A 144,179-nucleotide genomic window follows, 5' to 3' on the forward strand; every position below is an offset into this window, starting at 1 on the left:
TTTATCCATCACTCCAAATCCCTATTGTCAACAAACGAAGGCTTGTAAAATTACAAAGACAAGTATGGCAGAGAACATGAACAAAGAAAATGGCTATCGCTAAATAGGAATTTCCTAGTGCAACGGGCATCTAGAGCGTGGGTGATTTCCACAGCAGCCAGCACAGGAGTAGATCTGAGACTGTAGACGTGGAGGTCTCGGAGCAGGCACTCAGATTTGGAGGCAGGTGTCTTCAGGGAGATCGTGGAGAAGGTTGCTATCATCTGGTGGCGGCGCGTCAAGTGGCAGGGAGTTGTCAAGGTGATGGACGGTCGCAACTTTATTGTTCTTTTTAATGCCCATACCCATTAATTATCTATCTATCTATCATCTATCTATCTATCTATCTATCTATCTATCTATCTATCTATCTATCTATCTATTTATCATCTATCTATCTATCTATCTATTTATCATCTATCTATCTATCTATCTATCTATCTATCTATTTATCATCTATCTATCTATCTATTTATCATCTATCTATCTATCTATCTGTCTGTCTGTCTGTCTGTCTGTCTGTCTATCTATTTATCATCTATCTATCTATTTATTATCTATCTATCTATCTATCTATCTATCTATCTATCTATCTATTTATCATCTATCTATCTGTCTGTCTGTCTGTCTGTCTGTCTGTCTGTCTGTCTATCTATCTATCTATCTATCTATCTATCTATCTATCTATCTATCTATCTATCTATCTATCTATCTATCTATCTATCAATCCGGGTCCTCGGAAGGATAGAAGGCTGAGTCAAGCTTGAGCCGGTGATGAGATATGAACTGCTGACCTACAGATCTACAGTCAGCTTCAGTGGCCTGCAGTACTGCACTCTACCTGCTGCGCCACCCCGGCTCTGTAATGCAATGCGTGCACCCGACATGTGTGTGTGCGCCCCTGTGTGAGATTTTGCTTCTGTGCATGCGCCCGAAGCGAAATCTTGCACAAGGATGCTCCCATGGGTGAGATTCCGGCAATTTTGATGTTCCTGGTTGTAAAAAAATATAAATTAGTACACTCTTATATGGTGGAGGGACTGAATGTGTGTTGTTGAGTGGCAGGAGCACAATTCTCTGTGCACTATTTTGTGTTGTGTGTATTTTTATACTATAAAAATCAATAGAAACATAGAAACATAGAAACATAGAAGTCTGACGGCAGAAAAAGACCTCATGGTCCATCTAGTCTGCCCTTATACTATTTTCTGTATTTTATCTTAGGATGGATATATGTTTATCCCAGGCATGTTTAAATTCAGTTACTGTGGATTTATCTACCACATCTGCTGGAAGTTTGTTCCAAGGATCTACTACTCTTTCAGTAAAATAATATTTTCTCATGTTGCTTTTGATCTTTCCCCCAACTAACTTCAGATTGTGTCCCCTTGTTCTTGTGTTCACTTTCCTATTAAAAACACTTCCCTCCTGGACCTTATTTAACCCTTTAACATATTTAAATGTTTCGATCATGTCCCCCCTTTTCCTTCTGTCCTCCAGACTATACAGATTGAGTTCATTAAGTCTTTCCTGATACGTTTTATGCTTAAGACCTTCCACCATTCTTGTAGCCCGTCTTTGGACCCGTTCAATTTTGTCAATATCTTTTTGTATGTGAGGTCTCCAGAACTGAACACAGTATTCCAAATGTGGTCTCACCATCATTCTATATAGTGGGATCATAATCTCCCTCTTCCTGCTTGTTATACCTCTAGCTATGCAGCCAAGCATCCTACTTGCTTTCCCTACCGCCTGACTGCACTGTTCACCCATTTTGAGACTGTCAGAAATCACTACCCCTAAATCCTTTTCTTTTGAAGTATTTGCCAACACTGAACTGCCAATACAATACTCAGATTGAGGATTCCTTTTCCCCAAGTGCATTATTTTACATTTGGAAACATTAAACTGCAGTTTCCATTGCTTAGACCATTTATCTAGTAAAGCTAAATCATTTACCATATTACAGACGCCTCCAGGAATATCAACCCTATTGCACACTTTAGAGTCATCGGCAAATAGGCAAACCTTCCCTACCAAACCTTCCCCTATGTCACTCACAAATATATTAAAAAGAATAGGACCCAGAACAGATCCTTGTGGCACACCGCTTGTAACCTGACTCTGCTCAGAATACTCGCCATTAACAATAACTCTCTGATGTCTACGCTTCAGCCAGCTGCAAATCCATTGAACTATCCAGGGATTAAGTCCAATCTTCACTAAATTATCTATCAGCTCTTTATGTGGAACTGTATCAAAGGCTTTGCTGAAGTCCAGGTAGGCAATATCCACGGCACCACCTTCATCCAACACCTTTGTGACATAGTCAAAAAATAAAATAAATAAATAGTCAAAAAAATAAAAATATTTTTTTTAAAAGAGACTTTATTTATTTATTATTTATTTTATTTATTGGATTTGTATGCCGCCCCTCTCCGGAGACTCAGGGCGGCTAACAGCAATAATAAGACAGTGTACAATAATAATCCAATACTAAAAATGATTAAAAACCCATTAATATAAACACCAATCAAACATACAGCCATACCATGCATAAAATTGTAAAGGCCTAGGGGGAAAGAGTATCTCAGTTCCCCCATGCCTGGCAGCAGAGGTGGGTTTTAAGTAGCTTATGAAAGGCAAGGAGGGTGGGGGCAATTCTAATCTCTGGGGGGAGTTGGTTCCAGAGGGCCGGGGCTGCCACAGAGAAGGCTCTTCCCCTGGGGTCTGCCAACCGACATTGTTTAGTTGATGGGACCCGGAGAAGACCCACTCTGTGGGACCTAACTGGTCGCTGGGATTCATGCAGCAGAAGGTGGTCCCTGAGATACTCTGGTCCGGTGCCATGAAGGGCTTTATAGGTCATAACCAACACTTTGAATTGTGACCGGAAGCTGATCAGCAACCAATGCAGACTGCGGAGTGTTGGTGTGACATGGGCGTATTTAGGAAAGCCTATGATTGCTCTTGCAGCTGCATTCTGCACGATCTGAAGTTTCCGAACACTTTTCAAAGGTAGCCCCATGTAGAGAGCGTTACAGTAGTCAAGCCTCGAGGTGATGAAGGCATGAGTGACTGTGAGCAGTGACTTTCCTGAAGCCTGGCGAGAACGGAAACGGATGAAATGAAGGCCGAAAATCAGGTGACATCTGCACTGGAGCTGACATAGGGCAATGCTTTGTGTACCCTCAGATATAGCTCCGCGTGCCACCTGTGGCACCCATGCCATAGGTTCTCCATCACTGAGTTAAGCTGTGCCCAAGTCTTCAATTACCGTAGATTGTTCACTGCTACTATTTATAAAGGGCTTTAACTGTGAAAGGAACACTTTCTAGATTTTTTAAAATGATTGCGCCAACCCTTCCCCCCAACAAAACCACAACCTAGTTCTCAGCAAACTAATCGCTTTTACCTCAGCAAAAAAAATTTTGCCCTCAGGAAATCTCATCTCAGAAGCGCTCTCAGGAACACGCACACACAAGGCATTGTGAAATCTAGAAAGCCTAACCCAAAGAAGAGGCAGTAAAATGGTGGGTATGCGTGTGTGCATTTATGTGTATTCCTCAGATCTCTGTAGAGATGTAATTCGAGGTTAACATCTTTTCCCTTAAGTGTCACTAACATCATTCAGGCAAAGCTAGTTGGTGGTGGTGATGGAATATAAAGGGGTTTTGAATTTTAAAAAGGTTTCTAGCTCTCATGAAGACAAGCAAGACTAAAATCATAGAATCAATCATGGAATCATGGAATCATGGAATCGTGGAATCATGGAATCATGGAATCATGGAATCATGGAATCATCAAATCATCAAATCATCGAATCATCGAATCATAGAACCATAGAACCACGGAACCATGGAACCACGGAACCACAGAACCACAGAATCATAGAATCATAGAATAGAATTTTATTGGCCAAGTGTGATTGGACACACAGCATACGTAAAAGAGAAATATACATTTGTCAACAATCATGTGGTACAACACTTAATAATTGTCATAGGGGTCAAATAAGCAATGAAGAAACAATCAATATTAATAAAAATCTTAGGATACAAGCAACAAGTTACAGTCCTACAGTCCTAAGTGGGAGGAAAAGGATGATAGCAATGATGAGAAAAACTAGTAGAAAACTAGAATCATAGAATCATATAGAATCATAGAATCATAGAATCATAGAATCATAGAATCATAGAATCATAGAATCATAGAATCATAGAATCATAGAATCATAGAATCATAGAATCATAGAATCATAGAATCATAGAATCATAGAATCATAGAATCATAGAATCATAGAATCATAGAATCATAGAATCATAGAATCATAGAATCATAGAATCATAGAATCATAGAATCATAGAATCATGGAATCATAGAGTTGGAAGGGACCTCCAGGGGTCATCGGGTCCAACCACCTGCTCAATGCAGGATTCACTAAACCATCCCAGAAAGATGACCGTCCAGTCTCTGTTTGAAGACCTCCAATGAAGGCGAGCCCACCACCTCCTGTGGCAAACCGTTCCACTGGTTTATCACCCTTACTGTTAGAAAATTTGTTTCTGATATCTAATCTAAATCTACTCCCTTGGAGTTTCATTCCATTGTTTCTAGTCCTTCCATGTGCTAATGAGAACAATGCTGATCCCTCTGCTCTGTGACAGCCCTTCAGATATTTGTAGACAGTTATCAAGTCTCCTGTCAGTCTTCTCCTTCGCAGACTAAACATCCCTAGATCCTTTAGCCATTCCTCATAGGACAGGGTTTCCAGATCACTCATCCTGTAACCCTCCTTTGAACTTGCTCTAGTTTATCAATGTCCTTTTTAAATTGAGACCCCCAGAACTGAACACAGTATTCCAAGTGTGGTTGTACCAAAGTACTGTAGAGAGGAATAATTACTTCATGTGAGTGAGATTCTATGCTCCTTTTGATACATCCCAGGATTGTGTTTGCCTTTTTTGTAACTGCTTCACACTGTTGACTCATGTTTAATCAGTGATCTATCAATACACCCAGGTCCTTCTCACCTGTACTGCTAATCAGGCATATTCCTCCCATTCTATATGAGCTGTTTTTGTTATTTTTGCCCAGATGTAGGATCTTGCATTTCTCTCTGTTAAATACCATTCTGTTAGTTTCAGCCCATTGTTCAAGCTTGCCTAGACTTACTTACTTACTTACTTACTTACTTACTTACTTACTTACTTACTTACTTACTTACTTACTTACTTACCTACCTACCTACCTACCTACCTATCTATCTATCTATCTATCTATCTATCTATCTATCTATCTATTTATTTATTTATTTAGTCCAATACACAATGAGGGTTTTAGTGGGTATATATCTATATACACATAGTAAAATACATGATGAAGGTTATAGAGGAGATACTCATAGTAAAATACATCTAAGAAATAATAGAAAAGAAGGTACAGTAATAGAACATATCAATGAAAGAATAGAAGAAGAGATATAGGAATAGAAGAAAGGTATAGGAGATATAGGAGAGCAACAGGACAGGGGACGGAAGGCACTCTAGTGCACTTGTACTCGCCCCTTACTGACCTCTTAGGAATCTGGATAGGTCAACCGTAGATAATCTAAGGGTAAAGTGCTGGGGGTTTGGGGATGACACTATGGAGTCCGGTAATGGGTTCCACGCTTCGACAACTCGGTTACTGAAGTCATGTTTTTTTACAGTCAAGTTTGGAGCGGTTAATATTAAGTTTAAATCTTTTGTGTGCTCTTGTGTTGTTGTGGTTGAAGCTGAAGTAGTCGCCAACAGGCAGGATGTTGCAGCATATGATATTTTTGAATCCTATTTCTATCTTGCTTAATATTAGCAACAGTGCCTAGCTTTGTGTCATCAGCAAATTTGATAAGTTTTCCTTCAATTCCTTCATCTAGATCATTTATAAATAGGTTAAATAGCACTGGGCCTAGGACACTTGAAACATTCTTCCAATTGGATGTGCAACCATTTATTACCACTCTTTGAGGACGATCACTAAGCCACTAATTTAAGAACTCCTGCTCCATTACAGTTTCTGTCTGTTTTAACCAAAATCCTTCTACATTTTAATTAATCTTATTTATACAAATAAAAGCAAGCAGAGTTTTGACATTCTTTTAAAAGAGATGAAATTTTAATTCTTACAGCTGCAAAAGATAGCCTCTTCTGAAATGTCCCTCCTTCCCTTGCAAATTACTTTAAAGTCTGAAACACCCAACTGTAGAACTAGATGTTTTTAGTTGAACTAAATTAGTTATTGATTGAATTCCATGAAATGTAAACTCAAATTGTGAAATATGTGATTAAAAATGAGTTTAAATGGTACTATCTGCTTGGAATACAATTTTTGTTTGGTTTTGTGTCTCTGACTTAGTTTTAACTTCTGGCAATTGCAAGAACAAGCTCCTAAAGTTTTCTTTGGAAGATTTTCCAGAAATGGATTTATTTATTTATTTATTAAATTTGTATGCCGCCCCTCTCCACAGACTCGGGGCGGCTCACAACAGCAACAGAAAAACAGTGTAAAATACAAATTCAATAATTAGAAAGCTAAAAACCCATAATTTTTTAAAAAAACATTCACACAACATACCATACATAAAAATATAGGCCTGGGGAAGATATTTCAGTTCCCCCATGCCTGACGACAGAGGTGGGTCTTAAGGAGTTTGTGAAAGGCAAGGAGGGTGGGGGCTGTTCTAATCTCAGGGGGGAGCTGGTTCCAGAGGGTTGGGGCCGCCACAGAGAAGGCTCTTCCCCTGGGACCCGCCAAACGACATTGTTTGGTCGACGGGACCCGGAGAAGGCCAACTCTGTGGGATCTAACCGGTCGCTGGGATTCGTGCAGCAGAAGGCGGTCCCGGAGATATTCTGGTCCAATGCCATGAAGGGCTTTATAGGTCAAGACCAACACTTTGAATTGTGACCGGAAATTTATCGGCAACCAATGCAGACTGCAGAGTGTTGGAGTAATATGGGCATACCTAGGGAAGCCCATGATTGCTCTCGCAGCTGCATTCTGCACGATCTGAAGTTTCCGAACACTTTTCAAAGGTAGCCCCATGTAGAGAGCATTGCCATTGCCTCCTTGCTAGGACTGAGAGAGGCTGCCTGGCCCACAGTTACTCAGGGGACTTTGTGCCTAAGGTGGGCCCAGTACTCACAGTCTCCTGATAACTAGCTTGATGTCTTAACTACAAGCAAACTGATTCATACAAGCTTCTAGGCAAGGTTTAAAGTCTGAATTGGATGAAAGGTTTGGAATCAAATTGCAAAAATAACCACCTGGGAAATAGAAGCATTGGCTGCGTTCCTGAAATGCATTTTTCACATGGAAGCAGTGATCCCATAAAGCTGGTTTGTGAGCCTGTGTACAGTGTGAATTCAGCCTGTGTATTTGTTGTGATTCAGCCTGAGGCTCCTCAGGGACCGGCTGGATCTCTGCCGGATCCATGCCCAGAGGAGGACGACAGTGAACAGGAGGGGGAGGACCAGGCAGACGGGGGAGAGGAACGTCAGGAAGAGGAGGAGGGAGAGCAGCCTGAGACCCCCGGGGGGGGGCCCTCCCCCCAGCTAGTAGCCTGGATTCATTGGATGAAGACGCACAGGCTATAATAGACATGAGGCAGCGACGAGCAGCTCAAAGACGGGGCCAATTAGAAAGGTATTTCCATCCCTGAATTGGCAACAGCTGGGTTTGGGTGTGGTTCTCCTCAGCAGGGTTGAAAAGGCAGGCCCGCTCTTACAGTCTTGTGGAGAGTTATCAACTGGGAGTCCTGTGACCTTGCTTCGATTCTTGGCGTCTCTGATCTTGGCTTGTGGCCTAGAAGTCTGGAAGACTTGGGGGGAGGCGTGGGTTTTATTATCTCCAGCGTTGTTTTTGCCAGCAAGAATCCTGTTTTATTGCCTGGCCTTCGTGAAACCTCTGTGAAGCTCCATATTGTTCCTGTCTGTAAGAACAGTGTTTGTTACCTGTGTTTGCTTTGAATTATATAAACTGCCTTTGCTTTTTACCAGTGTGTCTGGATACTCTTTTTGGTTGGTGTTGGCGTCTGGGGGGACCCAGACAGAACAGTATTTAGCATTGGTTCAATTAATATTACAAACCCAGGACATGGGGTTAATTTAATTCAATTAACCGCGGATAATCATAGTGTGCAGACATATTCTTTAACATGGATCCCAAGCTCCTTAATAAAAGCCATGGAAGGAACATTCCTCTCCCCCTTTTCCTGTTTTCAAACCCACATGGTTGAGATTCTTTTGGAGGAGAAATAACCAGAAAGATAAGGAGGAAAGGAGCTTTTTTTCCCTTGAAATCACCTTGGATATCTAAGGATATCTGACCCTTTTCCTGATACTCACTCAACTTTGCTGTTGTTTCTTCCAGCAATACAGAAAAGTGATTTCCCCATATTAGTGGTCTATAGAAGTGATGGAGAACCTATGGCATGGGTGCCAGAGGTGGCACGCGGAGCCATATCTGCTGGCACGCAAGCTGTTGCCCTAGCTCAGCACCAACGTACATGTGTGTGCCGACCAGCTTATTTTTGGCTTACACAGAAGCTCTGGGAGGGCATTTTTTGCTTCCGGAGAGCCTCCAGGGGGATGGGGGAGGGCATTTTTACCCTTCCCCGGCTCCAGGGAAGCCTTTGGAGCAGTGGTTCTCAATCTGGGGGTCGGGACCCCTTTGGGGGTTGAATAACTGTTTCACAGGGGTCACCTAAGACCATGGGAAAAGACAACATTCCCATGGTGTTAGGAACTAAAATTTCTATTCTGGTGCCTTGGAACATATTTTTACAACCCGACCAATCAGGCATTTACAGTGGGGGTGTCCCTCTGACCTTCCTGCCAATCAGCTTAAAGCTCTGTTGCGAAAATTGGCGCTAGACTTATGGTTGGGGGTCACCACAACATGAGGAACGGTATTAAGGGGTCGCGGCATTAGAAAGGTTGAGAACCACTGTTTTGGAGCCTGGGGAGGGCAAACACCAGCGTACTGGGCCCACCAGAATTTGGGAAACAGGCCGGGGGGAGCTGTTTTCGTCCTGCCCAGGTATTGAATTATGGGTGTGGGCACTCACACATACACGATAGCGCATGCCCCACCCTCTTTCGGCACACAAGGGAAAAAAGGTTCACCATCACTGGACTATAGGGTTTAAAGATTGGGTCTGGCACTGGAAAGACAGAGGTTCAAGTCCATCCTACAAGTGGAAGAGGAAGTGATTAAAGGCCTAACAAGATACCGGCAAAATGAATTACAGATGAATGAAAACGAGATGGAAGAAGTAGTAGAAAATATATATATAAGATAAAGAACACAAGAATTAGAGAGATGAGAAGGAAAATTTTACATAAATGGTACTTTACGCCAGTAAAACTAGCACACTTCCAGAGGAAAGGGAAAGGAAATTGCTGCCATGGTTGCCAAATAAAAGGAGTTTTTATGCATATGCTCTGGGAATGCATTGAAGTTCAAAAATTTTGGAAGGAAGTACAGAATGAAATTAACAATATGCTAAACATTAATTGGATAATCACGAAAGAATTAGCAACACTAGTTAAATATGGGGAATTATGAGAATTTAAAGAAATCAAAACAGCAGCTTTGGAAAGCGCTCAAGCAGTAGTGGTATTAGGGTGGAAGGATAGCAATAAATGGACAATCCAGAATTGGTAGTGGTACATGGTGGACCACATCCACTTTGAAATTATGGAAATAAAATTAAATAACTTTGATGAAAATAAATTGGAGAAGCTGATGGCACGATGGAATAAGGTGAAAAATTATATCTTAAGTAGAGTTTATGATGACAATGTGAAAAATAAATTCCAATCACTTTTTGTATGTAAAGAAATGTAAACCGGAGCCAAGGAAGAAATTGAAATTTATTGTAAATAATTTAGCCCCCTAAATGGTGGAGGGGTTTATTGGTGTTGGGCACTTTTTCTTTAAGATTTTTTATTTGTTTGTTGTAATAAAAATTTAATAAAAAATATTTTTTTTAAAAGTCCATCCTTAGCCACAAATATTTACTGGGTGGCTTCAGTGAGCCCAACCTACCTCAAAGCGTTGTTGTTATTATGTGGGAAAAAGGGAAGCAAGGAATATTATATCTGCTGCCTTCAACTCCTGGACAAAAAATTAGGGTATTAATCTAACAAGTAAATATATATAAACCTTTATTACAGTCAAAGACCATCAATATAATAAAAACAGAACATCCATGAACCATATCAGATTCTTAGAATCTAAACATTTTAGTGTCTCTTTGATCCTAGTAGCAGATTCTTGGGTGATAAATGTCATCCTTGAACTACAGCAGTTTGTTGACCATCCAAAGTTGGTCGTCACCCAAGTCAACAAAGACATGCTAGGTATTGAGGTTCTTGGACATCTGGAGACAAATGACTTAGAGGATTCATGACTTTTGGCCGAACAACCAAAATTGACCCGTTGTAAATATACAAAAGATGTACAGGGGATGGACAAAGAAATGGAAACAGTTGACTTTTTGGCATCATAATGTTTGATCATGTTCAAATCAATAAAAACTTGACATATTTTAATGGTTTTTTAAAAAAAAATTCTGTTATTAGATAGGTTTTTTAAAAACTTTTTTTAAACAGAAATTTAAGGAAATTGGTTATAACCTTCTAGAAATGGCAGACCTCTCAGACTTTCAAAGAGGCCAAATTGTTGGTGCTCGAATTGCTGGCGCTAGTTTAACAGAAAGTGCCCGAATATTTGGCGTCTCAAAAGTAATGACTGCTTTTGAAAGAGAAGGGAAAACATCCTCAGCCAAGCACAGGTCTGGTCAAAAGTCGAAGTTGTCTGAGAGAGACCGTCGGACTCTAAAGCAAGACCACAGCTCCTAAAATCACTGCAGAGCTCAATAGAAATGTACAGAACCCATTTTCCACAAAAACTGTTCGAGGGGAGCTTCACAAATCTGGATTCCACGGAAGAGCTGCAATTAGAAAACCTCTGCTCTCAAAGGCAAATGTTTCAAAGTGTTTAGAGTGGTGTAGAAACCACCAGAAATGGTCCCTCGAGCAGTGGCAAAATGTGATTTTCTCTGACGAATCATCGTTTACCATTTTTCCGACCTCTGGCCGTGTTTATGTTTGGAGACCGCCAAAAGAATCATTTCATCCAGACTGCCTTTTCCTAACCGTCAAACATGGCGGGTGATGATCTGGGATGTTATTTCTTGGAAATCCGCCAGGCCAATGATTTCCCTTCATGAAAGTATTAACATTTATTAATTTTGGCAGACCAAATTCATCCTATGGTTCAAGAACTGTTTCCAGAGGGGGATGCCATCTTTCAAGATGATAATGCACCAATTCATAGAGCAAGAAGTGTCAAAGAATGGCACAAGTAACATTCTAATGAAGTCCAGCATCTCATCTCAACATTATTGAGCATTTATGGTCGATTTTAGAGATTCAAGTAAGAAATCGATTTCCACCACCATCGTCTCTAAAAGAACCGGAGGGTGCTTTAACTGAAGAATGGGCTAAAATTCCTTTGGAAACTATTCACAATTTTTATGAATCAATACCTCGGAGAATTGAGGCTGTATTTGCCGCAAAAGGTGGACCAACACCATATTAAAAGATATTTTGGTGGTTTTTCAAGGTGTTCCCATTTCTTTGTCCACCCCCTGTACATATCTCACTATGATGAAGGCACACATTTGCAACGAATCCTTACTGCTGCTGCACAGAATCTGGTCACCTGTGCTGTAATTATGGCCTGTTCATCTTTAACAAGTAAATAAATTAAGCCTCAAGAGATAGTGTTTATCCACCATACTAAAATCTAGGTTATGAGTCAATCCCATAAAATAAACCTTATTGGGACCGAACGCGATGACTTGGTTCACACCGCATGCCAACGGCCAAGACTAGGTTCCCACGAACTCACTCCCAAACTAACCCAACTCTTCTTGAGCTTATCTGGCCTTGCTCTGCGAGAGTGAAACCAGGAAGAAAATACGTTGCATTCAAGCAGGGACAACTCAATGTGGGATTTGCATTTATCAACCAGATCGTCACTTTTCATTCCCTGTGGCGGCTCTCGGCTCCCAATCTTCCCTCCGCAATGTTATTTGCAAGTCCTTTTTTTTTAAAAAAAGAAAAACCCACCCTCTGCATGCCTTTGGTGGCCAAACAGGAGGAGGAGAAGCAAAGGAGGAACCCTGTGGGAGAGCGACTTGTGGAATTTATGACTACCCTTAAGCACAAGCCTGATAAGAAGTTAAAAAGCATCTTGGTCCTTTTCAAGCTAGCTAGCCCCGGAGGCTTTGATGTAGATTATGTTGCAGAATCAGCCAATACTGTTATCCTGGGGATGATATTGGGATTGTTGAAATACACGCCTTGAGATCCCAGGGCTAGTTTATCGAGCAGTGAAGCAAAACCGGCTGGAAAAAATTACAGAGCTGGCTTGGTTGGGCAAGCATGGATGATCTCCAAGCAGCTTCATTACAAAGACACATGTATGGTCGCAATGGAGGTGTCCAGGGAAGGTGAGGCCATGTTACGGAAGCTCACTTTTCTTTATGTTCTCTTCAAAGGCGGAATATTATTATTTATTATATTTGCATGCTGCCCTTCTCCGAAAACTCTTCCCCCAACTAATTAAAATCTACAACATATCGAGTCAAAAAGTGGGCTGTGAAAATATTTACTGACCCCTCGCATCCTGGACATAAACTGTTTCAACTCCTACCCTCAAAACGTCACTGCAGAGCACTGCACACACCATGACAACTAGACACAAGACCAGTTTTTTCCTGAATGCCATCACTTTACTAAACAAATGCTGCAACGTTCTACCTGTCAATGACTACTTCAGCTTCAACCGCAACAACACAAGAGCACGCAACAGATTCAAACTTAATATTAACCGCTCCAAACTAGACTGCAAAAAAAATGACTTGTTGTCAAAACGTGGAACTTATTACCTGACTCAGTAGTGTCAACCTCTAACCCCCAACATTTTCCCCTTAGACTATCTACGATTGACCTCTCCAGGTTCCTAAGAGGTCAGTAAGGGACGTACATAAGTGCACCAGTGTGCCTTCTGTCCCCTGTTCAATTGTCTCTCCTTATCTCATTTATCTTTTCTTCCTTTCATATATTATCTCCTATACTTTTATATCTTTTCTTCTTTACTTTTCTTCATTTATATTACTACATATCTATTCTCTTCAATGTGTATTATGTATTGGACAAAAGAAATAAATAAAATAATTCCCTCAACACTGTCAAACTGTTTACTAAGTCTGCACTACTATTACTACTAGTTTTTTCTCATCATTCCTATCACCGATTTCCACCCCACTCATGACTGTATGACTGTAACTTGTTGCTTGTTGCTTGTATCCTTAAGATTTTATTAATATTGATTGTTTCTTTATTGCTTATTTGACCCCTATGACAATCATTAAGTGTCTTATCTCATGATTCTTGACAAATGTATACAGTAATCCCTCGCTACTTCATGGTTCATCTTTCATGGATTCGCTATTTCACGGGTTTTCAAAGGGGCTTAAATCCATTAAATCCATTAAAAAATTTAAATCCATTAAAAATTCATAAAATTCTTCTACAGTACTACTGTGCTCTATTAAAGAAACTGATAGGATATCAGATGTAGTTCCAGCTGAGAAACATTATAGAATGACTGCTTAATGCAAAGGGTGGGTTTTTAAAGTCCAAATACTCATTAAATACATTAAAAAATATCTTTCCTCTACTTCACGAAAATTAATTTTTCACAGGTGGTCTTGGAACGCATCCCCTGCGAAAAATGAGGGATCACTATATTTTCTTTTATGTAAACTGAGAGCATATGCACCAAAGACAAATTCCTTGTGTGTCCAATCACACTTGGCCAATAAAGAATTCTATTCTATTCTTTCTTCTATAAAGGCTCATAGCCTTCCTGAAATGAAACTAGCTAAAACTTGCACACTTGGGCTATGTGATGTGAACAGAGGACAGACAAAAGTAGAAGACAAGGATGTCAAAATTGATACAGAGGGAGGCATGAAATTAATTGTCATAATACTATGACCATCAATTTAAATGTTTTTAAAGTTGGGAGAGAAGTTCCAAAAACTCACAGAGGATTCACACATAGATTGAAGAACTAGTGGCTCTTAGTCATCACAATCTCACAATCCTCTGTGTGTTGCAGATAAATGCTATGGGGCGATGTTGTTTTCAAGTTCTGTTTGTTGGAGGATTTTGATGGTTTAGAAGCAACATGGATGTCTTGTGGGATCAGAAAGAGGATCTTTGAAGTTCTACATGTATTGGACTGCATATGCATATGCATTAGCAATGGGTTGCTCCTGGTTTGGATTGGTTCTTAGAACCAAGACCAGTGGTGGCGGGAGGCTCCGCCCATTTGCCCGGGATTCTTCTGGTCATGAGCAGAAGTATCACATCCAGTGGCAAACTAATTTAGAACCTACTACTGATATGCATGGTGTATGCATAAATGTATGTATGTGGTGTGTGCGTGTGTGTGTGTATATATATACAGTATATATATACAGTGGTACCTCTACTTACAAACTTAATTCGTTCCATGACCAGGTTTTGAAGTAGAAAGGTTTGCAAGAAGAAGCAATTTTTCCCATAGGAATCAATGCAAAAGCAAATAATGTGTGCAATTGGGAAACCACAGGGAGGGTAGAGGCCCTGTTTCCTCCCAGGAGATTCCTAAAGAGGCCCTATGGAGGCTTCGCCCTGCCTTTTCCGGCCCTGTTTCCTCCCAAGGATATTGCTAAAGAGGCCCTATGGAGGTTTCTCCCTGCCTTTTCTGGTTACAGTTTCAAAGGCTCGGGTTTGTAAGTGGAAAATGATTCTTGAGAAGAGGCAAAAAAATCTTATCTAGAAAAATTCGTAAGTAGAGGTGTTCTTAGGTAGAGGTACCAATATATGCATGTGTGCATGTGTGCATGTGTGCATGTGTGCATGTGTGCATGTGTGCATGTGTGCATGTGTGCATGTGTGCATGTGTGCATGTGTGCATGTGTGCATGTATGCATGAATGCATGAATGCATGAATGCATGAATGCATGAATGTATATAAATAATTATCAGTAAAAAAATTGAACGGGTCCAAACACGAGCTACAAGAATGGTGGAAGGTCTTAAGCATAAAATGTATCAGGAGGGAAGTGTTTTTAATAGGAAAGTGAACACAAGAACAAGGGGACACAATCTGAAGTTAGTTGGGGGAAAGATCAAAAGCAACATGAGAAAATATTATTTGACTGAAAGAATAGTAGATCCTTGGAACAAACTTCCAGCAGACGTGGTTGGTAAATTCACAGTAACTGAAGTTAAACATGCCCGGGATAAACCTATATCCATCCTAAGATAAAATATAGGAAATAGTATAAGGGCAGACTAGATGGACCATGAGGTCTTTTTCTGCCGTCAGTCTTCTATGTTTCTATGTTTCTAAAATATGTTATATAGCATTGGGCTGAGAGGCAAAAAGGAAACTGTGATGCTCATTCAATATACCAGGTGATTCGACAAATATATATGTAACATATTTTTTGCTGATAATGAAAAAGAAGAGAGACTAATATAAATCTATTTCAAGCTCTTCAGCTAGTCATACTGTTACTGGGATTTGTGCCTGTTGGGTCTGCCTTGTATTTGGTGTGTTCGGGTTTTTCCCATGTATCAAAAATTGTTACAAACTGACAGAGCTGCTGTTTGCTGTTAGAGCAGCACAAAACTCAGGACATTTGGTGTGTTTGGGTGTTTTCCCGTGTATTTTGTGTTTTTGCGACATTTCAACAAGATCACACTCGTCATCTTCAGGCATGTCCTGAGTTTTGTGCTGCTCTAACGGCAAACGGCAGCTCCGTCAGTTTGTAACAATTTTTGATACATGGGAAAAAACCCAAACACACCAAATACATGCCTATACCCATGAAAATCTACAAAAACATCAAGCAAAATCCAAGATGGCGGCGCCCGTGGACAGAACCAGCTCTGTGACATCATCACCAGTTTACTATTGGTTCTAAAGAACTGATTAGAACCTGTAGGAACCCACCTCTGATGTGAATACCCATATGTATAGATACATATGCAGTACGCAGACATATCTATTACATTGATCATTTATACACTCCTTCTCTCCTATTTTCCCCGCAACAACAATCCTATGAGGAGGGTTGGGTTGAGAGATGGTGACTGGCCCAAACTCTGCCAGCTAGTTTTCATGGGTGAGGTGGGACTAGAACTCATTACTCTTTTCAGACTATGATCCCATTGAGATAATTGCATAATCCCACTGGATAATTCTTAGCTGTGTTCACACAGTACTTTCAACCAGCTTGGGTAAAGCTGTAGTATTTTACCTATTAAATGACCTATAAAGCCCTTCATGGCATCAAACCAGAATATCTCCAGGACCGTCTTCTGCCGCACGAATCCCAGCGACCGATTAGGTCCCACAGAGTTGGCCTTCTCTGGGTCCCGTCGACTAAACAATGTCGTCTGGCGGGTCCCAGGGGAACAGCCTTCTCTGTGGCGGCCCCGACTCTCTGGAACCAGCTCCCTCCGGAGATTAGAACTGCCCCCACCCTCCTTGCCTTTCGTAAACTCCTTAAAACCCACCTCTGCTGTCAGGCATGGGGGAATTGAGGCACACACACACACCCGGGCCTATACAATTTATGTATGGTATGTTTATTTGTATGTCTGTTTTAATAATGGGGTTTTAAAAAGTTTTTTAAATTTATTAGATTTGTTATGAATTGTTTCATTGTATGCTGTGAGCTGCCCCGAATCTACGGAGAGGGGCGGCATACAAATCTAATAAATAAGTAAGTAAGTAAGTAGGTAGGTAGGTAGGTAGGTAAGTAAGTAAGTAAGTAAGTAAGTAAGTAAGTAAGTAAACAAACAAACAAACAAACAAACAAATAAATAAATAAATGTATAGTTGAGTAAAGCCAGAGTAGCAGCATTTGCAATAAAATGCTAAAATTATTTCATGTCAGTTCAACTGATCAGTGGGGTAGCAGGTTATAAATCTAACCTCTTTAATCAGTCTGTTAATGTGATAATTCAATAATCAGATTAAACAGCTAAGGGTGCACTCTGTCTGACTTCTTTTGCAGCATATGAAATTGAAATAATAGAATAGAATAAAATTCTTTATTGGCCAAGTGTGATTGGATACACAAGGAATTTGTCTTTGGTGCATATACTCTCAGTGATTAACGAAAAGCATAAACATTTGTGTTTACCTTAATTCAGTGCATTGCACATTCGTTTTACAACAAATTCAAGTTCCTTATTCTAAATCAGACAAATATTTATTTTATAATTCCATAATGGCAAAAACTAACAGGCTGCAACTTTCTTAAGGTCTTATTAAGCCATCCCTGGGGGAAAAACCCGCAAGAATAACAACATTTGGTATAAAAATGAATTATTTGAGGCTCATTTTGCAACATTTCAATCCCATCCCATCTTTAATGACTGGTCAAAGATCCACCACTAACTAGAAATTAAGAGTCTGGGAACTCCTTCCCCGGGGGTTAGTGCCTCCCTCCAAGAAAGATGTTCCAGGTTATTTCCTTTGCTTTTATGACATCCTGGACCTAAACTCATTTCCCAGGAAGGAAATCCTATTGATGTCAGCTGAACTCATTTTAAACGGAATGGGTACAATTCAAGAGCCAAGTTCTGAGAAGAGCTGAAATGGTAGCATCTCATCCTTGCTGTACCATAGGCAGAATCTGGTAATAGGAAGATAGATTTATTTATTTATTTATTTATTTATTTATTTATTTATTCATTCATTCATTCATTCATTCATTCATTCATTCATTCATTTATTTATTCATTCATTCTTTCATTCATTCTTTCTTTCTTTCATTCATTCATTCATTTATTGGATTTGTATGCCGCCCCTCTCCATAGACTCGGGGCTGCTAACAACAATAATAAAAACAGCATGTAACAATCCAATACTAAAACAACTAAAAAACCCTTATTATAAAACCAAACATACATACATACAAACAAACATACCATGCATAAAATTGTAAAGGTCTAGGGGGAAAGAATATCTCAGTTCCCCCATGCCTGGCGGCAGAGGTGGGTTTTAAGAAGCATACGAAGGCAAGGAGGGTGGGGGCAATTCTAATCTCTGGGGGGAGTTGGTTCCAGAGGGCCGGGGCCACCACAGAGAAGGCTCTTCCCCTGGGTCCCACCAAAAGACATTGTTTAGTTGACGGGACCCGGAGAAGGCCCACTCTGTGGGACCTAACTGGTCGCTGGGATTCGTGCAGCAGAAGGCGGTCCCTGAGATAATACTATCTCAACCCAAATTTGGACAATTCCTCTAAATTACAAACTCCCTACAGATAGAAAACCAGCACCGTTGGCAACTTAGGAAGCAATTTATAATGATTTCCAACTCCAGGGATGATTTTTTTTGCACTGTACGCTGAAGGCTGCAAATAATAGGTATAAACAACAACAAAAAAGGAAACATTACCAGAAAGTTCATAGAAGCTAAAATGTACCTTAAGCCTAGGAAGAATGAATAAAAAGAAGGAAGGGTGGGTGGGAAGATAGCTGGAAAAGATTAAGCATAAAACTTATCAGGAAAGACTTAATGAACTCAATCTGCATAGTCTGGAAGACAGAAGGGAAAGAGGGGACATGATCGAAACATTTAAATATGTTAAAGTGTTAAATAAGGTTCAGGAGGGAAGTGTTTTTAACAGGAAAGTGAACACAAGAACAACATTGTCTAGTTGACGGGACCTGGAGAAGGCCAACTCTGTGGGACCTGATCGATCGCTGGGATTCATGTGGCAGAAGGTGGTCCCGTAAGTAATCTGGTCTGATGCCATGTAGGGCTTTATAGGTCATCACCACCCTTTTGAATTTTGTCCGGAAACTAATCGGCAACCAACGCAGGCCATAGAGTGTTGTAGAAACATGGGTGTACAGTGATCCCTCGATTATCGCGAGGGTTCCGTTCCAAGACCCCTCGCGATAATCGATTTTTCGCGATGTAGGGTTGCGGAAGTAAAAACACCATCTGCGCATGCGCACCCTTTTTTCATGGCCGCGCATGTGCAGATGGTGGAGTTTGTGTGGGCGGCGGGGAAGACCCAGGGAAGGTTCCTTCGGCCGCCCAGCAGCTGATCTGCTCGGGCAGCGCAGTAGCAGCGAGCAGACGAAGATCGGGGTTTCCCCTTTGCGTGGGCGGCGGGGAAACCCCGATCTTCGTCTGCTCGCTGCTGCTGCGGCCGCCCAGCAGATCAGCTGCTGGGCGGCCGAAGGAACCTTCCCTGGGTCTTCCTCACTGATGCCCCCGCTCGCCCGCCCGCCCGCCCGCCGCCCGCCCGCCGCCCGCCAGCAAGAGGGGGAGAGATAGAGAAAGAGAGAGAAAGAAAGAAAGAGATGAGAGAGGGAGGAAGAGAGTGTGAGAGAGGAAGAAGCAAGATAGAGAACGAAAGAGAGAAAGAAAGATGAGAAAGGAAGGAAGAGAGTGATGTCATCGGGTGGGAAAAATCGTGATATAGCGTTTCGCGAAGAACGAGATCGCGAAAATTGAGGGATCACTGTATTTGGGAAGACCCATGACTGCTCGCATGGCCACATTTTGCACAATTTGCAGTTTCTGAACACTCCTCAGAGGTAGCCCCATGTAGAGAGGATGCACAGAAGCAAAACCTCACATCGGGGCACACGTACGCACGTCGGGGAAGCACAGCTGTTCACGCATCCCCAAAATCGCTATGGGAGTATAGCTCCTGATCGTTCTGGTAGCTGCCCATCACTGATTAGAACCCACCACTGGATATAAGCTATCCAACAGAAGAAGATGAAACATTTCTTTTTGTGGATTAGCTGTATCGTCATTTCACCAGTTTGTTTGTTTGTTTGTTTGTTTGTTTGTTTGTTTGTTTGTTTGTTTGTTTGTTTGTTCGTTCGTTCGTTCGTTCGTTCGTTCGTTCGTTCATTCATTCATTCATTCATTTATTTATTGGATTTATATGCCGCCCCTCTCCGCAGACTCGGGGCGGCTAACAACAGTAGTAAAACAGCATATAATAATAATCCAATACTAAAAACAGTTAAAAACCCATTATTATAAAAACCAAACATACATACAGATATACCATGCATAAAATTGTAAAGGCCCAGGGGGAAAGAGTATCTCAGTTCCCCCATGCCTGGCAGCAGAGGTGGGTTTTAAGCAGTTTACGAAGGGCAAGGAGGGTGGGGGCAATTCTAATCTCTGGGGGGAGTTGGTTCCAGAGGGCCGGGGCTGCCACAGAGAAGGCTCTTCCCCTGGGTCCCGCCAAGCGGCATTGTTTAGTTGACGGGACCCGGAGAAGACCCACTCTGTGGGACCTAACCGGTCACTGGGATTAGTGCAGCAGAAGGTGGTCCCTGAGATAATCTGGTTTGGTGCCATGAAGGGCTTTATAGGTCATAACCAACACTTTGAATTGTGACCGGAAACTGATCGGCAACCAGTGCAGACTGTGGAGTGTTGGTGTAACATGGGCAAACCTTGGGAAGCCCATGATTGCTCTCGCAGCTGCATTCTGCACGATCTGAAGTTTCCGAACTTTTCAAAGGTAGCCCCATGTAGAGAGCGTTACAGTAGTCGATCCTCGAGGTGATGAGGGCATGAGTGACTGTGAGCAGTGACTCCTGTGTCAGTGTTTCCAATGACCATTTCACACGCGTCTTTTCTCTTTTGCTTCCTGAACTTTTTCCACTTATGGAAAACATAACACTGCATTTTACAGCTCAGTCGTGGGTAATAAATCCAATGGTAAACATAGGTGGAGTACTAGCTGCATTGGAAATCTGTGGAGGAAAAAGAAGACGAAAATTGCTGCCAAGATCCAGAGGGATTAGCTGCCTCTTCTTAGGAATCTGTGTGTTTTTTTCTCTCCTAACTTCCTTATTGGAAAGAGCTGCTCTAGGACCTTCGCCTTTAAAATGCTTTTTTCCCTATGAAACCCACAAGACTGTTTTCTGAATTTGACTCTGTCCTGAACTTTGTGTTGCAATTTCTCAAAAGTTTTTTTTAAAAACCTGAGAAAGAGACTATATCTTTCATACTCCATACTGTGTTTAATCCAAAGACAGGCTACAAGAATGGTGGAAGGTTTTAAGCATAAAACGTATCAGGAAAGACTTAATGAACTCAATCTGTATAGTCTGGAGGACAGGAGGAAAAGGGGGGACATGATCGAAACATTTAAATATATCAAAGGGTTAAATAAGGTTTTTATAGGAAAGTGAACACAAGAACAAGGGGACACAATCTGAAGTTAGTTGGGGGAAAGATAAAAAGCAACGTGAGAAAATATTATTTTACTGAAAGAGTAGTAGATCCTTGGAACAAATTTCCAGCAAACGTGGTTGGTAAATCCACAGTAACTGAATTTAAACATGCCTGGGATAAACATATATCCATCCTAAGATAAAAATACAAAAAATAGTATAAGGGCAGACTAGATGGATCATGAGGTCTTTTTCTGCCGCCAGTCTTCTATGTTTCTAATCCTGAGATTGACATTAAGCATGGCAAAAAAGTAGATATTGCAGAGATATCTTAGGAAATTGCAGAATCTGGACATACAGTGGCACCTCCAGTTAAGAACTTAATTCGTTCGGTGACCAGGTTCTTAAGTAGAAAAGTTTGTAAGTAGAAGCAATTTTTCCCATAGGAATCAATGTAAAAGCAAATAATGCGTGCAAACCCATTAGGAAAGAAATAAAAGCTCGGAATTTGGGTGGGAGGAGGAGGAGGAAGAAGAGAAGAAGGTCAGTTGCTGCCGAAGAAAAAAGGTGAGGTGGGGCGAATAAAATATATCCAAAACTTTAAGGCTTAAAAAAAAAAAAGAGGGACTCTGAGGCGGCGGGGAGGAGCATGTGCCTCCCATCTTGACTGCGTCACCGAAAGGCTCCTCTGGCAGCCCAGAAAAGCCTGAGATGGCCGGGATTAAAGGGGGAATGGCAGGAAACTGGCTGGGTCTTCATGCTGCTCTCAAATTTTCTGGGAATTTTTTCCGGGCTTGGGTTCTTAAGTAGAAAATGGTTCTTAAGAAGAGGCAAAAAAAATCTTGAACATCTGGTTCTTATCTAGAAACGTTCTTAAGTAGAGGTGTTCTTAGGTAGAGGTACCACTATATATATGTTTCATGTTTCCTTCTGTGGGTTGAATTTGGCTGGATGGGCAACTTGGGAGGACATTCTGTTGCGCGTGTCTGCCCTGGTTATCCAGGACACTTGGTCAAGATGGTTGATGCCACGAGGTTTGTTCTTTGTCCTTCATCGCCAGTATTGGATCAGACAAGAAGAGGCTGGACGCTTTAGCTGCTGTTTCTATTTTATTAAACCAAGCTGTAGCGTATTTCACATACTTGAACCGTGCGCCCAGGCGGGAGGCTTATAAAGCGCCCTGCCTGGAGGCGTGGCTTGACAGCTATTTAAATCTGCCGGTCGCACCAGATCCAATCAGCGACCGACATGTAAATTTGGAGTACGTCCCCCCCCTTCTATTCGTAACAACTAGGATTGTGCAAACTTTTAAAGTGATGCTTCACACTTATGAGAAAGCACCTTAAAGAATAGAAGCATCTCTCTGCTTCTAAGCCACGAAATGTCCATGCCACTTCACTTTGCTTAACTAACTGAATAATGAGTTGGAAGGTGTTCTAGTCCAGGGATCAGCAACCCGCAGCTCTGGAGCCGCATGTGGCTCTTTCATCCCTCCTCTGAGGCTCCCTGTCTCTCAAAAATATGTCTCACAATTGCCAATGTGTGACACCCACCAATGTACAATTTATTAAGCTTTTTGACCCCTGGTAGGCCAATCATTAATAATTCCAAGAAAATAAAATTTCAGAAGAAAATAGAATCTTTGATTCAACTTTTGTGGCCACTCAGGAAGTAGTTAGGCACGAGAAGAGTTTTGTGGCTCCTGGTGTTTTCTTTTCTATGGGAAATGGGTCCAGGGACTCCTGTTCTAGTCCAACTCCCTGCTCAAACAGGGGACCCGATACCATTTTAGATAAATGGTTGTCCAATCTCTCCTTTAAAAACTCCAGTATTGGAGCATCCACAACTTCTGGAAGGAAGTCGTTCCACTGAAGAATGGTTGAGTCAAAAAATTCTCTACGCCTTGTTAACCTGTTAAGTTTTGATACTGCAATCCCACCTTTTAAATCTTTTTAAAAACTTTGTTCATCTTTAATCTTTTGTACTATGGTATGTTTTTATTTTTACACCTCCAGAGTCATTTAGGTGAGATCGGCAGTGTAGAAATGTGGTAAGCAAACAAACAAACAAACAAACAACAGACTCCTAGACTACTGCTCATCTGTCTGGAACCCATACCACATCTCAGACATCAACACCCTTGAAAATGTCCAAAGATATTTCACCAGAAGAGCCCTTCACTCCTCCACTCGAAACAGAATATACTATGAAAATAGACTAACAATCCTGGGCCTAGAAAGCCTAGAACTACGGTACCTAAAACACGATTTGAGTATTGCCCACAAGATCATATGCTGCAACGTCCTACTGGTCAATGACTACTTCAGCTTCAACTGCAACAACACAAGAGCACGCAACAGATTCAAACTTAATACGAACCGCTCCAAACTTGACTGTAAAAAATATTTCAACAATCGAGTTATCGAAGCGTGGAACTCATTGCCGGACTCAATTGTGTCAACCCCTAACCCCCAACATTTCTCCCTTAGACTCTCCACGATTGACCTCTCCAGGTTCCTAAGAGGCCAGCAAGGGGCGTACATAAGTGCACTGGTGTGCCTTTCATCCCCTGTCCAATTGTCTTTCCTTTCTTTCACCTATCATATATATTCTCTTCCTTTCATATATCCTCTCCTCTAAGTTCACTTTTACCCTTATATATATTACCACATGTCTATTTTCTTCCTATGTATTTGTGTATTGGATAAATAAACAAACAAACAAACAAACAACATATTGTTTGTAATTTTGGAAACCAATGAGAATTATTATGCTTTAAATCCACCACCTTCAAATCAACTAGCTCTTTACAATTCTCTTTGGAATAGAAAGATACTGTATATAAAAAAGTTGATTTCTTTTCCTACCAAATTTCAGATAACCACAACCTTAAAAAAATAATAATCAAAAAAACCAAACTCCCCCTGTCAAAAATGATCTTCCAGCACCACCTTGTGTCGGAATGTGTAAAAAACAAGTGAAATGGGCTCTTCCGCCTAGTGCCAATCAAACACTGAAGAAAACTAATGAATATAGAGGTCATGTACTGTATTCTGCTGCATGAATCTATTACAAAAGATGCATTAGGAAGAGCTGGGATTGTATAGACAGCTCCTGAAATAAAGAATGATGGAGTCATTGCTTCTTTGGTATATAACCACAACCACAATGATAAATCATGTATTATGGTCAGTGACCAGATAGAAATACAATTTAAAATTCCCTTATTATGTTTTATCTCTGAAGAAAAAAAAATACTTTTTGGTGATAGAGCCCCAGTGATGGGAACCTACGGGAATGGTCAGGAACGTAGTTCGGGTAGCAAAATTTGGAGCTCCTCCCCAGAACACCCAATTTGCACTGAAAGATGTTGAAACAAAATGCATAAGCCACGCCCACAATGTGTTAGTAAAAATTTGGGTAGCCCATCACTGTATAGCCCCCTCTTTTATCACTGGAATAAGGGTCAAGACAGCGGCATTAAGTTTCTGAAATCTTAAAAGGTATATATACTGCTCAAAAAAAATTAAGGGAGCACTCAAATAGCACATCCTAGATCTGAATGAATGAAATATTCTCATTGAATATTTCATTTGCACAACTAATCCATTTGCGCAACAGCATGTGAAATTGATTGTCAATCAGTGTTGCTTCCTAAGTGGACAGTTTGATTTCACAGAAGTTTGATTTAATTGGAGTTATATTCTGTTGTTTAAGTGTTCCCTTTATTTTATTTTTGAGCAGTGTATATATTTCACTCCATTTTGACATCCAAGATCCTTTCCAAAAAGGGCTGAAAGTTCAATACAGTGATCCCTCGAGTTTCGCGATCTCGATCTTCGCGAAATGCTATATCGCGATTTTAAAAAAAATATTAATTAAAAAAAACCCCACTTCCGCATTTGGCTTCGGGAGTCAGCTGGGAAGCGGCGCGGCGGTTTTAAAAGGTCGCAGCCGGCCTGGGGGGCTTCCCAGCACCCCCCCGAACCTGGGTGGCCGGGAGAGCAGCGAGCGAACGGTGGCTGGCCGGGCGAAGGGCGGGCGAGCGGCGAACGGCGGGCGAGCGGGTGCTGGGGGGGCGGGCAGCCGACATTCAAAGCAATCTGTCGGCTTCCGCACTTTCGTCGCTCCCCACCTCCACCATCTGCGCATGCGCGGCCATGGAAAAAAAAGGGCGCGCATGCGCAGATGGTGTTTTTACTTCCGCAACCCTACATTGCGAAAAATCGATTATCGCAAGGGGTCTTGGAACGGAACCCTCGCGATAATCGAGGGATCACTGTATTATATCTCATCATGCTATAATTGCATCATTGGCCACACCGAGCAAGACACAACTAATACAACTAAATTGGAAGTTTTAATGCTTCCAATTTAAAGGAGTATTTCCTTCCACCACCACCCACAACCCCAGTACAAGTCTTGCCAGAGGCATGGTCTACAACCAAGAACTCATCAATGACTTGCTGATGTTGCATTTAAACATTTGGATCTGCCCAACTCCTATTGGCCATTTTTGGCTGTTGCAAGCATGCCCCTCTTTACCCTGGGCACTGACCCCTGACCCCCCCCATCTTGAAAACCTCTCTCCACCTTGGATTCAAACGATGATGATGATGCCAAAACCGGATCAGCTATTACATGCTTCCACGGGTGACATCTGATCCTTGATACAATGTAAATAATCTGAAACAATCCATTGTCAATCCAGGGATGACAATTCCTTTTAATGAAATATTTGGGTCTATCATTCATGTATGTATAATAATTTTCCTATGGTCATGATGGTTTTTCATTATTCTTCCAGTTGATTTGTTTTTTAACGTGACAAATAGAAATAACATAGTTGGAAGGGACCTTGGAGTCTTCAAGTCCAACCTCCTGCTTAGTCAAGATACTGTACACCACCTCAACCAAATGGTTATCCAACATCCTCTTAAAAACGTCCAATGTTGGAGCACCCGCAACTTCTGGAGGCAAGCTGTTCCATTGATTAACAATTCTAACAGTCAGGAAATTTCTCCTTAGTTCCAAGTTGCTTCTCTCCTTGATTAGTTTCCACCCATTGCTTCCTGTCCTGCCCTCAGATGCTTTGGAGAACAGCTTGACTGATTGTGTTGTATGGTTTTAATGTTGGGTTTTTTAGATGCTTTTAATATTAGATTTGTTATACTGTTATTATTTTGTTGTGAGCCGCTCCAAGTCTACAAATCTAATAAATTATTATTATTATTATTATTATTATTATTATTATTATTATTATTATTGACTCCCTCTTCTTTGTGGCAGCTCCTGAGATATTGGAACACTGCTTTCATGTCTCCCCTAGTCCTTCTTTTCATTGAACTAGCCATACCCAGTTCCTGCAACTGTTCTTCATATGTTTTAACCTCCAGTCCCCTAATCATCTTAGTTGCTTTTCTCTGCTCTCTTTCTAGAATCTCTACATCTTTTTAACATCGTGGCAACCAAAACTGAATCCAGTATTCCAAGTGTGGCCTTCCCAAGTCATTATAAAGTGGTATTAATGCAATAAATAAACCACAATAAAAATCACCTTTATTTCCAATTTTTTTTTTCATCCTAGATTTCAAAAAGTCTGTAGAAACATATTAGCTTGTTAAAAAACTGCACACTACTTTTCTGAAAAGTGTATACAATAGAAAATATAAAAAGCATAGATAAGTAAGTAATAATTAATCAGGTAAAATCAGCCCAAAGCAGCAGCAATATTTGTGTAAAACTGTCAAAAAGAATAGGTAATCAGAATAAAATTACCATTTCTATTCAAAATAAAGAAAGAATAGATCTGAACTCATTTAACATAATGGTGGAAACTGAGTTTAAAACAGTTTTACACAATACCAATTAAATAAGGGATCTAGAATAAAGTTATTTGATCATAATGAACATCTTTAGCTAAAGATCACAAATTAATTACAAATAGATATTATAGAGGCAACACAAGTACAAATAGATATTATAGAGGCAATACAGCAAGTTTCCACTCAGAATCTACAGAGTAATTTCTGTATCCTACTACATGTAATTGGCCCTTCATGAACATTTACATTTTGTAGAGACAACAGTAGCACACATTTAATTTAGTTTTGATTTATGAGCCATAGTGGCGCAGAGGTTAGAATGGAGTATTACAGCCTAATTCTGCTGACTGCCAATTGCCGGCAGTTCGGCAGTTCGATTCTCATTGACTCAGCATTCCATCCTTCCAAAGTCAATAAAATGAGGACCCTGATTGTTGGAGGAATATGCTGACTCTGTAAACTGTTTAGAGAGGACTGTAAAGCATTATGAAGAGGTATAGAAGTGTAAGTGCTGTTGCTGTTGCTATTACACTGAAGCTGCAACTCATTCATATACAGTGGTACCTCTACTTAAGAACTTAATTCGTTCCGTGACCAGGTTCTTAAGTAGAAAAGTTCTTAAGTAGAAGCATTTTTCCCCATAGGAATCAATGTAAAAGCAAATAATGCATGCAAACCCATTAGGAAAGAAATAAAAGCTCGGAATTTGGGTGGGAGGAGGACGAGGAAGAAGAGAAGGAGGACAGTCGCTGCTGAAGAAAGAAGGTGAGGGGAGGGGAATCAAAAAATTCCAAAACTTTAAGAGAGACTCTGAGGCGGCGCCCAGAGAAAGGAAAACACTCCGTTCACTCTGGGCTGCCAAAGCCTCCTTATGTGCCACTGAAAGGCTCCTCTGGCAGCCCAGAAAAGCCCGAGATGGCCGGGATTAAAGGGGGAATGGCAGGAAACTGGCCGGGCCTTCGTACCGCTCTCAAATTTCCTGGGAAATTTTTCCGGGCTTGGGTTCTTAAGTAGAAAATGGTTCTTAAGTAGAGGCAAAAAAATCTTAAACACCCGGTTCTTATCTAGAAAGGTTCTAAAGTAGAGGTACCATTGTAATCAGTTTCCTGTTCTATAGATATGCCAGAGTTTTCAACAATAACCTGTCATTCTCTCATCAAAAACAAGAAGACTCATATCCTTCTATTTATGTTCCAGCCCCAATTTTTATTGTAATGAAAGTAAACACCTTATAAATTTGCCTTAAATCCCCAAACCATTTTCAAAAGCGAAGACTGAAACCTGGAATTGACATTGCCAGAGAAATTTAAGGATGACAGCATCTTTTCATTTTGGCAGACATAAAAGGTACATAAAAGCAACACATTGAAATCAACTGCACGCCATCTCTAAGAGGTAATTCAGTACTACAGTAATCCAGTTGCACATTGCTCTCAAATATCGAATGCACATTCATTCCCAAGTATGAGCATAAACTGCGATTGAATTATAGTGAAATTCAATCAATCATTTAATACAGTCCTTAATGCTGAAGATAATTGTGGAGAACAAATTGATTTTACTAGTCAGCAAATATTTTAGTATTTGATTATTCTCCTCAGGGCTGTAAACTGTTAAATGGCTGTTTCCTGTTTGTCTAGAACAATGATGGCGAAGCTATTTTTTCTCAGGTGCCGAAACAGCATGTGCGTACACTATTGTGTATGCGCAAGTGCCCATGCCCATAATCCAATGCCTGGGGAAGGCAGAAACAGTTTCCCCCTGCCCTCCCTCGGAGGCCCTTCAGAGGCTGGAAATGGCCTGTTTCCCAACTTCTGGTGGGCCCAGTAGGCTCGTGTTTCACCCTCCCAAGCTCCAAAGACTTCCCTGGAGCTTGGACGGGAAAAACGCTTCCCTCCCTCCCACCGGAGGCTCTATGGAGGCCAAAAACGCCTTCCCAGACCCTCTGTGTGAGCCAAAAATCAGCTGGCTGGCACTCACATGCACATTGGGGCTGAGCTAGGGCAATGGTTCACATACAATCAGGTATGACTCTCTGCATGCCACCTGTAGCACTGGTGCCATAGATTCGCCATCACTAGCCTACAATGTCCCTGGTTGTCTGTTGCTGGCTCACTAGGTATTGATTTAGAATAACAGAGCACCAGATTACTCCTATAGGGTGAATGCAGCCATTCATTCCCCTATCAACTAATGTCACATGTTAATTGTTAATTGTAAAGCAGCTTACTTCTATTAAGTTTACCGTTCTAGCTTTGGATCCAGTTCATTGGAGTTTAGAGTGGACTGGACAATCTAAGTTAGCCTTCCTAATTCTCTTTCTTTCCTGCTATGCTCGCAAACTCAATAATTCTCCTGTAGATTTTCTCTCTTTTTATTTAGAGAAGCAAGAGAGAGGGATGGTGATGCATTACTTTGTACTTTGTCCATCGACACTTTTCTTTGTTCTGCACGCAGCATTCCTAGAAATTTTCTTGCTGCTTTTGAAGAATATGCTCCCCTGCTTTTTGTTAATGTGGCCAAGTCATTATATATACACTGCTCAAAAAAATAAAGGGAACACTTAAACAACACAATATAACTCCAATAAAACTTCTGTGAAATCAAACTGTTCACTTAGGAAGCAACACTGATTGACAATCAATTTCACATGCTGTCGTGCACATTCAACTTTGTACAGAACAAAGTATTCAATGAGAATATTTCATTCATTCCGATCTAGGATGTGTTATTTGAGTGTTCCGTTTTGGTTTTTTTGAGCATATATTTTATAAAGTTATTTCGATGCTCTAAACCTAGGTTTCTCCAAATCCTTTACCAGCCTGCCTGTTATCCCTGATTTGCTGCTGGCATGCCAAAAACAAGCCCCCATCTTTCACCATCCGTATAATTTGTAATGAAGTTTCTGGGCTTTATAAGAGCTTGCATTTTTAGAAGATAAAAATGGTGGTTGACTGAACAAAGAGTAGAGGGTGGAAGTAGGTAGGACAGGGGTATCAAACTCACATCATCTTGGTGGCATCATATGATGTATCGGGACTCCGTCCCCTTTGCTAAACCAGCTCTGGGCGCGTAACGCATCCAGCTCAAAGGCCGTGAGTTTGACAGTTCTGATGTCTGATGGAAAGGATGGTACGAAGCACCCTAATTAGCTTGCTTTCAATAGGTGCTTTGTGATGGATCACATCTAATGTATAGCAGCTGCTGTATTTTGTAATAGTGCCTGCAGTTAAAATTATGAACAAATTTTAGCTCTCAATATTTGGATGCTCCTGTTCCAATTTCATTTGAAATATTCTTGCATTTCTGCCCCAAATATTGTTTTTCTGGATTTTATCAATCTCGGTAACAATATACATGTATACAGAATTCCAGTATTTCATAATATTTCATATCCTTAATATCGCTGTGAAATAGCATTAAAAAGTCTTTGGTCTGAGGGACATTCAGGGATAATCTAACCAAATTCACTATTTCCCCAAATATCCATATCTATATGCTTGTCCTTCTGATAGTCGATATAACCCTTTGGTTATATATTTAGTGAGGATATAATATAAGTGCAATTAGCTAAACTGTGTGGAGTTAAGCTCAGGCTAAAATACATTCATGTTTAGGAAATTAAATTACAAAATATATGGAATATGATTTTACTGTTTGCACCTGCTTGAAATGCAACGATCTGGAATGCGGACCTTGACTTTAGAGATGATGCATATGATTTTGAAAGAAATTCAGCAACAACCTGTGAGTCAGCCATGCTTTGAAATGAGGCTTCTATAAAAGAGATCTTCCGTCCAGCTAATGAAATTGAAGGAGACCCTCCGTACCAAATTTCAGCTGAGAAGCAAAGTGGATAGAATTGACACGAAAAAGTCAGTGGCAATAGCAGCAAATTAGACCCTTTAAATAAGGCAAAGTAATCTCTTTTGATTTCCTTCAGCTTATATGGCTAAGTTTGTAAAGAAAAAAAAAGTCTGCTTTAATTTTCCCTTGCAATATCTTCATCCAACAGAGGAACTGTGAGCTCTGCTTCTCTCCTCCCATGTGGGTTGCATTCGGGACTGGACATGCGCTTAGAGGTATCAGTATGATCTGTCCAGCATGCCTAAATTATGAGATGTGAACATAAACAGCCACATTAACACCATCATTGCTAATGGAACAACATTATACAGCTCTTTTCAGTATTTGACATCTAGTTTCTCTTGCTAAGGTGTGGGCAAATTTTAAGAATAGGGTGAAGAACCCAGGGGAAGAGCCTTCTCTGTGGTGGCCCCGACCCTCTGGAACCAACTCCCCCCAGAGATTAGAATACCCCACACCCTCCTTGCCTTTTGTAAGCTCCTTAAAACCCACCTCTGCCGTCAGGCATTGGGGGAACTGAGATATTCTTTCCCCCTAGGCTTCTACAATTTATGCATGGTATATCTGTATGTATGATTGGTTTTATAACAAGGGTTTTTAGCTGTTTTAATATTGGATTGTCACATGCTGTTTTTATCACTGTTGTTAGCCGCCCCGAGTCTACGGAGAGGGGCGGAATACAAATCCAATAAATAAATAAATAAAACTCAAAGCACCTAAAAAAAACCCCTCACCTTGTGTTTGGGGCAGAAAGTTTTTTTTTTTTAAAAAAATTTTTTTATTGTTTTTAAAAATTATATACAATGTATCTACAAATGCAAGTTGCAATATACAAACTAAAATGTACAGAATAGCAACGAAAAAAGAAAAAAGAAAAGAAAAAAGGCAAAAAATTATCTTGAGACATTGAATCTAGGGAAAAGACTAAATTCCCAGCATCCCAAAGGAAAAGGTTATTCTTTCTAAAAAGAATCAGCAGTGAGGATATCGTTCATAGTCCTTTGAGACATGTGCTAATAAATATGCTGCAAATTTAGAACAGAAAAAAGGTGGCTTGTTTATAGAGCTCACTTACTGTTCCTTCTGCCTCCGCCAGCTGGCATGCCAGAAGGGAAAGCAGCTGTGAAAAGGATGGTCTTTTTCTAGGGTCCAAAGCCCAGCAGGAACACAGTAATAAGTATCTGCAAAAACAAGATGAAAGAAGGGAGAGGAAAAATACAGAGCTATTTTTCCCAGCATTTTCTAACTGATGTGCCAAGGAGACATACAGTATATGCCACAGATATTGTGGTATTATGCAGAGTTAAAAGAACCTAGAATATCTCCCATACCTTTCTTCTATTCCTATATCTCTTCTTCTTTTCTTTTATTGATATGTTCTATTACTATATCTTCTTTTCTATTCTTTCTTAGATATATTTTACTATGAGTTTCTCCTCTATAACCTTCATCATGTATTTTTCTATGTGTATACAGCGTTCCCTCGATTTTCGCGGGTTCAAACTTCACGAAAAGTCTATACCACGGTTTTTCAAAAATATTAATTAAAAAATACTTTGCATTTTTCCCCTATACAACTGTTTTTCCTGCCCGATGATATAATATGTCATTGCCAAACTTTTGTCCGCCTTTAATAATTTTTTTAAAAAATAAACTTTAATAAATAAACATGGTGAGTAATAATCTAAATGGTTGCTAAGGGAATGGGAAATTGTGAATTTAGGGGTTTAAAGTGTTAAGGGAAGGCTTGTGATACTGTTCATTGCCAAAAATAGTGTATTTAGTTCCGCATCTCTACTTCGCGGAAATTCGACTTTCGCGGGCGGTCTCAGAATGCATCCCCCGCGAAAATCGAGGGAACACTGTATATATATATATACCCACTAAAACCATCATTGTGTATTGGACAAAATAAATAAATAAAAATATTAAGAACATCAATTTCATATAGAATTGATAAATATTTATAAATATGAACCATCCAAAAGCAGAAAATAGAAAATTAATATCATGCTTTAAATTTTACAATATGTATGACATTGGGACCTTATGTAATCCAGCTGTTGATGGACTAGCATGGCCTAATAATTGCATATAGTGACAGGGATTGAAATGGATCTGAGTAATAGATGTATTTTTGATCAAAACGTATCTACAATCCTAAGTATTCCCTGTCTAATTGAATTGTATTAGTTGTATCTTGCAAATATTTATGTCTTAAACTATGTACAGTGGTACCTCTGCTTAAGAACTTAATTTGTTCCATGACCAGGTTCTTAAGTAGAAAAATTTGTAATGTAATGCATTCGCTGGCTGGGGAATTCTGGGAGTTGAAGTCCAAATATCTTCAAGTGGCCAAGGTTGGGAAACACTGTTTTAATGTATTAATTGGATTGTTATAGTTTCTTGTTTTTCTGTCCATGCTGTGAGCCTCCCCGAGTCCTTGGAGAAGGGCGGCATACAAATACAATTAAATTTAAATCTAAATCTATTGCACAATGGTGTCTAAGCGTGTCCCAAAAGCATGTTTGAGCCGAGGTGGCGCAGTGGGTAGAGTGCAGTACTGCAAGCCACTAAAGCTGACTGCTAGATCTGCAGGTCAGCGGTTCAAATCTCATCACCGTCTCAAGGTTGACTCAGCCTTCCATCCTTTCGAGGTGGGTAAAATGAGGACCCGGATTATGGGGGCAATAGCCTAGCTCTGTTAAAAAGTGCTAGTGCTAACATGCTGTAAGCCGCCCTGAGTCTAAGGAGAAGGGCGGCAGTAAAAAAATGAAATAAATTAAAATATAATAAATAACAGTAGTCCAAGAAAGTCACAAATAATAGCCACAAATAACAATGTAGTTAGAAGCAAGGAAATGAGAGCAGGGGCTAGATGTCTCCTTACATTATCCTCTGGGCAGTCCCACCCTAACCTTTATGCCCTGAACATACATTTCTTCTGTAGCGTAAAATGGACGGTCCATCTTGAATCCATTTTGAATGAGCTTGTAGAATTTCTCATTAACTTGCATTCCAGGGTAAGGATTGACACCTAAAAAAAAATGGCAAGGCAAAGAATTAATGCTTGAAATCTACTACGCTCTGGTCAGACCACATATGAAGTATTGCATCCAGTTCTGGTCACCACACTTCAAAAGAGACATTGAAACTCTGGAGAATGTGCAGAAAAGAGCAACCAAAATGTTTAGGGGACTTGAAACCAAGAATTACGAAGAGAGATTGTGGGAACTGGGCATGGATAGCATATCTATCTATCTATCTATCTATCTATCTATCTATCTATCTATCTATCTATCTATCTATCTATCTATCTATCTATCTATCTATCTATCTACATTATCTATCAATCTATCTATCTATCTATCTATCTATCTATCTATCTATCTATCTATCTATCTATCTATCTATCTATCTATCTATCTACATTATCTATCAATCTATCTATCTATCTATCTATCTATCTATCTATCTATCTATCTATCTATCTACAATATCTATCTATCAATCTATCTATCTATCTATCTATCTATCTACATTATCTATCAATCTATCAATCAATCAATCAATCTATCTATCTATCTATCTATCTATCTATCTATCTATCTATCTACATTATCTATCTATCTATCTATCTATCTATCTATCTATCTATCTATCTATCTATCTACATTATGTATCAATCAATCTATCTATCTATCTATCTATCTATCTATCTATCTATCTATCTACAATATCTATCAATCAATCAATCAATCTATCAATCTATCAATCTATCTATCTATCTATCTATCTATCTATCTATCTATCTATCTATCTATCTATCTATCTACAATATCTATCTATCAATCTATCAATCTATCAATCTATCTATCTATCTATCTATCTATCTATCTATCTACAATATCTATCAATCAATCAATCAATCAATCAATCTATCAATCTATCAATCTATCAATCTATCAATCTATCTATCTATCTATCTACAATATCTATCTATCAATCTATCAATCTATCTATCTATCTATCTATCTATCTATCTATCTATCTATCTATCTATCTACAATATCTATCAATCTATCAATCTATCAATCTATCAATCTATCAATCTATCAATCTATCAATCTATCAATCTATCAATCTATCTATCTATCTATCTATCTATCTATCTATCTATCGACCTACCTACCTACCTACCTACCTACCTTTCTATCTGTCTGTCCGTCCGTCCGTCCGTCCTGTTTCGGGCCTCCAGAGGTCCTCCAGGGGACAGGGGAGGCCATTTTCACCATGGATATGGGCACTCATGCAAATGCGATAGCACCCACACGCGCGCTTTCGACACCCAAGGAAACAAAAGTTCGCCATCATTGTTCTATACTAATAGGGCAATTTACAGAATGAAAATGTATCTGCCAGCCCAGTTTGACCCGGTGGTGGGATTTAGAACCCACTACTGCCATCGCCCCATTCCCTACTTTGCAACTCTACCAGCAAGAAACAACATTCTAAAGACATTGTTCCAGGTTGCTTAGATCTCTGAATGAATTATCTCCGTTGAATCTCTGATGAGAGAACTAGGGAACATATTGCAGAACGTACCAAGAGAGAATATTTCCCAGAGTAAGATTCCGTAAGACCAGACATCGCTTTTAATTGTGTATATCCCTTCAAATAAGCTTTCAGGGGACATCCATTTGACAGGTAAACGAGCCTGGGCAAAAGAAAGCACAGAGGAGAGAGAGAGGTCATTTCCCCAGAAAGTGTTCTCATAGAGTGTAAAATCACATTGTTACTGAACAGTTTACCCCTAAAGAACAATCATCCCTCTTGTTTGCATCCCATCTGGTTGCAGGGCTACACTAACATTGCCATCAGGCTGCTTTTGGAGGTTGGGATTTTGGATTTCGAATTAGGATTTTATCATTAATTAACCTTAACTTGGGAAGTGGTGCCTTGCAGGAGTGACCCAACTCTATTTGCCTCCAAGAGATAATTCCTAACAACTCTAGCTTTTAAGTTTTGGGGGATATCAGGTATCCTCACTCTTGTTTTGTACAATTGTATTTTTTCCCACTCACCAAAAGACCTATGGACACAAATAATCTCCCTCAGGGTTTTCTTTTCTTTTTCTTTCTTTCTTTCTTTCTTTCTTTCTTTCTTTCTTTCTTTCTTTCTTTCTTTCTTTCTTCCTTCCTTCCTTCCATCATTCATTCATTCATTCATTCATTCATTCATTCATTCATTCGATTTTTATGCCGCTCTTCTCCTTAGACTCAGGGCGGTTTACAACATGTTAGCAATAGCACTTTCTAACAGAGCCAGCCTATTGCCCCCACAATCCGGGTCCTCATTTTACCCACCTCGGAAGGATGGAAGGCTGAGTCAACCTTGAGCTGGTGATGAGATTTGAACCGCTGACTTACAGATCTATAGTCAGCTTCAGCTGTCTGTAGTACAGCACTCTACCTGCTGCGCCACCTCGGTTCATATGCCATGAATCTAATGAAGTGGCATTTTTTCATCCTAATCACACACCCTCACCCTCTGCACATGTACATATGTCCCCCTTTGATGGTCATTTTGAAATGAGCACCTAGTTATTAGTGAGCACCTAGACACCAAGAGGAAAATATGTGACGAATTTCAAATTTGTAGGCTTTGTGGTTCTGGATATTTTGTGATTACACACATGCACGCATACATGTAATTGAATTGCTTTTTGTTCCAACATCATTTCTCATTCCCTACATGAACTATTGGAAAAATTGAGCACAGTGGTACCTTTACTTACAAACTTAATTCGTTCCGTGACCAGGTTCTTAAGTAGAAAAATTTGTAAGAAGAAGCAATTTTCCCCATAGGAATCAATGTAAAAGCAAATAATGTGTGCGATTGGGGAAACTACAGGGAGGGTGGAGGTCCTGTTTCCTCCCAGGAGATTCCTAGAGAGGCCCCACGGAGGTTTCTCCCTGCCTTTTCCAACCCTGTTCCCTCCCAGGAGATTCCTAGAAAGGCCCCATGAAGGATTCTCCCTGCCTTTTCCAGCCCTGTTCCCTCCCAGGAGATTCCTAGAAAGGCCCCATGGAGGATTCTCCCTGCCTTTTCCAGCCCTGTTCCCTCCCAGGAGATTCCTAGAAAGGCCCCACGGAGGATTCTCCCTGCCTTTTCCAATCCTGTTCCCTCCCAGAAGAATCCTAGAAAGGCCCCATGGAGGATTCTCCCTGTCTTTTCCAACCCTGTTCCCTCCCAGAAGATTCCTAGAAAGGCCCCATGGAGGCTTCTCCCCGCCTTTTCCAACCCTGTTCCCTCCCAGGAGATTCCTAGAAAGGCCCCACAGAGGCTTCTCCCTGCCTTTTCCGGTTACAGTTTCGGAGGCTCGGGTTTGTAAGTGGGAAACTGATTCTTGAGAAAAGGCAAAAAAAATTTGAACACCCGGTTCTTATCGAGAAAAGTTCTTAAGCAGAGGCGTTCTTGGGTAGAGGTACCACTGTACCAACTTTGGGCTGATTTCTCGGAGATGGAGAATCTTTAGATCTCAGAGGTTTCTAAGCATTAACTCCCCAACATCTTTCGCCATCAATCATGCAATGTTGAACTACTGCAGTTCAGCCACTATTTCCTTCTCTCGGAAGGAACCATAGCAAAACCATGGTGGTTTTAAACTTAACAATCTTTTAATCTTTAAAATTTAATCTTTTTTTTTTTTAAGAAAACCCCCCACACTCAACAATGTTGCCTCCTTGCTGTGTTTATCTGTAATCAAATAAATGTGCATGTGTGTAAAGCAGATAAGGCAGTATACATACAGCCTAACAGTTTCTGATGTGGAAGTGCTTTCCAGATTAGAAATCTCAATATTTTTATGCACGTTCCAGATAATGAAATGACATTTTTATTTGTTTTATTTATTTGTTTTGTCAATTATGTATTGGAGGTATACAAAGATATAACAGTGTTTATATACATTATACTAGTATGTTGTGGTTAGCTCTGGCCCTGCTCCTGCCCCAAGGACTGTGGATGTGGGGGAGACATCCACATGCTGCAGGCCTGTTTTGCCCCGGGTGGAATCTGCTGATGAAGGCTCCTCTGACCAAGAAGACTTGAGTGACAGGGAGGAGGAGAGTGTGGCAGACAGCTCAGAAGGAGATCAATTATCTAGCTCCTCCTTGGATTCAGAACAAGAGTTAATGATACAGCCTCGCATGTGGAGAGCGGTGCATAGGCAACAACAACTGAGAGATTATTATCAAAGAAAATGAGGCCACCTGTAGTTGGGTGAGGCTGTGGTCATTAGTGAGGCTTCTATAAAGAGCAGCCTGTGGGTTTGGCCATTGTGGAGGATTATCTGATTGTTGTGTTTCGTGACTGCTTTACTGACTTGGACTTTTTGTGTGCTGCTTTTTCCCCACTTTGAAACTAAACCAGAGCAAAGTGTGTTTCACTTTGTGAAAGAAGAAGGACTGTGAATTGCCTCACAGCTGCAAGCTAAGTATCACAGAACTGATAAGGGACTTGTACAAATTACCAGTTTGTTTGGAGACGAGTGCTCTGTGCTATACCAAAAGAGGGCCTGGTTTAAGTGAATTTTCATTATAAAGAACATTGTTTTGAATTTTCAAACGTGTGTGTGTGTGTCTGAAATTTGTACCTGTGAATTTTGGGGAGGATTCTACCAGAGAGCCCGACAGAACACTAGTAAGAGAGAAACATTAGCACAGGGGACAGAAGGCACACTGGCCCCAAACTGACCTATTAGGAATTGGGAGAGGTCAACAGGGATAGTTTAAGGGTAAAGTTTTGTGGGATAGGGGATGATACTACAGAGTCAGGTAGTGAATTCCATGCATCAACTACTCGGTTACTAAAGTCGTATTTCCTGCAGTCGAGTTTAGAGTGGTTTACTTTAATTTGTATTTGTTGAGAGCTTGTGTGTTGTTGTGGTTGAAACTGAAGTAGCAGTTGACAGGAAGGACGTTGCGCAGAGAGTACTATATGGTGGTTGATGACAAAATAAGGCACCATCCACCCTACTCCCACTGATACCTGGTTGATCTCCAATGGGATACAGGGTCTCAGAAGTTATGAACAAGCTCTTCTTCCATGCTTACAAGATCATTAAGATTCAAGCAGCTATCTATATTTTTTTGTAGTGCCAGTTTGGTGTAGTGGTTAAGGCATCAGGCTAGAAAACAGAAGATCATAGGTTCTGGTCCCACCATAATTGGCACAAAGACATCTGAAGAAGCTTCTTTGATGAGAAGCGAAATGTCTTCAAAGAAAAACCAGGAAGTCCAGTTGTCTCTTGAAAAAGCACCTCTGAGACAACCATGATCTGGATGACTGAGAATCTCCAGAGACATTTACTTCTCAAGATGCTGTCATAAAAACACAGGGACTAGTTCAGATACTCATCAATTGCAAATAGTAAAGACGTGGAGATATAGAAGTGCAATTTTTAGCTGAAACTGTGATGTGATGATAAGTGTTTGGTGCAATGATTAAGACGCCAGGCTATAAATCAGGAAGCTATGAGTTCTAGTCCTGCCTTAGGCATGAAAGTTGTCTGGATGACCTTGGGCCAGTCACTCTCTCTCAGCTCTGGGTTAAAGAGAAGGGCGAATCTCTTTTGAAACCTTGGCAAGAAAACTGCGCAGGCAGCAAAAATGGACTTGAAAGCACACACACCACATTCTTATCCAGCAAACCAACTGAAGTTGGAAATTTGCCTTATTATCACCCTTCCGAATCTGGATTTGTTTGTGCAAGATATTAGTAGTAATTTCATTTTTACTTTCAGATCTTTCACAGAAAACGTTGGGAACCATCTACAATAAACATTAACTTACATTTCCTCTGACAACATAGTTTGAATCATTCATTATATCCCTGGCAAGTCCAAAATCACATAGTTTGGCCACTTTCCCATAGGTGACGAGTATATTCCTGGCTGCTAGATCTCTGTGAACACACTGTCAAGAGAGAAAAGTGTTGTACAAAGGACAGAATTTAATTCTCTGATTGTTTTTTTTAAGTCTTTTTTCTACTGAAATAATACAGTATGCTGAAAGCCATTAAGTAAAACGTAGTAAGTTCTTTTTAATGAAGTTTCAGAAGTAAAGTAAAATAAAGAGTGATTTTTTTTAAAGTGAGAACTTAAAAAAATATAATAACAAAGAGGCCAAAAGGATAAAATAAAACATTACACACAAAATCTAAGATGGTATGAATACAGGAATTTCTTTCAGTGATTTTAAAAATGCTTCTTAAGATCTAAGAAAAGGCAGTAAACAACTGTCAATATCCTGGAATTATGCTTCAGTATGAGCTGTTGGTCTCCAAAAAACCAACCTGATTCATTCTACTTCCTTCCACTAAGCAAGGAAAGGAGCAAGGCTGATAGTAAACAGTCATTGTCCTTTAAATACATAAACACAGAATGTCTATTGCTTGGAATTAGGGTTTATGCATTTATTTACCAATTTAAGCACTCAATAAAGCAGCATTGTTCATCCTCGTCAACTTTAAGATTATTAGGATAGTTTAAATTGAGAAATTAATCCACATATCTTTAGATTTTTATTTCCTAGGGAAAAAAATCTATTATGAATAATTATAGTATTCAACCAGCCTGATCTCAAATGTCTAACTTTAGATATTTAGACAGTAGAGCATTCCTTCCCACCTAATCTATACTATTCAGCACTATATTTTATTTATTTATTTGTCAAACAATTATAGGGTGATAATTTGTACATATAAAACATTAGATAAGTAATGATAAAAAGTAGACAATAGGACAGGGACGGTAGGCACAATGGTGCGCTTATGCACGCCCCTTACAGACCTCTTAGAAAGGAGGAGAGATCAATTGCAGATAGTCTAAGGTTAAAGGTTACAGAGCAATCTTACTGATTTTGATTCCAGAAACTCCATTCCTCTGGCAACTTGATATGAGAAGCAGAGAAGGTCTTCAAAAGTCAATATATTGAGGCTTTCTTCAACATCTAGTCTCCTGTTCACATATTTCACTTCATCTGCAAAAGAAAATTGGTTTATTGGCTGATTGCTCAAGTAGAAAGAAAGACAGCTATATTTTTAAATATTTAGGTGGCCTCCAGAACCCTTCACTTTCAATGTATCACATTCCTTCCCATGCACTAGCAACCACCATTGCAAATAATATAGGTGATTGACAGTAACAGGTTACTACTGGAATGGATAAGGATGCTGCACTGATAGTGAAAATTGTGCTGTGTGGACAGCTTCACTTCTTTGATTATCGGGAGCTCCAGAAAGATCTCTCAAAATTGAGTGAGTGGGCAACAAAATGGCAAATGCATTTTAACCTAAACAAGTGCAATGTTATGCATATTGGGGCAAAGGTCCCACAGAGTTGGCCTTCTCCGGGTCCCATCAACTAAGCAATGTTGTTTGGCGTGACCCAGGATAAGAGCCTTCTCTGTGGCGGCCCCGACCCTCTGGAACCAGCTCCCCCCAGATATCAGAGTTGCCCCCACCCTCCTTGCCTTTTGCAAGCTCCTTAAAACCCACCTCTGTTGTCAGGCATGGGGGAATTGAAATTTCACTTCCCCCTAGGCTTATAGAATTTATACATGGTATGCTTGTATGTATGAGTGGTTCTTTAAATTGGGTTTTTTAAGATTATTTTTAATATTAGATTTGTTTTCATTGTCTTTTCATTGTTGTTAGCCGCCCCGAGTCTTCGGAGAGGGGCGGCATACAAATCTAATAAATAAATAAATAAATGAATGAATGAATGAATGAATAAATGATAAATAAATAAATAAATAAATAATACCTACCAACTGATGGGGACCAAGCTTTCTGGGACAACCCAAGAAAAAGATCTTGGGATTTTGGTGGACAGCTCAATGAAGATGTCAACCCAGTGCGCAGCAGCAGCAGTAAAAAAAAAAAAAGAAGCAAATTCCATGCTTGGCATGATTAGGAAGGGAATCGAAAATAGGTCGATAGTGTTGTATTGCCTCTGTATAAAATGATGGTGAGACCATACTTAGAGTACTGTGTACTGTGCACCTGAAGAAGGATATAATGGAACTGGAAAAGGTGCCAAAAAGGGCAACGAGAATGATCAAGGAAATGGAGCACCTCCCTTATAAAACCAGGTTGCAACGTCTTGGTCTCTTCAGCCTTGAAAGACGGCGTTTAAGAGGTGACTTGATTGAAGTGTATAAAATCATGCACGGGATAGAAAAGGTGGATAGAGAAAATTATTTTCTCTATCACACAATATTGGGGTGAGGGGCCACTCCCTAAAGCTCATAGGTAAGAACGTGAGGACAAATAAAGGGAAATATTTCTTCACCAGAGGGTCATTGGTTTATTGAATTCACTTCCAGAAGAGGTCATGACTAGTGTTGGGCGAACCCAACGAAGTTTGGGTTCGGCGGGTTCGGACGAACTTGGCGGCGGAGTTTGGGTAAGTTCGCTGAACTTGAACCTGAGCTCCAACACTTCTGGCCCCGCCCTCCCGTCTTCTGCCAAAGCAGCCCGCAGCCGCCTGTCTCCTTTTATTTCTTATGGAAAAGGCTCAGACGCCGCAGCTGCACCTTTTCTTTAAGAAATAAAAGGAGACAAGCAGCCGCGGGCTGTCCTGGGCAATGGGTGCAACAAGGGGAGAGAGCCGCGCCGGAGGGCATCCAAGGCAGGGGAGATGCTGCCTGCACCGGGGTGGGTACTTTGGGCTCAGAGGTGGCACGGCTCTCCCCCCTGTTGTGCCCATTGCACAGGGCAGCCTTAGCTCACCCCCGGCGCTCTTTGGAAAGGGGAGGGGGCAGGTTCTGTGTTGACGTAGGCCCCACCAGCCAACCTTGGCCACTTTAAGACTTTAAGACTTTGTGGACTTCAACTCCCAGAGTTCTTCACTCAGCTTTGCTGAGTCAGAGCCCTCCCCTCCTCCACCTCCCGCCCACCACGGTGTTCAAGTGAACGCTGAACCTAAACACGGACTTTAAAAAAAATAAATAATAATAATAATAATAATAATAATAATAATAATAATAATAATAATAATAATTATTATTATTATTATTATTATTATTATTATTATTATTATTATTATTATTATTATTATTTAGATTTGTATGTCGCCCCCTCTCCGAAGACTCAGAGTTGCTCACAACAAGAAAACAGTACAAATGCAATAATTAAAAACAATCTTAAACCCCTTCATATAAAAAAACAGTCATACATCTCAGACAAACCATACATAAAGCGGAAACGGCCCAGGGGAATTAATTTCCCCATGCCTGACGGCAGAGGTGGGTTTTAAGGAGTTTGCAAAAGGCAAGGAGGGTGGGGGCAATCCTAATCTCCAGGGGGAGTTGATTCCAGAGGGTCGGGGCTGCCACAGAAAAGGCTCTTCCCCTGGGCCCCGCCAGACGACATTGTTTCGTCGACGGGACCCGGAGAAGGCCAACTCTGTGGGAAGCCTTTGGAGCCTGGGGGGTGTGTGTGAAACATGAGCCTACTGGGCCCGCCAGAAGTTGGGAAACAGGCTGTTTACAGCCTCCAGAGGGCCTCCAGAGGGCCTCCAGAGGACAGGGGAAGCTGTCTTTGCCCTCCCCACGCATTGAATTATGGGTTTGGGCACCTGCGCATGTACGATAGCATGCATGCACCCTATTTCGGCACCCGAGGGCAAAACAGTTCGCCATTTACTAACTCAGTCTATTTGTTTGAAGGCTTTTGAAAGAAGGTCCATGCCAGCTTTTATTGATTCTATTGCTAAGACTATTTATGGAAAGGCAGAGAGAGAAGAGAGAAATACATGCAGGGATGGGCTCCTACGGGAACGGTCAGGAACGCAGTTCCGGTAGCAACATTTGGAGCTCCACCCCAGAGCACCCAATTTGCACTGAAAGATGTTGAAACAAAATGCATAAGCCACGCCCATGCGCATGCACCTGCGCATGTACGATAGCATGCATGCACCCTATTTCGGCACCCGAGGGCAAAACAGTTCGCCATTTACTAACTCAGTCTATTTGTTTGAAGGCTTTTGAAAGAAGGTCCATGCCAGCTTTTATTGATTCTATTGCTAAGACTATTTATGGAAAGGCAGAGAGAGAAGAGAGAAATACATGCAGGGATGGGCTCCTACGGGAACGGTCAGGAACGCAGTTCCGGTAGCAACATTTGGAGCTCCACCCCAGAGCACCCAATTTGCACTGAAAGATGTTGAAACAAAATGCATAAGCCACGCCCATAGTGTGGTAGTAAAAATTTTGGTAGCCCATCACTGAACATGTGCCTCTACCTAGGATCAAACTCGCAGCCTCCTGATTGTGAGGCAAGAGCTCCCTCATTAGTCCACCACACCATAGAGAAAGCACAGCTTATGCCAGTTCCAAATTTCTTTCTGCCCAGCTCTGTTGTGGTTGGCTCTGGCCCAGCTCCTGCCCCAGGGAATGGGGAGGTGGATGCAGGGAAAAATTCAACATGTCACAGGCCTGTGTTATTGCCGACAGAATCAGTTCAGAGTTTAGTTTCCTCGGACGAAGAAGAAGGTGGGAGTGACTCAGCAGAGGAGGGCTTGGCACACAACCCAGGCAGTCAATCTCCCTTATCTTACGTTGATTCAGATGATGACATTTTGGACCCATGCAAGCACAGAATTATGCGTAGAAGAGACCAAGTAAGAACATATTACAGGAAATAAGGGAGGCCACCTGTGTTTGGGTGGGGCTCCAGTAATTAGGGCTGCTGCTATAAATAGCAGCATGTGGGTTTGGCCGTTGTGGAAGAATATCTGATCGCAGTTCATCAGGAATCTTGTGTTGCTGGACTTTGTTGCTTTTTCACGCCTTTGAAACCAAAGCAGAGCAACGTGTGTGTGTGTCTCACTTTGTTGGAAGAAGAGGGGTGTGAAGTTTCTTCACAGCTGCTAGCTAAGTACTTAATGACTGCTTAAGGGAAATTGTACAGACTACCCGGTTGTTTTGGGAAGAGTGCTCTTTGCAATACAAAAAGAGTGCTTTGTTTATTTTGAATTTTGTGATAAAGAACATTGTTTTGAAGTTTTCAAACGTGTGTGTGTGTCTGAAATTTGTACCCTTGAATTTTCGGGCGGCTCCTACCATAGAGCCCGGCAGAACAAGCTCTAATTTGTACAACAATTTTTAATAACCTTTTACCTTCCGCTGAAATCAGGGCACTTCCATATGTTTTAGGGATCACATCTAAGTCTCGTATTGTGTGTGAATGATCCCCATGGCCAACTGGTAGGTAAGATCCATTTGTTAGTATGCTTCCATTTCTGGAGATAAGGGGTGCACTTCAAAAAAAAGAAAGTATTTGTTAAAACATTTAATATGCTGTATTTTTCGGAGCATAAGACACACCAGTATTTTTCGGAGTATATGACACACTGGAGAATAAGGCACACTTTACTTTTGGGGGAAGAAAACAGGGGGGGAAAATCTACCTACCAGGTATTCAACTGGCTAGCGTCCTTAATTTGTTCAGCTTCAGCACATTATTTTATCCCCTGGTTAAGGCTGAAAAAACCTTTTTCAGAGGGAGCAGGAATACAAACAAGGCTGCAAAAACTGAGGGCAGGAAAAACTGCTTCAGAAGGAGTAAGAATAAAAAGAAATGTTGCAAGCTAGGAAGATCATTAGCAGAGCGTTAAGGCTGAAAAAGCTTTTTTCAGAGGGAGTAGAAATGAAAACAAACCTGTAAAGATTTAGGGCTGGAGAAAAAAACCTTCTTCAGAGGGAATAGGAAGTCGAGAAGATTGTTAGCACCTAGTTAGGGCTGGGTGGGGGGGGAAAGCATTGAAAAAGCTACATTTGGAATATAAGATGCACCCAAATTTTCAGCCTCTTTTAGGGAAGAGAAGGGTGCGTCTTATGCTCTGAAAAATATGGTAGCGATAAGGACAAACACAGCTTGATTATGCAATAATAAATATAATACAGTGATCCCCCGAGTTTCGTGAGGGTTCCGTTCCAAGACCCCTCGCGAAACTCGATTTGTCGCGATATAGCGGTGCGGAAATAAAACACCATCTGCGCATGCGCACCCTTTTTTTTCATGGCCGCACATGCGCAGATGGTGGAGTTTGCGTGTGGGCGGCGGGGAAGACCCAGGGAAGGTTCCTTCGGCCGCCCAACAGCTGATCTGCTCCTCAGCGCGGCAGCAGCGAGGAGCCGAAGATGGGGTTTCCCCGTTGCCTGTTCGCCCGCCCGCCCGGCTGCTCGCTTGCCGCTCGAGAGCAAGAGGGGGAGAGATAGAGAAAGAGAGAGAGAAAGAGAGAGAAGGAAAGAAAGAGATGAGAGAGGGAGGAAGAGAGTGTGAGAGAGGAAGAAGCAAGATAGAGAAAGAGAGAGAGAAAGAAAGATGAGAAAGGAAGGGAGTGACGTCATCGGGTGGAAAAATCGCGATATAGCATTTCGCAAAGATCGAGATCGCGAAACTCGGGGGATCACTGTAAATTTGTACTGAAACTTTGATAATAATGCATTGTTTTTGTATCCCAATTTCTTCATCTGTGCATAATGTAGATTTCTCCCTTATTTTTTGCTAACCACAATTAAACCATGATTGATCTTTACCTTGAATTGATTTGTCCTCGGAAATTGTGATAAAAACTAAAATTGTGCTGACTGAAGACTTCAGTCCATGTTTTGTGAAAGGTGTCTCTTTTGCTTCGCAAGTAGTTCAGAAGGTCCCCGTAGCAACAATATTCAAAAATTAAGTAAACTGGTCCTAAAAATACATGTTTAAAATATAAGAAAACCTTTTACTGAATGTATACTTAGAATGCATCATATTGGGGGGGGGGGGGGGGTAGACATTTCTTGGATGTAAGAAAAGGGAAATGAATGTTGTTAGAAATTTTCACCACAATCATATCAAAATGAAATCCCTTTACTTATACTTATTCCAAAGACTACACGTCTTTGAATTCTCATTGTAACAAATGGTTGCTAGGAATTCTAGGAATTGCAGCAAAACACAAGATCATATGCTGCAACATCCTGCCTGTCGGTGACTACTTCAGCTTCAACCACAACAACACAAGAGCACACAACAGATTTAAACTTAATATTAACAGCTCCAAACTTGACTGTAAAAAATATGACTTCAGTAACCGAGTTGTCGAAGCGTGGAACTCATTAAAGGACTCCATAATGTCATCCCCAAACCCCCAACACTTTACCCTTAGATTATCTATGGTTGACCTATCCAGATTCCCAAGAGGTCAGTAAGGGGCGAGTACAAGTGCACTAGAGTGCCTTCTGTCCCCTGTCCTATTACTCTCCTATATCTCCTATTCCTTTCTTCTATTCCTATATATCTTCTTCTATTCTTTCATTGATATGTTTTATTCCTATATCTTCTTTTCTATTCTTTCTTAGATATATTTTACTATGAGTATCTCCTCTATAACCCTCATCATGTGTTTTACTATGTGTGTATATATATATACCCACTAAAACACTCATTGTGTATTGGACAAAATAAATAAGTAAGTAAGTAAGTAAGTAAGTAAGTAAGTAAGTAAGTAAGTAAGTAAGTAAGTAAGTAAGTAAGTAAAGAATGAATAAATAAATAAATAAATAAATAAATAAATAAATAAATAAATAAATAAATAAATAAATAAATAAATAATCTTTTGGCAATTTTTTGCTTCCATGCATGCACAGAAGCAAAAAATTTGCCCCAAATCCCTGAAATCTCACTCACCCACGTGTCTTCTCACAAGATTTGCTTCCTGCACATGTGCAGAAGCCAAATTTTGCTCCAATGTGTGCGCCCGCTCGCCGGTCACCTGGAACAGCGCACGCATCAACACCGGTAGCGGAGGTAAGTTGCAACCCCCGCCTGTTTCTAACTATCCAACATATTTTCTACTACTCTAGTTTATATTTGCATTTTATTTTCTTGGCCAGTTAAGCAATGTATTGGACATTTTATTTTCTCTATATGTCTATGGGGTTTGTGATACTTAAAACCATTCTTGGAAATAAAAGTATGCTACAGTCAGTGGCTAAGATCACACAAATGCCCACCACGTCATGTAAGGACCTCAAATGTATGACTTAATATTCTAGTTGTTAGTATATTTCAGAAATATGTGGCTTACCTGACTTGGTGCATGCTCCTAGAAGATTCACAATGTTTTCATGACTTCCAATATGAATCATCATTTTGAGTTCAGACATTAGAGCATCTTTTTCCAAAGAGTCATATTTTTCTGTAAAGGTAATATGGCAGATAGTAACTATATGGGATTTTTTTTACAATGAAATATATACAGATTGAAACACATTAGAAATAATTTTATTAACATAAATACTAATTCAGTCAAACATTTTTTATTGAAGCAGGAAATGAGAGTGAACAAGTAAAAGATGGTTATAACTCTTAGAAAAGTGCCTTGTTTCCTGGTTTTGTGATATCATGGGATAACCCATTACTTTACTCAAAAGCAAAGGAAACATAAAGAATAAGAAAAACTGTGTTATATGCCTACCCACTCTTGCAGTGATTAGGAAATGCCTTTTTAAGGAAAGAAGAAAAGAGAAATTCATCCTAAAATAAAATGGGGAAATGATCCAGAAAGAGTGTAATTAAGTAAAACGTTATTAATTTTTATTATTTTTATTTTTATTTTATTTTTATCTCTTTTATTCATTAAACGTGAAACTCAGTCAACTGAACATTTTAAAAAGTGTCACAAATACCACTGACTTGATTTGTATTGTACTTTTTTATTGCTGTTGTGAGCCGCCCCGAGTCTTCAGAGAGAGGCGGCATACAAGTCTAATACAGTGTTCCCTCACTTTTCGCGGGGGATGTGTTCTGAGACCGCCCGCGAAAGTTGAATTTCCACGAAGTAGAGATGCAGAAGTAAATACACTATTTTTGGCTATGAACAGTATCACAAGCCTTCCCTTAACACTTTAAACCCCTAAATTGCAATTTTCCATTCCCTTAGCAACCATTCAGATTATTACTCACCATGTTTATTTATTAAAGTTTATTTTAAAAAATATTTATTAAAGGTAGATGAAAGTTTGGCGATGACATATGACGTCATCGGGTGGGAAAAACTGTGGTATAGGGAAAAAACCCGCAAAGTATTTTTTAATTAATATTTTTTAAAAACTGTGGTATAGACTTTCCACGAAGTTCGAACCCGCAAAAATTGAGGGAACACTGTAATAGTAATAATAATAATAATAATAATAATAATAATAATAATAATAATAATAATAAGTGGTACTTGGCACATTGGGTGCAGTGCCAAAGGATCTCAGCGGACATTTGAAAACCATCGGAATTTGCAAAATCTCCATTTGTCAATTGCAAAAGGCCGCTTTACTGGGATCGGCAAACATAATTCGCCACTACATCACGCAGTCCTAGGTGCTTGGGAAGCGCCCGACTGGTGATGAAATACGAAATCCAGCATAGTGATCTCGTTTGCTGTGTTGTATTGACATATTATTATTATTATTATTATTATTATTATTATTATTATTATTATTATCATCATCATCATCATCATCATCATCATCATCATCATCATCATCATCACGGCTCTATTGCCTCCAAAAACCACACTCAAGAGACAGATGGCATGATACCTTGTCAGAAGAGAAAGCTGTTGATCCTCTTTAGTTGTGCTTGAGGACCACCAATAATAACTGTTTAGAAAGGGATCTGTCAAACACAAGCAACTAGAGCCATAAGTGTACAGAGTCCAAGCTTACTACTTCAGTGACGGGAGAAAATCGGGTTGATACAAAGAGACCACATTCTCTTTAAACTTTTAGCTACCTTTAAGCATTTTGACAGCAACTTGGATGGATGCTCCAGCTTCGCCAATTCCATATGCAGTAGCATTCATGACTTTTCCAAAGGCACCAGAGCCTAGTACTTGCCCTATAAAAAAGGAAGTACAGTGTTCTCCTTATTTTACAAATTGTCCTTGCTTATTTCATGATTAGCTTCAGGAAGAGTACCATGGACAGCTCACCAAATTTCAGATTTTCTCTGGGAAACTCCCACCGGACATCATACTCCAACTCACTGAAATTAATGTAGATGTATTCATTGTTGGAAGAATCAACCATTTGTATCATGTGCAGTTGTCTTTCATATTTAAATTGCTAGAGGGAATGGGACATTGTGAATGGTAAAAGCAACACACAAAGGGAGACTGAAATGAATAAAGAATGTCAATTTTGCTGTCACCTTTTTATAGTTTCGGCAAGTTAATATGCACAACCCAGCGATAATTGGAAAGCAGACTCCAAATGTTGCATATAGCAAAAGATTACCTGGAAAGCAAATGCAAAAATTCATGCAATTTGAAAAGTGGTGAAAGAGGGAAATAAATATTTACTCATAGTAAGGGGCTGCTGCCTCCACGGGGGGGGGGGGGGGGGGGGGGACGATGACAATGCAGTGGTGGTAGTAAATTTATGCATTATTTATTGAATACTTAATAGTTTTTTATTGTCCTTCCTTCTCTAGTACCTTAGTATGATCCTTAATTATTTATAAAATAGGAAATAATTAAATAGTATGTTTTTACCCATAAATGGTTTAATCATTTTAATCAATATCTAGAACTGAACTTTTATAGCAATTAAAGAAAATTGAGCAACTTGCCTAATCTGTTATCATACTGAACCTTGTGGGTTCAGTACAAAACCTTAAAATGTTACTGTGCCCCTCAACAAATAATGCTGTCTATCATTTGTCCTTTTTGTGGCTATTCAAATAATGTGACTTAATCAACTGAGAAAGAGTCCAAGCACCTATTTGAAAACTTATCTTGGTTGGTAAGCCACTCCTGCCCAGTCACATGAACTTTAAGCCCCCCCCCCCGGTCACATGATTGTCAAGTCACGCCCGCTGGTCACATGGCTAGAAAGCCACTGCTACCTGGTCACATGACCATCAAGCCACACTCACAAAATAAGCCACACCCACAGTGTGGCGGTAAACCTTTTGGCAGCCCATCACTGTTTACTCTCCTTGAATGAATGAATGCTTTCCAACAAAGTTGACCGCAGAGTAAGTACTAAAGCTTCCCAGGGTAGAATTTGCAAATCTTTGAGATGCTGCATAATCCTTATTAGACTTGCAAAACATAAACAGTACATTAATTTTTATAGACCAAGCCTTCATGTCTTGAAGAACATACCCTTGCCTATCAAATGGAAAGTTAAGAAATGTTTATAAAAAGAGCAAAGAATGAAAGTAAGCATACAGTGGCCATACATGAGACTGATCTATATCTCTAGTGATTTATCTACCTTTGGAGAATAACAGTATATTTCCTGTGAGCAAATATGTCAGCTAAAATATATTGAGTGGATTTTTTTCCCCAGTGTCAGATCCCCATTGGTAAAATAAAAACTGTGTTCTGTCTTACTAACTGCAAATGCAGACCACAAAATGATTACAGTGAAAAATCAAAACCCAACCATTGGATTATGGTGTTTCTACAGTACAGGTTTGGAAGCAAAAACAAAAATCATATGGGTTTAATTTCTTAAATTCAATCTTTTAAGATTTAGCTCAAATTGCTCAACATGCTGCTTCTAAATCCTAAAATCCAATTATCACCATAGTACACTCTCAAAAAAAAAATAAAGGGAACACTCAAAGAACACATCCTAGATTTGAATGAATGAAATATTCTCATTGAATACTTTGTTCTGTACAAACTTGAATGTGCTGAGAACATATGAACATATGAGAACATATGAAATTGTCAATCAGTGTCGCTTCCTAAGTGGACAGTTTGATTTGGGCGTCCTCTTCGATCCACAGTTCACATTAGAGAAATATCTTTCAGCTGTGGCGAGGGGGGCGTTTGCCCAGGTCAGCCTGGTGCACCAGTTGCGGCCCTATTTGGACCTATTTAGACTCATGCCCTCATCACCTCGAGGCTCGACTACTGTAACGCTCTCTACATGGGGATACCTTTGAAAAGTGTTCGGAAATTCCAGATCGTGCAGAATGCAGCTGCGAGAGCAATCATAGGCTTCCCTAGGTATGCCCATGTTACACCAACACTCCGCAGCCTGCATTGGTTGCCGATCAGTTTCCGGTCACAATTCAAAGTGTTGGTTATGACCTATAAAGCCCTTCTTGGCATCGGACCAGAATACCTCCGGGACCACTTTCTGCCGCATGAATCCCAGTGACCAGTTAGGTCCCACAGAGTTGGCCTTCTCCAGGTCCGGTCAACTAAACAATGCCGTTTGGTGGGACCCAAGGGAAGAGCCTTCTCTGTGCCGGCCCCGGCCCTCTGGAACCAACTCCCCCCAGATATCAGAGTTGCCCCCACCCTCCTTGCCTTTCATGAGCTCCTTAAAACCCACCTCTGTTGTCAGGCGTGGGGGAATTGAGATATTCCCTTCCCCATGGCTTATAAAAAATTTATGCATGGTATGTCTGTATGGATGATTGGTCTCTTAAATTGGGGTTTCTTTTTAAAATTAACTTAAATATCAGATTTGTTTATATTGTTTTATTACTGTTGTTAGCCGCCCCGAGTCTGCGGAGAGGGGCGGCATACACATTTGATTAATAAATAAATAAATAAATAAAATAAATTTCACAGAAGTTTGATTTACTTGGAGTTATATTATGTTCTTTAAGTATTCCCTTTATTTTTTTTGAGCAGTGTATTTCACCATGTCCTCAGTAGACTAAACTGTGCAATTATACCCTACCTTTTGGTTCAACAAAATACGATTCACAAGAATAGCCAACTGAATTGTTTGCACAGCATTCAACAAAACGCCCCGTTTGTATATTCTTTGTATCTAAAGTGCTGCTTGAGATCCAGGATCCAAATATTATTCCTTGGTGTCTTCCATTTGAAATTCCATCTGTGATTTCAGTGCAACTGAAAGGAAGAAAAAAAAAATTCACTTTTTCTAATGCTCATGCAAAACGATTGAAAATGCAACATTACAAATACAAAGATAAATGAAACCTTCTGTGCATTCAGCAGACGGAATTAGAAAAAATAAAGATGTCAACTGTGTATAAAGCCCTGCCCACTTTTGCATATACCACTGGATTGTGGCTGGCATATTAATGTTTTTGGCATTCAGATTCCCTTCTCTCCCCCCTACCCAAACCAAATGATCCTGAGAACTTCATATAATCATATACTTTAAATATTAGATATGAAGGAATGGTGAAAGCTGTCATCTTTTTTTGTTACAGGTTCTTTATATTTGGTAGATATAACATTTATTTATTATTTATTTATTTATTGGAATTATATGCCAATTATAGTCATGGAACATGGAATGCATGTTAGAATATTGACGCAATGCATGTTAGAATATTGACTCTAACATGGAATATTGACTCAATGCATGTGAGAATATTGACTCAATGGATGTGAGAATATTGACTCTAACATGGAATATTGACTCAATGCATGTGAGAATATTGACTCTAACATGGAATATTGACTCAATGCATGTGAGAATATTGACTCTAACATGGAATATTGACTCAATGCATGTGAGAATATTGACTCAATGCATGTGAGAATATTGACTCTAACATGGAATATTGACTCAATGGATGTGAGAATATTGACTTTAACATGGAATATTGACTCAATGTATGTGAGAATATTGACTCTAACATGGAATATGGACTCAATGCATGTGAGAATATTGACTCAATGCATGTGAGAATATTGACTCTAACATGGAATATTGACTCAATGCATGTGAGAATATTGACTCTAACATGGAATATTGACTCAATGCATGTGAGAATATTGACCAGCCACCCTGGTCACATGATTGTCAAGCCACTCCCACCCAGCCACATGGCTGGCAAGCCACTCCTACCTGGTCACATGACCATCAAACCACACCCACAAAATAAGCCACACCTACAGCGTGGCAGTAAAATTTTTGGCAGCGCATCACTGCTCCCAAGATCAGTCAAATGAGAACCCAAATTGATGGGGATAATATGCTAACTATGTAAACTGCTTAGAGAGTTTCTAGAAATTCCTAAGCAGAGAGTTTATAACTACCAGAATTGTAATTGATGAGATGGCTTGGCATGAGAAGACTGCAAGAATGGAACTGGCATGATGTAACTAGCATGATGAACTGGCATGATCGTGCAGAATGCGGCCGCGAGAGCTATCGTGGGGCTTCCCAGATGTTTCTACAACACTCCATGGTCTGCACTGGCTGCCGATCAGTTTCCGGTCACAATTCAAAGTGTTGGTAATGACCTTCAAAGCCCTGCATAGCATTGGACCAGAATACCTCCGGAACTGCCTTCTACCGCACAAATCACAGCAGCCGATAAGGTCCCACAGAGTTGGCCTTCTCCGGGTCCCGTCGACCAAACAGTGTCGTTTGGCGGCCCCCAGGGGAAGAGCCTTCTCTGTGGCTGCCCCGGCCCTGTAGAATCAACACCCCCCCAGAGATTAGAACGGCTCCCACCCTCCTTGTCTTTCGCAAATTACTCAAGACCCACCTATTTCGCCAGGCATGGGGGAATTGAGACATCTCCCCTAGGCTTTTATATTTTGTTTTTGATATGTATGTGTTGCATGGGTTTAAAATTGTTGGGGTTTTATATATTGTTCTCTTTTAATATTAGATTTGTTGCAATGTTGTATTGTTTTTGATTATTGTTGTGAGCCGCCCCGAGTCTTCGGAGAGAGGCAGCATACAAATCTAATAAATAATAATAATAATAATAATAATAATAATAATAATAATAATAACCCTATTTGCAGCAGGAAGAATAAAATGAGCAGCATTCTTGATAATAGTAAGCTAGGACTCCTATTCTGTTAGTAAGAACATCTGTACATGTTCTCTGAAGTTCTCAGTTCAAGGTTTAGGACAAGATGGAAACTTTTCCGTATAATTTATTAAGAGAACGATGTTGAACTCTGACAGGTGCTCTAGGAAGAGATCTGTCATAGAATTGAAAATCCATTTGTCTGATCCAGCGAGATCAATCAAAGCTTTTATTCCCATGACATCTTATTCACATCTTTAAAAAAATACAATTATGTCAGTGCTGTATGATCCATAATTATATTATAGTTAATCAATGAAAAGTGACCACTCGCGTCAATGGAACAATTCAAAGTATTTTTTAAATTTACTTGATATGTTTTCTGTGACATTCCTTCCAGATCCACAATGAAGCAGGGTTGCTTTCAGCAATGCAAGATAGCTGATTAAATGTTGAGCTCATTTTTACTTTAGGCAGGCCTGCAAAGATAGCAGCAAAGATGATAGATGGTTCAGTAATTCAATTTTGCAAACATTGACAAAACAGTTTCTTAAGACTTTTCTGTTTTAACTAGTTCTGGTTACAAACCCATTTCTCTAAATGGATAGATCCTTATATGAATCACATGGTAATTGACTCCAAGTATATTTAAAGTCAAACCTAGCCCAGAATAAAAGATATTACACAGTTAATTTTTATCTTTCACCCAGACTTTTATTGTTTTTAATCTTGTGTTGTCTTTCTTGGCTTTCCCTTATCAGCTGTCTGTTACTGTGTTTAAACCTAATAGTGGATTTGGGATGCATTAGTCAGGTGAAACTGAATAAAGGCAGGTACAGAGCAAAATGTTGGGGCCATAAATCGATATCATCAATTATCAAATCAGTAATAAGCTAGTCAATCTTCCAATTGATGCATTTAGCTAGATTCTATCCCTCTTTTTAAAATCTTTTCCAGCTTTTCAAAACTTGATTTCCCTCAGATGTGGCTCCTTACATTCAGCCATTTTGAACAAGTGACCCATGATTTAAGAGTTACAGAATTTGCTTTGAGAACATTACGTTAGCAAAGGTTAGTCTGTCCTTTCAAACTTCCAGCACAACTTCATGAGATTCCTTCACTGAAGATGCATGGTATTCTCCCATCCTGTTTACTCTTTACACAAAAATGTAGCTTTATATCTTGCATTCCCATTACTCCAACTCTAGTATCTATCTATCTATCTATCTATCTATCTATCTATCTATCTATCTATCTATCTATCTATCTATCTATCTTTCTTTCTTTCTTTCTATCTATCTATCTATCTATCTATCTATCTATCTATCTATCTATCTATCTATCTATCTACCTACCTACCTACCTACCTACCTACCTACCTACATACTTACTTACCTACCTACCCCAATATCTATCTATTTATTTATTTGTTTGTTTGTTTTGTCCAATACACAATAATACACAATGAGGGTTATAGAGGATATAATCAGGTAGAATGTATTAAAGGGGAAATAGAGGAGAAAATAAAGGAGTGAAATATAACTATGAGAGAATAGCAGAAAAAGATATAGGTATAGAAGACAAGATATATGAGATATACGAGAGACAATAGGACAGGGGATGGTAGGCACTCTGGTGCACTTATATACTCCCCTTACTGACCTCTTAGGAACTTGGTGAGGTCAATCGTGGATAGTCTAAGGGTAAAGTGTTGGGGGCACAAAAAGACTACACTACACCGGTACATGATGAATACATTTTTTAAAAAGTTATAAGTCACAAATATATAAACATGCCATTGCTTTGCCTAGCCTGCTTCTCTAGGGTCTCAGATTTAAGATTGTTCTCATCCAGTTTGGAAATGCTTTCAATCTTGCATATCCCTGCCTAGCAGCAGGCTGTTTAACTATCAAACCATGATGGTTGCTTAACCACCAAACCACCTTCCCTGCCAGAAGAAGGGCTCTGAAATTTCCATGTCCTTTGAATGGTACATTTACATCCATATATAGATGTTTAGTTAATTAAAGACATCATTTAGATGTGACCAACTATTCCAACTGCAAAACTAACTTGAAATAATGGCTTTATTGAGTAAAGTGGACTGTCACACACAGATAAGACAGAACTGAAAGACCTGGATAGGAATAAGTGAGGTCAAGTAGACTCAGTTGCCTATACGTATAACTTTAGCTGGCAGAAAGAGACTTTAAAAAAAAAAAATTTAGGCCAGAGGTCTTCACACTTGGCAACTTTAAGACTTGTGGACTTCAATTTCTAGAATTCTCCAGCCAGCTATGAAGAATTGAAGTCCACAAGTCTTAAAGTTGCCAAGTTTGGGGACCCCTGATTTAGGCAGATGTTTCACTAATGTACCCGATTTTAACTTATTGTTTTGATCAATTTAACTGATGTGGTACCTGAAGTATTTTAAACATCGTTTTCATTATGAACAGCACTTCATTAATTTCTTACTTTGTTCCAAAACCCATTTTTAAGGGTGACAAGTTGGAGAAGACTATTATACGTACCTGATTCAGTGGAAAAAATGGGTAAAAATTAAACCTGTTAATAAATACAGCATGCTACTGATCTTGTATCTTAAAGCATACTCACTCTTCACATAGAGTCTTAATGTCTTCTTTACAAACACATCGCTATTTTCTGCATAGAACAAATATTCACCCGGTTGGCGTTTATGATCACACAAGCTTGCCGAGATGCTGTTTCATAAAGGAAGGAAGGATCATTCAAGTGTACATTCAGGTGTAGTCTTTACTAAAAGGCTCTCTGGTGAGTTTTTAAGCTACCCAGGTTACTCTCAAAGAATAAAAACCACCAAATCACATTGCAACCAAGTAATGTTCTCCCACGAAGGTTTCAGAAACAGAACCTTCGCTATGGCATCTGAAACTATGGAGATAACTCATGGGGGAAAAATATTTTCTTTTCCTTTATTTTGCAATAAGGAAAGGAAGCTTCCTAAACTCTACAAATGGGCCAACCAGACAAACTCTTAGGAAATCCCCCACAGATACAACATTACATTTGCATTTGTTCATGTATTTGACCTTTTCTTCAGTGCCATATAAGACAGAAAGGGAAAAAAATATTCTCTACAGAAACTTCCCAACCCCACCGTTCTGCTGATTTGATCCCAAACAGGCTACAGATGGATTTTGTGGATTTGAAAATTACTAATATTCCCTCCTGTTATGAGGCCAGAAAAAAGTTCTGCAATCAATAATACTTTCCTCCTTCTCTTCAGGATGAAATTTTCTTCACTAAAGGTAGTGGGCCATATAATCTAGTATATTGCTGGGGTGCTGATTGGCAATAAGTTTTTATTTTATTTTATAGTGTATAAAAATTCCAATTTCAATTGAACAGTATGTTATCTCGGTAGAAATCATTTTAGGAAATAATAATCACAGTGTTTGCAACAATATTCATTACATTAATATCCATTATATTAATATTACTAACCATAATAACCGAGTCTACGGAGAGGGGCGGCATACAAATCCAATAAAATAAAATAATAATAATAAAATAATAATAATAATAATAATAATAATATTTGTTTAACCAAGTTAACATATTTTCCTTACATCACTGATTCTTTCATATATTTCCCTGCTTCTAGCTCCTGTTTTGGTCAGCTAAAATAATAAGTTCCAAGTCAAAAAATTTCTTTCTTTTCCTTAATTGTAAATGTTAGCTTATCTATTTCTGCACATTCTAATATTTTTCTAATCACATTTCATCTGTTGGGATCTTTTCACTTTTCCATTGTTGTGCAAATACTATTCTTGCTGCAGTCATTCCATGTAAAATCAGATATATATTCCCCTTGTTATACTTGTCCGGAAAAATGCCCAATAAAAATGTCTCTGGTTTCAACTCTATATGTTGTTTTATCATTTTTTTTCAAGGCATGAATGTATTTTTGGCCAATATTTTTTTGCTTTTTGACATGTCTACCATTTATTTATTTATTTATTTATTTATTTATTTATTTATTCATTCATTCATTCATTCATTCATTCATTCATTCATTTATTTATTTATCAGATTTGTATGCCGCCCCTCTTCGTAGACTCGGGGCAGCTAACAACAACAATAAAACAATATAAACAAATCCAATAATTTAAGTTAATTTAAAAACCCTAATTTAAGAAACCAATCATACCTACAGACATACCATGCATAAATTTTAAAAGCCTAGGGGGAAGGGAAAGTCTCAATTCCCCCATGCCTGACGACAGAGGTGGGTTTTAAGGAGCTTACGAAAGGCAAGGAGTGTGGGGGCAACTCTGATATCTGGGGGCAGTTGGTTCCAAAGGGTCGGGGCCACCACAGAGAAGGCTCTTCCCCTGGGTCCCGCCAACATGAACCAGGTATCTGGTGATATTTCCAACATTTTGCAGATTTATCCTTAAGCATCTTTGCTAATCTTGAGGGTGGAGTAGAAAGTTGTTTTTTAAAAACTTTCTGGTCTGGGGCTTAGGGAAATGGCTGGCTCAAGCCTACCAGATCGACTTTTCTAGCTAACACTAGGAGTTGAGACTCTCCAGTCCTACTTCCTCGGCTTAACTACTCCAGCCCACTGGCTCTCCAAATTTTCAATTAATAGTCCAGTCATTTATATAAACTAAGAACAGGATGGATAGGTAATTAGATAGGTATGTAGACAGATAGGTAGATAGACAGACAGATGGATGATATGACCCCATTTCTAATTTTTTTAAAAAACTGTAATAACACAAAAAGTTAAGATTTGTATCCATCAAGGACAGTTTTAATGTCCAGCTTTGATCTGGTGGGGTGGGGGTACAGGTGAGAACAGCCTGTATTTCGGCAAAAAAAAACCTTGCCAAAACACAGGCGGACCTGCGGCTTCACAGGTGCAGCAGCAAAATCGCACTGGTCCCGCAAGAACTTATGAGCCGCGGCGGCAAGCGCAATTTAGCATTCCGGCTCGTAGCCCACCGCTGGATGAGAATCTATAGCCCCACTATCAGAATAAACTGAGTTTTAACATAATAGAGGTCAAGAACTTTCAATTCTTGGGTCAAATGAAGTCTTCCAGGTGTTTCAATCTGAATCTTCAAATTTTGTTTCTCTCCCCCCCCCTCTTCATTTATCCTGCTCCGTAGTTGCTCCATGAACGACAAAGCTCGTACAAATTGCAAAGAACAGAAAACGTCTGAATACATTTTTGCCAGTTTTGTGGTCACTCATTTGGTATGCTAAATAAAGATACAACCGCATTTCTGCCTATATGTGTCTTTTGACCGTCCTGTGGTAGCACGTAGCAACCCAAAGATTTCAAGGGAAGTAATGAAACTTCCTTAACAGGGAAAAAATAAATTCTTACCTCCTACTTTGCAAAAACAAGATTACAAAAAGTGGCTTGAATCCTGCATTTAGCCTGCACCAGCTATCAACCCCTGCATAATACAGGTAAATGAATAGAGTAAAAGGGCTTGCGTTTTCTCTTTCACCTGGTCTCAAACTTTATTACTGCTTGGAAAATCTGGCTCTGTTAAGAAGTGCTATTGCTAATATGTTGTAAGCCGCCCTGAGTCTAAGGAAAAGGAAGGCATAAAAAATGAATAAACAAATAAATCTCAAATAAAAATATATATTGCTGGAATGGAAAATTCCTACCTCCATATGTCTTCCTACCTCCGAGTCTTCGGAGAGGGGCGGCATACAAATCTAATAAACTAACTAACTAACTAACTAACTAACTAACTAACTAACTAACTAACTAACTAACATCATCTCAAAAATGCAGATTGTACTTAAATTGTTTTCCAAGCAGAAGCAAATAATACCAGCCTGGGCGTAGCACAAGCAGCAAGAAAGAGCAAAGCATGACAAGTAGTTCAAAAGAGATAAAGATAGTTAGCTAGGAGACTCAGGATCAATTTATTGACAGCTAGAAATGTATGAGTTGGACTCCTTCCTTCACTTTCCCTGTCAGGCATCAAGATAGTCACAGAGGCTAAGGCAGTGATGGCGAACCTTTTTTTCCTTGGGGGCCGAAAAACTGTAGGTGTGCACTATCACGCATGTGAGAGTGGCCACACCCATAATTTAATGCCTGGGAAGGCCAAAAACAGTTTCCAGCGCCCCCAGGAGGCCCTCTGGAGGCCAGAAACAGCCCGTTTCCCAACATGATTATGTATTCATGCAAATAAGTGTATGCAAATAGTTTATGCTAATATCTGTTTAAACTAGTTCATCTGCATACCTGGCCGCTGATTGGCTAAACAGCAGGCAGGAAAATCCAAACGGCTGTCAAAGCTGCGTCTACAGTACAGAAGCCCTTTAAATTTATTTATTTATTTATTTATTTATTTGTTTGTTTGTTTGTTTGTTTGTTTGTTTGTTTATTTATTTATTCATTCATTCATTCATTCATTCATTTATTTATTTATTTATTTATTTATTAGATTTGTATGCCGCCCCTCTCCGAAGACTTGGGCAGCTAACAACAATAAAAAAGACAATGCAGACAAATCTAATATTAAAAATAATCTAAAAAACCCCAATTTAAAGAACCAATCATACATACAAGCATACCATGTATAAATTCTATAAGCCTAGGGGAAGGGAAATTTCAATTCCCCCATGCCTGATGACAGGTGGGTTTTAAGGAGCTTGCGAAAGGCAAGGAGGGTGGGGCAACTCTGATATCTGGGGGGAGCTGGTTCCAGAGGGTCGGGGCCGCCACAAAGAAGGCTCTTCTCCTGGGTCCCGCCAAATGACATTCCGTGACCAGGTTCTTAAGTAGAAAAGTTTGTAAGTCGAAGCAATTTTTCCCATAGGAATCAATGTAAAAGCAAATAATGCATGCAAATCCATTAGGAAAGAAATAAAAGCTTGGAATTTGGGTGGGAGGAGGAGGAGGAAGAAGACGAGGATGGCAGTTGCTGCCAAAGGAAGAAGGTGAGTGGAATTTAAAAAATCCAAAACTTTAATGCTTAAAAAAAAGAGAGAGAGTCTGAGGCGGCGAGGAGGAGCACACGCCTCCCATACACCCGGCATGCGGTTGCCTCCTGTACACTGCACCAGAGAGAGAAACCCAGGCAGTCGAGAGGGGGAAACCTCCTGCTCCTTTGACCGAATGGCGGCTGCTGCTGCTACCTGCTTCCTCTTCCTTCCCATGCTGAAGGGCTCCCCTCTCCTCTTGCTTGCTCACTTTGTAGCTGGCGCCTTTCCTTCACTGTGGTGACTCCTTGGTTTGGCTGAACCCGAGTTGATCCAGCTGGGGCAAAGCGCCCCCTTTTGCCTTTCTGCGCCCAAATGCTCCAGGAGGCAACCTCGCGCCAGGTGTATGGGAGGCAGTGAGAGGGAGTCACCACAGTGAAGTGGTTTATTCCTTCTCCAAGTGCCCAGGGAAAGGAAAATACTTCATTTGGTCTGGACTGCCAAAGCCTCCTTAAGCGCCACCGAAAGGCTCCTCTGGCAGCCCAGAAAAGCCCGAGATGGCCGGGATTAAAGGGGGAATGGCAGGAAACTGGCCGGGCCTTCGTGCCACTCTCAAATTTCCTGGGGAATTTTTCTGGGCTCCGGTTCTTAAGTAGAAAATGGTTCTTAAGAAGAGGCAAAAAAAAATCTTGAACACCTGGTTCTTATCTAGAAAAGTTCTTAAGTAGAGGCGCTCTTAAGTAGAGGTACCACTGTATTGGAAAAACAGTTCAACTGCAGTTTCATCAAATTCATGTTGGTGGGATTTCAGTGATACTGGACATAAATCCACAGTAAGATATTCTTGAAATCTACCAATATGGTTCCAAAAACTTTCTTAACAATTATAAGGGGAAATGAGCAAATCACAAATACGGTAACAGTGTTTCCGTCAAATGTGTTTTTTTTAAATGTCATTTTTTTTGAGGATCAATGAATATTACTTGTAAGAGATCACTTTTTAAAAAAAGAATTAGAACATTTTTTACAAGCTCTCTGAAGGCAAAATTACAAACATTGCTTGGCTTTTTATTGCTGCATGTTTGGTAGCCATAGAAAACCAGAAATGCTTGTAGGTGAGTAAGGGACACAATTATCCATTGTTCTTTAATACAAAGGAACAGGTGAGCTGCTCAAAAAAAAAAAGCACATGTCATCACGGTGGTGATAGAAATGTCTTTATCCATCCTTCTGAGTTCATTTACAGTATAGTAAGTAGAAAACAAAAACAGTTATTGCACAGATTTCAGTTTCATAAGATTGATTCAGTCTGGCAAATCAAACCAACATCTGCTGAAAAATAAAGGAAGATTTGTTGTATCAAAATCAATCAGTTTTGCTTTATGCCTGTTTGAAGAAGTGAAAGCAAATAAAGACGGAACAGAAAACTAAAAGGTACCAAGACCACTTTGTGGAAAATCTTAGAGGAAGTAGTAGGTGGAGTGGAATCAAAATACTAAAAAAGAAAGAAAAGAAAATGATGTGAGGAATTTATTTATTTATTTTCAAATGTAGAAATTCTTCTCACTGTGTTATGCATTATTTGCATATTAGCCACCCAGAGTCCTATTGGAGTGGGGCGGCAGATAATCCAATTAAATAAATAGATAAATAGATAAATAGATAGATAGATTAGGTAGGTAGGTAGGTAGGTAGATGGATTAGATAGATAGATAGATAGATAGATAGATTAGGTAGGTAGGTAGGTAGGTAGATAGATAGATAGATAGATAGATAGATTAGATAGATAGATAGATAGATAGATAGATAGATAGATAGATAGATAGATAGATTAGGTAGGTAGGTAGGTAGGTAGGTAGGTAGGTAGATAGATTAGATAGATAGATAGATAGATAGATAGATAGATAGATAGATAGATAGATTAGATAGATAGATAGATTAGGTAGGTAGGTAGGTAGGTAGGTAGATAAGATAGATAGATAGATAGATAGATAGATAGATAGATAGATAGATAGATAGATAGATTAGATAGATAGACAGACAGACAGACAGACAGACAGACAGATTAGGTAGGTAGGTAGGTAGGTAGGTAGATAGATTAGATAGATAGATAGATAGATAGATAGATAGATAGATAGATAGATAGATAGATAGATAGATTAGATAGGTAGGTAGGTAGGTAGGTAGATTAGATAGATAGATAGATAGATAGATAGATAGATAGATAGATAGATAGATTAGATAGATAGATAGATAGATAGATAGATAGATAGATTAGATAGTAGATAGATTAGATAGGTAGGTAGATAGATTAGATAGATAGATAGATTAGATAGGTAGGTAGGTAGATAGATTAGATAGATAGATAGATAGATAGATAGATTAGATAGATAGATAGATAGATAGATAGATAGATTAGATAGATAGATAGATAGATAGATAGATAGATAGATAGATAGATATATAGATAGATTAGATAGTAGATAGATTAGATAGGTAGGTAGATAGATTAGATAGATAGATAGATTAGATAGGTAGGTAGGTAGATAGATTAGATAGATAGATAGATAGATAGATAGATAGATAGATAGATAGATTAGATAGATAGATAGATAGATAGATAGATAGATAGATAGATAGATAGATAGATAGATAGATAGATAGATAGATAGATAGATAGATAGATGAAGAATTCGGGTTTCTTCCCGTGTAAGTTTCAGAGATTCCTGGCGATGTTTCGACGAGGTCCCACTCGTCATCTTCAGGCTGGCGCTTTTGGCTTTGTGCTAGACCTCGTTGAAACGTCACCAGGAATCACTGAAACTTACAGGGGAAGAAACCCAAATATGCCAAGAACTATTCCTCCCATATTTGGGAATGCCAGGGTGATTTCGACAGAAAATCAACCATATGGCTGTTCCTTCCTAAAGCTGATTCGAAGATGAGCCTGTAGCACAGAGGTTAATATCCTGCCTTGTGTGCAGCATGGAACAGGTTCAAATCCCAGTAAGGGTACATCTGGCTGATGAGACCATAACAAGGTTGAAATAGATCTATACTTGGCTCCAGATTATACAGATTGAATCCATTAAGGATCAAATTCCAATAAGGGTATGGCTAGCTGATGAGGCCAGAACAAGGCCGAAATAACGCTATCCTAGTCTCCCTTAATTTTAAATATTCAGCAAAAATATGTGATATATGTATGTATGTATGTATGTATGTATGTATATATATATGCATATGTATATATATACACAAAAAAACCCACCATGTAACCCTCCCCTGGTACAGAACTGAAGGGATTGGATACTGTAGTCCAGAGGTTAATTCTCTGCCTTACAAGGCAAAGGTTGCAAGTTCAAGTCCCAGTGAGGGTATGGCTAGTTGATGAGGCCAAAATAAGGCCGAAATAGATCTATCCTCGTCTCCCTTAATTTTCAAATTCAGCAAAAACATGTCACACACACACACACACACACACACATATGTAGATTGTTCTGAGTTTGGGTTTTACCCCGTGTAATATTTTGAGTGTCTATGCGACATTTCAGTGAAATCACATTCACCATCATCAGGCTGAAGTTGTTAGCTTCATGCTGCTTTGAATATAGTACATTCAAAGCAGCACAAAGTCTCCCTTAATTTTAAAATTCAGCAAAAACATGTGATACATACATACATACATACATACATACATACATACATACATACATATTTGTTTTCGTAGATTTTCATGGGTATATGTATGTAGATTGTTCTGAGTTCGGGTTTTGCCCCCTGTAATATAAATATTACACGGGGCAAAACCCGAACTCAGAACAATCTACATATATATATATCTTAAAGAAAATAAAACAAAGAAAATAGAGACAGACTCAAAAAGAATTTCAGAGGGACAAAAAAAGAAACTATTATTAGTAATTATACTAATGATCCAGCAATGCCACACAACAACTATAACAATCTAAGATGGCTTTCATAGAATAAGACATCCAATTCTGTGCTAGCTGTGTGACTTAATCTCTTTTGCTTTCCAGGGTAGGATTAAAACTAATGTAGAAATTGCAGGGAATCAAATACCAGCTCTGATTTAGGAGAATCTTCTTAAGAGTTCTTTGGAATAAATTACAGTACATCTATAGTTGTTCTGTCTGGGTTCCCCCAGACTTCAACACCAACTGGAAAAAACAGCCAGACACGCTGGTAAAAGCAAAAGTACTTTATAGCTTGAAAAATAAACACAGAGAAAAACCTGTTCTTCCCAACAGGCAGGCTAGGAGACTTTACAGCAGAGTCCTGATGTCCAGACAATACAGCAAACTTCTTGCTGGCACACCCACCACTGTAGAGCATAAGACCCACACCTTTTCCCCCCAAGGTTTCAGTATTCAAAGTCACAAACCAGAATTCCAAGACGCCAAAGATCACAGCCAGGTCCCAAGACTCCCAAAGATAATACTCCACAAGCCAGGAAGGGTGGGTCTGCCTTTTAGCCTTTCCAGAGAGCACCACACCCAAACCCAGCTGTTGCCTCTTTAGTGCTGAAAGTACCTAGCTAATTGCTCCCTTCTTTGTGTTGCTCTTCTCTGTCGCAGATCTATTATTGCTTGTGCATTTTCCTCTAAGGAATCCAGGCTGCTTGCTGGGGAGAGCTCCCTCTCGGGGGCCTGTGGCTGTTCCCCCTCTTCCTCAGCCTGGGATTCCTCCTCCTCGTCTGCCTGCACCTCCTGTTCCTCATCCTCCCCCTCTGAGCAGGAAACCGACAGAAGATCAGCCGTTCCCTGAGGGGCCTCGGACGGAATCACAACAATAGTATAGATCAAAATAAATGTAAGGATAGTCACATCAGAAAAATGTACTGCACGTGGTAATAAATAAAAAAACAAGGCTGAGCAGATAAGAAATTTAGGTTCCTTAGTCAGTCTTAAGTAAAACAAAGTGCTCTGAAATAGTTCTTTAAATAAACCAAATGCTTTCAGGGTAGGGGAATCCACAAAGCTACATAGGGGCACCATGTACTTTCAAGGTCTGTTGCACACAGACCTACCAGCTTCTTCCTTATGTTTGAAAAAAGCTGAAGGGAGGAGGGAAACATTTATTTTTCGACTTCTATGTTTGCAGAGTCATAGAAGCCAAGACACATCTCACTAAACTAACACTTTTTAAGTATCCAACTTGCTATCTTAATTAAAAAAAACACAATTGGGTGTTCCTAAATCATACATGACATTCATTGTCTAGAAGTTAAATGTAGAAACATAGAAACAGAGAAGATTGATGGCAGAAAAAGATCTCATGGTCCATCTAGTCTGCCCTTATACTATTTCCTGTATTTTATATGTTTATGCCAGGCATGTCTAAATTCAGTTACTGTGTATTTACCAACCACGTCTGCTGGAAGTTTGTTCCAAGCATCTATTACTCTTTCAGTAAAATAATATTTTCTCACGTTGCTTCTGATCTTTCCCCAAACTAACCTCAGATTGTGCCCCCTTGTTCTTGTGTTCACTTATTTATTTATTTATTTATTTATTTAATTGGATTTATATGCCTATTACTTTCCTATTAAAAACACTTCCCTCCTGAACCTTTAACTCTTTAACATAAATAAATGTTTTGATCATGTCCACCCTTTCCCTTCTGTCCTCCAGACTATACAGATTGAGTTCATTAAGTCTTTCCTGATAAGATTTATGCTTAAGACCTTCCACCATTTTTGTAGCCCGTCTTTGGACCCGTTCAATTTTATCAATATCTTTTTTGTAGGTGAGGTCTCCAGAACTGAACACAGTATTCCAAATGTGGTCTCACCAGTGCTCTATAAAGCGGGATCACAATCTCCCTCTTCCTGCTTGTTATACCTCTAGTTATGCAGCCAAGCATCCTATTTGCTTTTCCTACCACCCGACCACACTGCTCACCCATTTTGTGTTTTCATGTTTTGAAACCCAAAAGACAAAATACAACTTGAAAACCAAGGAATCTATGAAATACCATGCAAAACATGTGCAGCCACATATATTGGACAAACTAATCGAAGAATAAACGCACGCATTGCAGAACATAAAAATGCAGTCAAAAAAGAAGAAAAAACTTCCTCCCTTTTCCAGCACATTAAAAAAACAGGACATGAAATTGACTTCGAAAAAACTAAATTACTTTCCAAAACAGAACACGTATATAAAAGAATAATCATGGAAGCCATAGAGATAGAAAAACACCCCCTCTGTATGAATAAACGTGATGACACGTCCCGCCTACCAGAAATTTGGAAACCAGCCCTAAACAAAAAAACATATCATAATCATCACCATGTCAATCCTTCAACTAAATGTGATTCCACCAACCAATCAAATCATTAAAACATGGCCACCCAATCTATTTGCTACTTTCAAACCAAATCTCCACCCCCACCACTATTTATAAGGAACAAATGGCAGTTGCAAACAAACTATATCTACAGCAGCACGAAGCTTACAGCTTCAGCCTGATGATGGTGAATGTGATTTCACCGAAACGTCGCATAGACATACAAAATATTACACGAGGTAAAACCCGAACTCAGAACAATCTACATCTATATATATATATATATGTCACATATTTTTTTTGCTGAATTTGAAAATTAAGGGAGACTAGGATAGATCTATTTTGGCCTTATTTTGGCCTCATCAGCTAGCCATATCCACTGGGACTTGAACCTGCAACCTTTGCCTTGTATATGCAATAAGGGACAAAAGATCTATAGAGAAATTAATAATTTTGTATTATGATTTTCCCCCCCTGAGATTATACAAGAGTTACTAACAAAATACTGCATTTTATTGTACTGGAAATAGAAGATATTTGACATTGTACTAAAGCATATGAAGGAAAAAATTAAAAAATATATACTGTAAAAAAATAGTGCTGCTACTCCTCTATTATCAGAGAAAACTATCAATCCTGAATCACTCAGGACCACCTGATTCAGAGCCATGGGCTTTAAAAAGTTCCCAAACAATATTGCCTTGCTGGTCCTCATTATTGCCTGATAGAAAAAGAGGGACAGATAATTAATTAACTAATGCTGGAAGAGAAGAGGGAACATGCAGAACAAAGAAACAAAAATGAAGGCACACAAATTTTCTGCAGCTTTCTCTGCCCGTATCATCTGTTCTATGTCTCAGTTCTAAAGATAGCCTGGTTCTGGCAGCTGCTATTGTAATTTGTCACACTTTGACCTGAAATGACATTTAGAGCATACTGGGAAATTCATCAATATGTTAAATATTTTATTTATTTATTCGATTTTTTTATGCCGTCCCTCTCTTTAGATTCAGGGCGGCTTACAACATGTTAGCAATAGCACTTTTTAACAGAGTTAGGCTATTGCCCCCACAATCCGGGTCCTCATTTTACCCACCTCGGAAGGATGGAAGGCTGAGTCAACCTTGAGCTGGTGATGAGATTTGAACCGCTGACCTGCAGATCTAGCAGTCAGCTTTAGTGGCCTGCAGTACTGCACTCCACCCACTGCGCCACCTCGGCTCATAATGTTCCCTCAGAATTAATTGATTTTATTTGTTTATTTATTTGTTTGCCTTGAGTTTATACCCCAAGGGAGAAATCTGAACTCAACCAAACTAAAACACCTCCAAATCAGATTGATGCTTAATTTTTTTTACATAAAATCTGCGCAACTTCAACAATGATGAATGATGTGATGTATTCAAATCTCTCTGTTGCATTCTGTGAAAAAAAGCCACTGATTTGACAAGTAGAGTGCAGCACACTAAAGTTCTCTATCATGAACTTAATTTAACTGGAGAAACAATAGATTGTGGTATACAAAAAATAAAAACATGCAATAAATAAATAGCACAGTTTTAAGCATCTTGTCAGAAGTGGAAAAAATGCACCAAAGTGCATTGCAGAAAAATATTTGAAAAAATTGAATTACCTGTAAGTGTCTGTGTAAGCTTGCTGACATGGAAATGACATTTGGGAAAATATCCAAAGGCATCTGATGGTGGATAGGCTTTAAGCTTAATTTCAAGGCAGGTGACTTCTTCTACGCCAACTTCAAAATCTTCCTTTCCATTGGTTATATTGATAAACCCTTTATCTGTTAAATGATAGATCAGCATTGTGTGGCAGAATTCAGTATTTATTTGAAGGATTTGAACATAAGCACCTTTAATATTCCTTTGTCTACAGCAGGGGTAGGCAAAGTTGGCTCTTCTATGACTTGTGGACTTCAACTCCCAGAATTCCTGAGCTAGCGTGATTGGCTCATGAATTCTGGAGTTGAAGTCCACAAGTCATAGAAGAGCCAACTTTGCCTATCCCCTGGTCTACAGCAATTAAATGACTATTGAATGGATGGATGGCAGACTTTCATTTTGACAGGAGCACAAATATGAGAATACATTGTAGGCCCTCCTAGATCATGTTTTTTAAAAAATTATTCAGCTAGATGTTTACATGTAGTAGTGGCAGCTAAATTTGCTTAGGAAGACTAGAAGCTGATCTTTAAGGTGATAAACATTCCCTTGTTGTACCGTATTGTATATTCCTTGGCAACTGATCGGCAGAGGATATAAGTTCTATTTGACTCTCAGTTAATAGGCATTAGCTATTTCTGTCTCCAATAAAGATGATGTTAAATTATAGTTTTCATAATCGTCCAATGAACATGGCCATTGAACATTGACTTGAAGGCCTATCTTTAAACATAATACCTTTTGAAATACAAAAGTTTTGAAATCAACAGAGTTAGTAAGCCTTGCAAAAACTTGAACATAACAGGTTCAAATTATGTTGATTTTTCATCAGTAGTTCCTTCTAATCTATGAAAAATGATGTTCTGCAAAAAGAATTTTCTTTTTGTGCAAAAGAAAATAGATTTTAAAATTGCTGGACAATAATATGCATGTTTGAATTATATGCATGTTTGAATAGGATTGAGAAGATCTGATATACAGTGATACCTTGTCTTACAAACTTAATTTGTTCTGCGACAAGGTTCTTAAGGTTAAAAGTTTGTAAGACGAAACAATGTTTCCCATAGGAATTAATGGAAAAGCAATTAATGTGTGCAAGCCCAAAATTCACCCCTTTTGCCAGCCGAAGCGCCCTTTTTTGCGCTGCTGGGATTTCCCTGAGGCTCCCCGCCATGGGAAACCCCACCTCTGGACTTCTGTGTTTTTGCGATGCTGCAGGGGAATCCCAGCAGGGGAATCCCAGCATCGCAAAACGAGCGCTTCGCTGGCAACGGAAGTCTGGAGGTGGGTTTCCCAGCGAAGGGAGCATCGGTGAAATCGCAGCATTGCAAAAACACCGAAGTCGTCGAATCCCCACCTCCGGACCTCTGTGTTTTTGCGATGCTGTGATTTCACCGAGGCTCCCCTCGCTGGGAAACCCCACCTCTAGAATTCCGTTGCCAGCGAAGTGCTCGTTTTTGCAATGCTGGGATTCCCCTGCTGCATCAAAAAAACATGGAAGTCTGGAGGTGGGGTTTCCCATGAAGGGGAGCGTCAGGGGAATCCCAGCAGCGCAAAAACGGACGCTTCGCTGGCAACGGAATTCCAGGAGACGGGGCATCCCAGTGGCGGCGGTGGTTTGTAAGGTGAAAGTAAGAAGAGGCAAAAAAATCTTAAACCCCAGGTTTGTATCTCGAAAAGTTTGTATGACGAGGCGTTTGTAAGATGAGGTATCACTGTATAAGTCAAACAACTCAAGCATAGTAACATTTCTGTTCTATACAGGGGTGGACAATTAATTTCCCAAGAGGCCATGTGAAAAATTGGAGCTTTGAAGGTATATAGGTCATCACACTCACATAATTTTTTTTAAAAAAACAGCTGCGTTCAAAATAAAACAATGCAATTGTCTTGCATGAATGATGTACATTTGTTTACATTTGATTTCTAATTTCTGATTGCTATCATGTGCACTAAACCGGGGTAATAATGGAAATATCTACCACATTTGATTGCTTACTTTTCCTCTCCTTTTAGCAAAACCAAATATTCATTTGCATCAAGAATAATGGCAATTATGAGTCCAAACCCCTATTACAATTGAAATTAACTATGGTTAAATCAATCATGTGACTATATGAAAAGACTAGAAAAGAAGGGAGAGACTGCCTAAAGGGGAATGTTCTACATCTCTTAAATTTTAATTAGGAAGTATGAAGGGTAAGCCATGAGCTACAAGTAATCATGGAATCGATATTTCAGTTGCCAAGTTTTAATGTAAAAACAAGGAAATTAGATCCTTATACCTTTGCACAGACTCAGAGGACCTTAACTGGCCAATAACCTTCCACTCCAATAATTAAGAGAAAAATTGGCCGCAATCCACTGGCATCAGATGCAATATTTGGAGAGAACGACAACATGTGTTTATCCTCATTGTCAACATTTTATAGCAATAAAACATACATTTTATCCCATCAATTACCTCCACTGCATATATCAATGTAAGTAAATATGTCTTACCTAAAATTCTAACTATAGCCGTTCTTTGGGCAGCAATTTCTTTAGAAGAACAAGTATAATTGCCATCATTATCTTGTCTCACGGATGACATAAATGCATACTGAGTCTTAACCCAACAGGAACTGAATTGCCATCTTCCTTCTAGCGTCATATCCTAAATGTTTAAATAAAGATTAGAATGGAAGAGCAGAAAGCTTTTATGCAGGATGGACAGGGGTGGGCAGCAGGCAGGAGAGGGGGGAACACAGTTCCACCAGCAGAAATGAAGCTGTATGCCCAGCTACAGCTGACTCTCCCCCCTCCCGTCCTCTTCCTCCTCCTCGGAAAGCGGCAGGGAGACCAGCACTGGGCAGGTGTTGCAGGGGGCACATTTCTTCTCCCCTCTTTTCTCAAGAGCTGATGACCACCTGTTCGCCTAGGTGCCTAGCCTGAGGTGGGGGGGGGGGGGCTACCTTTGAAAAGTGTTCGGAAACTTCAGATCGTGCAGAATGCAGCTGCGAGAGCAGTCATGGGCTTACCCAGGTATGCCCATGTTTCACCATCACTCCGCAGTCTGCATTGGCTGCCGATCAGTTTCCGGTCACAATTCAAAGTGTTGGTTATGACCTTTAAAGCCCTTCATGGCATCGGACCAGAATACCTCCGAGACCGCCTTCTGCCGCACGAATCCCAGCGACCGATTAGGTCCCACAGAGTGGGCCTCCTCCGGGTCCCGTCAACTAAACAATGTCGGTTGGCAGGCCCCAGGGGGAGAGCCTTCTCTGTGGCGGCACCGACTCTCTGGAACCAACTCCCCCCGGAGATCAGAACTGCCCCTACTCTTCCTGCCTTCCGTAAACTCCTCAAAACCCACCTTTGCCGTCAGGCATGGGGGAACTAAACATCTCCCCCTGGGCACATTTAATTTATACATGGTATGCCTGTGTGTGTGTCTGTTAGTGTATGGTTTTTTTAAAAAAATCTTTAAATATTTTAATTAATTGAATTATTTATGATTTGTTTTACACTTGTTGTGAGCCGCCCCGAGTCTTCGGAGAGGGGCGGCATACAAATCCAAATAATAAACCCAGGAAGGAGAGCACCGGAAACACGAAGCAAATTGTCACCCCAGCGAGCGACACTTGTGAGGTTTATTTATTTATTTATTAAATTTGTATGCCGCCCCTCTCTGTAGACTTGGGGCGGCTCACAACAGTAATAGAAAAACAATGTACAATACAAATCTAATAATTAAAACTAAAAACCCATAATTTAAGAAAACATACACACAACATACCATACATAAACAGTATAGGCCTGGGGAAGTTATCTCAGTTCCCCCATGCCTGACGGCAGAGGTGGGTTTTAAGGAGCTTACAAAAGGCAAGGAGGGTGGGGGCAGTTCTAACCTCAGGGGGGAGCTGGTTCCAGAGGGTCGGGGCCACCACAGAGAAGGCTCTTCCCCTGGGCCCCGCCAAACGACATTGTTTAGTCGACGGGACCCGGAGAAGGCCAACTCTGTGGGACCTAATCGGTCGCTGGGATTCGTGCGGCAGAAGGTGGTCCCGGAGATATTCTGGTCCGATGCCATGATGGGCTTTATAGGTCATAACCAACACTTTGAATTGTGACCGGAAGTTGATTGGCAACCAATGCAGACTGCGGAGTGTTGGTGTAATATGGGCATACCTTGGGAAGCCCATGATTGCTCCCGCAGCTGCATTCTGCACGATCTGAAGTTTCCGAACACTTTTCAAAGGTAGCCCCATGTAGAGAGCATTACAGTAGTCAAATCTTGAGGTGATGAGGGCATGAGTGACTGTGAGCAGTGAGTCGCGATCCAGATAGGGCCACAACTGGTGCACCAGGCGAACCTGGGCAAACGTCCCCCTCGCCAAAGCTGAAAGATAGTTCTCTAATGTGAGCTGTGGATCGAGGAGGACGCCCAGGTTGCGTACCCTCTCTGAGGGGGTCAATAATTCCCCCCCAGGGTTATGGATGGACAGATGGGATTGTCCTTGGGAGGCAGAACTCACAGTCACTCCGTCTTATCCGGGTTGAGTTTGAATCTGTTGACACCCATTGTTGTAAGGGGGACTTAACAGTTCACTTGAACGATGATTATCGTTCAAACCACTCCCACCTGGTCACATGGCCAGCAAGCCACTCCTACCCAGTCACATGACCATCAAGCCACACCCACAAAATAAGCCACACCCACAGTGTGGCAGTAAATTTTTTTGGCTGCCTATTACTGATGATGGACCTATGTAAATTTTCACACTGTGGATATGTTAGTGGTGGATGAATGTGGAGATTTTCAGTCATCCAGGTCATGGTTGTCTCAAAGGTGCTTTTTCAAGAGACAACCAGACTTTGTTGTTCCGCACTGAATATGTTTCACATCTCATCCAAGAAGCTCCAAACTTGACTGTAAAAAATACGACTTTAGTAATAGAGTTGTTGAAGCGTGGAACTCATTACCGGTCTCCGTAGTATCATCCCCTAACCCCCAATATTTTACCCTTAGACTGTCCAAGGTTGACCTCTCCAGATTCCTAAGAGGTCAGTAAGGGGTGTGCATAAGTGCACTAGAGTGCCTTCCGACCCCTGTCCTATTGTCTCTCCTGTATCCCATATATCTTCTCTTCTATCCCAATATCTTTCTTTTATTCTCTCATTGATTATTTTATCCTATATTCTCTCTTCTATTCTTTCTCTAATTCTATTTCCTCGAAGGTGTCTTCATTGTGTATTATTGTGTATTGGACAAAATAAATAAATAAAATAAATAAATAAAGCTATTTGAACTCTGAACTGGATCCTTCCATTCCTCGCCATCCAGTCAGAGCTGAGAAGCTGCTTGGATGAGAAGTGAAATGTCAAACGGAGACCAAACTCTCAAACCAAACAAACAAAAGAACAGTTTAATATTATAGGGTAGGAAGGGAATTAAACCTTTGAGAACAACTCCAATGTAATGTAAGAAAGGAGGCGATTGAGACAACCTTGCAAGTTAAGAATGCTGATCAACTCAAAAATTTTGTAAAGAGAATGATTAGTATGTTTCATAACAAATCAGAAGAGAAGGATTTAGGAGTAGTGATTTCCGACAGTCTCAAAATGGGTGAACAGTGCGATCAGGCGGTAGGGAAAGCAAGTAGAATGCTTGGCAGCCTAGTTAGAGGTATAACAAGCAGGAAGAGGGAGATTGTGATCCCGCTGTATAGAGCAGTGATTTTCAACCTTTTTTGAGCCACGGCACATTTTTTACATTTACAAAACCCTGGGGTACATTGAGGGGAGGGGGATGGCTCAAAAAAGTTTGGACAATTTTTTTTCTCTCTCTTCCTCCCTTTCGCTCTATTTCTCTTTCCCTCCCTCTTTCCCTCCCTTCTTCTTTTTTTTCTCTCTCCACCCCTCTTTCTTTCTCTCTTCCTTCCTTCCTCTCTCTTTTGCTCTCTTTCTCCCTACCTCCCTCTATGTCTTTCTCTCTCCCACCTTCCCTCCCTTTCTTTCTCTCTCTCTCTCTCTTTCTTTCTTTCTCTCTCTTTCTCTCTCTCTTGCTTTCTCTTTCTCTCTCTTGCTTTCTTTTTTTTCTCTCTCTCTTTCTCTCTCTCTTTCTTTCTCTCTCTCTTGTTTTCTTTCTCTCTCTGAGCTTCGCGGCACACCTGACCATGTCTCACGGCACACTAGTGTGCCACGGCACACTGGTTGAAAAACACTGGTATAGAGCGCTGGTGAGACCACATTTGGAATACTGTGTTCAGTTCTGGGAGACCTCACCTACAAAAAGATATTGATAAAATTGAACGGGTCCAAAGACGGGCTACAAAAATGGTGGGAAACTTATAAAACTTATTAGGAAAGACTTAATGAACTCAATCTGTCTAGTCTGGAGGACAGAAGGGAAAGGGGGGACATGATCGAAACATTTAAATATGTTAAAGGGTTAAATAAGGTTCAGGAGGGAAGTGTTTTTAATAGGAAAGGGAACGCCAGAACAACGGGGCAGAATCTGAGGTTAGTTGGGGGAAAGATCAGAAGCAACTTGAGAAAATATTATTTTACTGAAAGAGTAGTAGATGCTTGGAACAAACTTCCAGCAGACGTGGTTGATAAATCCACAATAACTGAATTTAAACATGCCTGGGATAAACATATATCCATCCTCAGATAAAATACAGGAAATAGTATAAAGACAGACTAGATGGACCATGAGGTCTTTTTCTGCCGTCAATCTTCTATGTTTCTAAATTGAATGTGGCAACTGCTCTTATTTGAACTGGGAATTATGAGAAATGTAATATGCTGAAATCATACATTTTATTTCAGTTAGTATTTAATATAACCAGTTGGAGATGTATGCTAAAACCATACATTTTACTTCAATTAGTATTTAATATAACCAGTTACTCTATCACAAGAAAGTGAACCATTTCATTACCTTTTTTAATTGCTTGTTTCCAAAATGCCACTTATTTCCAAACTGAGACGTGTTATATTTGGATCTGCACCTTAAGAATAGTGGATCTCCAACTCTGAGAAATAGTTCTTGCCCAGGCCTTTCTGATTTTCCACTCAGATCTGTAAGTTGACCAAAGACCATAAACCAACATGTTGAAATCTTTTATAACTTCTACTATTAAATAATACAAGAGAGCCTTATTTTTCTAGGGTGAGATATTACAGTTCTTGCAATGTGAAATTGGTGGGTTAGGGCAGGGTAGGCAAAATGGGCTCTTCTATGACGTGTGGACTTCAACTCCCAGAATTTCTGAGCTAGCATGAGTTGGCAAACCATGGCTCCTGAGCCAAATGTGGCTCTTTGGCTGCTTGAGTGTGGCTCTTCTGCAGAAGCCTAGTTGCCGGCACTGCGCATGTGCCGCTATTTAAGTTTGCTGACCCCTGGTTTAGGCGAACACAAGCAAAAGAAGAAGAAATTTATAGAGCTGCTCTATAGGGCATACTAGATTAGGTAGCAAACTTAGGGGGAGGGACGAGAAAAGGTTGTGAATGCCCTTTTCCCCCAGTTTCATCGCAACAGCCAATCAGCGAAGACTCTCAAGCAAGTGGGAAGTGAAGTTTTGGAAGGGAGAAATTGAAAATGGTGGAAAAGAGTTAACTGCTGTAGGGTCCCCGAGAGTTGCTGCTTGCTTGTGAGCCCGAGTGAAACAAAAGGCTTAAAGTCATGGGGGAAAGGGCACAGAGAGAGGGGGAGACAGAGATAGATATAGACCTTACAGGGTGGGGAGGTCAGTTTGAGTTGGAGACTTGGGCCTGGCAGCAAGACCCACCCATGAATGGTGGGCAGGGGTTCAAGTGCTCGTATTGTTAAACTGCTTTTTAAACTCTTTTCTGAGGTTTTGGTTCTATTATGGATGTTTTATATTTTTGCTGTGCACCGCCTGGAGTCCCTGGAGAGTTGGGCGGCCTAGAAATTGAAGAAATAAATAAATAAATAGATGGTGAAAGGGGAGAAAACAAACAGACACAGATATACAAAGAGTGGGGGAGAGATACTGAGAGAGGTGGAGGTAGAAAGGTAGAGAAGGGGGAGAGAGCCATAGAGAGATGCAGAGAGGGGGAGAGAGATACAGAGACAGAAGGAGAGAGAGAGAAAGAGAGAGGGGGGCGGGAGAGGGAGAGAGAGAGAGAGAGAGGTTTTGTGGTTCCCAGTTTCTCTGTCCAAATGACTGGCTGGGTAGGCATAACTAGGGAGGTCACGTGATTGGGTCGGAGTGAATGATGTCAAGTTGGCCACGCCCACCCAAGTTTTGTGGCTCCCTTTTTTTTTTTCCTGTGGGAAACGAGTCAAATTGGCTCTTTGAGTATTTAGATTTGTCGAACCCTGGCCTAAGACATAAGCCTAAAATTGAAAAGCAGGTTTGTCAAATGTTACATCTTCTCCATCTTGCTCTACGTCTATAGAGTAGAGACTTGGTTGCTGATTGAAAGCCACTTGAAAATGCTAGAAGCATTTGAAATGTGGATTTACAGGCGACGGTTATGTATAAACTGGGTTGACAAAATCAGAAATGAGGAGATGATAAGCATCCTGGGAAAGCCAAGGGAAATCATCAAAACCATAAAACAGCAAAAGTTAGAATATTTTGGACATGTGATGCGGCACCCAGAAAAATACGGCATACTTCCCTTAATACACCAAGGAAAGATTGAAAGCAAACGAGATCCAGACAGAAGAAGAACATCATGGCTTCAAAATCTAAGGAACTGGTTTGGACAAAACTTAGCAGCACTTCTTTGTGCGACTATTGATAAAAATATCATCGACCTCTGATGACAAATTGCCAACCTCTGATAATAGATATGGAAAAAGAAGGAGGAGGAGGAAGAAAAGGAGGAGGAGAAGAAGAATAAGAAGGAGAATTATTGGATGTATTGAAGAATTATTGGAAGTATTGGACAAAATAAATAAATAATAAATAAATAAATAATAATAAAAAGAATAAAAAGAATAAAAGAAAAGAAGAAGAAGAAGAAGAAGAAGAAGAAGAAGAAGAAGAAGAAGAAGAAGAAGAAGAAGAAGAAGAAGAAATAATAATTATAAGTCCGACTCAGTTATTACCTATTGTATAAAGCTCTGTGCATACTTTGCTCTGGTTCTTATCGGCAGTTGCACAGCACAATACATGTGGTTCAAATGACGAGTCCTTTGTCTTTAAGGAAAGCAGGTCTTCAGAAACAAATCTACACCTATAAATCAAAATAGCAACAGGTTAATATAAAATGTTGGGGATGGCAATACTGATTTAAATGATAATCTTCTTCATAACTTTTTAATATAGCAAAAATATAGCAGTGGAAATATTCTATTCTTTACTGGCCACAAGTATAGAACTTTATCCTGCTTCCTAAATAAAGATTAATTACACAATTAAATAAAGATAATTAATAATTAATTTGTCATCATTTAGGAATGGGGGAAGAACTATTTCAAAATAGATCATCTGAACTATCAACTGAATGAACATCATCATCACCATCAATAATGAAGAGGCTCATATACCAAAGATCTGCATAAAATCTACTGCTACTTGCTGGCTTCCTGTCTTGAATCACATTGCACCACCAGCTCTATAAAGGGAGGAAGCCTTAGTGAAGCAGTACAACAAAATTATGAGAAACCCACTTCTTCCTGTGCATGCTGATCTTCTTCATCTATCAACTGGCAGGTTTAAATCCAGGAAGCTCTCTCTGGCACTTGCTCAACAGCTGTCTAACAACTTTGACATCAGCACACACAGGAAAGCCAAATGGGCTGCTGAACACCCAGATACAGGCAGTTATATACAGAGGGTGGACAAATAAATGGAAACACCTGACTTTTTGGCATCATAATGTTTGAACATGTTCAAATCATTTCAAAATTGACATATTTTAATGGTTTTTTTAAAAAAAAAATCTGCTTTTTGATATGTTTTTTAAACTCTCTACCCCTCAGTGTGACTGTGGTGCTCCTCGGAAAAATATCCATCACATTGTGTCAATGTCCATTAAGAGCTTACACCAGCACAATATCTGGGGTTTTTTTTTCAACATAGACCACCCTCCCTGTCCTTGAATGGCTGGGTGGACTGGACATTAACATTTGAACCACTATAAATCCATATATTTTTTCATACACTAAATAAACAAAAACCAAAGATCTCAGTCCACTATATCAATCCTTATTTGGTTACTAAAGACTCTTAGTTGTTTGATAGGCTTCATTGGCAGCTCAGAACATCTACAAATCCCTGTAATCTAGGCTGAGCTACACAACATCTAAAGCAGGTGTTGTCTGGGCATTTAAATGTCCAGAAAACATTTATAAGGGGAAGTTGGTCCAATATAAGGGGAAGTTAGTGATAAGGGGAAGTTGGTTCAAACACTTTCTGAAATTTAATTCCTAGGCTTCTTACGTTCTAGAAACAATGAGGTTTTTGCCCTGCTGTTCTATTTGGGCCTATTTGACCCAAAATGAAATTTGAGACCTTGTTGATTATTTTTCCTGGAGATCTGAAGCTTGTGATTAAATGACTTTGCCACATTTGAAGGGTTCATACTATGAATGTTTTTAGTTGGTTTTTTTTTACTTTTTGCTGGGCGCTAATTGCCCCACTTATACAGGTTTTACAGGTCTGAAACTTGTGATTAATTGAGTTTTACAGGTCTGAAACTTGTGATTAATTGACTTTTCCTCATCCTCATTTGAGGGGTTCTTACTATGAGTGTTTGTGTGTGTGTGGGGGGGGGGTTGAGTTTACTTTTTGCTGCGCGCTGATTGTTACACCTGTACTATTCGGATCAATAATGACCTGAACAGATTTACAGGTCACTAATTATTTCTGCCTGCCAAATTTATTTGTTTTCCTATGTACTTCATCTCATTATTAAAAAGGGTGCATATTGTAAAGTCATTTTTGATTACTGTGCCATGAAGTAAGCTAATGTGTGCCATTGTGACAAAGAGGAGGGGGTGTATTCTCACTGCTCTGATATATTGATTGCATGGATGAGCATTGAGTACAGATTTGAACAGGGTCTGTTTCAGGGCCCCATCACACACATACAGATGCACCCTGAGATTGTGATGCAAGTGGAATATGAAGAAGAACATGATACCCAGACAACTAGTCATATGCAAGAAACCCATTGTAACAACAAGGATGTAGTTTGGAATTTGCAGCCTAGTCATGCTGGTAGATTGGCCACTGAAAATATCATAAAAGCTACTCCTGGTCCTACTAGTCTATGTATAAAGTGAACATAGTTGCAAACAGCCCATGTTACCTTTTTCTGAAAAAATAGAAATTAATTTTTAATTTCATTTTTCATTGGAGTATGATCAACCATGTTCACATACAATTTACTAATGCAATAGGTATTAAAAAAAACACTTACAAGCGAGCAGAACAGCAGGGTTTTAAAGAGTGAGATATAGCCATGAAATTTACATAGTAAGAAATTTTAGGGCAGCAAGATCATTTTGCAATTTTAGTAGATCAGTATGGAAGTTATTGGAAAGAAATAAATTCCATATAAATAAATTCATAGCATTTTCCATAGTAGTCTGTCAATTTACTGCATGACATCCTCTCTTAGAAAAATATATCAGTTAAGGAACTGTTATCTCAGACAAATAGTAAACAACAGCCTAATCAGGAAACCACCAAGAACAACCATGCAGAGCAAGCCACTTATATAGAAATGGAAAGCAAATCCTACCGTAACACACTTCTAGTACTGATGATGTAACCTTGTTGGGTAATGAAGCATCTGCAAGCAAACTAAGTTCAGGGGACCAAGGACCCCACAGTTCAATCCTGAGCTACAAATATTTTCTTCTCTCAGGGGGAAGTTGCCTAAGTATACGTAAATAATGCAAAAATTGAGAGTCCCAGAAAAGAAAAGACAATAGTTTGGAGCCACATACTTCTCATCGGGAGCCTGGCAAGCGAACCATTGACGAACCGGTGTAGGATGTCCTTCTGATATGCATCTCACACTTCCATCTCCATGTTTTATAAAATATGGCTTTCCTGGGCTTCCTGTTGAAAATGATGGGTATGGTGCTTTTTTAGTGCTTTTTATGCATGCATTCTGTACATGAATCTTAGTTATTTTTTTAATGTTGATGTTAACAAATATTATGACAAGATTTCATATTTGAAATTAGTAACATGTTTTCCCCATGAAAATGAGTAGTTCATATAACCATAAGTTGAAGAAAGTTAAAAATTAGGCATGTGCATAATTTATTGTTCATTAGGGACAAAGAAATCAACCCTGGCTTGACTGAAACCATAAAAAAGACTGCTGGATCAGCCCTAAATTCATTTAGCCAGGATCCATCAAGGAAACCATACAAAAAATCCCCAAGGAAGCCCTCCTTTCTCATTTATTTATTTTATTTATTTATTGGATTTGTATGCCGCCCCTCTCCGAAGACTCGGACTCATTGTTACACCCAGTGCTCAAGACTAGCCATAGATAGATGTGTCCTGTACCTGATCTAGCAATTGGTACCTTGTCTTCGGAGAGGGGCGGCATACAAATCTAATAAAACTTAAACTTGTTGCAAGGTATTCCACAGCTTGATTACAATCCATGTAAAAAAATACAGTACTGTATTTTGTTATCAATTTTAATTTTTTCATTATTTTAATTGAGTGACTTTTAGTTCCGGGAAATGAAGAATACTTCTATTTTCCTTTCTTTACTATGTGCAGTTTTATAAACCTTACTCATACCTCTTTGCAATCTATAAGCTAAACAACTACAATTATTGCATTCATTTCTCATATGGAAGCTTAAGCCTTCCCATCCATTCAATTTTTATAGCTGCTTGTCTCAGTCTAGTGACCAATTGTCTTGGTTGTCTCTCAATATTTATCTATCATTGTCAAACATCTCAAAGCCACTGTGACGCACTGGTTAGAACACAATAATTCAATTCTAAAAACAGTATTGTAGGCTAACTCTGCCCACACTCTGAAGTTCGATCCTGACTGGCTCAAGATTGAGTCAGCCTTCCATCCTTCTGAGATCAGTAAAATGAGATCTTATATTGTTGGGGGCAATATTTGGGGACTGACATTTGTAAACTGCTGAGATAGTGCTGTAAAGTGCAGTACTTAAGTCTAAGTGCTATTGCTACTGTTATCTTTGCTTCCATCATGTCTATATATTGTACTTCCTCATAAATTGCCTTTTGTTGCTTCAGCTTCTCAACTTTCACTCATCAGTTCCATCCAACCATAATTTCTGGGGCTTCCCCTTATGCGTATTGTTTTTGGATTAAAATCTCATTTATTTTCTCTACCACCATTTATTCTCTCTTAAACCACCATATATTTCTTTCACGCTAAATTCTTCCCAGTCCATTTAGTTGATATTCATTCAGCATCCATTAATTCTTGATCCTACCTTTTTTTATTTTACCATTGCCAATGCATGTGTGTTTGTTTGTTTGTTTTGCTTCTATCATTTTTTGAAACTGTCAAATTCACTTATTAAATATTTTAACTCCCCTCAATTTACATTATAGCATGCACCTGTTTTGGTATAGGGATATGTCTTCTGATATATGCGTGCAGATAGCTCTTCTGATATTTATTTATTTATTTTTATTTTTATTTATTTATTTTGTCCAATACACAATGAGGGTTTTAGTGGGTACATAGTAAAATACATGATGAAGGTTATAGAGGAGATACATATAGTAGAATATATCTAAGAAATAATAGAAAAGAAGATATAGTAATAGAACATATAAATGAAAGAATAGAAGAAGAGATATAGGAATAGAAGAAAGGTATAGGAGATATAGGAGAACAATAGGACAGGGGACGGAAGGCACTCTAGTGCACTTGTACTCGCCCCTTACTGACCTCTTAGGAATCTGGATAGGTCAACCGTAGATAATCTAAGGGTAAAGTGTTGGGGGTTTGGGGATGACACTATGGAGTCCGGTAATGAGTTCTACGCTTCGACAACTCGGTTACTGAAGTCATATTTTTTACAGTCAAGTTTGGAGCGGTTAATATTAAGTTTAAATCTGTTGTGTGCTCTTGTGTTGTTGTGGTTGAAGCTGAAGTAGTTGCCGAAAGGCAGGACGTTGCAGCATATGATCTTGTGGGCAATACTTAGATCTTGTTTAAGGCGTCTTATTTCTAAACTTTCTAGGCCCAGGATTGAAAGTCTAGTCTCATAGGGTATTCTGTTTCGAGTGCAGGAGTGAAGGGCTCTTCTGGTGAAGGATCTTTGGACATTTTCAATATGTGTACTTTTCAATATGTGTACTTACAGTTCAACTTGCCTAATCTATATTGTTTTTGCAAACCATTCCCATACTTTGTGCATTATTTTTATTAACCCTTTTTAATGCAGGCCAGCATTACTTTTTTTTTTTTAATAAAAAGCAAAAATTAGCACTTGCTATAAAAAAAACTAAGAACTATGAATTCAAACAATAACCAAACTTCAGCTTGATATTGACTAAAAAATACAACATTAAGAAATTACTATTCAACATTAATTTCTTCCCTTCGTCACTGCTAAAGGTGTTTCCTAAAAAATTATTGGCCATGCTTAGTGGGGGGAATACAGATACTTTTTTCGGAATAGAGATAATTGGCTATGTGTAGTCATGCAAGGACACTTTTAATAAATTATGAATAAATACTGTATATAAGCTGCAAACTTTATTTGATTAATCTCTTGAATAACTAAATAAGCCAGGAAGCTTTTTAATAAAAATCAAGATACTAAGTGATAACGTGAGATGTTATCTTCCAAGTCCAAACTCTTAACTAGGAGCCATGATTTCCAAATGACTTTCACTGAAAACTAATTAGCAGGATAGCTTCCTCTTTTTGCCAGCTTGTCCAAAGGTGAATCAAAGAGCATAGGCATGTTGCAAAAAAGGGCATTCATCTCAGGTTATCATTTGTGTGTGCGTGCATGCATGCATGTGCATGTGGGAATTGAACCCTTCCATTCTTCCACCTCTCACAATACTAGACAACACAATATCAACAGCAGAGACGTTCAAATTTCTAGGTTCTATCATATCTCAAGACCTAAAATGGTCACCTAACATCAAAAACATCATCAAAAAAGCACAGCAAAGAATGTTCTTTCTGCGCCAGCTCAGTAAGCTCAAACTGCCCAAGGAGCTGCTGATACAGTTCTACAGAGGAATCATTGAGTCTGTCACATGCACCTCTATAACTGTCTGGTTTGGTTCTGCAACCCAACAAGACCGAGACAGACTTCAGAAGATAATCGGATCTGCAGAAAAAACAATTGCTGCCAACCTGCCTTCCGCTGAGGACCTGTATACTGCACGAGTCAGAAAGAGGGCGGTGAAAATATTTACTGACCCCTGGACATAAACTGTTTCAACTCCTACCTTCAAAACGTCGCTACAGAGCAGTGCACACCAAGACAACTAGATACAAGAACAGTTTTCCCCCAACACCATCACTCTGCTAAACAAATAATTCCCTCAACACTGTCAAACTTTTTACTAAGTCTGCACTTCTATTTCTACTAGTTTTTTCTCAGCATTCCTATCACCCTTTTCCTCCCACTTAGGACTGTCTGACTGTAACTTGTTGCTTGTATCCTAAGATTTTTGTTAATATTGATTGATTGTTTCTTCATTCCTTATTTGACTCCTATGACAATCATTAAGGGTTGTACCACATGTTTCTTGACAAATGTATCTTTTTCTTTTATGTACACTGAGAGCATCTGCACCAAGACAAATCACACTTGGCCAATAAAGAATTCTATTCTATTCTAAAACTTTGGTGTGTTACTGTACTATTGTCCTAATTTATCTGTACCTACTTTGCTAATGTTTATGTTTATACCAATACCTGCTATCTTGTACATGTTTGACAAATAAATAAATAAAATAAATAAATATATGATGCTAGTTTTTCAGCTAATACAATCTGTTCTGCCAAACTCTTTAACAGAAAATCTTGATAGGACTCCTGCATTGCATTTCTCACGGCCCTTGGAGTCAACTGCATGTGGTCTGATTTCAACAAATTTGTAACTTTCTCTTTATTTATCTATATATCTTTTATTTCAAGTTTTGGGCCATTTTGTGCACGGAGTCCTGCTCTTGGGTATCAATGATTTGTGTTCCCTGTATTTTTTTTTTTAATGAGTAGTATAAAAACTGGAAAGCCACAGACAATGTCAGTTTTGAGCAGCAATAATTGCTGATTCAAATGCTAAAGTCTCAAGTTCAGTTCAATAGTGAGTTCATGAGCTTGTAGGTTTTCTTTTTAAAAAATAGTATGAAAATACTTTGCATTGCTTTTCATCCCAACTCCCAATTTTCTGATCCAGCCTACAGCGATGAAATCTTTGGGTGGTTTTCGATTATAATAAAGCCCAAACTTGTTTAGGTTTTTGAATAGAATAGAATAGAATTTTTATTGGCCCAGTGTGATTGGACACACAAGGAATTTGTCTTGGTGCATATGCTCTCAGCGTACATAAAATAAAATATACATTTGTCAAGAATCATGTGGTTAATGATTGTCATAGGGGTCAAATAAGCAATGAAGAAGCAATATTAATAAAAATCTTAGGATATAAGCAACAAGTTACAGTCATACAGTTAACACGGGAGGAAATGGGTGAAAGGAATGATGAGAAAAACTAGTAGAATAGAAGTGCAGATTTAGTAGAAAGTCTGACAGTGTTAAGGGAATTATTTGTTTAGTAGAGTGATGGCATTTGGAAAAAAACTGTTCTTGTGTCTAGTTGTCTTGGTGTGCAGTGCTCTGTAGCGACATTTTGAGGGTAGGAGTTGAAAGAGTTTGTGTCCAGGATGTGAGGGGTCAGTAAATATTTTCCCCACCCTCTTTTTGACTTGTGCAGTATACAGGTCTTCAATGGAAGGCAGGTTGGCAGCAATTGCTTTTTCTGCAGTTCTGATTGTCCTCTGAAGTCTGTGACGGTCCTGTTAGGTTGCAGCACCAAACCAGACAGTTATAGAGGTGCAGATGACAGACTCAATGATTCCTCTGTAGAACTGTATCAGCAGCTCCTTGGGCAGTTTGAGCTTCCTGAGCTGGCACAGAAAGAACATTCTTTGTTGTGCTTTTTTGATGATGTTCTTGATGTTAGGTGACCATTTTAGGTCTTGAGATATGATAGAACCTAGAAACTTGAAGGTCTCTACTGTTGATACTGTGTTGTCTAGTATTGTGAGAGGTAGAAGGGTGGAAGGGTTTCTCCTAAAGTCTACCACCATTTCTACGTTTTTGAGTGTGTTCAGTTCTAGATTGTTCTGGTCACACAACAAGGATAGTTGTTCAACTTCCCATATGTATGCGGATTCATCATTGTCTTGAATGAGTCCGATCATTGTTGTATCATCTGCAAACTTCAGTAGTTTAACAGATGGATCGTTTGAGATGCAGTCATTAGTGTATAGAGAGAAGTGGTGAGAGTACACAGCCTTGGGGGGCACCTGTGCTAATTGTACATGTATCTGATGTGATTTTTCCTAGCTTCACCTGCTGCTTCCTGTCTGTTAGGAACCAACCAATGTGCTGGGCTTGATGCTGCTATCTAGGTGGGCAACTCCTCTGGACCTCCAACATTAGACTTTTACTCCCAAATTCTTAAATATATTCTTAAATATAGTTTCTTGCCCAATTAGCTGACTCTCTTATACTTTTTAAAAAGGGGAAACAATGGTAATTATTTTAAAATAATCTCATTTTAAAGACTTTGAAGACATTATAGTTCCATGAGCTACTATTTTTACACAATTTGTCAAAACAGGGGTGGAGAGGGGAAAACAGGGGTGGGGAGGGGAAAATCTATGTTTAGAAGGAACAACAAGCTGTTCTTTTGTTTTCAGTACAGAGTTCACTCACACAACAGCCACACTCTGTTATTTTTCATGTTATCAACCTAATTTTAAGTGGCATGGTAGCTTTCGGCACTGTTGCGGTCAAACTACTGGGAATCAGAAACTCTTGTTGACAGATCACAGCTCATTCAGAGAATTACCAGGCAATCCTATTATTCCAGGAGGCTTAAAAGTGTCCCTGCACCACCGCCATGTCAGTTTGATTCTTTAAACTTTAGGGAAACATGAATTGACTAAGTAAGCGAGGAGAGTGGAAATCCCACAGTAATGGAGCTAACATGGAAGGTGGATTATAAATTTAAAAAGGATAAATCATTCAAGATGTAAAACTCTTCAACACCACCGATAACACAACTACTCTCCAAAAAGACCTTGACGCTGTTTCTGAGTGATCTAACACATGGCAACTCCAAATCTCAATTAGCAAATGCTCTGTCCTACACATTGGGAAGAAGAATCTGAACTCCAAATACGAACTGAATAATCAAATTATTACAGATAATCCCCACTCGGTTAAAGACCTTGGCATACTAATAACAAAAGATTTAAGTGCCAAAGCCCACTGCAACAATATAGCCAAGAAGGCTTCAAGAGTTGTAAACCTAATCCTACGTAGCTTCTGCTCTGGCAATCTCACACTACTTACCAGAGCTTACAATACGTTTGCCAGACCCATCCTCGAATACAGCTCATCTGTTTGGAACCCATATCGCATCTCAGACATTAATACCCTTGAAAATGTCCAAAGATACAGTGGTACCTCGGTACTCAACCACAATTCGTTCCAGAAGTGTGGTCGAGAACCGATTTGGTCGAGTACCGAATTTATTTATCCCATAGGAAATAATGGAAATGGATTCAATTGGTTCCCAGCCCCTGTTAACTTCCAATGGGATAAATAAATTCGCTACTCCAAGCTGCCATCCCGGCAGCTTCAGGGGGGCTGAGGAGCTCTCCAAGAGCTCCAAGCTGCAGGAAGGGTGGGGGCTGCTGAAATCTTGGCAGCTTCTGGGGGCTCCTTTCCTCATTGCTTCCTTTTATTACCTGTAAGCAGCTTCAAAAACTTTCTCCTTCCCTGTGGCTCCAACACGCGGCGATTTCCCTTCCAGTAGCAAGAGCGCCGGGAAGTCACGTAATGAAGGGAAGCTTCTGGAGCGGCAGCAATTGCTGAGATGGCTCCGTCGGCTTCCCTTCACCACGTGACGTTCCCGGCGCTCTTGCTACTGGAAGGGAAATCGCCGCGTGTTGGAGCCACAGGGAAGGAGAAAGTTTTTGAAGCTGCTTACAGGTAATAAAAGGAAGCAATAAGGAAAGGAGCCCCCAGAAGCTGCCAAGATTTCAGCAGCCCCCACCCTTCCTGCAGCTTGGAGCTCTTAGAGAGCTCCTCAGCCCCCCTGAAGCTGCCGGGATTACATTTCAGATAATGAACAAAATTTTCTCTGGCTGTTCGGTATCTGAATTTTTGTTCAGATACCGAAGCAAATTTTTGCCGAAAATTTTGTTCGTTATCCGAAATGTACGAGAAAGGAAGCGTTCGAGTAACGAGGTACCACTGGACTTCCCCAGAAGAGCCCTTCACTACTCCACTCGAAACAGAATACCCTACGAGACTAAGACTTTCAATCCTGGGCCTAGAAAGTTTAGAACTAAGACGCCTTAAACAAGATCTAAGTATTGCCCACAAGATCACATGCTGCAACGTCCTGCCTGTCGGCGACTACTTCAGCTTCAACCACAACAACACAAGAGCACACAACAGATTTAAACTTAATATTAACTGCTCCAAACGTGACTGTAAAAAATATGACTTCAGTAACCGAGTTGTCAAAGCATGGAACTCATTACCGGACTCCGTAGTGTCATCCCCAAACCCCCAACACTTTACCCTTAGATTATCTACGGTTGACCTATCCAGATTCCTAAGAGGTCAGTAAGGGGCGATTACAAGTGCACTAGAGTGCCTTCCGTCCCCTGTCCTATTGCTCTCCTATATCTCCTATACCTTTCTTCTATTCCTATATCTCTTCTTCTATTCTTTCATTGATATGTTCTATTACTATATCTTCTTTTCTATTATTTCTTAGATATATTTTACTATGAGTATCTCCTCTATAACCTTCATCATGTATTTTACTATGTGTATATAGATATATACCCACTGAAACCCTCATTGTGTATTGGACTAACTAACTAACTAACTAACTAACTAACTAACTAACTAACTAACTAACTAACTAAAATAAATGAATGAATAAATAAATAAATAAATAAATAAAAGCACAGCATCCAAAACATTTTTAAATTTCAATATTCCTCATTACTACCCATACATCTCTCATTTGAATGTTACTGAGAACAACCCTTATCAGGGAGCTATTTATGTACTATCAAGAAACGCTCATGTTTTAATGCACCCCGTGCCAAAAGGAATGCATTTTATATGTAGAGATAAAAATGTTGAAATAATTATTGGGATTAAATTTAGATAAAATATATGCCATCTTTATAGAGAAGACTATCAATCAAGTGACAGGTTTGTGCACAAGTACTTTTTGGTGCATAGCTAGGATCTTAAACGTCCTTTATTTCTCTTGAAAGAATCCAATCTATCAGGTATATCCTAGTAGGCCCTTGAATTCCAAATGTAGAATTAAGGAGGGAGGCAGGACTATTTTGAATTGATACAGGTACATGGTCCTGTACCATCGCACATTGGTTGAAGTTACTCTTCTTTTGCACAGGTTTGAGTTCTTTTCTTATGGAGGAAAATTACAAATAAAAATGGTACAGCCCAATCTCAAAAAAATCATTAATCTCATGGCTTCTCCATCAGAGGAGGGTTCCTGCCAGTTTGGACCTATTCTATAGAACTATGGCCTGCGAGCCACATGCGGCACGCTGAGGCCATTTATCTGGCCCGCGGATCTTTTCCAAGGCCGCACTGGAAAAGCAGTGAGAACGTCCCCCTCAATCTTATCTCATCCGAGGTAAAGTAAGGCTTGCCGAAAGCCAAGCTGGGCACAACACACACATATACACGCACGCACCCACCTCCTCCTCCTCTTTGAGTTGCTAGCTCCCGTTTTCTGAAAGGGGATTGAATGGGAGTCCGGGGTCGGAGGGTGGAGGCTTCTCGGGTGAGTCCTCCACGGGGAGAGAAGAGGGAGGGTGAAAGAGGAAAAAGAGAGAGAGAAGTGGAGAGAAAGAAAGAAAAGGGAAAGAGAAGGGAAAAAGAGCGAGGGAAAGAAGTGGAGAGGAAGGAGGGAGGGAGGGAAGGGAGGGAGGGAAGGAAGGAAGGGGGAGAAAGAGAGGGAGGGAGGAAGAGAGAGAGCAAGAGAAAAAGAGAGAAAGTAAGAGAGAGAGAGAAAGCAAGATAGAGAGAGAGAAAGAGTGAGTGAGAGAGAATCTCTGTGCATAGGAATCTGTTCACAGGTTTTTTTATAGTCCAGCCCTCCAACAGTCCGAGGGACAGTGAACTGGCCCCCTGTGTAAAAAGTTTGGGGACCCCTGCTATAGAACCAGTAGAAGGAATTTTCCCCCGCTTGCTGAACTGGCAGCGATGGACAGCTGGACACCCCCGGCCCCCGAATTGGCTGTATCATCACCTATGGTGCCGCCATCTTGGTTTTCACTTCTGCGCACGCACAGAAGCTGGGTTTTTAGTGTCGCGGTTTGTGAGTGATTAAAGTCCGTTAGAACCTTAACCCCATGGAGTCAATGGATAAAAGCCTTTAGTCATTTGTTCAAACAAGATATATTTATTGTAAAAACAGAAATAAAACATGTCTCGAGGGACAACGCAAATATACGTCTTTACATAATGGAGGATAGGAGAGAAGAGAGTGAGGAATTGAAGAAGAAGGAAGTGAGCTGGCAGGATATTGCATCATAACAGGAGGATCTTAATAAAGCACACACAGTTAACTCTTTCATTACTGAATGTCTCTGGTGTGTTACCTCAGCAATGAGTTAAGTCAGAACCCACCCCTGTTTCCACTGAGGTGTTCCTAAACATAGGTTCTGAGTTTACATTCAGTGCATTGAATCAACTTACCAAAGACCTGAAAACCCAACAAGATCAACCTATTCTACTTTAAGAACATTTTAAGAGCACTCAAGTTCCTTTTACGAACCAGTGTGATATACCAGTTAACTGTTTCTAAATGCCAAAAGGCACTTATATTAAGACACTTCAATGCTCTCCACACAGCAATTTTGGAGAGTTGATAGAAAAGTCCAGTATGAGCTAAGATGATGTCCCTTTCGACAAGGGACTATTGCCAACCACAACACAGTTAATCTCTTGCTATATTGTTCCCTGAATAAGAGTTCAAAGACCTACCAAACTCTATAACTAATTATCTGTAAAACACCAGGGAAATTATTTTTTATGTTGCTGCTGTTATTGTTATCGGTTCAGTATAATTTATTCTCCTTGAACATAGCTAAATTTTCCTATTCTGCCTGTAAAATTTCTTATCCATTGACAAATCTACTACCTACTTTAATATTCAGTGATTATAATTATATTTATATTCACACCCCATAGATTCAGATATGCAAGTTGCAGATATGTCTCCCTGTTCAATCTCCTACCCAGGAGCTAATTGTAAAATTAGATCTCAGCCCCCTGACCGGCAAATGTTTGTATGGCTGTTGTTTGAATGGGTATGACTGATTTTTGAATGGGGATTTTAGATTGTCTGTTTAGTTCTAATTTAATTGGATTTAGCTATTGTATTTGTTGTTTTTTATATGTTGTAAGCCACCCTGAGTCTTAAATGAATGAATGAATGAATGAATGAATGAATGAATGAATGAATGAATGATGGGGAACGTCAAAGCCTCTGTTCTCTTTTATTTTCTTTAAATTTGACCTGGGAGTACTTTCAGGCTGATAGCATCTAAATGCTAGTAGCCCAAAGTCACTGTGGAAGGCTGCCTTCATCCTCAACAAAGGAAATATGAACAAACAGTAGAAAAAAGACATTTGCAAATGTAATGCTCTCTACATGGGGCTATCTCTGAAGAGTGTTCGGAAACTTCAAATCGTGCAGAATGCAGCCGTGTGAGCAGTCATGGGTCTCCCCAGATATACCCATGTTTCTCCAACACTCCACGGACTGCATTGGCTGCCGATTGGTTTCCGGACACAATTCAAAGTGTTGGTGATGACCTATAAAACCCTACATGGCATCGGACCACATTACTTACAGGACCGCCTTTTGCCGCACAAATCCCAGTGGCCAATTAGGTCCCACAGAGTTGGCCTTCTCCAATGTCGCCTGGCAGGACCTAGGGGAAGAACCTAGGGGAAGAGCCTTCTCTGTGGCGGCCCCGGCCCTCTGGAATCAGCTCCCTCCAGAGATTTGCACTGCCCTCACCCTTCTCGCCTTTCGCAAGAGCCTTAAAACCCATTGTTTTGGATTCTGTGAGCCGCCCCAAGTCTTTGGAGAAAGGCGGCATACAAGTCTAATAAATAATAATAATAGTGGTAAAGTTTCATTCATGACACAGAATGATTATAGAATCATTGATTAAATTATATGATTATAAATAAGAAACACTGTGACAGGATCTTTGGCTGGAGAGCTTTTCAAAGGGGAGACAGTTCACAGACATCCTTTCAGAAAGTTAGCGGTATGGGTTCTATTTTTTTAAAAGGAGGAATATACCTGTAACTATATAGCAATAGCAATAGCACTTATACTTAAATACTGCTTCAGTGTGCTTTACAGTCCTCTCTAAGTGGTTTACAGAGTCAGCATATTGTGCCCAACAATCCTCATTTTATCAACCTCGGAAGAATGGAAGGCTGAGTCAACCTCCAGCCGGTGAGACTTGAAATGCCGAACTGCTAGCAGTCGGTAGTCAGCAGAATTAGCCTGTGATACTGCATTCTAATCACTGCACTATCACTGCTGTTATATAACAAGTTCCTACAGAAAAATGCATACTAATTAAAGACACTAAAATAATGGTATTCATAACTATTAAAAAAATATATTTGGCTGCAACATATTCTCAAAGTGATCAATGAAAAGTTGCTAAATAACTTTTATATAAACTTAATTATCATCCATTTGTTGAGCTGGAACAAAAGCAATACATTTTACAAGCCATACTAACTTTTTCAACATTAATGTACATACTAATTTTCCAATATTCAATATAAATTTAATTCTGTTTTTTAGAAACATAGAAACATAGAAGTCTGACGGCAGAAAAAGACCTCCTGGTCCATCTAGTCTGCCCTTATACTATTTTCTGTATTTTATCTTAGGATGGATATATGTTTATCCCAGGCATGTTTAAATTCAGTTACTGTGGATTTATCTACCACGTCTGCTGGAAATTTGTTCCAAGGATCTACTACTCTTTCAGTAAAATAATATTTTCTCATGTTGCTTTTGATCTTTCCCCCAACTAATTTCAGATTGTGTCCCCTTGTTCTTGTGTTCACTTTCCTATTAAAAACACTTCCCTCCTGGACCTTATTTAACCCTTTAATATATTTAAATGTTTTGATCATGTCCCCCCTTTTCCTTCTGTCCTCCAGACTATACAGATTGAGTTCATTAAGTCTTTCCTGATATGTTTTATGCTTAAGACCTTCCACCATTCTTGTAGCCCGTCTTTGGACCCGTTCAATTTTGTCAATATCTTTTTGTAGGTGAGGTCTCCAGAACTGAACACAGTATTCCAAATGTGGTCTCACCAGCATTCTATATAGCAGGATCATAATCTCCCTCTTCCCTCTTCCTGCTTGTTATACCTCTAGCTATGCAGCCAAGCATCCTACTTGCTTTCCCTACCGCCTGACTGCCTTGCTTTCCATTGCTGTGCTATTAATATTTTATCACTTCTTAGTACAATTTATATACAGTGCCCTATAAATCTATACATTCTGAATTTCTAAGTAGGAAAAAAAACCCATTAGAATAGCCCAATAATTGACAGTTTGTCCTTTGTTAATTATTGCATGGCATTATTCCAAAATAAATTAAAGTTTATATATGATTAAAACAGGAGGAAAAGCTGCTTTAAATGAAGCCATTAGCAATAACATGATAATCACAACGCATTTTATTTAATGTATGTAGTATTAAATAAGTAGATTTAAATACTTTTTTAAAAGATTTGGATTTAAAATATTAACTGGGGAAGTATTCTAATGGTAAAAAAAAGATATGAAACCACTCAATCTCTGTGTGTCATACTTACTCTTTATATACAACATAAATGCTATAGTGTAGTTACTGGTTTCAGTTGTAATTAACAGTGTGTGATTTCCCTCTTGGGTTTCTTTGATTCTTGGGAACTCCACTGAAATGATATGCCTGTTGAGACAGAAAACAAGACTTCCTTTATGAAATAATTATGAAAAAAAACTTCAGCGTGTGGAACTAGGCCAAAATGACAAGCAAAAAGGAAACAAAACCTTGATATGGACCAGAAAAACCATTTCATGAATCACCTACAGAATAAGGTTAGCCAGAATGACAGTTCTTCTCTACTTACACTTCTCTGGAACTTCCTGAAATCTCTTCAGCTCCAAATAGTGGCTTCTTGCTCATTCCAAGAAGAGGAAGCGATCATGCTTTTAGCTTTGATATGCAACTAGAGCATTTCATTTAGAAAGACTGGTAAACTGACATAAGCAGTATAGTTCTAACTGCAGGCTACAACTTAATGGGTCAATTAAGTCTGTGAATTTTAGCAGATAACTTCAGATAACACTGGGGAACAGCAATTTCGTTGTCTTAAATCTGTGATTTGTTTTCATTTCATTTCATTTCATTTTATTGGATTTGTATGCCGCCCCTCTCCGGAGACTCGGGGCGGCTAACAACAGTAATAAAAACAACGTGCGACAATCCAATACTAAAAACTAAAAACCCTTATTTTAAAACCAATCATACATACACACGTACCATACATAAATTGTGGAAGCCGAGGGGGAAAGAATATCTTAATTCCCCCATGCCTGACGACACAGGTGGGTTTTAAGAAGCTTGTGAAAGGCAAGAAGGGTGGGAGCTATTCTAATCTCTGGGGGGAGTTGGTTCCAGAGGGCCGGGGCCGCCACAGAGAAGGCTCTTCCCCTGGGTCCCGCCAAACGACATTGTTTAGTTGACGGGACCCAGAGAAGGCCAACTCTGTGGGTCCTAATTGGTCGCTGGGATTCGTGCGGCAGAAGGCGGTCCCGGCCTCTGGATCCAAAAATAACCACAGTTTTTGTCTATCACATCAACTTTTTAAGCTACAGGATACTCTCAAAAGTCATACAAATCACGCATATTAAAGAAAAGTAAAGTAAACTTACCAAAAGCACTGTACCGATTAAAAAAAAAATTATTCATACAAAGGCTATAATAGTTACTGCAAGATAAGTTGTGTTCATACAAATAGTTGTTTTTTTTATTGAACGGTAATTATACACATTAAGGTAAAAAAAATTGCTTATAGTTTTATCTGGAGTGTTTAATCTGTGGACATTCTCGCTTGATGCAACAGTCAGCCATCATATGTACCTTGATCCTGTGCCTCCCTGACCTTCAAATCTTGGGGAATCGCTCACCCTGCCCATCACTGATTGCACCAAGATTTTCCCGGAAGTTAGCAAGATGGCTATGTAAAAAATGCAATTTGATGCTCATGTCTGTCATCTGCACCTCTATAACTGTCTGGTTTGGTGCTGCAACCCAACAGGACCGACACAGACTTCAGAGGATAATCAGAATTGCAGAAAAAACAATTGCTGCCAATCTGCCTTCCATTGAGGACCTGTATACTGCACGAGTCAAAAAGAGGGCGGGTAAAATATTTACTGACCCCTCACATCCTGGACACAAATTGTTTCAACTCCTACCCTCAAAATGTCGCTACAGAGCACTGCACACCAAGACAACTAGACACAAGAACAGTTTTTCCCCGAACGCCATCACTCTACTAAACAAATAATTCCCTCAACACTGTCAGACTTTCTACTAAATCTGCACTTCTATTCTACTAGTTTTTCTCATCATTCCTATCACCCATTTCCTCCCATGTTGACTGTATGACTGTAACTTGTTGCGTATATCCTAAGATTTTTATTATTATTGCTTCTTCATTGCTTATTTGACCCCTGTGACAATCATTAAGTGTTGTACCACATGATTCTTGACAAATGTATATTTTATTTTATGTACGCTGAGAGCATATGCACCAAGACAAATTCCTTGTGTGTCCAATCACACTTGGCCAATAAAAATTCTATTCTATTCTATTCTATTATATATAGAAACATAGAAACATAGAAGTCTGACGGCAGAAAAAGACCTCATGGTCCATCTAGTCTGCCCTTATACTATTTTCTGTATTTTATCTTAGGATGGATGGATGTTTATCCCAGGCATGTTTAAATTCAGTTACTGTGGATTTATCTACCACGTCTGCTGGAAGTTTGTTCCAAGAATCTATTACTCTTTCAGTAAAATAATATTTTCTCATGTTGCTTTTGATCTTTGTAGAGAAAAAACTTGATGTAGTAGAAGAAAACTAACTACAGTTTTGAACCCCAGCATGCTTAATTATAAAGCTCAAAAATCAAACTCAACAGAAATTGTGTTACAAATTGTTCCCCAGTGAATTAACTGTCAGAGTTTGGACACTGCATTCCTTAACTCATTTCAAGTTTCTCATTTTATTTGTAGTCTATTGGTAGAGTTTATAGCAATGTAGCTGCCACTTCTCCCTTCCTCCCCTTCCTTTCCTTTCCATTTTAACTAGGAACTGACCCAGATTCAACCCGTGAAAATATCTGACTGAGAGATAAATCTGATTTTCTCTATTCCTATCTACCAATATCACTTTTAATATGGCAATAGCCTAAATGGCATAACTTAAAAGGAATTATTGGTTATTTATAACATTTATGTAGCATCTATCTTCCAACTCACTCTGGATGGTTCCCGGTCAAAAATGTATTTATAAATTTGGAAAACATCTAGAGTCATAGAAATATTGGGTGGGAATTCTCCACTTGAATTCTGGAGAAGGAAATTTGACTTCCAATTTCTCCCATTAAACTTCTGAAACCCTCCAGCCATGGAGCTTTGATGTCAGAGAAGGAATGGTGTACAGTATATGAAATCTGGGAATTAGAATATTGCATTGAAAGATTAGGAGAGGATTTGGGTCCATGGGAATCCAAAGCTTTCCTATTCTTCAATTCTGCTCAGTCTAATAGGAATTAAGGGAGGGTAACTTGCTTGGTTCCTTCTCGCTCACTGATGAAACGTAGCACTATCCCTTCAATTTTTCTCTGAAAGAATGGATTAGGAAAAGTTCAGGGAATATACAGTGATACCTTGTCTTACAAACTTAATTGGTTCTGGGACGAGGTTCTTAAGGTGAAAAGTTTGTAAGACGAAACAATGTTACCCATAGGAATCAATGGAAAAGCGATTAATGCGTGCAAGCCCAAAATTCACCCCTTTTGCCAGCCGAAGTACCCGTTTTTGCACTGCTGGGATTCCCCCGAGGCTCCCCTCCATGGGAAACCCCACCTCCAGACCTCTGTGTTTTTGCGATGCTGAGATTTCACCGAGGCTCGCCTTGCTGGGAAACCCCACCTCTGGACTTCCATTGCCAGCGAAGTGCCCGTTTTTGCGCTGCTGGGTTTCCCCTGCTGGGATTCCCCTGCAGCATCACAAAAACACAGAAGTCTGGAGGTGGGGTTTCCCATGGAGGGGAGCCTCAGGGGAATCCCAGCAGTGCAATAACGGGTGCTTTGCTGGCAACGGAGTTCCGGAGGCAGGGCATCCCAGCGGCGGCGGTGGGTTTGTAAGGTGAAAATAGTTTATAAGAAGAGGCAAAAAAATCTTAAACCCCGGGTTTGTATCTTGAAAAGTTTGTATGATGAGGCATTTGTAAGACGAGGTATCGCTGTATTATGAAAAGTTAAGAAGGATGAATGCGAAATGCTGAATATTAGAGCTATATGTAAAAAGGGAATGATGTAAGAGAATTTGATAAGTAGTGTTACTTCAAAACAGATAAGCATCCATCCAGTTATCCACATCTTTAAAAATTTGAATTACTAAGAAGGGAATTCATGGGCACAAAAAAATGCAATTGTTCATTTGAGCTTTTGCTGGAGGATCATCTGAAGTAGAACAAATATTACTTTTGGCTCTTTGTATTTTAAATGTGTTTTGTTAGTTTGCTTACCGATTCTCCAAATCCAGGGAGGAATTACATTTGGTCCAGATCTCTTTAAAAACCCAGTGGCAGATGATGTTTCCTGAAATATTTAATACTGCCTTTAGCCTGACATTTTCAAGCACACCAACTTCTACAATCGTTGTTGTTTTGTAGGCATTCTGAGCGCTTTGATTATTCAAGGAACACTCGAGGTCTTCAACATTATCTTGCATCTGCTTTGTAAGAGATAGAAAATATATCTTTACTCTGTTGCACCAACATTGGAAGATAATTTGCTTATACTGTAGTTCTCTGTGAAAGATCCAGTAAAAGTAGTATTTTCCTTCTAGATATCTTTCCCCCACAAAATGAGGTCCTTCCCTATCTCTCTTCATACTTCCCTCCTCGGTCATTGAAAGAGATAGAGAGGTTACACAATTTGATTAAGAAATGAATATTGAGGACATCTTTTGTGGTGAATGATGTGAGAAGAAACCCTTGGAGAAGAAATTTTTGAAGTAGGGTAATAATTTGAATGTGTATAAAGTAATTTCTTTTTCAAAAAAAAAAAAATTAGGTGTTCTGCTGGTGTGTCCCAACCGCCCGTAATTACAGGGTAATTAGTCCCAAAGAGACACACACCCCACGATAGAAAGAAAACAAAAGATCTTTATCAACAGAAAAGTAGAAACAACTCCCTTTTTAAATGTCAAAGGGATTTTCTGGTACACACAAGGCACAGGTTAAATGCAATCCAATTTCTCACCCAGTAACTGGGAAATTGAGTCCAATTCCAAAGTCCAGAAAGTCCACACACAGCAAACCAAGATCTTGATGAAACTATGAATCAGATAAACTTCCACGAGGCTAAACCAGCATGCTGCTCTTTTTATCTGTAACATTAATTACAGCAGCCCCACCCAACCACAGGTGGCCTCACTTATCTCCTGTAATAATCCTTCAGTTGTTGTCTCCTATGCATCACTCTACGCATGCGTGGGTCCATCATAAGTTCTTGTTCAGAATCCAGGGATTATAAAGATGATTGATCTCCTCCTGGGCTGTCTGCCAAACTCCCCTCTCCCCTGTCACTCGCGCTTCCTTGGTCAGAGGAGACTTTTTCGGCAGATTCTATCGGGAGCAAAACAGGCCTGTGGCATGTAGATGTTTCCCCCACATCCACCTCCACATTCCTTGGGGCAGGAGCTGGGCCAGAGCTAACCACAACATTGGGAAGGGTAAATTCATATACACATTATAAAAAGACAAACAGTTTATGAATTAAGTTCGTAAGTTCGTAAGTATGGCAAAAAGAAATAACAAAAGACTGAAAAAATTTAAGAAGAGGAACACCTGAAATATGACAAAAATGTGGAAATAGACAAGAAAAGGAAGTTATAATTTCTATTTTAGCATGGAAAAGCAAGCGAAGTATTTGGTACAAACTAAAGAGTTTGAGGAGGGAGAGCAAATCTTAATATAGCATAAATTTCAAGATGCAAGATTTATGATTTCCTGAACTACTGTGGTTCAGTAGAACATGCAGTTTTATTTTCACCCAACAAGAGGAAAAGACCATAAATTTATGGGGGATGAAGTCAAAGAGCACTTCTGTTTTCACATGTATTTATCCACATTAGACTATAGCTAAAGTACTAAATGGAGAAACTCCCAAAGGTGCTTTTTCCAAAAGGCAAGTAGACTTTCTTGAATTTTTTCACTGCTGATCAAAAAAGCCAAACATTTTCTTAAAAAAAGAAAAGAAAAGAAAAAAGTCCAGTTGCTTTTAGGAAAGAAGCATTTCTGAGGCATTCGGAGAGTAAAAGTTGATGATATTCCTGGTGTTGGAACAAATATCCAAATACCCAAAATACCCAAAAATCTTGGGTTCAGTACCAAGTGGGGAGACACTGAGAACATGGAGATTGCGTGGAACGATGGCTTATTCATGAACAGGATCACATGGCTCTCGGGCAAAAAAGGAGTAGAGGTGCTGGGAGTGCCTGGGTTTTATGCCCTCTGTGGGCTTTTGAATTTGAGCTTGTGTTCTGATTGGTTGCCAGGCTCCTGTGGGGCCGTGCAGGGGCAACTCTGTATGCAATCCTGAGTCACAGGCTTGGTTGAACCTTGTTGGGTGATGATGTAATGAAAAGGCTTTGGGCAATTTCTACTATGGCTCTGTTTGAAGGAGGTAGATCTTTGTGACATATGATACCGTGTTTCCCCAAAAATAAGACACTGTCTTATATTAATTTTTGCTCCAAAAGTTGTGCTACGTCTTATTTTCGGGGGGTGCCTTACATTTCTCAAATAAGACAAATTCACAGGCAGAAAAGCTGATACCCCCAAAGAAAGTGTACCGTACGGTACACTGATTACGGTACGGTACCTGTCAGTATGGCACCTACACATACAAACGACAGCCCTTATATGGTACAACAGTATACTCCCGCTATTGCAGCTTCCGGCCACCAGAGGAACTACAATCTACGCACTGTAGTGGAGACTGTAATGGCGGTGAGACAGCAGCAGACTGTGTCTGCTGTACTGGAAGGTACAAAGCGATGGAAGGGGCCAGCAGGGGATGCCACATTATTACGGTACCGCTATGAACGGCTTTGAATGGTACCATATGTTTTTCCACCGTACCATATGTAAACTTTACTACGCCTTATTTTCGGGCGGTGCCTTATATTAGCAAATTCTGCAAAACCTCTGGCATGCCTTACTTTCGGGATACGTCTTATTTTTGGGGAAACAGGATAGACCTGTCCCAGACCTTAATGGTTCATTGACAAAGGTGGGGCAGATGAGCTTATGCCTCCCTTTTAGGGGAGGTATTCTGCCCTTTTAATATTTCTTAAAATATCTCATTTTCCTAGGAGAGGGATGGGTGCTAACCATCCAGCCTGTGGTGTCTGTAATTAATGAATGGAAATCATATAAGATTTTATTAATTACAGAAAATTATTTATTTATTAATTGCAGAAATTCATTGCAGTGCCCACCAGATACTGTACCTTTAAGTGGAGCTTAAACTTGTTTCACATTGAAAAAGAAAGTAGAAAATGTTATATTATATTATATAACGGAGACACTGTGTCTTCAGTATGATGTGATGGAGAAAGCGAAGAGGATGCTATTCTGTGGCACAAAATCATAGACCAAATGGGATTTTGGTTCAATTCAATGTTTTTATAATCTAATTTTACCTTTACCTTGAGAGAAGGTGGAGAATCCCAGTTTCTCGAAGCATTGTTGTGTTGTTTGATGAAAAAGCAAGTTATCTCAAATGTAGTTTGGCTTATCACAACAGTGGATGCCACTGTAAGAATCAGAGCTGCCAAAAAGGAAAAACAAAAAAAAAAGTACAATGAAATCAAAATGTAAACATGCTGAATATATTGTGGTGATTGGTTTTTTCATCCCACTGTCCCACTGTCCTTCATTCTTTTGTACCTCTATCAACTAGTAGGTTTCTCATTAAATAAAATATGTAGAACATAAAACATAGCATAATAAGATGGGAAGAGACTTTGGAGGTCTTCTAATCAAACCCCTTGCTCAAGCAGGAGACCCTATACCCGTGATGGTGAACCTATGGCGGCATTGGTTGCCGATCAGTTTCCGGTCACAATTCAAAGTGTTGGTTATGACCTATAAAGCCCTTCATGGCACCGGACCAGATTATCTACGAGATCGCCTTCTGCCGCACGAATCCTTGGTCTTCTCCAGGTCCCGTCAACTAAACAATGCCGTCTGGCGGGACCCAGGGGGAGAGCCTTCTCTGTGGTGGCTCCAACCCTCTGGAATCAGCTTAGGACTGCCCCCACCCTCCTTGCCTTTCGTAAACTCCTCAAAACCCATCTCTGTCGTCAAGCTTGGGGGTACTGAGATAACTTCCCCTTGCCTATGTAGTTTCTGTGCACAATATGACTGTATGTATGCTTTTATTTACTGGGGTTTCTATTTTAGATTTTTTTAATATGTATAATTGCTATTTTAGATTCTAATTATTAGATTTGTCATTATGTATTGTTTTTATCACTGTTGTGAGCCACCCCGAGTCTGCGGAGAGGGGTGGGATACAAATCTAATACTGTAAATAATAATAATAATGTGCCACAGGTGGCACACTAAGCCATTTCTTAGGGCACGCAAAGCGTTGCCCTATGTCAGCTCCAGTGCACATGCATGAACTATCAAACTAATTTTTGGCCTTGGGGAAGGCTGTTTTTTCCCTATCCAGCCTTCAGGAGGTTTCCCTGAAGCCCCGGAGTGTGAAAAACAGCACAACGGACAAACAGGAAGTGCAAAAAAATGGACTTCTGGTTTGCCCATTGGGCTGTTTTTAGCACTCTGGAGGCTTCACAGAAACCTGAGGGTGAAAAACAACCAAGGATAGAGGCATCTATGGGTTTGCGCACAGGCGCAGTGTGGCGTATGTGATGGGGTTGTGTGCTGGCATGTGCCATTTTTGGCACACAAAAAGAAAAAGTATTGCCATCATCACTGCCTCATATCATTCTGAACAAATAGCTGTCGGTTCTTGAGACTCTCCAATGATGAGCAGCCCCAACTCCTGGACGTAAGCCATTTAACGGATTAATTGGTCTCAATGTCAGGAAATTTATCTCAAGTTCTAGATTGGATCAGTCTTTAATTATTTTCCACCCACTACTTCTTGTCTTGCCCTCAAGTACTTTGGAAAATAGGTCAACTCCCTCTTCTCTGTGACAACCCCTGAAGTACTAGAAGACTGCTCTCATATCATCCCTCTTCTTGCTAAATTAGGCATACCAACATTCCTCAATTTTTCACCATATGGTTCCACTTCTGTAACGCTCTCTGCATGGGGCTACCTTTGAAAAGTGTTTGGAAACTTCAGATCGTGCAGAATGCAGCTGCGAGAGCAATCATGCGCTTCCCTAAATATGCACATGTCACACCAACACTCCGCAGTCTGCATTGGTTGCCAATCAGTTTCCGGTCACAATTCAAAGTGTTGGTTATGACCTATAAAGCCCTTCATGGCACCGGACCAGATTATCTCAGGGACCGCCTTCTACAGCACGAATCCCAGCGGCCAGTTAGGTCCCACAGAGTGGGTCTTCTCCGGGTCCCGTCAACTAAACAATGCCACTTGGTGGGACCCAGGAGAAGAGCCTTCTCTGTGGCGGCCCCGGCCCTCTGGAACCAACTCCCCCCAGAGATTAGAATTGCCCCCACCCTCCTTGCCTTTCGTAAGCTACTTAAAACCCACCTCTGCCGCCAGGCATGGGGGAATTAAGACTTTTTTCTCCCCCTAGGCCGTTACAACTGTATACATGGTATGTTTGTATGTATGTTTGGTTTTTATATATTAAGGGGTTTTAATTTGCTTTTAGTATTGGATTTTATTGTATATTGTTCATGATTGTTGTTAGCCGCCCCGAGTTTTCGGAGAGGGGCGGCATATAAATCCAATAAAACTTGAAACTTGAACTTGAAACTTCCCTTATCTTTGTGTTCTACTCTGCACTCTTTCCCAGGGTCTCAATATATTTTTTTGCACTGTGGTGACCAGAACACAGTGTTCAAGTCTGTCAAGATGCGTCTGAATTTTGAGTCTATCTTCTAAATGTTAGCTATCCTTCTCCGGGTCCCGTCGACTAAACAATGTCGTTTGGCGAGACCCAGGAGAAGAGCCTTCTCTGTGCCGGCCCCGATCCTCTGGAACCAGCTCCCCCAGATATCAGAGTTGCCCCCACCCTCCTTGCCTTTCGCAAGCTCCTTAAGACCCACCTCTGTCGTCAGGCATGGGGGAATTGAAAATTTTTCCCTCCCCCCTAGGCTTATAGAATTTATACATGGTATGCTTGTTTGTATGATTGGTTTTTTAAATTGGGGTTTTAAAGATTATTTTTAATATTAGATTTGTCTACATTGTCTTTTTTATTGTTGTTAGCCGCCCCAAGTCTTCGGAGAGGGACGGCATACAAATCTAATGAACAAATGAATAAATAAAATATTCCCCCCAGCTTGGTGCCATCTGCAAATCTGATGAGTTCTGCTTCTATCCTCTCATTCAGATCATTTCTGAAGATGCTGATGCTTACTCAGCCCATATATCTATACAATGAAGGGCTGCAAAAAAATTTACTACCACACTGTGGGCGTGGCTTGTTTTGTGGGTATGGCTTGCCAGCCATGTGACAAGGTGGGAGTGGCTTGATGACCATGTGACTGGGGGTGGCTTAAAGGTCATGTGAGTGACTTAAAGGTGGCTATTTAATTTTATATTATTTAATTCTATGTATATATGCCATATGTGTACATACATATTGCACACAGGCAGACAAAAATATACATTACCTACTATATAAACTGTATGTGTATGAACACACACACACACACACACATGCACAGCTCTTCTAAAATTGTACACACTCAACCTCATTTACTGCAATAGGAAAAACATACCCAGAGCCCAGAAGGGGAAAAAAGAAAAAAAAAATCAAAATTTTACTACTGGTTCTGTGTACCTGACCAAACTTTTTCTACCAGTTCTATTTCATTTCATTTCATTTCATTTATTGGATTTATATGCCGCCCCTCTCCGAAAACTCGGGACGGCTAACAGCAGTCATGAACAATGTACAGTAAAAATCCAATACTAAAAACTAACTTAAAACCCCTTAATATATAAAACCAGCATACGTACAAACATACCATACATCTATGTAACTGACTGTACCCGTTGGAGCCCATCACTGCATCTATATATCGCTATCATTCTATCTCTCTAATGTTACTCACTTAATTATAGATGCCACGAATGTCAATCCTATTTTTTTGTATTGGCCACTGACTGGAGTGGAATTTAGCATTTTGGAAATGTTTCCTTGGCTGGCAGAAAGCCAGAATCAATGGAAAACTTGACCATTTCATAAGATAGAATATATATAAAATATGGTGTTTCAGCCTGGATGAATGAAATGTAATTGTCACTGTTGAAGCAGTAGATTTGATAAAAGATAAGCCAGCCTTCGTTTTGAATACAGAACACAGAAATTAAACTAAGAGTGAAAAAAAAAGTCACTAGAAACACAAAACACAATAAATAAAGGAACAATTCAATTTTAAACATTCAAGTCTCTGTTCCAGCCAGTATTTTATTAAATCTTTATGGTCAAAATTAAAATGAGATACAGAGGAATATAAAAGTATTGGAAAGTGAGTTTTTTAGCTGAAGGCATTTACAAAGATGAAATATAGCACCAAAACTGGAAACCAAATTTTAGCAACTAATCAAGGAGAAAACAGAGAAATTTCCTGACAATTAGAACAATTAATCAGTGGAACAACTTGCCTCCAAAAGTTGTAGGTGCTGCAACATTGGAGGTTTTTAAAGGAAGATATTCTACAACCATTTGTCTGAAATGATACAGGGATCCCTGTCTGAGCAGAGGGTTGGTTGTTTGGTTGGTTTTTTTTAAATTTCTCTCTCTCTCTCTCTCTCTCTCTCTCTCTCTCTCTCTCTCTCTCTCTCTCTATCATCTATCTATCTATCTATCTATCTATCTATCTATCTATCTATCTATCTATCTATCCATCTATCTATCCAACCTGCCTTCCATTGAGGACCTGTATAAGTACTGTCAAAAAAGTCAAAAAGAGGGCGGGGAAAAGATTTACTGACCCCTCACATCCTGGACACAAATTGTTTCAACTCCTACTCTCAAAACGTCGCTACAGAGCACTGCACACCAAGGCAACTAGACAAAAGAACAGTTTTTTTCCGAACGCCATCATTCTACTAACAAATAATTCCCTCAACACTGTCAGACTTTCTACTAAATCTGCACTTCTATTCTACTAGTTTTTCTCATCATTCCTATCACCCATTTCCTCCCATGTTGACTGTATGACCGTAACTTGTTGCTTATATCCTAAGATTTTTATTAATACTGTATTGCTTCTTCATTGCTTATTTGACCCCTATGACAATCATTAAGTGTTGTACCACATGATTCTTGACAAATGTATATTTTATTTTATGTACGCTGACAGCATAAGCACCAAGACAAATTCCTTGTGTGTCCAATCACACTTGGCCAATAAAATTCTATTCTATTCTATTCTATTCTATTCTATTCTATTCTATCTATCTATCTATCTATCTATCTATCTATCTATCTATCTATCTATCTATCTATCTATCTATTTTGTCCAATACACAATGAAGTAAAATATATCAGAGAAAGAATAGAAGAGAAGATATAGGAATAAAATATATCAATGAAAGAATAGAAGAAAAGATATAGGACATATAGGAGAGTAATAGGACAGGGGACGGAAGGCACGCTAGTGTATTTATGCACGCCCCTTACTGACCTGTTAGGAATCTGGAGAGGTCAACTGTGGGTAGTCTAAGGGTAAAATGTTGGGGGTTTGGGGATGACACTACGGAGTCCGGTAATGAGTTCCACTCTTCAACAACTCGATTACTAAAGTTGTATTTTTTACAGTCAAGTTTGGAGCAGTTAATGTTAAGTTTGAATCTGTTGTGTGCTCTTGTGTTGTTGTGGTTGAAGCTGAAGTAGTCGTTGACAGGGAGGACGTTGCAGTATATAATCTTGTGGGCAACACTTAGATCATATTTGAGGCATCGTAGTTCTAAGGTTTCTAGACCCAGGATTGTAAGTCTAGTTTCGTAATGGTATTCTGTTTTGAGTGGAGGAGTGTAGGGCTCTTCTGGTGAAGTATCTTTGGACATTTTAATGTCCAAGATGTGGTAAGGGTTACAAAAGCTGTATTCGAGGATAGGTCTGGTGAAAGTTTAATAAGCTCTGGTAAGTAGTGTGAGATTGCCAGAGCAGAAGCTGCATAGGATTAGGTTAACAACTCTTGAAGCCTTCTTGGCAATGTTGTTGCAGTGGGCTTTGGCACTTAGGTCTTTCATTATTAGTATTCCGAGGTCTTTAACCGAGTGGGGGTTATCTGTGATAATTTGTTTATTCAGTTTGTATTTTGAGTTCGGTAGACCTCTAAGGTCCCTTCCAATTTGGTTATTCTGTAATTCTGTTTTTGTCTCAGAAATGGAATTAAAATTGAATGACAAATAAGAATGGAAAACGGCTAATGTGATTTATCAGAAAACAACCACAAAATGGTGATACATTCCTGCACTGGTATCTCTTTCTAGTATGTCAGACTGCAGGTGTGGTTGCCAATATTAGACTGGGTTGAAAAGAGATATAAATAAAAATGGTCCCCAAAGGATTATCTAGCATAAGACTGAAACTGGACAATACTTTAAAAAACAGGGAATGCATTTGATGAACATGGCATAGAACAGTCTTTCAGCCAGAAATTGGATGGGATAAAAGAGAGACTGATAAATGTTTTTTTTTTTTAAATGAAACCAATCTAGCAGCTATTTATTTGAGTTCTGATGCTGGATAAACATTTAGTTCGGATTTGGGATTAATAGTGTTTATGTGGCTGTCGGCTATTTTTGTGTGTGCGTTATTATTGTGGAAGGTTAGATGAGATTTTATCAACAATATCCACCCCTGATTAATGCATTCATTTTAATAATCGAGGTTGACTCTGAAATATAAATCTATGCCTGAAGAATCTGGGTTAGAAACACAGAAACATAGAAGACTGACGGCAGAAAAAGACTTCATGATCCATCTAGTCTGCCCTTATACTATTTTCTGTATTTTATCTTAGGATGGATATGTTTATCCCAGGCATGTTTAAATTCTGTTACTGTGGATTTACCAAGCACGTCTGCTGGAAGTTTGTTCCAAGGATCTACTACTCTTTCAGTAAAATGATATTTTCTCATGTTGCTTTTGATCTTTCCCCCAACTAACTTCAGATTGTGTCCCCTTGGGTTAAGTTTTGGATTGGAGACGTGGAGAGCCTGAAAGTTTACACATCGTTTTTGTGGCATTTTCATTGAGTCTTAATAATGGTTTTATTCATTTTGGATTTGGGGCTCTTTTTTCATACAGCTATAATTTTTGCCACTAGAACAATGTAACTTTGGCCACTAATATAATGTATATGGATTGATTTAGAAGGTAATACCTTTTGTATAGTAGAAGCTTAATACAGACTTCATACAAATAAACATTCAAGAAATACTACTCCTTTTAAATAGCAATGTTAATTGCTGGAGATTTCTCATATTAAATATATTAGCTCAAGTTCACATTAGGAAAAACTTACTAAGAAAACAATATTCAGAATAGCTCAAGAACTAAGCCAATCACTAAACTTGGAGAATACACAGCAATAGCAAACCCCTCCCAAACCCCCCCCCCTATGATAGCAGTACACGTTCACAACAGAATGAGACCTTCAGTAGAGACACAATAGTAGAGACCTTCAAATTTCTAGGTTCTATCATATCTCAAGACCTAAAATGATCACCTAATATCAAAAACATCATAAAAAAAGCACAACAAAGAATGTTCTTTCTGCGCCAGCTCAGGAAGCTCAAACTGCACAAGGAGCTGCTGATACAGTTCTACAGAAGAATCATTGAATCTGTCATCTGCACCTCCATAACTGTCTGGTTTGGTGCTGCAACGCAACAAGACCAAGACAGACTTCAGAGGATAATTGGAACTGCAGAAAAAACAATTGCTGCCAACCTGCCTTCCATTGAGGACCTGTATAGAGCATGAGTCAAACAGAGGGCAGGGAAAATATTTACTGACCCCTCGCATCCTGGACACAAAGTGTTTCAACTCCTACCCTCAAAATGTCGCTACAGAGCACTGCACACCAAGACAACTAGGCACAAGAACAGTTTTTTCCCGAACGCCACCACTCTACTAAACAAGGGTGACAGGGTGTATGGGAGGCAGCACAAGGGAGTCACCACAGCGAAGTGGTTTATTCCCTCTCCAAGCGCCCAGAGAAAGGAAAACACTCCGTTCGCTCTTGGCCGCCCAGAGCGAAGGCAGCATTTATTTTCTCCAAGCGCCCAGAGAAAGGAAAATGCTTCATTCGCTCTGGACTGCCAAAGCCTCCTTAAGCGCTACCGAAAGGCTCCTCTGGCAGCCCAGAAAAGTCCGAGAAGGCCAGGATTAATGGGGAATGGCAGGAAACTGGTCGGGCGTTTGTGCCGCTCTCAAATTTCCTTGGAAATTTTTCTGGGCTCGGGTTCTTAAGTAGAAAATGGTTCTTAAGAAAAGGCAAAAAAATCTTGAACACCCATTTCTTATCTAGACAAGTTCTTAAGTAGAGGTATTCTTAGGTAGAGGTACCACTGTATATTGGGAAGTGATAGATTATCCTTCATTGTACATTTGAAGAGAAACTAAGAACTGGTTTGCCACTTATGGATTATTACACTAAGCAAAGGCTGTTGGTAGCCATTGAATATTGGTTTATCTCCAAAAAAAAAAACCCTAAGCAGTGCTTGACAGTTAATACTCAAGCGAGACACCACCTTGAAATTCCAGATTGTAAACTAAATCAACAAGTAAAAAGAAGAAGGAAAAAAATCCTGGAAAAAAAGCAATGAATAAATGATTCTATATAGTACTTTGTGCTTTTATTCCCAGTACTGTACTTTTATACTCTTGAGCAAAAAAATCCAGCTCTGGACATATTCATGTAGTTATTGGGAGTCCAGTTAAATCTGAATAAATCTTTCCCTTTGTAAGACCTCAATAAAGAGTAGAGTAGAGTAGAGTAGAGTAGAGTAGAGTAGAGTAGAATAGAATAGAATAGAATAGAATGACAGAGTTGGAAGGGACTTTGGAGGTCTTTAAGTCTAACTCCTGCTTAGGCAGGAAAGCCTACACCAGTGATGGCAAACCTTTTTTTCCTTGGATGCTGAAAGAGCGTGTGTGTGCGCTATCATACATGCGCAAGTGCCCACCAGTTATGGGCTCCACCCCAGAGCACCCAATTTGCACTGAAAGATATTGAAACAAAATGCATAAGACATGCCTACAGTGTGGTAGTAAAAAATTTGATAGCCCATCGCTGGTCCACACCCATAATTCAATGCCTGGGGAGGTCGAAAATAGCTTCCCCACCACCCAGAGGCCCATTGGAGGCTGGAAACGGCCTGTTTCTCAACTTCTGGTGGGCCCAGTAGGCTTGTGTTTTGCCCTCCCCAGGCTCCAAAGGCTTCCCTGGAGCCGGGGGAAGGTAAAAACACCCTCCTCCATCCCCCCAGAGGCTCTCTGGAAGCCAAAAACACCCTCCCAGAGCCTCTGTGCGAGCCAAAAATCAGCTGGCTGGCACACACATGTATGTTGGAACTGAGCTACGGCAATGTTTTAGCATCTCTTGATTCTTATATAAACCTATTTGAGATCTAGGACATAAAAGATGCAAGAAATAACCCAAGAAACCATGCATTACAGCTTGCACATGATATTAATTTACAGATGTAGACTGAATTTGCACATATAAGTTTGAAATGTAAGATTAATTTAGCAGTAAATTCAGTTATTTCTGCTTGAAGCCTCCACCTGTAAGGGCAGTTAATAAGACTTATATAGACAAGTTTAACCTAATATTTAAATCAAAGTCTCTGCCTTTGTCAACCTGAAATAAATCAGAAGACAAACATGTATCTTTAAACTCTTCATTTTCTGATTTTTTCCAATGAATGAACCTAGGATTTTATATCTGCATATAATGCTAAGACTGGCTAATCAAGAGACAAACAAGTTATGTGCTTTTCTGGCAAATATGCTATGATAGGTTTGCCAATGTATTTGCTTTATCATTTAGTATAATATGCAGGATGGAATGTAAAAAGTAGGACAGTAATAAACCATAGATTCAAAAAGCTGTTCATTTTATACATTACATTAAGCCCCAAGTAAACACTTGGGCTTTTTATAATGGATGAATTCAACTTCTGCTGAGAACAGAACAGAATTTAAAGCACAATAAATAATTGTGAAACAGACGACTTGATATGAAACTGTATAATCACAACCAAGAATAAAAGGAAATTGCACAATTTTAATGATCAAATATACTTTACATTCAGTTTAAAATAAGCTGCCAAAATCAACACAGGGAGAAAAACTACTTAAAGTACAAGACAAATAAGTAAAATAGGGAGCTTGAATATTTGAATTTACAATATATGTGAAAAAGAACAACTACAAAAAGAGCTGCATTTTATTTTATAATATATTGTAGTAGGAAATGCTGCTCTTGCTGTGGTTTTCCCCAACATTTTTTATTGGACTTTTGGATTTTCAAACAGAAAAACAAATTTTATTTCAATAAGATTTATTTCAGATGAGACAGATGAAAGTTCAATGAGGTTTCTAAGCATGCTTGCAGGTCAATATATCTCATTGAACTCCATGGAAAAGATATACAATTGTATTGTAAGAGAAATCATAAATCGAACCTTGACAATTTTAGAATTTAGCACATAAGCTGGTGGGGATATGCTGTTGTATTATTGTAGAATGGCTGAATTAAGAACGAAATGTTCTTAACCAAAGACATCATGTAGATCAGCAAATATTGGTATAAAAGAGAATTTATTAAGACTTAGGTCTTATAAATTATGATACTTATTCTATTATTACTAGGAACACTATTTCAGCCCCAAAGGCAAATATATTTATCTAAATCTTGAAAAACATAATTATACTACCGGTACTTTCTTGCTAACAAGATTAAATAATATAAACAAGCAAAATCACGTTCCTAATATTAGTTCCTTGTAAGAAAAACAGCTTAATTATGCTGTGGGTTCATTTTAGAGATTAATTCAGGAGCCCTGGTTTTCCCTTGAGTATACATATAAATAATATTAAGCATATAAGGCAAGATGTGCAGAACTGAAATATGAGCTTTGTCCTTTGTTCAATTGCATAAAAAGGTAAGATTTTTTAAAAAAGCATTAAAATATGATGCCAGAGTTGTATGAATACAATTTCACCATATAACCTATTCAGTGAATTGGGAGCCAAAGTTTTAGCAGTAGCTAAGCCAAATATCTACCCATAAATACAATAATCATCCTTCTAATAAAGATCCACACTCAATACTTATTAAGATATATTAATTGCATCGTTGGCAAACATATATTTAAATTGTATCCTTGGCAAACGTACACTCAAATCTATTCCAATAGAAAGTTTCATTTACATTTCGATCGCTGAGCTTTCCAGTGGTTTTCAAATCCCTCAACCACAAAACAAAAATGATCTAAAAAACCCTTTCAGCTTGCTTATTTTATAGATAGATAATAGTCCAATAGATAGATAGATGATAGATAGATAGATAGATAGATAGATAGATGATAGATAGATGATAGATAGATAGATGATAGATAGATAGATAGATAGATAGATGATAGATAGATAGATGATAGATAGATAAATAGATAGATAGATAAATAGATAGATGATAGATAGATAGATAGATAGATAGATAGATGATAGATAGATAGATAGATAGATAGATAGATAGATGGTAGATAGATAGATAGATAGATAGATAGATAAATAGATAGATGATAGATAGATAGATAGATAGATAGATGATAGATAGATGATAGATAGATAGATAGATAGATAGATAGATAGATAGATTATAGATAGATAAATAGATAGATGATAGATAGATAGATGATTGATAGATAGATAGATAGATAGATGATAGATAGATAAATAGATAGATAGAAGATAGATAGATAGATAGATAGATAGATAGATAGATAGATAGATAGATAGATAGATAAATCCATCCATCAGCAAATGTTACCCATCCATTCAGATACATATGAACCTTCATACAAGCAGTCTGTTCTTTTACAAAGGAGAAACAAAAAAGAAACCAAAGATGCATGGGGCAAACTCAAAAAGACATGGAGAGAAATGAGGCATGGAAAAAAATCAGAGGAGGAGACACTAAATAGACAAAAAGGTGTAGGATAAAACTGTAGAAGGAGGAGGAAAATTTGGATCAGCAAGGCAAGAGCTATGAATGCAGATGTCAATGGGTACACTTACCAAGGCTCTGCAGCTGACTTTTAGTTACTAAAATACTGAAGTATTGCGGCCTCATTGCAGCTGTTGGTTGCTTGAGTGAAATGCTATTTCAAGAGCTCACATTGTGTGCAGGTGTTTCTCTCGGGAATCCATTATAACTACTCAGCCTCTGGACTGTAAACCACTTCTTCTTTTTGGGGAGGAGTTTTGGGGCTCTTCCTGCAACATAATAATAATAATAATAATAATAATAATAATAATAATAATAATAATAATAATAATAATATAAAAAACACAATAACAACAACAACAACAGCAGGAGATTAAAAATACCCCATACAATAGTTGATGTTAACAACCAGCAAAGTGAACAATATCTTTCCATAGCATTCAAGATATTCTTTTTCTATCGTTTTTAACAAAAATAACAATAATAACAATAACAACAAAGTTGGAAGGGACCTTGGAGGTCTTCTAGATCTAGTCCAATCCCCTGCTTAGGCAGGAAACCTTACACTACTTCAGACAGATGGTTATCCAACATCTTCTTAAAAACTTCCAGTAATGGAGGATTCACAGCTTCTTTTTTGTGAAGAAAAGAAACATAGAAACATAGAAGTCTGACGGCAGAAAAAGACCTCATGGTCCATCTAGTCTGCCCTTATACTATTTTCTGTATTTTATCTTAGGATGGATATATGTTTATCCCAGGCATGTTTAAATTCAGTTACTGTGGATTTATCTACCACGTCTGCTGGAAGTTTGTTCCAAGGATCTACTACTCTTTCAGTAAAATAATATTTTCTCATGTTGCTTTTGATCTTTCCCCCAACTAACTTCAGATTGTGTCCCCTTGTTCTTGTGTTCACTTTCCTATTAAAAACACTTCCCTCCTGGACCTTATTTAACCCTTTAATATATTTAAATGTTTCGATCATGTCCCCCCTTTTCCTTCTGTCCTCCAGGCTATACAGATTGAGTTCATGAAGTCTTTCCTGATACGTTTTATGCTTAAGACCTTCCACCATTCTTGTAGCCCGTCTTTGGACCCGTTCAATTTTGTCAATATCTTTTTGTAGGTGAGGTCTCCAGAACTGAACACAGTATTCCAAATGTGGTCTCACCAGCATTCTATATAGTGGGATCATAATCTCCCTCTTCCTGCTTGTTATACCTCTAGCTATGCAGCCAAGCATCCTACTTGCTTTCCCTACTTTTCATTTGCCGCAGAAAATTCTTTAAAGCTCCTTGGTGTTTTTATTTTTTTCAGTAACCGCTCCTTTTATTTCAAGAAATATTCACTGTTTAAGAATTAATTATACAGGCCTAGTTCTTTTTAGAAACAGGTTTGTTGTACTACATCCATATTCCAGTAGAGGGCTCTAAAACATTAGAATTAGCAGGTTTATTGAGATGCATTTCAGAAACCTAATTAAAATAGTGAGGGGGATTTCCCCCCTTTTCTAATTCAGTCTCGAACACCATGCTAATCACTAAAAAAAGGAAATAGCAATTGCAAACAAAACATATGTTATTAGTTCAAAATGAGATCCAAAATTGTTTTTTTAGACGACAATGCCTCCTTTTCCTCAGTTATAGAACTGGTTCTGGTTGTTGTTGTTGTTGTTATTATTCATTATTATATCTCCGGGACCGCCTTCTGCCGCACGAATCCCAGCGACCAGTTAGGTCCCACAGAGTTGGCCTTCTCCGGGTCCCGTCGACTAAACAATGTCGTTTAGGGGAAGAGCCTTCTCTGTGGCGGCCCCAACTCTCTGGAACCAACTCCCCCCCGAGATCAGAATTGCCCCCACCCTCCTCGCCTTTCGTAAGCACCTTAAAACCCACCTCTGTCGTCAGGCATGGGGGAACTGAGATAACTTCCCCAGGCCTATATTGTTTATGTATGGTATGTTGTGTGCATGTTTTTTAAATTATGTGTTTTTAGTTTTAATTATTAGATTTGTATTGTATATTGTTTTTCTATTACTGCTGTGAGCCGCCCCGAGTCTACGGAGAGGGGCGGCATACAAATTTAATAAATAAACAAACAAACAAACAAACAAACAAATAAATATTATTATTATCTGTAATTATCTAATGATAATTCTTCTTAATGATAAATTATCAGTGTGAATATACCTGTCCCATTTATAATGCTGGTATATACTTCAGGACTTTTTAGAATCCTGAGTATACCAGAATTATATTATAACTGTATAACAACAACAACAACAACAACAACAACAACAACAACAACAACAACAACAGAGTTGGAAGGGATCTTGAAAGTCTTCTAGTTCAACCCCCTACTTAGGCAGGAAGCCCTACATCACTTCAGACAAATGGTTATCCAGCATCTTCTTTAAAAACTTCCAGTGTTGGAGCATTCACAACTTCTGGAGGCAAGTTGTTGCACAGATTAATTGTTCTAACTCTCAGGAAATTTGTTTGTATGTTTGTGTGTATGTTTGGTTTTATAATAGGGGTTTTTAGTTGTTTTTTATTATTGGATTGTACATGTTGTGTTTATTATTGTTGTTAGCCGCCCCGAGTCTGCGGAGAGGGGCGGCATACAAATCCAATAAATAATAATAATAATATTATTATTATTATTATTATTAAATTTCTCCTTAGTTCTAGATTGTTTTTCTCCTTGTTTAGTTTCCATCCATTGCTTTCCTCCAAAGCACCTGACGACAGGACAAGAAGCAATGGGTGAAAACTAATCAAGGAGAGAAGCAACCTAGAACTAAGGACAAGTTTCTTGATGGTTAGAACAATTAATCAGTGGAACAACCTGCCTCCAGAAGTTGTGAATGCTCCAACACTGGATGTTTTAAAGAAGATATTGGATAATCATTCATCTAAAGTGCTGTAGGGTGCCCGCTACTCGGGGGGTTGGACTAGAAGACCTCTAAGGTCCCTTCCAACTCTGTTATTCTGTTATCTTTCAGAAAAGCTTCCAGGTTTGAGAACTTTTTGGCTCAGAAACCCCTTATGGCTCTATCTTTCCAAACTCTCAGACAGCCAGGAAAGATAATGATTAAATTCACTTATTGCACTAAGGCTGTGATGGCAAACCTATGTGGAGCCATACCAGAGGGCACGTGAGGTATTGCTCTATGTCAGGTCCAGCACGCATGTGCATGCGCGATTCAGCTGATTTTTGGCCTTGGGGAAGGTCGTTTCGCCCTCCCAAGGCCCTGGTGTGCAAAAAACCCACCCAACGGGCAAACTGGAAGTTTGGAACAGCCTGTTGTGCTATTTTCCACATTCTGGGGCTTCAGGAAGCTTCCCTGAAGGTTCCAGAGTGTGAAAAACAGCACAACGGGCAAATCAGAAGTCAATTTTTCTGAACTTCCAGTTTGCCCGTTTGCCCGTTTTTCATCATCTCAGGCTTCAGTGAGGCCTGTGTGCATGCACAGGGACATGGCAAATAGTATTCACGTGCAGGGGCAGCGTGGGGTGTGCGCATGCATGGGAGGAGGGAATGAGTGTGGGCATGTGCACGCATGCTACCACATGCACAGATAACATTTTGGCAAGAGAACCCAAAAAGGTTTGCCATCACTGCATTAAGGCAACAATGTGGTTTGTTAGATCTGAGGTTTGAATAATATGCGATTCCAGCCATTTCTAGCTTATTCTATAAATCATAGAATAGAATAGAATTCTGAATATAATTTAATGTCGTCTGGTGGGACCCAGGGGAAGAGCCTTCTCTGTGGTGGCCCCGACCCTCTGGAATCAACTCCCCCCTTGCCCCCACCCTCCTTGCCTTTCGCAAACTCCTTAAAACCCACCTCTGCCATGTGGGGAAATTGATTCCGCTGGGCCATTTCCACTTTATGTACGGTCTGTATGAGATGTATGATTGTTTTTACATTAAGGGTTTTAAACTGTTTTAAATATTGGATTTGTATTGTTTTCTTGTTGTGAGCTGCTCCAAGTCCTCGGAGATGGGCGGCATACAAATCTAATTAATAATATTAATAATACTAATAGTACTAATAAGAATAGAATAGAATAGAATAGAATAGAATAGAATTTTTATTGGCCAAGTGTGATTGGACACACAAGGAATTTGTTTTGGTGCATGTGCTCTCAGCGTACATAAAATAAAAAATACATTTGTCAAGAATCATGTGGTACAACACTTAGTGATTGTCATGGGGGTCAAATAAGCAATGAAGAAACAATCAGTTAATAAAAATCTTAGGATAGAAGCAACAAGTTACAGTCATACAGTCCTAAGTGGGAGGAAAAGGATGATAGGAATGATGAGAAAAAACTAGTAGAAATAGTAGTGCAGATTTAATAAAAAATCTGACAGTGTTGAGGGAATTATTTGTTAGTAGAGTGATGGCGTTCGGGAAAAAACTGTTCTTGTGTCTAGTTGTCTTGGTGTGCAGTGCTCTGTAGCGATGTTTTGAGGGTAGGAGTTGAAACAGTTTGTGTCCAGGATGCGAGGGGTCAGTAAATATTTTCACCTTTCCTAGATTATTTAACATCTACATGAAACCGCTGGGTGAGATCATCCAAGGACATGGGGTGAGGTATCATCAATATGCCGATGATACCCAGCTTTACATCTCCACCCCATGCCCAGTCAACGAAGCGGTGGAAGTGATGTGCCGGTGCCTGGAGGCTGTTGGGACCTGGATGGGTGTCAACAGACTCAAGCTCAACCCGGATAAGACGGAGTGGCTGTGGGTTTTGCCTCCCAAGGACAATTCCATCTGTCCGTCCATTACCCGGGGGGGGGGGAATTATTGACCCCCTCAGAGAGGGTCCGCAACTTGGGCGTCCTCCTCGATCCACAGCTCACATTAGAAAACCATCTCTCAGCTGTGGCGAGGGGGGCGTTTGCCCAGGTTCGCCTGGTGCACCAGTTGCGGCCCTATCTGGACCGGGATTCATTGCTCACAGTCACTCACGCCCTCATCACCTCGAGATTCGACTACTGTAACGCTCTCTACATGGGGTTACCTTTGAAAAGTGTTCGGAAACTTCAGATCGTGCAGAATGCAGCTGCGAGAGCAGTCATGGGCTTACCTAGGTATGCCCATGTTTCACCATCACTCCGCAGTCTGCATTGGCTGCCGATCAATTTCCGGTCACAATTCAAAGTGTTGGTTATGACCTTTAAAGCCCTTCATGGCATCGGACCAGAATATCTCCGAGACCGCCTTCTGCCGCACGAATCCCAGCGACCGATTAGGTCCCACAGAGTGGGCCTTCTCCGGGTCCCGTCAACTAAACAATGTCGGTTGGCGGGCCCCAGGGGAAGAGCCTTCTCTGTGGCGTCCCCGGCCCTCTGGAACCAACTCCCCCCGGAGATTAGAACTGCCCCTACTCTACCTGCCTTCCGTAAAGCTCTTAAAACCCACCTTTGTCGTCAGGCATGGGGGAACTGAAACACCTCCCCCGGCCACGTATAATTTATGTATGGTATGTTTGTGTGTGTGCTTGTTAATATAGTGGGGTTCTTTTTAAAACTATTTTAAATACTTAAATTTATTGAATTTATTTGGATTTGTACGATTGTTTATATTTTTGTTGTTGTGAGCCGCCCCGAGTTCGCGGAGAGGGGCGGCATACAAATCTAAATAATAAAATAAATAAATAAATAAATAAATAACCAATGAGTTTCAAAGTTCCTATGCTTTATGTGTGACATATTAGGGATATATGGATGTTCTAGCCTTCTAGAAATTAATTATTTTCACCTTCTAACTTCTTCAAAAGCCCACCCATTAACTTTTGTTTTTTCTGTTATGGATTTTTTTTAAAAAAAATGCAGCCATGGCATTATCCTGATCTTATGGGATGTTGAACCAGGCAACAATAATTTTACTTTATCTGAAACTTTTCAAGTTATTCCTGGAACTATAATTCTTGCTACCATCACCCAGCCTGCTGATTAAAAATCTTGACAAGTCTCTCACACACATCTGGAAGTCTTCAAGTGAATAAAGCATATCTATGATGTTCTCTGATCATTATTATTTGAGTATCTGTTTTCTCATGAAACAGTTTTAATTATTATGGATAATTGTTTTGAGTTAGTTATATCAAAGTGCACCTGTACATTCTTTCACATCAAGCTTTCTCTTTAGTAAGTAATGGGAAAAAAGAATTTCAGGGCCAAATCTACACAGGAATATTTATATAAATTATATAAACATTTTTTCTGTACTTCACAGAATGACATGGCACGGCATGACCACGGCCAACATCCATGGGATTCCTAATATCAGGAGTCATTGCAGAAACAGTGAACTAGAACACTGTAGAAAATTATTTTATATTCTTCTTTTTCTGAATTGACTAAAATAATGGTAATTATTAATTATGTGTATAATTGATTTGTTGAGTCTCCTTAATTATATTTAAATGCATCTATTTGATGGACTGCTATTAATATATTACCTCATGAATATATTTATTATATTGAGAATGTAATATTTAGAAACGAAGTACTGTATACATATGCTAACTTTATTCCTTTCATCCATTATACAAAAATCCATTACTGTATATTAAAAACACTTCCCTCCTGGACCTTATTTAACCCTTTAATATATTTAAATGTTTCGATCATGTCCCCCCTTTTCCTTCTGTCCTCCAGACTATACAGATTGAGTTCATTAAGTCTTTCCTGATACGTTTTATGCTAATGGTGGAAGGTCTTAAGCATAAAACGTATCAGGAAAGACTTAATGAACTCAATCTGTATAGTCTGGAGGACAGAAGGAAAAGGGGGGACATGATCGAAACATTTAAATATATTAAAGGGTTAAATAAGGTCCAGGAGGGAAGTGTTTTTAATAGGAAAGTGAACACAAGAACAAGGGGACACAATCTGAAGTTAGTTGGGGGAAAGATCAAAAGCAACATGAGAAAATATTATTTTACTGAAAGAGTAGTAGATCCTTGGAACAAACTTCCAGCAGATGTGGTAGATAAATCCACAGTAACTGAATTTAAACATGCCTGGGATAAACATATATCCATCCTAAGATAAAATACAGAAAATAGTATAAGGGCAGACTAGATGGACCATGAGGTCTTTTTCTGCCGTCAGACTTCTATGTTTCTATGTTTCTAAATCAGGTACATGTCACTTTTGTATGTTTTACAAAAAGATGGCCAGATATATTATCTTTTTGAGAACTTGCTCAAAAGGTATCAACCTACCTTGGGCAAATATTTATAATTAAATTCACATGCACCAGCCTGAAAAAGAATATCCCAAGAAAGAATGATGGAACGTGGAGGAAAGAATACTTGTTTTTTCTTGTCATTTCCTTATTCCAAACGAGAATTTTCCATTAATATTCTTTTACCTGGGTTTTCAAAATTATGTTTATGCTTCCCTATATTTAAAATGTTCATACCAACTTTTAAAAATAATTAACTGATCGCTTTTACAAGAACTGTGGCTTGAAAATCCATATTTGTGGGGGGGGGGAAGTTTTCAAGCAAAAACAATGTTCAGAATAACTATAGCAGTGAAGTTTGGGTTTTTTTTAGTACAGTACTTTTAGGTAGTATTCATTTTGAGCAGGTTGTGCAGGATGGAATTGCACGATACATATGCACAACCAAGCCTCATTGTTAGCCATCAGATTTATTTTCATATAATTTCTTTTATGTACACTGAGAACATATGCACCAAAGATCAATTCCTTGTGTGTCCATTCCCATTTGGTCAATAAAAAATTCTATTCTATTCCTATTCTATTCTTCTTCTGATTCTATTCCTCTTCTGTCCCATTCCTATTCCTCTTCTATTGCTATTCTTTTCCTATACTATTCTTCCTCTTTGATTCTTCCTAGTCTATTCTATTCCTCTTCCTATTCTATATTCTTCCTCTTCCTATTTTATTCTATTCCTCTTCTATTCTTCTTCCTAGTCTATTCTATTCCTCTTCCTATTCTATATTCTTCCTCTTCCTTTTATTCTATTCCTCTTCCTCTTCTATTCTTCTTTCTAATCTATTCTATTCCTTTTCCTCTCTTCTTCTATTGCTCTTCCTCTTCTATTCCCCTTCCCCTTCTATTCTATTCCTATTCTATTCCTCTTCCTCTTCCATTCTAAAAAAAACCTGAGGATTGCACTGTAATAGAAATGACGGGCAGTTTGTAAGTGTGTATCTATGTCCACGACGCAAATATTTCCAGGCACGCATATATTCATCTATACCCTACGCGGTGCGTGAGGGAGGATTTATATACACCGGAAAAAAGGTTTAGGAAAGCCGCTGCGCTTCTTCCCCTCCCGCGAAAGGGCCAAAAAAAAAAAAAGTAGACGGTAGTTTGCCGCAACCCAGCGCCCGCTCCCCGGGCTGCCCCACTGCCCCACCCGCCGGAGCAGAGCCAGGCCTCCATCCGCCCCTTCGCTTCCTCCAGGCCTGGATTACCCAGAGGGCCTCACTGCGGCGCAGGCGCATTGAGGAGACAGCTCAGGAAGAGGAAAATGGAATAAACAATCCCGCCGTTGCCGCTGCCTCCGGGACCCTCCAAGCGCTTGACGGAAGGCCCCGATCCCCCTTCGCGGGCTCCCGTGTACAGCCTCTTCTCTCCCCACCCCCTCCCGCCGGGCTCGCTTGATTCCCCCTTTAAGAGAAGCACAAGCGCCCTTCCCCCGTTTCCTCCCTTATCTTATCGTGTCCCCCCCCCTCGGTTCCCGGAACTCCGGCAGTGACAGCGGCGGCCGTGGGACGGCTGCTGCGCCCGCTCCCCGCCTGCCTCCCATGGTGCGGCGGTGGCCGGCAGCGGCCGCGCCTTCTGAGGCGGCCTCGCTGCTGCTCCTGCTGCCGCTGCTGTAGCAGCCGCCGCCGCCATGAACAGTGGCGGCCTCCCCTGCTCCTCTCCGGTGGCTCCCGCCGCGGCGGTAGTAGGGCCACCCCCCGGGCCGGGAGTTCCGGTGGTGGCGGCGGCGGCCCCCGGCGGGCTGAAGCTCAAGTTCTGTCGCTACTACGCCAAGGACAAGACGTGCTTTTACGGCGAGGAATGCCAGTTCCTGCACGAGGAGCCCGGCGGAGCTTCCGCCGCTTGCCCCGGCCCTCCGCCGCCGGTCGTCCTCGGGGGGATCCCGCTTGGGCTCCCGCCTGGCCCCACCGTTCCTTCCGTCGCCGCCGCCTCGCCGGGGCACGGCGGTAGCGGCGGCTATCCGGGACTCGGGGTCGCGGTGGCGGCGCCCGGAGCGGGGCCTAAGAATCCCCCCGAGCTGCTGGGAGGAGGCGGAGGAGCAGCAGGCGGCGGCGGGGGGATGGACGGACCCCGGCTGGCCAGTGAGTTTGGGTCGAGGGAAAGCGACCGGCGGGGGGCGGGGGGGCAACGGGCTTGGGTTATATGGGCCTCCGGTCTCGGGCCTGGGCTGCCTGCGCTGTTTCCTTCCAGAGGAAGCTGAGGTGTTTTACAAGCTGATGGTGGCTCCGGAAGAGGGTGGGCGGGAGGCGGCGGTGGTTTCTTTCCTTGGGTTTGGAAAGGGATATTGAAGCCTTGGGGAGCCGAATAGTAAAACGTTTGGACATGGAGTAAGTGAGGGGAAAAAGCTGCTAGTATTGACACACACACACAAACACCGTCTCCCTACTCCTCCTTCCCTGTGGGAAACCCTGATTGGGAGATGAACGTGCGGCAGCCTGTCAAGAAATGAGTAAAAAGGGGTGTGGTGGAGGTTGTGCTTTATTTATTTATTTTATTTATTTGTCCAACAAGTACAGTGGCACCTCTGCCTACAAAGGCCTCTACTTAGGGACTTTTCTAGATAAGATTTTTTTTGCCTCTTCTCAAGAACCATTTTCCACTTACAAACCTGAGCCTCCGAAACTAAGGCAGGGAGAAGCCTCCCTGGGGCCTCTCTAGGAATCTTCTGTGAGAAAACAGGGCCAGAAAAGGCAGGGAGAAGCCTCTGTGGGGCCTCTCTAGGAATCTTCTGGAAGGAAACAGGGCCGAAAAAGGCGGGGAGAAGCCTCCGTGGGGCCTCTTTAGGAATCTCCTGGGAGGCCTCCACCCTCCCTGTGGTTTCCTTAATCGCACACCTTATTTGCTTTTGCATTGATTAATATGGGAAAAATTGCTTCTTCTTATTTTAATAACTTTTTCATGGGGTTTTAGTTTTAGATAATGTTTTAGTTTTCAATAATGTTCGACTTCTTTTTTAATCTCTTTGTATCTATTTATATTGTATTTTTTTTTGTTGTAAGCTGCCCTGAGTCCTTCGGGATTGGGTGACATAGAAGTCGAATAAATAAATAAAACTTTTCTACTTAAGAACCTGGTCACTGAATTAATTAAGTTCATAAGTAGAGGTACCACTGTATGTTGTAAGCCTCCCTGAGTCTTCAGGGAGGGGCGGCATAGAAATCCAATAAATAAATAGTAAATAGGATTATAGTTTGTATAAGCATAACATAAGTAGAAAGTAGGTAATGGTAAAAGAAGAAAATAGGACAGTAGTAATGGTGGGTGCTTATGCACGCCCCTTACAAACCTCTTAGAAAAAGGGGAGAGGTCAACTGCAGACAATGTAAGGTTAAAGATTTTGGGGTCGGGGGAAGAAACCACAGAATCAGGTAGTGCATTCCAGGCGTTGATCACTCTATTGCTAAAGTTGTATTTTCTGTAATCTGGTTTGGAGCGGTTTACATTGAGTTTGAACTGGTTACATGCTCGTGTGTTGCGGTTGAAGGTGAAGTGGTCACTAGCAGAAAGGACATTTTGCTATATGATTTTATGAACTACTGTTAGATCAGAGTGGGGGCGACGTAGTTGTAAATTGTCTAATCACAGTGTTTTAGTGTTCATTGGGTATTGCTTTTTTATTTAGTTATTTATATAGCTGGAAAGGCAATGTAAGGATGTCCATGCTGGGTGGCATGGATGGAGATTGAAAAGTTACAGCGCAAAGCTGCGTCTAATCTGTACACTATTTATTTTTTACTAACTCCATCCTTTAGGTCAGGACTGGCAAACCTTTTTTGGCTCAGGTGCCAAAAGGGTGCACACGTGTGCAATAGCATATGCTTGTGTGCCCACACCCATAATGCAATGCCCTCCCCGTGTATGTGCACACAAGCCCCCATGCTGCCCCCGCTCATGGGCGCAGGCCTCCCTGAAGCCTCCTTCCTTCCTTCCTTCCTTCCTTCCTTCCTTCCTTCCTTCCTTCCTTCCTTCCTTCCTTCCTTCCTTCCTTCCTTCCTTACTTACTTACTTACTTACTTACTTACTTACTTACTTACTTACTTACTTTGTGACATTCATATGCCACCCAACTTTAATAGGACTCTGGGTAGCTCACAATAATCACAAAAAATTAAGAACACAATAACAATAAAACAACAAATAACAATATAAAATGCATTAATGACCCCTTAAAAATCAGACATACTGTCAACCATTCTTAATCCCAGGCCTACCGGAAAAGCCAGGTCTTAAAGCCTTTCCGGAAGCCTGTTTATCGCCATCCACAGGCTCCGAAAGCTTTCCTGAAACCCGGGGAGGGCAAAAATGGCTTGTCCCTGCCCTCTTTGAAGGCCGAAAATCAGCTGGCTAGTACACACATGCATGTTGGAGCTGAGATAAAGCAACACCTCATGTGCCCTTAGATATGGCTCCGTGTGTCACCTGTGGCACATGTGCCATAGGTTCACCATCACGGCCTTTTTTTCTCCCCCTTCAAGGGTCTATGTCTAGTATAGTATATTAACAGTGCTAAAACATTGCTTGAGGGAAGTCTAAATTGATTTGGTTTGTCTCTCCCCACCTCCCCATTAGAAAATTGTAGAATCTTCTGATTATTTATTCCTCCCGTGTGGGAGGAATAAAAATCAGTAGCATTTGCTAGATATCTTTTGAAGTGTAGCTTTTGACAACTTGTTGGGACTTTCCTGTAGATTGTTTTTCTTTGCTCCTCACAGCTTCTAATCAAGTTCTAACTTTTATTTGTTAAATGCTTTGATCAAGGGCAGCTTCCCACCGTAAAAGAAAGAAAGGAGTTTATTATATTTATACTACAAAACTGCTTTTTTTGAAGTTCCAGATAGGTTGGTTGTAAAAACAAGAGACTTTTAATATACAATTCCCTATGTGCATTATTCACAGAAGAAAATACTATTTTTACCACATTTTTCTTAAACTTAGAGACAATATGTGAAAATAATTGTAGATATCAAATAATCAGAAAAGAATAGATTTGTTAATCTAATAAAATACAATTTCTGGAATATCTCAATTTGTGGAGTTCTTGGTTCTCTCTGAGCATGGCTTCTTGCAGACATTTCATTAACATTGGCAAGGTAACATCAATAGGCATAGTAAGTGCAGTCCCCCCCTCCCCCGCTTATATTTAGTAGTTCTGCAAGTATAGGTTGGAGTGATTTTCCATTTGATAGTTCCTTGATTAGAGTATTGTTTGTCTGATTGTTCACTTGCTAGTAGAAAACTAAACAGTGGTTCTCAACCTTTCTAATGCCGCGACCCCTTAATACAGTTCCTCATGTTGTGGTGACCGCCAACCATCAATCTAGTGCCAATTCTCCCAACAGAGCTTTAAGTTGATTGGCAGGAAGGTCAGAGGGACACCCTCCCACTGTAAACACCTCATTGGTCGGATTGTAAAACTATGTTCCAAGGCACCAAAATAGAAGCTTTAGCTCCTAACACTATGGGGAATTTGTCTTTCCCCATGGTCTTAGGTGACCCCTGTGAAATGGTCGTTCAACCTCCAAAGGGGTCCCAACCTCCAGGTTGAGAACCACTGCTTAATAAAAGAACGGGGCACAATGGCTCAGCAATTAAAGATGCTGAGCTTTTCAGTTGGTAACCTGGCAGCTGGGGTTTGAGACCTGAACACCAAGCAATGGGGTGAACTCCCACTGTTGCCTCAGCTCCTGTCAGTAGTTTTAATAGGTACCATTTCAGTGGGATATATAGGTCATATTGGCATATAGGTCATATTGATCACATGACCACATAAGTGTTTTGGACAATGCTGGCTCCCTTAGCTAAGAAATGGAGATGAGCACCTGTAGAATCTGAAACAACTAGACAGGCGAAATTTTTAGCTTTGCTTTTAATAAAAAGAACTACCAAGAAGAAAACCCACATTAACACTATTGATATTACTTAATTAGGTAATGAAATGACTGCAAGAAGACAATCAATCAAGCAAGAGAGCATCAAGGATGCCATAGTTCAACCCAGGTCTACATGTATTCTTTTCTATTGTTTCTTCAGTTAAAATAATATAATTATTGTAGCAAATAGTTAATAGAATGAACTTTAGAGTAGGACTTCTTTTAAATCAGGTTAATCAAACTGATGGTCCGCGTGCCAGATGTGTTGGGTACAGGCCATGCCCCCCCCCAGCTCTGTGAAGGAGAAAAATATGATGAAACATCACATGACAGCAATGTGACACCTGTGCTTCAAATATGCTATGCTATGAAGTCATTAGAGCAGTGGTTTCCAATTTCTTTTTAGCCATGCCCCACCTAAGCATCTCTAAAATCCTGAGGCCTCCCCACCATGACATATAATTCTTATTATTGAAAAAGCCTAAACGGCCATTAACTAAGTTTAAACAAGGTTCCAATTGCCCCCCCCCCCCCCGGGGCATGGCCCCCACGTTGGGAACCAGGGCATTAGAGCTTAAGTGAACTGTTGGATCTTAACCGCATTTATAATATGGGTGATAATGATTGCCTTGTAGCTGGATAAATTTGGACTTGAAAGGATTGCAAAACTGGTTTGAGTTTGCTGGATATGAAATTGGGGCATTTAATTGTATGCTTTTAACATATACATTATATTAATTATTGTTTAGATATATACAAAAATTATATTATGAAAAACTAGTATGAATCAGATAATTCCCTATTCTGTATTCCTTTTCCTGTTAGCATCACATATTGAATTCAGCTTTGTGTTTGCTAGAGGAAATTTGATATAAATAATCATTCAGTGTTTTGATGACAATATACTTGCAGATTCAAAAGGAATGTTAATCTTAAGTAGCACATGTTTTGTAAATAGATTTTCAAGAAATTTATTTTTTATCCAAAAAAAAAAGTTAACACAGGCTATACCTTTTTAGTTATGTTTCTGAGACAAAATCGAAAGCTGTCAAGGTATCAAAATGTCTCCATGCTTATGAGTCTAAAAACATGAGTGCTTGCCATCTGTTAGATGGATTTTTCCAACGTTCAAGTATGCAACAGGCTGGCTAAAAAAGCAATCAGCAATGAGACAAATAACCTATTGCTTTTTGTAGAGCAATGTTTCCTGACTTGGTGGCTGCTATGCATTTAGTGTAAAAGTCCCATTGATTCCATCTCACAATAGGTTGAAAAGGTGGTGTAAATAAATATTTTTCCCATGATGATCTCTGTTTAAGATAGCAAGGTAGCTTTTCATTTTTTGGTTGACTGACTAGTCTCATACAGTACTTTATAGCACAATATTGCTATACTCAGTTTTTTCAAGTCTAGCACTGGATTGTCTTGTTCTTCAAAAAAGATGTCTAGTCATGATAGTGATACTCTGCCAGTCATATTGTGTAGACTTATTGCCAAAGCATCTGGGACCTTTCTGTAATTATATTTAGCAAACTGGAAGAAAGCTGTTATCTCAATTGTATGTGTATTTTAAACAAGTAGGTAGAAGGATGGGGAAGTAGAATTTATTTATGACCATAACTACAATTAATTCAATAAAATAATAGGAAGGAAAAGATTGAAAAAAACGTGACCCTTTGGAAGAATTAATCATTAAATGCTGTTCTGACCGGAGTAAAATTATTGCATTTAATCCTACATTTTAGCTTTGCTCAAATACTCAGTGAAGCAGATTTAGGAGAAATTGGTGTGTGTGTGTTTGTGTGTGTGTGTAGAGAGCAAAGCCATGAATGCCATTATTTTTCTCTACTAGCTCCTTTCACTGTGATCTGCCTATCTGTTGCTTCTTCTGCTAAGGAACAGAGAGTACTTAAACTATAGTGTTGACAGAGTCAAGGATGTGATTGGTAAGCTCTTTGTAGGAAGAGCCACTTTCCAACAAGCTATGGCAACTTTTTTGACTCCCCGTAAAAGGAGTGGTTGGAAGCAGCAAAATACATTTTTCAGCAGATTATATTCCAAGGTCAGAAGGAGTTTTGTTTCATGGCCAGAACAAATCATACGGTTTGTTCCAAGCGGTATTGTTTTGAGTGTTTTGCCTATTCTAAGTGTGACAATTGATCTGTTTGTGGCCCATGGCTGGAGTACTTTTGTGCACCTTAGCTAGCAGGGAATAGCCATATTTATAATGCTGTTGTCTTAGATTAAATGAGATGATGTGGCATTTGAGTACAGTATTGAGAAGAAAGCAGTTAAAGTGCTTGGCTAGATGGAATATAAAGACAGTTGCAGATTCATGCCAGCCAGTTTGTATGCTAAATTATCACTAATTTTTGATTTTTCTTTTCTGTGGGAAGTTAGAATTCATGTGGTGGTTAACTTTGTGGCTAAAGTTTATGTAGGAAGGCATGGGTGTTGCATGTGTGTTGTGTGATATTTTGCTAGCAGAATACAGATGTGTGTGTATGTATTACGTTTCACAAAAGCATTGCTAAAGCTTTTGAAGTTGCATAAATATGCAGTGGGTATTTTGTTCTCTTTAACCTTTGATATATAAATATAAATATACCTTTGATATATAAAGATAAATATACCTAAAGTACATTTAAATTTTTTGGGGGAAGTTTGTTCTTGCCTTCTGGAACTACGATCTGTTTAATTTTTTATGGCTTGAGATCAGTTTGTAGTTATGAGTACATGAGTATTCTTGTTATGGATTTTTCAGAATTTAGCTTTCTTTCAGGGTGTACAATAACTTAATATTTATTTATTTATTTATTTATTTATTTTATTTATTTATTAGATTTACATGCCGCCCCTCTCCATAGACTGATCTCAAGCCATAAAAAATTAAACAGATCGTAGTTCCAGAAGGCAAGAACAAACTTCCCCCCCAAAAATTAAATGTACTTTAGGTATATTTATCTTTATATATCAAAGGTATATTTATATAACAACAATAATAAAAAACAGCATATAACAAATCTAATATTAAAATAACTAAAAACCCTTATTAAAAACCAAACATACACACAAACATACCATGCATAAATTGTATAGGCCTAGGGGGAAGGAATATCTCAATTCCCCCATGCCTGACGACAGAGGTGGGTTTCACTATTTACTATGGAGCTGTGTGTATTATAACTTTGATGCAAGCATTATAAGTTTTACATTTGGTTGTGTTGCTGAAAGATTTAAAGATTTTAAAAACACATTAAAATATTTCCTAGTGAATAGTGTAATATATACTAGCTAGCTGGATTTCTCTTCTTAACCTGCTGTGTTAAAGTGTTAAGTGCTTTTAATTTGTTAAAGTGCTAATGAAAGAAATGCAGATAATTTCCTTTATTTTCTCCTGAGCTCAACAAAAGATTTATTTGACTACCGAAAAAAATGTATTTTTTTCCTATCAAGTGGTGAGGTTTGATTCAGTCTGTTAAATATAATCTATTGGAAAACTTTCAAATATGTCTTTAAAATCCCTTTAGTCAGTTCTCTTGCAAATTGATAGGCTAGTAGTGGTTATCATGGATTACCACCCTATCTAATCTTAGCACCCTTTGGTTAAAACAAGGAACAAGGTCTGATAACAATTTTCTTGTAGCCAAGTAGCCAAAACATTCTATTTTCTCACAGAAGTATTCAAACTATTTGACCTGTCTGAAAAATTTCAATTTAGACCATTCCAGTGGACCATATTTACAACATCTATCTTGTTTGTACAAAAACTAATTTTCTGATTTATGCAGAAAGTGTGATTAAGGTATCTAGTTGAAGAAGGTAATAGAAAAGTTTTAATAACACATTTGGACTTCAATCTTAAAACATACATTTTAAGCCATATTGCAGGGAAACCTGAATCCCAGTAGAAAGGATAGCAGGGCATCTGCTAAACTAATACGTCACTGACTGGAAAAAGCAGTGAAGGAACTAAAGTAATATATCATTCTGCATGGGGAAGCATTTGGGTCACTGTAGCTTATGTTTCTCCTGTCATTGCTAAGAAGGTAACAGGCACATCATTTGTAGATTTGTTTATATGTAAATGTTTTCAAACATCTTACGGATTTGTACATGTTGGGGAAGAACATTTTATTTATTTATTTTACCAGTAATTCCTAACTTTAAAAATGACTGGAATAAGCTGTAGAAAAGACAATTACTTGAATGGAAGAATAAATAGAAAATATGTATCATATGCTAACTAGTTATATGTCATAGTAAGGCCCAAATTTTGCAGCACTCTTAACAGTTAATTTATCTACATTTCCAAAATTATTTTCAGAAATAAAAAAATAGGTATACCTTACATGAGAGATACAGATTTTCTGTGGGGTATTTTTGAAATGAGTGACCTCCAGACAAATTACATCTTTTTCTTGTCTGGAATGACAGAAATAGTAATTTAGTACATCTGGATTGCACTTAACTGGTGTTTGGAAGATTTATAGAGATAGTAATGCCATAATCCTGTCTATATCTAGTTAGACATAAATCACACTACTGTATGTAGGTTGCATTATAGAATAGAATTGCTCAGCCTAAAGCTGCAGGACTGCACATGAAAACCATTTCCCTCAAAGATTTTACTTCATCCATAAACATCGTACATAAGAGTGCATCATCTCTTTATTTCTATGAGATGTTTTGACCACAAGACCAATGCTTGTGGATAAGGAGAAGGATTTTCACAAGCTCTCCTGTTGTTGGTTTCTGACTTGGCCTATGGTTAGTTAAATTAATCTGTATAAAAAACAAAAGAGAATTTCATATTTCACTGTCTCCCTCCCTCCCCTCAACATCATACTTCAAGAGTAACATAGGTATTGTAGAAGTGAAGCATTTAATTTTCATGTATTGTTTCTACTTCACTGATAATAATTGGGCTAAACTCATGTTTTCAATCCAAGAACATTATATTATTGAGTGTTTTATTTTATTTTTTAATGAAACTTTGTGCTTAATTAGTCTGGGTTCTCCTTATATAGCACAAGCAATGTAGCACATTCTCTTAAGGGTTCTGGCTAAATTCAAGTATTCAATAGGTTTATTTTGGCTGAAGTAGCTTCCAAGTTGCCAGTTCTTGGTGAATCGGAAGTAAAGGATTATAAAAATGTCCAGAGATCCCAGGATTGGGAGAGTTCACATGGAGAAACAAGATAGGATTTGGGTTTTTTTGCTTCATGGATTATTATTACTGTGTTATTTCACCTTTTCACCTCTGACAACAGTGAACTGTGTTCAGTTCTGGAGACCTCACCTACAAAAAGATATTGAATGGGTCCAAAGACGGGCTACAAGAATGGTGGAAGGTCTTAAGCATAAAACGTATCAGGAAAGACTTAATGAACTCAATCTGTATAGTCTGGAGGACAAAAGGAAAAGGGGGGTCATGATCGAAACATTTAAATATGTTAAAGGGCTAAATAAGGTCCAGGAGGGAAGTGTTTTTAATAGGAAAGTGAACACAAGAACAAGGGGCACAATCTGAAGTTAGTTGGGGGAAAGATCAAAAGCAACATGAGAAAATATTTTACTGAAAGAGTAGTAGATCCTTGGAACAAACTTCCAGCAGACGTGGTTGGTAAATCCACAAGTAACTGAATTTAAACATGCCTGGGATAAACATATATCCATTGTAAGATAAAATACAGGAAATAGTATAAGGCCAGACTAGATGGACCATGAGGTCTTTTTCTTTCGTCAGTCTTCTATGTTTCTATGTGATATGTTGCCATGAAGAAGAATATTTGTAGCTCAGGGCTGAAATGAGGAGTCCTTGGTGCTCCCTTCCTAGCACTGATGAAGTTACCTAATTTGGGTAATGAAATGTCTACAAGAAAACAACCAAGCTCAGAGAGCACCAACAGTGATATGGCCTACACAAGAATATGTGAAAGGTGTTCCAAGTACTTGTTATTTTCAAATAAAAATAGGGAGAGGGGGAAGTCTATCATGTGCAAGAATCCTTAGGAACCTGTCAATTATGGCAAATTTTGGAAATGTAAAGATTTACTGAAGGTGAAGAGCAAAGAGAATTAGGCCCAATTATAAAGCCTATGCATATATCTTAGGCTCTGTAAATAACTATGTCCCTGTGTCCATGCCAGGGAATTGCAATATCTGAGCAATATTTAAGGAAAAATTAACAATGTGCCATCCAGAGGCTGTAAACTTTAGGCTGTATCTAATGCGAAGAATGGGCTTTTTAAGAATACAGGATGACCCAAACACCTAAATCCATGTCTGTCAAATGTTTGATATTGGGAAGCTGTTTACAAATAGTGAAATTGTAAGAAGTTGCTTTCCTTCTGCTGTCTTTCTGAAACAAGAAACGCTTCAATAAAACCTGCCCTTTGGGTCATATAATATCCAAAAAAACATGAGCACGAACCCCTAATGGGATAGAAAATGCACTTTGGAAATAAAAGCCTCTGTTTTCAGAGATAAATAAGTTTTCATTTTATCTGCAAAAGCAAATCACTCAAGAGGCCATTTTACCTGCAAAGAAATAAAAGTTTTGGGCAGGGCTTTAGAAGTGTAAATGAAGGAAGAACTAATGAAGATAGAAGGCTAGAGTTCCTTCCTTCCTCCCTCCCTCCCTCCCTCCCTCCCTTCCTTCCTTCCTTCCTTCCTCCCTCCCTCCCTCCCTCCCTCCCTCCCTCCCTTCCCTTCCCTTCCCTTCCCTCCCCTCCCAAAGGAGTCTGTATGTGTATGGAGAGGGAGGGCCATATGCATTATGGGACAAAAGAGATGTCTAAAAGATGTCTTACTACCAGAACTACTAAAAAGGGTTGGTGATTTTCACTCTGGCCAGCGGAGCAACTATTCCAATGTTCTGAAATAAAGATTTCTTTGTTGGTATTGATACATGCTCAAAGAACAGATTGTAGTAGCAAATTAAAAAAAACCCATAAGTTTGAAAGGAATTTGGAAATTTGTAATAAAATGAAGACTAGTGATGAAGAGCCAATTGATTGACATGATAAAGATGCACTGAACTTTTCTAGATTTAGGCTCTACTGTATTGTGTGTTATCCAGTCAGGAAGAGACTTAGAGTTGAACGTATTGACAGGAATTGTTAACAAGTAAAAATAGACATCTGCTGTTGGAAAGAAAATTGCTGGAAACTGGACTTTTCAGAGTATATTCCCAAGAGTGGTAAATTCTTTGCTAATGGAAAACCAGCCCAGCTTCCAAACCTAGCAAAGCAATGTGAAGGGAAAAATTGTACTAATTCTTGGAATAGACAGCTAGATTGAAGGAATATATAGCAAATCGGGTACAATAGATGCAGAGGATCAACTGACTATAAATCTCAAAATTGCAAACTACAAATATGCAATCAACATTATTCTGCATATTGATGAATCACATAGTAGAAAAGTAATTCTGAAAATGCAGTGCAATAGCAATTTTCAGTGGGTAGAGAAATCCATACTGACTTTTGTTCTTGGATCAAAAGATAGAAGCAGGTACTTTGTAATTTTCTTGGATTGAAGGACCTTATTTTTGTTTGTATCTAATGAGGCATAAAGTGACCTGCAAATTTAGATTCTTTGTGGTTTATGGAGAAAATAAATTAGAAAGAAAGCCACAGATTTTCTATTCTCATAATGGGACAGAATTTATAAATGGACAGATGTCTGGTTATATAAAGGAAAACGGGATTATACATGGGAGAACATCGCATCAGAAATGGATTTACAGAAAAAAAACATTTTTTTGTTGGATATGTGCGAAACTATGTTAGTTGACTGAATCTAGATAATAACATGATTTCAACAGCTAATATCAAAAGGGACTACCTATTAAAGGTATGAAAGGCACACCTTACGAACTGTGCTTCCACAGAAAATCAGTTTACCTGTGCATTTGGATCTTAAAGTGTATACTTGTGTTTCCAAAAATAAACAGCTGTATTGTTGGAACTGTATATCATGGTTGATTAGTATCTAGCACAAAAAGGGTACAGGATGACAACTGCAAGATTACAGTAATATTCCTTTCTTTGATGAGCAAGAAAATGTCAGGCTCTGAATTTAATAGCTATCAGTAGACAATGGTATAACATTTATTTACAGTTTTGAGTTTTAAACCAGAAGGGAAGGGAACTTAGAAGAACCAGCTGATGTGGTGCTGACTATAGAAAGGCAAATGCAGTTACAGTAGGAGCTGAATACGAGCCACACTTAGGGCATTCATAAAGACCTAATAAAACCGGGGTCAGGTTCTCAAACACGGGGAGATATTTAAAAGCTGCCAGCTTATGAGTTCAAGCAATTTGAAAGAAGCAAGCAAGGGAAGATTTAGAATGGTTTGCCAAAATTACTTCGAGACTTGCCTGAGACTCAGAAGCATGCTATATCGCTATTTGGACAGGGAGTCATTGCTCACAGTCACTCATGCCCTCATCACCTCGAGGTTCGATTACTGCAACGCTCTCTACATGGGGCTACCTCTGAAAAGTGTTCGGAAACTTCAGATCGTGCAGAACGCAGCCGCGAGAGCCATCGTGGGGCTTCCAAGATTCGCCCACGTTTCTTCAACACTCCGTGGCTTGCATTGGCTGCTGATCAGTTTCCGGTCACAATTCAAAGTGTTGGTCATCACCTTTAAAGCCCTACATGGCAATGGACCAGATTACTTCCGGAACGGCCTGCTACCGCACGAATCCCAACGACCGATAAGGTCCCACAGAGTTGGCCTTTTCCGGGTCCCGTCGACTAAACAATGTCGTTTGGCGGGCCTCAGGGGAAGAGCCTTCTCTGTGGCGGCCCCGGCCCTCTGGAACCAACTCCCCCCGGAGATTAGAACTGCCCCCACCCTCCCTGTCTTTCGTAAACTACTCAAGACTCATTTATACCGCCAGGCATGTGGGAGTTGAGATAGCTCTTCCCCTAGGCCATTACAAGTTATGCATGGTATGTTTGTGTGTATGTTTGGTTTTATAATAGGGGGTTTTAGTTGTTTTTTATTATTGGATTGTACATGTGTTTATTATTGTTGTTAGCCGCCCCGAGTCTGCGGAGAGAGGCGGCATACAAATCCAATAAATTATTATTATTATTAAATTAAACACAAAAGATCAGCATATAAGAGGTGTTGCTATAGACTTATCAAAGAAATTGATTCTAAGCCAGTAATGCAAACAGGCTGAGAAAACAAAATCAAGAATGTCATTAAGGCTGCATCTTAATGAAGAAAGGAAGGAGATTTGAAGTGTTCCTATATGAGATATGCATGCATGCATCTATGTACCGTATTTTTCAGAGTATAAGACACACTTTAGTTTTGGGGGAAGAAAATAGGGAAAAAATAATTTGCTTACCAGGTATTCATCTGATTAATACTTAGTCTGGTCAGCTACAACACATTAGTTTGCTGGTTTTGAGCATGTATGCTTGCTCTTTATCCCCTCTTTGGGGATAAAAAACAGTTTCTAAAACACTTCACTTCTAGAACAATGGGAAAAGTAGCCAAAGGGAAAATCGCTGTGCTAGAAAAGCCCAGAAAATCTCTTCACTTGTTAGCACCTCATTAGGGCTGACCAAAAAAAGGTGGAAGACTGCTTAACTGCAGGGAAGATTGCTTCACTGGTTTTGGGGCTAAAAAAAAAAAGCTGCTGAAGCCCAGAAGCCCAGCTGATTTTCTGAGGGAGTAGCTATGAAAAAAACAGGCAAAGGAAAGATCATTTAGCTAGCAAAGCATGGAAGATGGCTTCACTCATTAGCACCTTGTTAGGACTGGGAAAAAAGGCTACAAGAATGGTGGCTACAAGAATGGTGGAAGGGCTACAAGAATGGTGGAAGGTCTTAAGCATAAAACGTATCAGGAAAGACTTAATGAACTCAATCTGTATAGTCTGGAGGACAGAAGGAAAAGGGGGGACATGATCGAAACATTTAAATATGTTAAAGGGTTAAATAAGGTCCAGGAGGGAAGTGTTTTTAATACAAAACTGAACACAAGAACAAGGGCACACAATCTGAAGTTAGTTGGGGGAAAGATCAAAAGCAACATGAGAAAATATTATTTTACTGAAAGAGTAGTAGATCCTTGGAACAAACTTCCAGCAGACATGGTTGGTAAATCCACAGTAACTGAATTTAACATGCCTGGGATAAACATATATCCATTGTAAGATAAAATACAGGAAATAGTATAAGGGCAGACTAGATGGACCATGAGGTCTTTTTCTGCCGTCAGTCTTCTATGTTTCTATAGCTTACTAAAAGCTGTATTTGGAGTATAAGATGCACTCAAATTTTCAGCCCCTTTTAGGGGGGAAAAGGTGGGTCTTATACTCTGAAAAATATGTTTATGTATGTATGTATGTATGTACTTACTTACTTACTTACTTACTTACTTACTTACTTATTTATTTATTGGATTTATATATGGCTGCCTTGAGGTAGCTTAAAGAATATAAAACCCTACAGAAAAATAATAAAACTAATAAAAGAAGAGTCATATAATAAATTAATATATTAAAATAATTCCCGTACCAGAAAGAGCACCTCACACGAGCCATTTAATGGGCTCCATCCCGCTCTGGGTTCCTCAGGTGGGATGTATTCTATATTCTAACCTCTAATTCTCAGCACTAAAACTTTAAATTAAAGACATTGTGAATCTTGATTTATTAGTTAAGGAATTTGACACTAACCTTTAAGTTTGTAGAACTATCTATCATAAGAAAGTCAACTGAGTGCCGATGGAACTTTAAGACCAAATGCAGTATATATGGGGAAGTTATGTTCTTCAGAGTACATTAGTGCCTCTACTTACGAACTTAATTCGTTCCGTGACCAGGTTTTTAAGTAGAAAAGTTTGTAAGAAGAAGCAATTTTTCCCATAGGAATCAATGTAGAAGAAAATAATGTGTGCGATTGAGGAAACCACAGGGAGGGTGGAGGCCCTGTTTCCTCCCAGGAGATTCCTAGAGAGGCCCCACGGAGGCTTCTCCCTGCCTTTTCCGGTTACAGTTTCAGAGGCTCAGGTTTGTAAGTGGAAAATGGTTCTTGAGAAGAGGCAAAAAAATCTTGAACACCTGGTTCTTATCTAGAAAAGTTTGTAAGTAGAGGTGTTCTATTTAGAGGTAGGTGTTCTACTTAGAGGTACCACTTCTGAGAAATATGGAGAGGACTACCATGAGATTATGAAAATACTTTAATTAGGACTTTCTTAGGCATAGTGCCAGAGGCATAGAAATTGACCATCTGGATGCAAGAGTGTTTCCTGTATTTGTAGAATTAGAAGACAAAATTTACATAGAATAGGCCTTAGGGTTCATTGAAGCTGGCAAGTAGAGGCTTGTGTGCAAATTACAGAAAAACCTTTATGGATTAAAACTGGCTGCAAAGACTTTCAGAGAGAAAACAAATCAAATGTTGCTTAAAAGGGAATTTAAGTAGCGCAAAGCTGACCCTTGGCTCTGATCAAGATTTAAAAATAAATGGACTTTATCTTGCCATATGTTGAATGATTTAATAATTTGTTATGCAAACTGAAAACATTATAAGGGGAATGTGAAGCACCTAAAAATGGAATTGTAGTAAAGGATATTGGCAACATCTCTTCTTATCTTGAAGCACAATTGAAAAAGATGAGGAAAGATGTAATCTGCTTAAACCAGAAACATAATTATAGGGCATTTTAGAATGCCTAATACTGACTAAGGTAAATTTACTTCCCTTATAGAAGCTAATTTTCTAAAGGAAAGAGACAACAGTGAAACAACTTGACAAAGTGGTTAGCAAGATGCTGTATATGTCAATAACTATACCAGAAACGTCTACGACAGTGTGAATTCTTTACAGAAAATTCATTACGCCAATCTAAAGTGACTGGATTGTAGTCCAGAGGCTGGGAAAATGCCTCAAGGGTCCCGCTGACTTCAGATAAAACTGACAGCAAGCAGTAGCCCTGAATTAACTGGATATATGGATGCAGACTGGACTGAAGTTAGAGCTAACAGCAAGTTTGTAAATAGTTCCTGATCCTCTGGAGGGTTGAAGAAATCAATTGCACTGACAGAAGACAAGCTACTGCATTGTTGACCTCTACCATGCCATGCACATTTCAGCTAGGGAAGCTAGTTGCAAAGCTATGTGGATTTACAAATTTCTAAATAAGTTTGGAATTTACTGACTCCACGGTAATGACTGAAGGCAGCAAAAATTGTATGGAATTCAGTTATCACAGGAAAGAAAGATTAATTCAGCAGTAAATGACATTGCTATCCAATGGCTGTGGAGGATCTTTGGTCTTATTTATTTATTTTATAGAATATAGCTGTTCATCTTGCATATGAATTCTGGGTGGGGAACAGCAAAACCAATATAATAAAACCTCTATAAACCAAACAGAAATCAGAAGTAATCGCATTGTTAATTATCAAAATGAAGTGCAACTGACATGACCACACAAATGACACCTACTATAACCCAATGCAGCATTTGGGAGAAAAGCCAGGTCTTCACAGCCTTCTGAAAGCACAGGAAGGTCAGGACTCTCAGACATTTGAGGAAGTGAGGTGGTATTCCTTATGACAGATGTGCTAACAGAAGACAGATCCTTCCTTGATTCTGTAATACGAGATTGTTCAACGCAGAGATCTGGATTATATTCCCTCCTTCTCCACCTGGTGAAAAAGGAGATACCCTCAAGAGATAGGTAGTCCTATAAGTCACCTGCCCTTATGCCATGCAAGGCCTTGAAGAATGATAACTGATAGAGTGGTACCTCTACTTACAAACTTAATTTGTTCCGTGACCAAGTTCTTAAGTAGAAAAGTTTGTAAGAAGAAACATTTTTTCCCATAGGAATCAATGTAAAAGCAAATAATGCGTGCAATTGGGAAAACTACAGGAAAGGTGGAGGCGCTGTTTCCTCCCAGGAGATTCCTAGAGAGGCCCCATGGAGGCTTCTCCCTGCATTTTCTGGCCCTGTTGCCTCCCAAGAGATTCCTAGAGAGGCCCCACGGAGGCTTCTCCCTGCCTTTTCCGCTTACAGTTTCCGCTTACAGGTTTGTAAGTGGAAAATGGTTCTTGAGAAGAAGCAAAAAACCCTTGAACACCTGGTTCTTATCTAGAAAAGTTTGTAAGTAGAGGTGTTCGTAGGTAGAGGTACCACTGTACTTTGAATTGCACGTACTATCAGTCAGCTGGTCTGCTTAAGAAATCTGTGTTTAAAAGATGAAAGAAGCATCCTGGGTGACCTTCTCTTCTGCCTCTTTCTTCAAGATGTATAGAAGCGAGGCATATAAATCTTTTTCTATTGAAATACAGTGAATGTCTTCTGCATTTATTGATACCTAAGCTAAGCTCATACGCAAACTTTGAATAACTCCTTTTTTTCCTCCCAAATTGGATACTCTGCTACTTAATTATTTAATATTCTTTCAGAAGCCAACTAAGAGCATAGTCTGTAATAAGGGTTTCTGCTGAATTAATATTTTTCAAGCAGGGAGAATATTAAAAGTATAACTGCAAAGTACTCATATTAGCTACGTGTAGTTCTATTAAATGCAAATTAAACCAGAATTAGTTTTTATACTGTTCTCCATCCAGAAATTTTTGGAATACAGTCTCAGTTTCTTGGACTTTTCTGTCAAGGGTGTCAAAGATTGTACTTTAAGGTGTAACTATAATTTATATATACTGTAATACAAAATTAAGTTGTATAATTTTGCTTTTAAAATTTAAAATAGGTATTCTATTCCTTTATTTTTTAAAAAACCCTGCTTGAAAGGAGAAATGTCTTTGAATCATTGTAACTTGAGCCCTTAAAATGCTAAAAACTAAACACAGCCCAGTATACTTTCATCAGATAATTTTGCCCTTTAATTGGAACAAATGTGGAAAAAACCCCCCCATATAATTAGCTAAACATTCAAAACTGTTCATGAAATCTATATCGTTTGGAAAATAAATACAGTGATACCTCGTCTTACAAACACCTCGTCATACAAACTTTTCGAGATACAAACCCGGGGTTTAAGATTTTTTTGCCTCTTCTTACAAACTATTTTCACCTTACAAACCCACCACCATCGCTGGGATGCCCCGCCTCTGGACTTCCGTTGCCAGCGAAGCACCCATTTTTGCACTGCTGGGATTCCCCAGAGGCTCCCCTCCATGGGAACTTCCGTGTTTTTGTGATGCTACACAGAGGTCCGGAGGTCGGGTTTCGAGGACTTCGGTGTTTTTGTGATGCTGCGATTTCACTGATGCTCCCTTTGCTGGGAAACCCCACCTCCGGACTTCCGTTGCCAGCAAAGCACCCGTTTTTGCGATGCTGGGATTCCCCTGCAGCATTGGAAAAAAACAGAAGTCCGGAGGTGGGGTTTCCCATGGAGGGGAGCCTCAGGGGAATCCCAGCAGCGCAAAAACGGGTGCTTCGGCTGGCAAAAGGGGTGAATTTTGGGCTTGAACTCATTAATCGCTTTTCTATTGATTCCTATGGGAAACATTGTTTCGTCTTACAAACTTTTCACCTTAAGAACCTCGTCCCGGAACCAATTAAGTTTGTAAGACAAGGTATCACTGTATACCTTTAATGGGTCTTCTTGTATTGTCTACAATACCTTCCTTTAGCTCAGGGGTATCAAACTCAGATCGTCATGGCGGTGTCACATGACGTATCGGGACTTCCCCCCCTTCACTAAATCGGGTGTGGGCGTGGCCCTCAGACTGGAAGTTTGACAGCTTTGCTCTAGCTGATGATAATTGTTCTTCACTCTACATAGGAAACTGAAACTCTTTGGGTTTATATTATTATCATTTGATTGATGGACTTGCGCCCTAGAGTTGGACTCAACCGGACAGGGAAAGCTTTGACTTATTATATTCTCCCCATCCACCAGCCCATTATCACCTGGATTTGAAGATCCTGTTTCTACTTGAATATAACTCTTCTTAATCACTGAGGAGGATGGTAGCATCTAGTTAATCTTGTCTGGTCTTGAAACAGCTTTGTAGGCTCAGAACTGCTTAAAACTCAAATGAGAAACCAACAGGAAATAACAGGGCTGTGGACCAGGCTGCAGAGTTAAAAAAAGAAATCCTGGAAGAAAAAGTTACCGAATAATTTTCTTGTTGCCAAGAAAATATGGATACGTAGTTAATAGTAGTTGAGTTTGATTTGAAGGAGACTTTATTGGTTTCCCCACCTTTATCTTAAGCAAATCCCACTGAGCAAAGCAGCACCAAATAGAGATAAAACATCCTGACTTTTCTGCCTATACCTCCAATGCCAATTTTATTCTATTTTCAGCTTTTTTTTTTTAATCGGAAGGGTAATCAGGAGCTATACTCTTAAAATACTCATCACTGCTACAGAGAGACAGAGCTAATCACAGTTGTGAAGTCTGCCACTCTTAGTCTGAATCCCATTCTCTTTCGGTCATCAGTAGACAGCATTTACCTTCAGACCTGCTACATAATTGAGTCACTGTCTAATCTACAGGCTACAAACATAATGTTTGAACAAGACATGCAATGGGCCAGAGATCTTCCCACTTAGCAACTTTAACATTTGTGGACTTCAACTCCCAGAATTCTGGGAATTGAAGTCCATAAATCTTAAAGTTGCCAGGTCTGGGGACACCTGCTGTGGGCAGTTCATCTGTGAACATGGAAGTGGGCTCTGCAGGTTTTTTATTTTTATTTTATTTATTTTTTATTAGAGTTGAAAGGGACCTTGCAGGTCATCAAGTCCAACTCCCTGCTCAAGAAGGAAACCCTACACCACCCCAACCAGATGGCAGCCCAATTTTCTTTTGAATGTGTCAAGTGATGGGGTGTTCACAACCTCTGCTGGCAGGCTGTTCCACTGGTTGATCGCTCTCACCGTCATAAAGTTCTTCCTTATTTTCAGGTTGAATCTCTCCTTGGTCAGTTTCCATCCATTGCTCCTGGTCTGGCCCTCGGGTGCCCTGGAAAATAGTGTGACCCCCTCCTCTCTGTGGCAACCCCTCAAATATCTGTATACTGCTATCATGTCCCCTCTGGCCCTCCTTTTTGCTAAACTTCCCAGTTCCAGCAACCTGCCCAGTAAACTGCCCAGTAAACTGCCCAGTTCCAGCAACCTCTCTTTGTATGTCTTGGTTTCTAGTCCCTTTATCATTTTAGTTGCTCTTTTCTATACTTCCTCTAGAGTTTCAATGTCCTTTTTGTAGTGGGGTGACCAAAATTGAATGCAGGTGTGGTCTGACTAGGGCATTATAGAGTGGTATTAATACCTCCTTAGTCTTGGAGTGTATCCCTCTGTTGATGCAGCTTAAGATTGTGTTGGCTTTTTTAGCCGCCGCCGCACATTGCTGGCTCATATTTAGTTGGTTATCCATCCATTACTGCATCTATTACAATATTCAATAAATCTCATGTCTTCTCTTATTCTCCATTTGTCAAGGAAGCACTACAGTATCTGGGGGTTTTTTTAAGCAGAGTTAGCCAGTGTTTTTGAAAGCAGTATTCAGGAATGCTGCCATCATGCTCTCAACTACAATTTATTTTTACTTAACTGTTTCTCAGTACTAATGATAATAAGTCTCAACTTATAATAGTTTATTTGGTGACCGTTCAAAATTACCGTAATACTGAAAAATATTGGCATAAGGCCATTTTTCAGACTTATGACCCTTGCAGCATCTTCATGGTCACATGACAACTGATTCATATTTATGATGGTTGCAGTGTCTCAAGGTCACGTGATCACCTTTGTGACCTGACAAACAAAATCAACAGGGAGGCCAGATTTACTTAACTGCGGCAAGAAAACCGTAAAACCATAAAACAGAGCAAAACTGCAGTGGTTCACTTAACAGCTGTCTCACTTAGCAACAGAAATTTGGTTGTGGTTGTGAGTCAAGGACTACCTGAAATACTTGTCTTCAATAGATTGTGAAGTATGCATTTCAACTGGCAATCTTGAAAGCATTGAGTCTCCGGAGAGGGGCGGCATACAAATCCAATAAATAAATAAAATAAATAAATTGAAGAGTCTGTTTAATCTGATATAACATTGAGGAGTTTCTTTTCACTTTTGACTGATAATTTTATACTGTTCTTTGTGCTCTCTCTTGAATTAAATAGACCCCATATACTTAAGCTCAATTGATAATTAAACAAAGACTT

At 39.5% G+C, this 144,179-nt stretch overlaps 2 protein-coding genes across 5 annotated transcripts in view; one reads left to right on the top strand and one right to left on the bottom strand.

Moving 5' to 3' along the window:
* Nucleotides 1-30,797: 30,797 nt before the first annotated feature.
* FLT3 (fms related receptor tyrosine kinase 3) lies at nt 30,798-114,109 on the bottom strand. Its single transcript, XM_070751695.1, is given in 25 exon segments — nt 30,798-31,319; nt 32,154-32,259; nt 34,016-34,115; nt 35,684-35,795; nt 39,934-40,056; nt 40,997-41,121; nt 45,265-45,404; nt 46,687-46,840; nt 48,222-48,332; nt 49,922-50,026; nt 50,121-50,253; nt 50,339-50,424; nt 52,837-53,012; nt 55,272-55,380; nt 57,518-57,624; nt 69,789-69,855; nt 69,858-69,953; nt 72,334-72,487; nt 76,760-76,899; nt 78,902-79,029; nt 81,752-81,866; nt 94,952-95,067; nt 98,945-99,153; nt 102,136-102,257; nt 113,926-114,109. Coding segments are annotated over 25 exon segments (3,015 nt in total). The 5' UTR covers nt 113,981-114,109; the 3' UTR covers nt 30,798-31,193.
* Nucleotides 114,110-122,355: 8,246 nt separating this feature from the next.
* The window catches only part of PAN3 (poly(A) specific ribonuclease subunit PAN3), a 92,612-nt gene continuing 70,788 nt past the window's right edge, over nt 122,356-144,179 (top strand). The window contains exon 1 of one of the 4 annotated variants that reach the window (XM_070749869.1): nt 122,356-123,206. In XM_070749869.1, the coding sequence (XP_070605970.1) occupies nt 122,756-123,206 (451 nt within the window). In that variant the 5' untranslated portion in view covers nt 122,356-122,755. The remainder of the gene's footprint in view (nt 123,207-144,179) is intronic. The other 3 variants (XM_070749868.1, XR_011558948.1, XR_011558949.1) reach the window with 3 other exon arrangements.

This window comes from Erythrolamprus reginae, chromosome 4 (genome assembly GCF_031021105.1).
Source record: "Erythrolamprus reginae isolate rEryReg1 chromosome 4, rEryReg1.hap1, whole genome shotgun sequence".
NCBI classification, from domain to species: domain Eukaryota; kingdom Metazoa; phylum Chordata; class Lepidosauria; order Squamata; family Dipsadidae; genus Erythrolamprus; species Erythrolamprus reginae.